Source organism: Trematomus bernacchii, unplaced genomic scaffold, assembly GCF_902827165.1.
Source record: "Trematomus bernacchii unplaced genomic scaffold, fTreBer1.1, whole genome shotgun sequence".
Classification (NCBI taxonomy): domain Eukaryota; kingdom Metazoa; phylum Chordata; class Actinopteri; order Perciformes; family Nototheniidae; genus Trematomus; species Trematomus bernacchii.
In genome coordinates, this window is record NW_022987612.1 from 201,690 (window position 1) to 345,868 (window position 144,179).

Below are 144,179 nucleotides of genomic sequence, written 5' to 3' on the forward strand. Positions count from 1 at the left end.
GATTGCAAGTTGTTTTGGTGAGTTGTTGATTATCTCATATGTCGTGAACTAAACTGAAGGCACCCGTACAATGTTGCACTTTGAAGCAGCTTCCTGAAGAATTAGGTTCAAACTGTGATTTGTGCAATGCATTGAGACTGCTTTGGGATTGATGTCTTTAGACCTTTCGTGACTGTCCAGGAGGCTTGGGCACTTTTTCCAGTTATTAACTCCGGTATTTACAAAGCTATCATCTCCACATTTTGAGAAAGTTACAAGCCGTTTGACAGCAGCAAATCTGCATATTTCACAGAAGGCCCGTTTAGTGGTTTTGCAAAGAATTAACCACTCTCTGTTTTTGTACCATTCTGCGTTGAAGTACCTTTCTCTTTGCCCAGACGATCTAGCGGTCTCCTTTTTTTCGACAGTTAGCTGTACAGCTTTACCCGTCTCAATGTCCCGACAACAAACCTCCATGCAGTCGGAACCAGCCTGTTTCGGTTCAACGACGGCGGTGGCGGCGGTTTTGACAGTCTCTGCGGCCGCAGAGCTGCTGCTGCTTTTGGGTTCATCTGGCTTCGCTGTTTCTATGATTGATGAAGGTCCAGGCTACGGAGACGTGGATGTCAGGGATGACCTTCCAGTTGTTATTTAAGTTTAGATTGACTGTATTTAGTTTTCTTCTGCGCTGGTTCTTCTGACTTGTTTGCAAGTGTATATATTTTTTCTATCTAGGTTAACGGCTGACACACACAGAACAATGTAACAAAGTAAACAACGTAACAAATAAACAAATCTAAGCTTTTTTATTGGTTGTAATTTACATGGATACATTTGAATGGTGTGACAATGTCCTATTTGATTGGGTTAAAATGTACATATTCTTCCTGTTATGTCTGCCTGCTTTATTTTACCTAATGCAAAGTGACCTGCTCCATCGAAATCAGTCGCATTGACCCGAAGACACATTTTGAGTTGTATACACTGTTGGAAAGAGGAGATTCCTAGCTTTCTAATGATATCAGGATTGTTTTTGTACTCCAAATATTAAGCAGAATATGTCACATTATATAATGACTGTCACCGAGTCATCATTTTGAGAAAAAGGCCTTCAAAGTTTCCTCTTCTCTGGATCGATCTGATTGATTATTAGCGGAGCAAATGATCAAAATAGAACGGAGGGAAGATATTTTCGTTTGCATTACTGGTCTGGGGGAAGTCCGTGAGTGTGTGTGTGTATATACGTGTGTGTGTTCAACCCAGTCTCTCGACATTTCGTGTAATAGTCACGAAATTAATTTAATCTATTGATTCGTGTTCACCAACACGATTTTCGCATTTTTTTCGTGTCACACAGAACGATTTTAAAAGCAATGTATTTCTATTGGTAGTATGTTTCGTGCCTGCAACACGTCTTTTTGTCCGGTCGGGTCTTGGAATACCAGAAGTGGTTGTGGTTCATAAAAACATTTTCTTACTCAATATCTTACCCTAAGCCTAACCCTATCCCTTTTATTTTAAATTGTATAATGTCTGAGTTTTTTTGCCGTCCGTGAGGAAAAGAAATGGGGCTCAGAGCCTCAGAATACTGAAATCTGTATTTTTTTTAATCTTTTTTTCCTTCTAATTTGTTATTATTTGGTGCAGGCACGAAACATACTACCAATATAAATACATTGCTTCTAAAATCGTTCTGTGTCAGAAAACTGAAATCTGTATTTTTTTTTATCTGTTTTTCCTTCTAATTTGTTATTATTTACATTGCTTTTAAAATCGTTCTGTGTGACACGAATCAATAGATTAATTTCGTGACTATAACACGAAATGCCGTGAGACTGTGTTGGTGTGTTTGTGTATTTTTGCATTTGTGTTTGTTTCCCGGGGAAAACTCTCACGAGAAACACCGGCTGTTATGCCTGCTGTGACGTCAAGTTACTCCGTTCTCCGCTTGTAATTATGCCGTTACAAGCTTCAAAGTTATATTTATCATCTGAATTTGCTGAAACAAGTTTAATATTCTGAAAGCCATGACTTTGTTTATGTGAAATCAGATGAAAACAAACTGTAACGGACCCTGCCGTGTTATATATGATTACTATATGCCTTGCATTCATAATTTCAGCAGAGGGAGGGGAAGCGGCGCTGTGGAACAGCAGAGTGGTGAGTGAGAGCTGTCATCTTCCCTTTACAAGCTTCAAAAATGCCTGTAGCTAATGAGATTGAATATAACAATCAAAAATAACAAAAATATACACAGCTAGATCAGATCGCGTTTTAGATGCGACTTTAGAGTAGAGGGGAATTATTGAAACGGGATTTGGCCCTGGCCCCCCCGCTTCCGGCGCCCTTGCTTCTTTGCAGGGGTATCCACCATCATGGCCGTATCCACCATTGAGGTCACCGAGGTCCGGAGCTGTGTATATAACAAAACTTGTGAAATAATTGCACTAAACGGGGTTCTTTCTAGTACTTCCATTTACTGCCGATGGGGGCGCTGCATAACTACGTAGCCTCGGTTAAAGCAAACAGAAGAAGACGACATGTATCAACCAAACCACCGCAGCCCGGACTTGTATCGGAGCAGCGGAGGAGTGATGAGGTATCTAGAGATGCGAGTCCAGTGGGCTGCTTGTGTTCCTGTTCATCAGGACATCATATGACCAGCAGATCCTGTGTGAACGCTCTACAGTGGACGTCCGACAACATGCACACTAACTTATATTGCAGCTATAGGCTATACTTTGATTTAAATTGCGTGAATAAACTAGCTAGAGAGCTAAAGTTAATTACATTCATCCAATGTCAGAAGGATTACCTTTTAACAAACGTTGTAATGCTTTTCTTTCATTTCAATTTGAGTAAAACATTGAAGATATAACATTGTATTGTTTTCTTTTTACACTGACTCAGATATAATGAAAAGACTACTTCAGTCGAAGCTCAGCTTTGGAAGAGACAGGACAGGCAGAGAGAAAGAGAGAGAGAGAAAGTGATGGAAGTCAGGGTGGAACTGCAGGTACAGTCACACAAAAGAATGTAGGCTTAATAACCCCATCTATCTATCTATCTATCTACCTATCTATCTATCTATCTATCTGTCTATCCATTTATCTATCTATCTATCCATCTATCTATTTATCTATCTATCTATAACAAGTCTTCATTTACAATATAGACAATAGGCATAAGTTTAAAACAACATACATCTATTGCAGTTATGATGTCATAATAACATACAATTGTATAAAACACCAGTTGCTTACATCTTTGTTCTCTTTTGAGAATCAAACAAAACAGATTTAAATAAAAAAAATAATGCAAACAAACAAGTGAAATGAACTAAATTGCTGAGTTGCTTTTAATTCACTGGCAGGAGCGACAAGTGAGGAGGAGCAAAAAGTGAACAACGAGGGGGAGATTGAGAGAAAGAGTAGAGGACAGAGAGAGTAATGAACAGGAAGAAGACAGAGAGACTAAAGAAGATGGAAGAGAGGGTGCAGGTTATGGAAAGGAGAGACATGGAAAATGAATGTTGACAATGTTTTGGGATCATTTTAGCCTCTTCTGCATGTCCAGATCATTAATAGTAACAATCAACTGATTCTTATGCATTACACTTTCAAAAATAATTGATGCTGACATTGTCAGCCCACTGACATGGTTTGAAATCAATATATTATCCAACTTGTGACCCCCCACAGAACTTAAAAAGCACCTAACTAGATCATGAAAATCCCAAACATCTCGGGGGGTACCCCCCGAACCCCCCTAACAAGATTGGACCTCGGTATTTAGGAAATCCTGGATACGGCCCTGTCCACCATCACCCAAAATGAAGAATGCTAAAAAGAGAGAGAACATCTTTATTATACTAAAAGTCATTGATGGATTTTGATGTATTAACAAGAATCTTTGGTCTCCCCTGAGGGAGGATACAGAGCCTCTTTGTAGATTGTGCTATTCTTCAGGACTCTGGTGTCATGGACTGAGCCAGGATACCCAACAAAGGTGTTGATAAAGAAGCCCTTCCCATCACACACTGCCTTCAATTGTATGGATGGGAAGAGCTTTCTGTTGAGGTAATCCTGGCCACATGGTCCTGGGGGGGTCTTTATGCGGATATGGCAGCCATCAATGGCCCCCACACACCTGGAGAATAATGGGCTGTTGGCCAGCCTTGCAAAAGCTTGGCCAACCCCCTCCAGGGGGGGGACAGTTTGATGACCTCCTGGCAAAGGGCTGCAATTTGTTCTACTCCAGTGTGCACCAGTCTGCAGACAGTAGACTTGGGGACATCAAAGGCCCCGGACACCACACTGTAGGATAAGCCGTGTGCCAACCAATAAATGGTAATCAAAGTATTCAACTCATGTGACCAGCCTTGTGTGTTCTTTGATGGCAGGATCCTCAGCAGGGCCTCCAGTGACTGGCCCCGGTCTGTAGTCCTGCATGAGGTCCTTCTGGCCATCAAAGAACACAGCAAGGACTGGCACATGAGGGTTTGAAATGGCATTGATCGGATCAACATCCATCTGCAAAATAAAGATAACTGTTACCTTCAGCACCTAACTTTTACTAAACTCCGACAATGAATTGCTCTTACATTGAATTGCTATTGTTGGTGAAACCATTCATACTGCACCAGACTAGTGTGATGCTTACCTCTATTAAACAAATAGCCTGTTGTAATCGTGCCCGACGGCGCCTGGACTGCTCCTGCATCCGCATGATGTACTGCAGTAATGCATGCAATGGCATCAGACATCTTGCCTGTGGTAAGGTTGAACCTCTTTCTATCTGAAACTTATATAGGCCTGGTACCTTCTTCCTAAATGACCTTCATGGGTTTCAGCTGGTAGTTTGTCACTGACCTGAGCTTTTAATTCAGCTGTCAAACCGCAGTCATTTAGTACTATTCAAAATGTTAATTAGCTACATATCCACACAAACAAACAAAGTGTGCAATCCAATAAATGTTAATCTAACTGGGTTTTGATAGATAACATATCTATTTTTCTTCTCTCAATAATTTTCCTTCTTTTGTGCACTCAAATCAATATTAATCAAACTATTGTTCGTTTATACATTTTAAGAATGGCGTACATCTTTTTTGAGAATTATGGTGCGTTTCCACTACACGGCCTCGCTCGGTATGGCTAGGCCTCGTTAGGACTGGCTCACTTTATGGCGCATTTCCATTACAGTTTAGGAACTGGGGTAGTATCTATAGTAACGCAGTGTAGGCGGAGCCGTGACGTCATCTTCAATGAGAACCCCAGAAAAACAACACAGCCGTTAGCTGTTAGCACTCAGAGCTCACAGCTCCTCATATCTGTTCAGAAACTAGACAAAAGTTAAACAAGTACAAACCACCATGACCATGACCTCTGTGTCATGGCGAATACAGTCGCTGCTTTATTTATGTCTGTATAGGCCGTTGTTGTGAGTGTGGACGGTCGGAGCATATACTGCGTTAGCTTAGCCAATCTCCATTTAGAAAACACGCATTTTAAAAGGTTTTTCGCCTGCCGTCTGTCTGCAGACTTGACAAAGCATTAATTCATGGTTTTTACTAACCGGTATCAGTATGTTGTTACTTCGACATCATTTTGAAACGTGTATTACAATTAAATCACGGTCAAATATGTCCATCTTGTTGTAGTTGTAGCCCCCTTGCCAGCGATTCTCTCTCTAGTTTAGCATACTCAGCCCGACTCAGCCTCGTTGTCTCTGGCCCTAGACCCACGATTTTATGAGGCCAGAAAAACTGTGAATTAGGACCCGCCGGCCGGTACTAGGCCAAGTGGAAACGCAACCAAAGACGGGCCGCTGACGTCACAGCCCTCTTAAACCGTGCTCCGCGCTGTAGTGGAAATGCGCCATTAGTGGAAATGCGCCATTAGTGCTTATTTTATTTTTATTTATTTGGGTCTACAACAGACGATACAAATGTTCATGTCAGTAAATGTGTACTAACAGGGGTGTTTGTGAAAAAAATGGGGACAGAGCTGGCTGCTGTCAGATGATCAGCTGTGCGGCGTCATCACAAACGGACGTCGCTTCATGTGACACTCCGGAGGAAAGGACGTCCCATTGCTCTGAAAACTAATTTCCCTGCTTCTTCTCCCTTCTCGTGTTTTCCTTTCCGTGAGGGACTAAGACGCAAGGAAAAGACTCAAGTGAGGGATGCAAAGATGGAAGTTAAGAGACGCAGCCCAGAACATACCATGGCCAGTCTGCCCCTGTCAATGGTCCTACATGATTATAGTCTTTTCATATGAATAATTGTGAACAGTTGTTAATGGCCTGCAAACTTCTACTGTAATTATACTCCGATGCAGTGACCGCTTTGTGATTACATCATTAATTTAAAGCTATTTGGCATGTTATTTACAACACTATTCTGTATATTTATTTCATTCCTAAGCAGGTTAAACTGAACCTTTTGGTTTTTGGGAATGTGTAGAAACCCTGTAGCCAATACACTGAATGAAAGAAGCAGGGAGGAATGTGACAGAGTAATTTGTTCATGACCCGGCCTTTCTGTCTGACTGCTTTCCTCCTCTGTCCGACTCCAGCTAATGAGAGCGACGGCTCCTCATGACAACCTGTGGGAAAGCCATCCCTAAGCTCCTGTGTTGGCTCTAAAAAAAATTGTTGTGCAAATTCCCAGAGATGGATTTGAGGTACCTCCTGTGTTGGTTTACCTACCTCCATTAAATGGGCAGTACCATGCTGTTAATGTGTTGGACCACATTTTCTCCGTCTGTCTGGTGTCCTTGTTTCTCATTTTCTTTTTGTCAATATTCCCAATTTTACAGACTTTCAAACTGTCACTCCCTACACTCATACCTGTATTATTTCTCTAATCACATCCTCACCCACCTTTTTTTTTCTCATCAATTTAAATATTTTTTCGGTTGCTTTGAAGCTATTTTCTGCTTGGCTGTGTCGTTTTCTTCCCCGTGAAGAGCTTTGCCCTGGAGGAAGAGGAGAAGGAGTGAAGTCACGGCTCATTCACTCAGCTAGTGAAGTAAGAAGATATGATTCTACACTGTATTGAAGTAAACATGTATTGTTTGAACGGGTTTTGATAATCACTTAGAAAAAGAATGTTATTCTCACTTTTAAACTCACTGATCCAGAGATTCTGTGTTTCACACACCAACATTGGCTGTTATCATCTCTAAGAGCCAGATGCTGTTTCTAAGTCGTTAAAGACATCGTAAAATAGGAAAAGATCCCCTGGAAAAGGTAGGGAGGGGAGATCGGGACGGAGATAAGAATTGACTTTTGACCTTAGGGGACTTTGGAATTTCAAGTCCTGGAGAGAACTATTGAACCCGGCCAGAAGCGAATCCAGCCAGTCAGGGCACTTGGGGGAGGTGGTCAGTTTAAACAGCTCCTCCCCAGGGCTTCTCTGATTCGCTTGGGAGAAAAGTGGGAAGGAAGAATCGACAAATCTCCGCCCCAAAGACAGATAGAAATACTGATGATTTTGAGTGTAAAATGCTTCTGGTCTGTTGAAAGCTGGTGCTAGAAGACGGTAAACCGCATCACAAACCTGGAGTCCATACTTCTCGTTTTCTGAAAGCTGGTCTGTCTACCTGTAAAACCGCATCATCAGGCCTGAAGCCCGGAGTACTCGAGTACTCTGTATAACTTGTATATGTGTTTGGTTTCCTACTAGAAGTAAACTCAGATAATTTGTTATAACTTTGATTCCGGTGTTTTCAATTCCTTTCTTAATTTAATAGAGATCCAGCCTCATCCAACGAACGGCGCGTAGCAGAGGTATTCTACTCCAACAAGTGGTGACTCCCGACGTTTGTGAGCTGATCCCTAGAAAGGAACACCGATAGCCGGGGGACAGAATCCAGTCCAGGGGGAGGACACAGAGATACTGGTGACAACTAAGACCATGGCAATATACAAGAGGTGAGCAGACACCTGTTTTAACTATCAAATATCTGTGATTGATTATACCAAAAAAATTTAGAGTTGTCGGCAGCGTTCTCAGTGTTCTTAGTCACGGTGGGAAATACAATACATATTCTAGTTAAATTAGATTATTAGTGCTTAGAGTCGGGTAGTTCAGTCCTTACCTAAGGCACAAAAGTGCTCATAAGAGGCGGGTATTCAGTCCCGTCCTATGACCCACTAACAACGAACGCTGTAACGCTGTAAAAGATGTATGGGGTAAATTCCCCGCAAGTCAAAATAACATTGATTAATGCGGTTAGCTTGCAGTGCGTCAATTAAAGACTGCAAAAGGTGTAAAAAAGGGTTGCATTCCCCGCAGGTCATGATCAGATTGATTAATGCGGTTACCTTTCGTGGTGCTTTAAATGTATAAAATGTCTGTAATTGTTATATGGTGGGTGATAGAAGAGGAGAGAGACGCAACCTCCAACTAATTATTTGGAACGACCGTATCTCATCACAAAACTGTTGTGGGGATAATCAGGCTCATTAAACGTGACGATAAAGAGATTTTGTTGACTGAGTTTTTAACTCTTGACCTGAAGTCGCAATCACCGTGAGGAGATTGTAGAAGCCTACTTCTGGAAGTCACGCTATCTGTTGAAATAAACATCGCACAATAAAAATTTGCCTGAATGTGATATGATAAGGTATGAGAAGCTCTGTGTGATTTTTTAAAGTCAAATCTGTGTAATACTTGAGAGACAGAGAGCAACGAGAAGGTGGTATAATGTCTGAGACCCTACCTCCACCCTAAGGAGATAAGGGCTCACAAATGCCACTTATGAGTATCCCATCTAATACTCCTAAAGGAAAACACATTGTTAGACCTGTTGTTCAGGGATAAGGAATGTTGGAAATAGTAATGGAAGATATTGAAAATCTTAAACTGGATCAACCAACCATGTTAGTGAACCCTGCTAATATGGAGCTAATACATGTAGAAAGACTAGCAGCAGCTCTGGCAAAGACAATAGGTCCTAGCATGCAAGCACAGAGCGGTAATATGATAAGGGCTATTGAACTGACCCTTTTTGGAAATGGGATTTTCCGTTACATAACGGAAGACTCAATTCAGGCCTTAAAGAACGCTTTACAAACAAGTCAGGGAGTGTTAAATGTGGAGCTATGTTGCTCAAAAGGGAACTTACACTTTTGGGAAGAGATCTCCCTTTCTCTGTCCTGAGGTGCTGCTGACTCAAAGCAGCATACAGGGTCAAAGACAGGCGTGACCTCTGGAGAGGAAGAAAATCTAAATCTGAACAGACCACAGAGCCCATTAAAAGGTTTTATGGCCTCTACACTGAGAGGAAGATCTGGAGATTGTAAGGAACTCTCCCTAAATATCCACCCCCACACCATTGAGGGGAAGAGTGTTCCTTTCACCAATAAACAAATCATCTCTTAACCAAGTCAGATTTCAAAATAGCCATACCTCAAGTTGTTAAGAAAAAAGGGAGATTCAAAAGGTTATCAATAATTGCCCAGTATATTAAATAAATACAAACGGACACGTATCAATATAAGTCAGATAATATAGACGAGGTCAATCATGGAAGAAGGCTGACATTTAATGCCTGATATATAAGTAATAGTAATAATAAATAAATAGCTGATATTAAATAACTGATGTATAAGGCTCGATGTTTCTGAAAATAGGAACACCGTTAACGGCGTTCTATTTCAGTAAAAGGGGGAAAAGGATAGGATATACATCAGACAATATGTATGTGAGATTATTACGTTTTTAGGAGAAATTTATCAATTTAAAATACTAGTTATGGTATTTTTTGTTTTGTTTTATTTGTTGCTTTTAAGAGAAATTGATACAGTTAAAATAATCTAGCTTTGGTTATTTTTTGTTTTGTTAGTTTGTTCCTTTTTTGTTTTATTTTTATTTTTGTTCTATTTTTTATTTTTATTTGGATTTTTGATTTTGATTTTTTATTTTTATTTTTTGAGATGATTTCAAAACCATATACAAAAGCAACTTAAGGGCTTGGTATGAGACTTCTCCACACAGGCTGCTGACGTCAAAAGGGGGACCCGAGAAACACAAGGCCAACACAGCAGATTACGTCTGGTTGGAGGGGACCTCCCATGCCGTCCGCTCAGATGGAAAGGGAGACAACTGGTACCACTGGAGCCAGTGTGCGGTCGGGAAAAACACCTGCGAGGACCCTGGACGACATCAGGACAGAGTTGGCCCTCGTTGCGAGGACCCTGGACGACATCAGGACAGAGTTGGCCCTCGTCGCGAGGACCCTGGACGACATCAGAACAGATCTGGCTCTCGTCAAGGCAGTCGACCCAGGAGGCGCCATCAGCAGACCGGAGGAGGAGGATCAGGACATCTCTCCAACAGTCGACCCAGGAGGCGCCATCAGCGGGCCGGAGGAGGAGGATCAGGACATCTCTCCAACAGTCGACCCAGGAGGCGCCATCAGCGGGCCGGGGGAGGACAATCAGGCCACATCTCTCTAGCAGGCACCCCAGAAGCCGCCGTCAGCGGGCTGGGGGGACGAAGATATGGCAAACCAAGACGGCACAGGGAACTCCATTTCCCGCTGAAACAGGTTGATATAGCCGGTGTGGAACTTTGTCTGAACAATCCATTTTTTTTTTTTTTTGAGGAACTTTCAACTTTATTTTTATATCCCATAATGTAAGGGATTTGTATTTTTTATTCTACAGAACTATGTGTTACCAAAAGAGGGAAAAGTATGATAATGTCTTTTCTGATTTCTGTGGCTACTTTTATTGCCATTTTGGTGACATGTGGTTGTTGTTGTGTGCCTTGTATCTGCTCATTGTGTGTTAAGACTCATCAGTTCCACCATTGAGGGAAGAGTAAAGATGACTCAGCTGACAAGGACTTTGCTTTTTAGACATATTTTATTCTCCCTCCACTGTCATAATAAGTTGTTGTTGTGGACTGTTCCTAAAGGTTTAAAGTGCTCTATATCCCAACTTCTGATGGGTTTATATAAATGTTGGGACAGACACAGTAAGAAGAAAATTGACAGTGGTAATGTTTCAAATGCTATATGTTGATCTCGTGAGGTGAGATCAAAAGAGGGATTGAAGTAAGAAGATATGATTCTACACTGTATTGAAGTAAACATGTATTGTTTGAACGGGTTTTGATAATCACTTAGAAAAAGAATGTTATTCTCACTTTTAAACTCACTGATCCAGAGATTCTGTGTTTCACACACCAACATTGGCTGTTATCATCTCTAAGAGCCAGATGCTGTTTCTAAGTCGTTAAAGACATCGTAAAATAGGAAAAGATCCCCTGGAAAAGGTAGGGAGGGGAGATCGGGACGGAGATAAGAATTGACTTTTGACCTTAGGGGACTTTGGAATTTCAAGTCCTGGAGAGAACTATTGAACCCGGCCAGAAGCGAATCCAGCCAGTCAGGGCACTTGGGGGAGGTGGTCAGTTTAAACAGCTCCTCCCCAGGGCTTCTCTGATTCGCTTGGGAGAAAAGTGGGAAGGAAGAATCGACAAATCTCCGCCCCAAAGACAGATAGAAATACTGATGATTTTGAGTGTAAAATGCTTCTGGTCTGTTGAAAGCTGGTGCTAGAAGACGGTAAACCGCATCACAAACCTGGAGTCCATACTTCTCGTTTTCTGAAAGCTGGTCTGTCTACCTGTAAAACCGCATCATCAGGCCTGAAGCCCGGAGTACTCGAGTACTCTGTATAACTTGTATATGTGTTTGGTTTCCTACTAGAAGTAAACTCAGATAATTTGTTATAACTTTGATTCCGGTGTTTTCAATTCCTTTCTTAATTTAATAGAGATCCAGCCTCATCCAACGAACGGCGCGTAGCAGAGGTATTCTACTCCAACAAGTGGTGACTCCCGACGTTTGTGAGCTGATCCCTAGAAAGGAACACCGATAGCCGGGGGACAGAATCCAGTCCAGGGGGAGGACACAGAGATACTGGTGACAACTAAGACCATGGCAATATACAAGAGGTGAGCAGACACCTGTTTTAACTATCAAATATCTGTGATTGATTATACCAAAAAAATTTAGAGTTGTCGGCAGCGTTCTCAGTGTTCTTAGTCACGGTGGGAAATACAATACATATTCTAGTTAAATTAGATTATTAGTGCTTAGAGTCGGGTAGTTCAGTCCTTACCTAAGGCACAAAAGTGCTCATAAGAGGCGGGTATTCAGTCCCGTCCTATGACCCACTAACAACGAACGCTGTAACGCTGTAAAAGATGTATGGGGTAAATTCCCCGCAAGTCAAAATAACATTGATTAATGCGGTTAGCTTGCAGTGCGTCAATTAAAGACTGCAAAAGGTGTAAAAAAGGGTTGCATTCCCCGCAGGTCATGATCAGATTGATTAATGCGGTTACCTTTCGTGGTGCTTTAAATGTATAAAATGTCTGTAATTGTTATATGGTGGGTGATAGAGGAGGAGAGAGACGCGACCTCCAACTAATTATTTGGAACGACCGTATCTCATCACAAAACTGTTGTGGGGATAATCAGGCTCATTAAACGTGACGATAAAGAGATTTTGTTGACTGAGTTTTTAACTCTTGACCTGAAGTCGCAATCACCGTGAGGAGATTGTAGAAGCCTACTTCTGGAAGTCACGCTATCTGTTGAAATAAACATCGCACAATAAAAATTTGCCTGAATGTGATATGATAAGGTATGAGAAGCTCTGTGTGATTTTTTAAAGTCAAATCTGTGTAATACTTGAGAGACAGAGAGCAACGAGAAGGTGGTATAATGTCTGAGACCCTACCTCCACCCTAAGGAGATAAGGGCTCACAAATGCCACTTATGAGTATCCCATCTAATACTCCTAAAGGAAAACACATTGTTAGACCTGTTGTTCAGGGATAAGGAATGTTGGAAATAGTAATGGAAGATATTGAAAATCTTAAACTGGATCAACCAACCATGTTAGTGAACCCTGCTAATATGGAGCTAATACATGTAGAAAGACTAGCAGCAGCTCTGGCAAAGACAATAGGTCCTAGCATGCAAGCACAGAGCGGTAATATGATAAGGGCTATTGAACTGACCCTTTTTGGAAATGGGATTTTCCGTTACATAACGGAAGACTCAATTCAGGCCTTAAAGAACGCTTTACAAACAAGTCAGGGAGTGTTAAATGTGGAGCTATGTTGCTCAAAAGGGAACTTACACTTTTGGGAAGAGATCTCCCTTTCTCTGTCCTGAGGTGCTGCTGACTCAAAGCAGCATACAGGGTCAAAGACAGGCGTGACCTCTGGAGAGGAAGAAAATCTAAATCTGAACAGACCACAGAGCCCATTAAAAGGTTTTATGGCCTCTACACTGAGAGGAAGATCTGGAGATTGTAAGGAACTCTCCCTAAATATCCACCCCCACACCATTGAGGGGAAGAGTGTTCCTTTCACCAATAAACAAATCATCTCTTAACCAAGTCAGATTTCAAAATAGCCATACCTCAAGTTGTTAAGAAAAAAGGGAGATTCAAAAGGTTATCAATAATTGCCCAGTATATTAAATAAATACAAACGGACACGTATCAATATAAGTCAGATAATATAGACGAGGTCAATCATGGAAGAAGGCTGACATTTAATGCCTGATATATAAGTAATAGTAATAATAAATAAATAGCTGATATTAAATAACTGATGTATAAGGCTCGATGTTTCTGAAAATAGGAACACCGTTAACGGCGTTCTATTTCAGTAAAAGGGGGAAAAGGATAGGATATACATCAGACAATATGTATGTGAGATTATTACGTTTTTAGGAGAAATTTATCAATTTAAAATACTAGTTATGGTATTTTTTGTTTTGTTTTATTTGTTGCTTTTAAGAGAAATTGATACAGTTAAAATAATCTAGCTTTGGTTATTTTTTGTTTTGTTAGTTTGTTCCTTTTTTGTTTTATTTTTATTTTTGTTCTATTTTTTATTTTTATTTGGATTTTTGATTTTGATTTTTTATTTTTATTTTTTGAGATGATTTCAAAACCATATACAAAAGCAACTTAAGGGCTTGGTATGAGACTTCTCCACACAGGCTGCTGACGTCAAAAGGGGGACCCGAGAAACACAAGGCCAACACAGCAGATTACGTCTGGTTGGAGGGGACCTCCCATGCCGTCCGCTCAGATGGAAAGGGAGACAACTGGTACCACTGGAGCCAGTGTGCGGTCGGGAAAAACACCTGCGAGGACCCTGGACGACATCAGGACAGAGTTGGCCCTCGTTGCGAGGACCCTGGACGACATCAGGACAGAGTTGGCCCTCGTCGCGAGGACCCTGGACGACATCAGAACAGATCTGGCTCTCGTCAAGGCAGTCGACCCAGGAGGCGCCATCAGCAGACCGGAGGAGGAGGATCAGGACATCTCTCCAACAGTCGACCCAGGAGGCGCCATCAGCGGGCCGGAGGAGGAGGATCAGGACATCTCTCCAACAGTCGACCCAGGAGGCGCCATCAGCGGGCCGGGGGAGGACAATCAGGCCACATCTCTCTAGCAGGCACCCCAGAAGCCGCCGTCAGCGGGCTGGGGGGACGAAGATATGGCAAACCAAGACGGCACAGGGAACTCCATTTCCCGCTGAAACAGGTTGATATAGCCGGTGTGGAACTTTGTCTGAACAATCAATTTTTTTTTTTTTTGAGGAACTTTCAACTTTATTTTTATATCCCATAATGTAAGGGATTTGTATTTTTTATTCTACAGAACTATGTGTTACCAAAAGAGGGAAAAGTATGATAATGTCTTTTCTGATTTCTGTGGCTACTTTTATTGCCATTTTGGTGACATGTGGTTGTTGTTGTGTGCCTTGTATCTGCTCATTGTGTGTTAAGACTCATCAGTTCCACCATTGAGGGAAGAGTAAAGATGACTCAGCTGACAAGGACTTTGCTTTTTAGACATATTTTATTCTCCCTCCACTGTCATAATAAGTTGTTGTTGTGGACTGTTCCTAAAGGTTTAAAGTGCTCTATATCCCAACTTCTGATGGGTTTATATAAATGTTGGGACAGACACAGTAAGAAGAAAATTGACAGTGGTAATGTTTCAAATGCTATATGTTGATCTCGTGAGGTGAGATCAAAAGAGGGATTGAAGTAAGAAGATATGATTCTACACTGTATTGAAGTAAACATGTATTGTTTGAACGGGTTTTGATAATCACTTAGAAAAAGAATGTTATTCTCACTTTTAAACTCACTGATCCAGAGATTCTGTGTTTCACACACCAACATTGGCTGTTATCATCTCTAAGAGCCAGATGCTGTTTCTAAGTCGTTAAAGACATCGTAAAATAGGAAAAGATCCCCTGGAAAAGGTAGGGAGGGGAGATCGGGACGGAGATAAGAATTGACTTTTGACCTTAGGGGACTTTGGAATTTCAAGTCCTGGAGAGAACTATTGAACCCGGCCAGAAGCGAATCCAGCCAGTCAGGGCACTTGGGGGAGGTGGTCAGTTTAAACAGCTCCTCCCCAGGGCTTCTCTGATTCGCTTGGGAGAAAAGTGGGAAGGAAGAATCGACAAATCTCCGCCCCAAAGACAGATAGAAATACTGATGATTTTGAGTGTAAAATGCTTCTGGTCTGTTGAAAGCTGGTGCTAGAAGACGGTAAACCGCATCACAAACCTGGAGTCCATACTTCTCGTTTTCTGAAAGCTGGTCTGTCTACCTGTAAAACCGCATCATCAGGCCTGAAGCCCGGAGTACTCGAGTACTCTGTATAACTTGTATATGTGTTTGGTTTCCTACTAGAAGTAAACTCAGATAATTTGTTATAACTTTGATTCCGGTGTTTTCAATTCCTTTCTTAATTTAATAGAGATCCAGCCTCATCCAACGAACGGCGCGTAGCAGAGGTATTCTACTCCAACACTAGTGAGGAGAATTAAAAGGAAATCAAGAAACATGGCATGTTGCAGGCTCTCCTCCAATTTATTTTGCAAACTATTCAGTCTAGTTGGACCACAATAATGACGTTTTTAAGTATTCTGCATGGCATGAGAATTCATTTACATTACATGTCATTTTACTTACCATAAATGTGCTGCATAGTATTTGTATCTAAATCAAAACTCCAAACTTCCACACTGCTTATGGAACATATTATGGAAAGGAGGAAGCAACCTGTGAAGGACAGAGTAATGATTCAGGACTTTTTAAAGGATCAGCCCCTTAAGGCCTGGAGAAAAGCAATGTAGTCCTAACACTTTTCCTCTGGGCATGATGGGCTATTTTTTGCGGGGTTCATGTGTGTCCAGCAGATATTCGAGTCAAGACTTATCTCTTTTGGTTACAGCTTGTTGAACAACGTGAAAAGCGTGAAAGTTGTTAGAGTCGGGAGACGATGGATCAACTGCATTGTTTTAAAAGTAGCCACTCTACAAGGTCATTATAATACTATATAAGGTAGGATTCTGAGAACCATATTAAGACCTTTGTGTTTGTGCAAACCTTTCAGTTTTTTTTTGCAGAATTATCAAGTTCTTTACAGTCCTAGAATCATTGCAATCTCTAAAAAGTGTTTCTGCGACTCAATAAAGACTTCTCATCACTGTTGAAGGAGATATAAGGCCTTAAAATAATAGCAACATGCACTCGCACTTGTTGAATTTGCCAAGAAAGAGGCAATTCACTCCAACTGTTGACTACGGAAGCTCTGTCTGATTCTGCCTCACAATCTATAACTGGAAACCGGCAGAGATAGAGATTGTAAGCATGAGTGATGCGGCTTTCACACCGGCGCTTTTCACTTTCTAGCTCCTCGCGAGAGCTTTTCTGGTTCAGCTCCCGTTTCCCTTTTCAGCTCCCGCTCTGTTCACACTGCCCAGAGCTGCCGCTGCTGCGTCATGACGTCACAGTTTACGTCGCTGATTTTCTCCCACAACAACAACGGGCCGGGGACTGCATCGGGTCGATGATCGTGTTGCTTTTAATCATACGAAGCCAGATTAAATTAAATAACGACTTCTCCAACCTTATACTTTTCTCCAGAGTGCCGTGGTTCATTGTTTATTAATGTGTTTCAGCGGCATTTACCGACCGCTGCAGTGCTGGCTGCTCTTCCACGGGAGTTTATTCTCCCGTTAGCTCCGGGTTAGCTCACACGGCTCTAAAGTATTCACTGTCTGACTGTCACACAAGCAGCTGATACATATCCCCAGTTCCCCTTAAGTGAATGTGTGTCAGTCTGAATTGACGCTGTTTGGCATCACAACGCTGTTATGAAAGTTTCTCTGGTATAACATGGGTGATGTTAGCATAGCAACCGAAGCTAAACTGACTACTTGCTAAGCCGTTTTCTATAGGCACATTTTACCTGCGTATTTTTCATTATGATTCTACTTCTGATAGTCGGACATGACAACCTGTACAGCCCATGTATCTCCACAATGATCAATAACAGCGAACGGATGGTCAAAGTAAGGTTTCCTCGACGTAAGAGACGTAAGCGACGCCGCGTCATAGCTCCGAAGCTCTTGCCTCTGGACCGACAATTTTTTGGAGCTGGAAGTGAACCGCATTCCGGAGCTATGACGCGCCGTCGCTGCGGTGTGAACAGGAAAAAACGGCGCTTTTCAGGCTCTAGCTCCCAGCAGGAGCTGGAAAAGCGCCGGTGTGAAAGGGGTATAAGTCATTGTTTGTTTATGACACTTGGAATTTAACCCAATAAGCCAAATATTAATCAGAATCAGAATCAAGTTTATTGACAGGTACGTTTACACATACAAGGAATTTGCTTTGGTGTCTGGTTGTGTGACCATAAACAATCTTAGAAACTATTTATCATTAAAAAATAACAATATAGAAAAGTATTTACACCAAATTTAAATGTACAAAGAACCTTAAAAGATACAAAACTAAAACACTAAGGACACTGACTATATGGCAATATGTGGCAAACTACAGTTAATTATAATTTAAAGTGGAGGGATGTGCAGACATGTGTACAAAATGTGCAAAATGTAGTCAGAGAGTTGAGCATGAACATGGCTCACAGTATTAAGAAAAATAAAAAAAGAACAACATGTTCTTCATATGATGTGCATTAATGTGCATTAAAGAAGACATATTATACTTTTGGGGTTTCCCTTCCCTGTAGTGTGTTCTAAAGGTTTTTGTGCATGTAAATTGTCTCCAAAGTCCAAAATCCCTTTGTTCCCTCCAGAGGGAGTTTCTCTCACACACTACTCCCCTGCCTGAAAGGCCTCAATCACTATGTAATACTTGTGCTTCAACACATTGTGCTAAGGGGTGGGACCTCTCTAGGCGGTTGACCAATCACAACAGAGCAGCGGACAGCGTCGGCAAGCATCTTTATAAACTGTCATGCCATTAATTCTGACCAGCAGGCCTGACATTGGTCTCAACTGAACAGCAGCTTACCCGTGTTGGAATGTGTTTAGGTGACATTAGTGTTTTTACAAATAAGTAGTTCCTTTTTTTCACAATGTTAACGTGAAGTTTACTTTTTTAGTGCAAGCTCACAGCGCCAGGACAGAGGGTTTTCTAAACCGACCTCTAATGTGAGAGTTGAGACCCAGTTGTGCTTTTGTAGAGGAAAAATGCGTATTCACAATTAAATTCAGTATGTACACAAAATAGGCCTTTCACTGAACGCTTAGATTTAGTTGCTATACAGTATGTGCAAAACAATTGTTCTTTGTTAATTACTGTGTCTCAAAGTCACAGTAAAAAACAATCAACACTTCTCCAAATGATTTAAAATGCTCACTAATGGTTACAGTCAGCCAAGCTAGAGGAAAGAGCACTAACACACAATCCATGCAAGGCCCAGATAGACGAATCACACTGTTTTGTTTGTAATAATTTCAGGGTAGAAAATCCCTGCCTCACAATTTAATAATGCATTTGTGATCCTTTCATGTCACATTTATAAAAACATATTCATTAACTGTATGCTGTGTTATGGGTTTGATTCCTTGTAGTACATGTTCCATCATATTAATTAACATCTTATATATAACATATGGCTTGTTCGGTAAGGGACCTTTGTGCATGTGCCATGTGAGTGACTTTCCTTTTCAAAGGCTGAAGCTGTACAATTTTAAACGTGTGCTTTGGAAAAGGTCAAACACTGCAGTGTGATGTGTGTGTGAACTCTCATTGTTTGCTTATCCTTGTATACTCGTAAGAGCCTGCGTAGCACAAATAATAAAAAGGAAAGACATAATGTTCACAGCAAGGACAGTACATTGGGATATTATATATCTTAATACATTGAGGTTATAATATCCATTTACAGATCTGTGCAAAGGATAACAGAAACAATTATTTCAACTGCATGCGCAGTTCTAACGGTTAGCAAAATTGAAGGGATTAATTATTTTTTATTTTCTTTCATTCAATATGTCTCGTGGATCTTTGGCTGAATGAAGTTTGAGTACAGTATACATAAAGTGCCTAATGCCTTCACAGATTCAACAAGAACACAAATACTGTAAAGGAACACAGAGTCATAGCTAAAAATACAAAGCACTGAATTACTGTCACTTGTAATAACAAAGAACATTATAATAACATCCAGCCATGGTATGTTAAAAATACAGAGATTGAGCATTTTTTTTCTTTGTTAAAATGTTGCTGCTTTGAAAGCAACGTAGCAGTGTCAAGAACTGTATCAGTACAGCTAAAGTGTTGGGGCACATGGTCGGTTGAGTGGGCAAAAGGAGATGTACAGTACATGACAGTGATAAATACTGAATACACATAAGTAAAATTGCTGTTGTGTTCTAGTTTTTATTATTCATTGCATTTTCAGATGGAATGCCATGAACATTTGTACAAATTCTGTAGGTTTTGCTGAGGGTGTGTGATGATGCCTGTGGTGACCCCCTCACTTTACATCCGATGGCACAATAGTATGGTGCAAATGTGCAAGTGGCCCAAAGTAAGGCGCTGCAGTTTCAAAAAAGCGATGCAAATATAAAAACACAAAAGAGAAGAAACATCTTCACCAACTTGACAGCACATGCGCAACATTAAGAAAATATTCACCAAACTAACAGAACATGCGCAGTGTTAACTAAAAGCGCTTCATAAATGAAATGCTGCAAATAAAAATGTCTGCAAGAAGCTCAAAACACATCAGAAACAGGGACACTTAAAGTGACGCACACAGCTGGGATCGGAGCACTTGGTTACATTTCAGGGATTATAAAGTTGGCAGAGTTAGTCTGTTTCATCATTGTAAGTGGCTCGTATGTATATGTGACCCGCTCTATCGAAATCAGTCGGAAGTCGCAACGGCTCATTTCAAAATAAACGTGTCAAGAAGTGGTTGACATTTTTTCTGAATGGTTGCCAATGGCAACCTGGCAACAGTTACTGTCGAGCCCTGAGATAGTTAAGTTATCTCAGTGGGTCTCAAACGTTTTGATCACAATTTATGTAAACACATATTTCCAAGGCACTCCTTTATAATTATTGGGATAAACAGGTTTGAAATCATTTCAATGTATACTATAGGACAGTAAACCAAAAATATCGTTTAAAACTGGAGAAATAAAAATTTGCATTACTAAATAAATGTTAACTAGGTAAAATAAGATATGAATGAACAAAAATCAAATAAGTTACATTTATTTGTTATTGGCTCTGGTAGGTTATTGGTTATGTTCACACTGCTCCTAGTACTAGACTCCTGGTACTAGGATGGGTTTCATCCCTCCCAATTCTATTCTATACTTTTTGATTATTAAAATGTAAACCAATATTTTTCATATGGGTGTTTAGAGTTGTAGTCCCCTAGATCAGGTCTCTAGTAATTGTGTGCTCAAAGTGCACCAGATTGAAGCATTTTACTTTGAAATGTTCAAACATTTCTTCCCAGGGGGGCATACCCCTGGACCCCCCTAGAGGATGTGATGTCCACCCCCCAATTCAAACATGTTCATACAATACTGAATACATTTGAAGCCTTTTTGACGTATATTACCTATGTCAATACGTTTCTGTTTTTGTAGTGTATTTGCCTTTTGTAGAGATTTTTCATTTATTCTTTATATATTCTATAGGGGGGGTGGGCGCTAGCTAAAATCTCACCTAGGGCATCAAATTGGCTAGGCACCTCTCAACTCGCACTCGGCTCTTCCGCAGCGCCGCTCCCCCTCCCTCCGGCTGAAATTATGAATGTAAGGCGTATAGTAATCATAGATAACACGACAGGGTCCGTAAAAGTTTGTTTTCATCTGATTTCAAATAAACAAAGTCTTGACTTTCAGAATATTAAACTTGTTTCGGCAAATTCAGATGATAAATACAACTTTGAAGCTTGTAACGGCATAATTACAAGCGGAGAACGGAGTAACTTAATGTTACAGCACGCATAACAACAGCCGGTGTTTCTTGTGAGTGTTTTCCCTGGGAAACAAACACACACACACACACACACACACACACACACACACACACACACACGCACACACACGCACACACACACACACACACACACACACACACACACACACACACACACACACACACACACACACACACACACCACACCACACCACACCACACCACACCACACCACACCACACCCACACCACACCACACCACACCACACCACACCACCACCACACCACACCACACCACACACACACTCGCGAGCTTCCCCCAGACCAGTAATCCAAAAACGAAAATATTTTCCCTCCGTACTACTTTGATCATTTATTAGCCGCTAATAATCAATCAGATCGATGGATTCCAGAGAAGAGGAAACTTTGAAGGCCTTTTTCTCAAAATGATGACTCGTGACAGTCATTATATAATGTGACATATTTTGCTTAATATTTGGAGTACAAAAACAATCCTGATATCATTAGAAAGCTAGGAATCTCCTCTTTCCACCAGTGTATACAACTCAAAATGTGTCTTCGGGTCAATGCGACTGATTTCGATAGAGCAAGTCACATATTTCAAATAACTAAGTTAGCTACGCTAGCTAGCCTACTTACAGCAGATTTAAATAAGCCAATCGAATTTACTGGATATTTTAGGAAACGTTCCAACATTAGTGACAGCAAAAGGGTTTAGATTTGTTCTTTTGGTGAAATTGTAACCAAACTCAGAGTCATTTACCCATAGGTCTGACGACTTAGCTTCCGGGGGCAAAGATCAATATTTTTGGGGTTCTGGTTTAGCTGGGCCACGATCTCCTCTTCAACTTCTGACTTTAGTATAGCACCATCATCAGGTAAAAATGTAGTTGGTCCAAGAGAGTGGCGCAGGAATGAGTCCTTAAACATGGAGAAAACTGAGCATTTTACAACTTCCAGTTCCGTCGTCTTAAAGTCAATGTTTTTTTTTAACGTGTTTATGGTTAGACGCCTGGAATAAGATCTGTGCTTAACGCTAGCTTATGACATTTTCATATTTTGTTCTAAGACATAAAATACATCAGTAAATACCCCACTCGTGAATGTCTGAAGCTTTCATGAGTCATACAAAATTGGCGGTTGCTAACAAGTGACTAAATAAGACTCAAACGTCATTACACCGACACAAGTCCGCCTTTAGCCTAGCAGCAGTGTTGCCAGCCATGCGACCACAATGTAGTTTGTTTAGGGCGTTAAGCTAGCTTATATTTTCTGCCGATTTGCATTTACGGCTCAAAAATCACTAAATCTTGTTAATATGTGGAGATTGTCCTTCAGAACAAAACGTGTACCGAAATCCAATGTGGAAATCCCTTTTCTCTTTGTCGAGGGAGCCCTTGCGATCCTAACTTCCCAAAAATAAGTCATCACTGCACCACTCTATACTTTGTTCTATAACTCAATACCAGCAGATCAAATGACATTTTAGCAACTTATGAGCACTGTGGGCATATTAGCAATACAATGTTTGTGAGCATTGAGCTCAAGCATCTCTGAAGCAATGTTGGTAGAGTCTGTTATAATGACAAAGCTGCTAAATTGACCACCCTCCTTTTCATGCTAAACCATCTCAACCTTTGGCACTAAACCTGGCAAACATAAAATTGTCTTGAAAAATAAATTGAAAGTAGGAGGTCACATTTTTAAGCAGTGCAAAAATGCAATGATTCAGCTGCTGTGACCCTGGTACTGTATAATTACTGCATTACTTCATTTTTATAATGAAGTCCATTGATTTCCATTTGGATTAAACTAGAACCTTCTTTTATACAATAAGTACCATTCAGGGTTCTCTCGCCACCAGCTGAAAATAACATAAAATGGGCAATTACTGTTGATCAATGGTCTCATTATATAAAAACAAAGGGGGGAGGGATTTTTTTTTTCTGAAGCCCATTCACAGGTACAATTCAGTTATTTATAGTACTTTATAAGGAACATGTAGTTTAAGTGCAAGCATGGAGAAAGCTTTACCGTCACTTTCTTATTACTGTACACTATTATTCCTTTTAATACTGACAGCAACAGCAAAAAGCCAATGGTAGTCCAGTCAATGTTCTTCAGAGAAGAACTTAGTTAGTTTCAACTAATATATTTATGTTGACCCATTAAAAACAGACATTGATCATGGTTCTGAAATGTTTTGGGATTTACAAGTTTAGGTAATAACTTGATAAGTATTATGGTACCTCTTCTTTGTGCCATTTTGTCATTATAATCAAACAATCGTGAGAGAAGAATGTTGATTACATTCATGTATGGTTAATGTTAAGGCGACAGTATGCTTCTGAATTTAGGTGCTTGTCAGATTGTTTGAAAATCTTATAAGCCCCACCCGCTACAGCAGGGGTATTCAACTAAAATTCAACGAGGTCCAGTTAGAGAAAATCTCCCCATGCAAAGGTCCGGAACTTCAAAATGTCTAACTTGCTTTATGAATTAGTGTGATATATATTGAAGTAGCCTGCAGCTTTATCAACGTCTGCATGTAATCAACAACTGACTGTCAATCAAATAAAAAAAGTACAATTCATAAACAACAATATTTATTGTCAATTAACATTGAACTATACAGATATACAGTAAAATACTGTGGATGTGTGTAATGTTCCTCTCTGGCTGCATTTAAAAATGAAATAGAGAAAATAAATAAAATAGCTTTTGAAAATATGTGCATCTTAAAAGTGCTTAATTTTAGATAAATAAAAGTGTAGCAGCAGCTTGAGTTTCCCTTTTTCTTTGTTAACCGTTTCACATCATGACCTAACAGTTTCAGGCGATTATAGAACAATATCAGTCTTTACACATCATAACAATTGAACAGTTTTAAAGTTTCTCTTTCTTTCCCTCTTATATTGCAGTCCCTCACTCGCTTTTTTTTATTCAGTGCGAGAATTGAGCTCGAGCTTGTCCTGCCAGGAGTTTAGATCTGGGCTGAAATTGTGTCAGGGCCATTCTCATACACACATGCAGGTGCTCATTGGTTAGCCTCGGTTAGCCTGCCCTGGAACCATATTTAGTTTTCATTTTGATCCTGGTGGACTGATCATATCGGGCTCTGAGACTGCTTATTTTTTGTGACCTCAGTTCTGACTTGAGAGGGAATGTTTGGTCAAACACTTTGTGTTTTGTCTCATAGTGGCGTTTTGGCACTTTTAATGAGCGCCACGGTCTCTGAACAAATGAGACACACTGGTTCTGTGCTCCCAGTGGGCCAGGATTGAACATGAATGAGTCCACTCAGGGTTAAAAGCTCTGTTCTCACTCTCAGCCGCTAACACGCCTGTTCACTCTCCCCTCCGCTTCTCTCCCTCCCTGTATCGCTAACTCTTCTCTTCACTCACTTTCCTCTCCGCTTCTCTCTGCCGCTCTCTCATCTCTTCTTCTGTGTTTCTCTCCCTGTATCGCTCACTCGTCTCTTTCGCCCCCTGTCGGCAGCGGTTAAAATAGAATCGCCCCGTCAAAATTGAAATCCCCTATTAATGTATTGATTATAGGTCCGGGCCCGGGTCCGGATCCGGACCGCGGTCCGCCTGTTGCCGACCCCTGCGCTACAGCTTTCTGAAACTTAAGGGATGGAAAGTGAGTGGTGCACGACACCGAGCGTAGCGCTTCCTCCTAGTCGGGCGACACCGCTCTTTCCATTAAACACAACGGTAACGTCAGCGCAAAGCCGATTTACCGCATTTCATGTGAATGCAACTTTAACACCCTACATTTCTGCAATTCTAAATAACATTCTTGCAGTGGCACCAAACGCTCATGAGGTGTAGAATCGCCCAATGACTACTTAATGGGTTGGTACTCTGGGCCAATAATAATCCTTCTGGTTAAAATATTATTCCGGAGTGGGACTACTGTCTAAATGCAATCAAAGCATCTTATGCTACCCAACATTATTCAAAGCCCATTGCACAAACTCCATTAGCTTGGCCTTTACAAATGAAGTTGTTGAATTAGGGTTAAATGATGCCAATGAAATGTCTTTGATATTCTGAAGCAATTCTTGGGTTCCAGAAGGTTCCAGATTGTTAAACATCTTGATATGGCCCCTAAAGGAAACTTTGTATTTCCCAGATCTCTCATGGCCCCTAATTGCTCAAGCAGCAGCTGGTGGGGGGGTATGAGAGTGACGCTCAGAGTCTGTTCAAGTGCTCCTTTCTCTGCCCCTGCAGACTCAACTGTTTGTTTCAAGTGACCATGCTTTTGTTATGCATTGCATCAATAATCCACAACATGTGTTCAAAATGGTCAAAAATAATGAATTACAGCAACATCTGCTCTCTCTGCGCACTTGCTTCCCATTTTTAGATGAATACAGAAAACCATAATCAGAAATAATCGTAATATTTGCATGATTTACAAAGTCCGTGGACATCCATATTTCAGAGTCTGATCTGAGCTACAGAGTTTATCTACAGATGCTCACCAAAAGTACCACAAATGATGTTAAAATCAGAACTTTGTTACGGGTGTACAAGGAGTGGACCCAAAAGCACGAAGGCAGACACAGGATTCAAGTACAATAAAAAGTCTTTACTTGAAAAAGCAGAAACAGTACAAAAATATATACAATAAACAATCTACACTCATTTTTACCCAACTAATAACTAGAACAATACTTAGAGAGAAGTGGGCACAGGTGGAAACAATCCGGGGCAGACACTGATGATGGCGGGAAAACAACCAAGGCAGGAAGAAAAGGAACCAGGAACGAGACAAGGTGAATACAAAATAAAACAGGAAGTGGAACATAAATAACTAAACTAACAAAAAACATTTAACACAGTTGCCGACGCACAACAAACTTTTGTAATAGTGAAAGTATTGGAACATGCCATTTTTTTGTGAAAAATACTAAATTGAAACAACAACACAGAGTACACTGCAAACTGTACAACACCAAACAAATGTAAAGGATGATCCAGTAAAAACATGTACTGTAAAAAACATTTAAAATATAGATTCCACATTAAAAGATGCTCTTTATCTTTATGTCTACCGGTCCTTCCTTTTTTCAGTCTTCCATTGTCTATATTAGTTTTTTCTCTTTGCCCAATATCATGTTAAACAAATATACACACAACAACAGTAACACACAATCTGTAATAAAATCACAGCGGTCTCAGAGTGGGCACATGACAATAATGATCATTCTAGTTCCGGATCAGCCTGTGCCAATCGTTTCCAAACCAGTTTCAGAACTCATTTAATTCAGTTGAACGTATATTCACAAAGGACCAGTGGATGGGTTTATAGAAGTGTATTCCTTTTCAGCCCAATCAGTACGACGTCTCTCTGATGATGTTGGTGGAGAGGGTGTGGTTGCTGGAGATACTGATGGAGTGGCGGGGTTAAGGGATGAGGGTGCATCCTGGGAGTTTGGCGGCAGGGCATGCAGAAGTAGCGCAGCGTGGAGAAGAAGATCTGCCGGTAGGTGGCCGACACCAGGTTGTAGAGGATCGGATTGATGGCCGAGCTGACGTAGAACAGGATGTTGGTCAGCATGTAGAAATAGTGGTAGAAGTCATACAAGTCACTGAGAGGAAAGAGAAGACAGAAAGCCATTGGTATATGTAAATATGTGGCACGTTGAACCCCAATGCTTTCTTATATGATTTTTTATGTGCACTTGTTTGAAGACTTTTGAAATGAACTTGAATTCAAAATTGAGTACTATAAACGTTAACTAGTTCCTTTTAATCTGTATCAACTGAATTTTGAGCTAACTCTTATTAAAGGGGCCCTATTATGCAAATGTTCAGGTTGATATTAGTATTGTTTGCCTCTACTGTGACATGTCTCCATGCTTTAAGGTTCAAAAAGCTCTTTATTTTTCTCATACTGCCTGTGCTGCAGCACCTCTTTTCACCCTCTGTCTGAAACCAGAGCCCAGTCTGCTCTGATTGGGTAGCTGGCCGGCTCTGTCGTGTTGGAAAAAAGTACATAGGGTAAGGGCAGTACATCTCTATCACGTGCAATGTGTTGGAGCGTTAGCCAACAGAAGCACGTATGTTACATAGTGATGTCACTACGTTTTAGGCGTAACAAAGGAGTCCAATGGAGGTTGGGGGGGGGGAGTGTTTGGAAGAGAAACTCTGGAACACAGGGATGTAAGCCTTTGCAGACCATTCCCATGCATAATAACTAACATAACACACTACAGGAAAGGGAACACCCCCAAAAAGCATAAAAGGGCCTCTGTCAGTGTTAACTTTCACACTGTGTATAAACACATATGAGCTGCTGTAATCCGGGCCACCATTTAAAGTTGGTCATATGTAAATGCATGCCCTGAAGCAGAATCAACACATAGGGTGACTGTAAAAAATGTTCTGTGTAATGAGATTAGAGAATAACCGCTTTATTCTCCTGGGAAATTAATTTAAAAAAAACATTTGGTGGAGAATCAACTGTCGTAGAAGATTTGTTCAGCCAACCAGAGAGAGTGTTGACTGCTGAGAATGTATTCATCTAACCCAATAATCTTTTCTTTGGATGTCACTGCTCATTTCAGGCTCTGCTGGTCCACTACTAGACATACTTTCAAAGTCATTAAGAGTAAAACGTCTCCAGGTTTGCAGTGCAAGCTTCCCACTATTTTCTGGTGTATTCATGGTGTAAAAAATACAGGGAAATGATGGGAAGAAGAAATATTTTCTCCGCTGGAAGTGCATTTGGCAGGCATTCTACTGTTTCCAATGCATAATATATTTAATGGTATGCAATTTTATGTATTTGCTCTGCCATACACAAGTGCGGTTTTTAACTGAGTGTTCTGACTGTCCCTGTAACTGCAGTCAGAGAGGAGAAGGGAGAGGAAGCTACACAGCAGGAGAGGAGCATTATGGATATGAAGACAGGATGACAAATGGGAAAACAAACTTAAATGGAATACAAATTACATCCTCTAAAGTTTGCAGATATTATATTTCTCCATTTATGTTTTGGACACATTTGTGCCTCAGACTGCAGGTTTCCCATGACAGCAGTTGACAGACACTTGCAAATCATTGTTCATAGGATTCATGCTTTAGTGGTGTGTTACTTAGAGGAGCATGTAATAATGATATATCCTATGAATGTTGATAAAAGGAAGTGACTTTCCCTTTTTCTAAAAAGCCCACTGGCATTAACTATCAACCATTCATGATGAGCTGCCTGTTCCTTTTAGCATTTTGGGGGGAGTCTTAATGCGTTTATATTGGTTTTCCACTCTATAAGTACAAGCTAGCAAGCTAGGCTTCTTTAGTGTTCGCTAAATAAACTCATTGCCACAAGACATTCCCTTTCTTTGATGTTCTTTGTGCATAAACAAGTGCTTTTCCTCCACTTGTTTTTATGTGCATTTTCAATTTGTGCGTCAGAAAAAAACCTAGGGAACACTGGAAAATAGGGGGGGGGGGGGTTTTAAACAAAAAAAAGGGTAGTAAAAATGCTGACCCTGTCTTGCAATGACATTTTTAAATATATATCTACCCCATGATTCATATCCAACATTTATTGGATTCTGCCTTTCCCAGTGGTTCTCCCCCATAGGTGTAATTTTAGTGATGGCAAATGACCAGAAGGGTAATTTTGTAAACAGCAACAGGTAGGGCTACATGGGACTTAAAGATTAACAATGTAAGCCCCCCGCTGTTTAACAGTCTGTGTTGCCTTTGGAGATGAACTGATATGATGAACATTATGAAGGGCCCACTCACTCCCTCAGTCTGTCAGACCCAAAAATTCCATCCTGCCATTGAACACTAATGTGCGCAACACTAACATTGTATGAAAAAAAATCTAAAGCATATAGTATGGCCAAATAGGTTGATAAGACAAAAAAGGCTTACAGTATGAATGATAAACAGTGTATACTGATACAAAACAATTGCATTTTAGTTGCAGCAGAGACGATTCCCAATGAACATGACATACTTAGACAAAAATGTACCACAAAGAGTTGCATAACTACTACATTACATCTCTATTTGTAGAACCTTCAAGTAACTTAGTGTCTTGATCTTTTTGTACTAATATTCTGTCTGCGGTTGTTTAGCTCCTTTTTCATCTGTAATCTGTCTCTCAGAGGTCTTTCTGTGTCACATTTTCTAGCTGTTTTGGCCGAGGGGCCCTTAAAACCTTGGGCACTGGGCACAGTCACCGTTCAGTAATCAATCCATGCTCTCGCTGGATTATATAGTATTTCATTATGTGCACAGCCAAAGCAGGATGATTGGATAATAAACAGGGGGATATGTAACACAGCTTGATACACACAGATAATAGACTCTTGAGTGAAAGCAAAGGGTTATAGGTCATAACACATCAATGACCTCACACAGTGGAGATACTCCCACGCGATATCTCAGTTACTAGAATCTGGGGTATTGATCTATTCCGCTCATGCAATGGACAAGGGTCATTGAAGTGTGCAGAAAGTCAATGCAGTGTGTGTCTGTCTGCATACAGGGACACCATTAAAGATGAATGAGGGAATGATTGGAAGGGACAAGAGGGATGGTTGACCTTTTTGTTATATACACTCAGGTAATTCTGTGGTTTCTGCTCATGTAATGGAGGATGACTGATAGAGATGGTGTTGCCAGTCTTTTCTCCAGTAGAATTTGATAGGAATCTCTCAAACTGCTCACATTTTTCATTATAATTACACACGACATAGGACAATCTGTAGACCTCAGGTGCAGCATTTTTCAAAACCGATGATTCTGTTACTCATGCACATCAGTCAGGTTCCTCTTGTGGCAGATTCACAAATGACAAGCCTCGCTGCCATGGGTTTATCAGAGAGGAATGCTATTACCCGGCAAGAAAAGCAAAAATATTTCACCGGTCGTGACTGCTAGCAATCCCTATGACGTTTCGCTTGGTGCTTAATTATGCAATGCGTGCCCCAAAAACGATAGTTTTTGCTATTATTTAGGCATTGCACCACTGATTTGGGAACATGGAGCCCTGTGTTTGTCTTGTCTTAAAAACAAGCTCTCCACTGAACTAGGTGCCTATTAGATTGAGGACAGAAAAACTTCTAAGAGAAAGAAAGAAAATCAGCAAATGAACAGTGGACTCAGACAGATCTCACAGAAAGTGTGAGTCCACAAACTATTAACACCTTGTTACGTGGTGGTGACACGTACTATGTTAAAAAATGATGGTTCTGAACCAAGAAACAAGGCTAATGGAAGGTCAATTACAGTTCTTTGTCATGGTGGACACACATTTCGAAGTTCAACGATGAAAAAACATTTAAATCAGAGTCAGGCAAGCAGAACAGAAAAAATATATAATCTGGATGTCCTTCCAACTGATTTATGACTGAACCACCTTTTTTATTGCTGCCTATTACCAGGAAGAATATAAATATTTTGATTACTAAAAGAACACTCGAGTGCAGGCTATTTCAACAAGTGAATAATAATGATTGATTTTGGCCTTTGAATCGGATTGGCTCCATCATTTGTTTTCTTATTCCCTGGCACATGCTGCACCCTTGTGCCAAGTTTCATGTAAATCAGGCAAGTATATTTTCTGTAATCCTAATATTTGAAAAAGGAACAGCTGCTCATATGTATAGAACCATTGTCTGATGGCAACTTGATTGGACTCCTTTGTTTACTTCCGTAACATCAATGTGTAACACTTGCACTTCTGTTGGCTAGCGCTCCAACATTGTATGTAAGGTGCGGGACATTTCCGACATCTCTAAGCAGTGGACCAATCACAACAGAGCTGGTCAGCTAACCAATCAGAGCAGAATGGGCTCTGGTTTCAGACAGAGGGTGAAAAAAGGTGCTGCAGCACAGGCAGTGAGAGACAAATAAAGAGCTTTTTGAACATTAAAGCGTGTACAAATGACACAGTAGCGGCACTAAATATGAACCTGAGAATGAGCAGAATATGTCCTCTTTAAAACAATCATGCAAGCTCTTTTGGAGCTCAAAAGATGCACATTTTCAAAGTGTCTCACAGTGTTGTTTTTTAAGGCCAAACAGAGATCCCTTGCTAATTCCTTGCAAATATTTCAACCCAGTCTCACGGCATTTCGTGTTATAGTAACGAAATGTAATCTATTGATTAGTGTTCACCAACACGATTTTCCCCTTTTCTTCGTGTCACACAGAACGATTTTCAAAGCAATGTATTTCTATTGGTATGTTTCGTGCCTGCACCACGTCTTTTTGTCCGGTCGGGTCTTGGAAGACCGTAAGCTGATCCCTCGCTCTACCCCTCGCTATCGCGTGAAGGGTCTGCTTTATGCGCTCCGCACAGTAACCCTGCTGCGAACAGTTCATAAAGTCAAGTACCCCTCAAAAGGTCCGGTTTATTTCATTTTAAGGATGCGCACCAAGCAACATCTCCAGGTGCTCCTTTGAGAACCAGGGCAAAAAAGTGATGTGCACCCCTGCTTATATACCCCTGGAACTAGCTAAACTAGTTATAACTATGTTTATTATTTACTGTCGTGTCGGGTCACTCATTCACTGGATCAGCGTGCTGCATGAGATACAGACAGGCTGTCAGGAGAGGGAGAGAGGAAAAGAGAGGCTCCGTTTATTATTCCCTTGTTATTATCCAAAGTTACTGTAAACTTCTGAATAATGGAGGGCCTGATGATGATCCCGACCCCCTCAATTACTTGTCAAAATGCCATGACTTACATCCCTTATCGAGCACGGATATTCTTGCAACCTTCCGAACTGTACTTCCTGGTACTGCTCGTGATTGGTGGGAAATCGCTAGAACTAAAGTAGTCAGTTTGAGACCGTTTTCCTGGCAGCTTTCCTCTCAGAAGATTATGAGGACGAGCTAGCTGAACGTGTAAGAACAAGAAGTCAAAAGGAGAATGAACCCATCAGAGATGTTGCTTTCTCTTATAGAGCTCTTTGTAAAAAATGGAACCCCTCTCTCACAGAGGCCAGCATTGTGAAAATGATTGAATGAGTTGAAAATGTTGACGATTTAATCCGTCTTGGTCATCAACTTGAAAAGGACCATGGACAGCAGCAAGAATATAACAAGCGAATGAGTGTTAAGACTGTTAACCCTTTTCCTAAACCCAACCCCTCCAGTCAACCTGTTGACAAACCCCACCACTTTGTTGTGTGCTGGAGAGGTCAAGGTAACCATGCTCCTGGTTCCTGCCCACAGTACAGTTCACCTGGCACTTCCCATAATCCCTACAGGCAGCAAGCACCTAAAGCACCTCAGCGATTTTCCAAACAAAGAGGGGTGCCTGGAAACGGTTCAGTGTCAGTTGTAAAATCGAAAAAAAAAAAGAACGATCAACCACCCCCCAAGAGCAGGAAAAGTCGAATGTGTCAAATTCCACTCCTACAAGCAATCAGCTGGTACCTCTTCTAGTCCCCAACAGCCAGTGGCGTTTTTATATGTACAAAAGTGGTGGGGCACAAAAAACGTAGATGTCTATATATAAGCTTCTGCAGTGACGTGCAGTGAGGTTCATGGCTGGTGAGGCACTGGCACTGACTCTTCAGGTTTACAAATATTATATTTTGACCTAAACCAAAATATAATATTATTTTCAAAAGCTTTTTTTGTCTGATGCTTCGATTAATTTTAAACAGACAGTTCAACAAAAGGATACCCAAAAAATGTAATTTTATCATTTAAATATTGAATTGTTCTCTCTTAGTAAGATCCCATTTTCAATCAAATTGCGGTCTTACCTTGACTTGAAGATGAAGTCCATTTGCCTATCCTTCTGGACAAAAATGTCTATAACTTTTTTGTAAAAGTCCTCCTTATGTTCTTGTAGTTTCAAAAGTCTATCATAAATCTAATCCATAGATTTATGATAAAAAAATTATAAAAGTAGGGTAGACATGTGGATATTATCCGGCTAATCAAAACGTGCATTTATCTAACAGGTACGTTTCCCACAGATCTTATTTCCAGCTATTTTCTAAAATCCTCTGGAGAAATCTCATTGCTTTTTTGTCGAGGGAAGCCATGCGCAGCTTACTTCCTGGTTTTAGGACGCGTCACTGCAGCTCTCTCGTCTCCTCTTCACACACCACACTTTCGCGGCACACGTACTTACAGCCAATCAGCTCTGAATGATTTGAGATGACGTATGGTGGGGATGGTAGCTCCATGCCCCTCTGGTCATTATTTTTTTGCCACACACATTTCATTACAAAATACTCTGAGCATGCGCAGTGTAGTTTTTACAGTCACCGTTGACTTCACAGCGAGAGGGAGGGGCATAATCAGGTTTTGTCCCACATGGCTCTAAACAGCTCAATAGGCACACACTGTGACTGTAGACACACTAATTAGAAGAACACAGACTAAAACAGCAATGTACAGACGAATCAGATGATTAAACATGATCTTAAAATATATTTTATATATTTTTTTATTTATTTTTTTGCATTTTTGTAATCATTATTTGTAATACTTTCTGCTGACACTAGGTGGGGCTGTGCCCCACCTGCCCCTAATGACCAGTCGCCACTGCCAACAGCTAGTTGTACCGATTTCCATAGGTACCTGGCGTGGAAAAGCCATAGTTCACACAGGAGCTAGCTACACCCTCATTCATGAGTATCTCTGGATGGAGTTAAAGGGATCAAACGTCGACCTCCAGCCATGGGAAGAAGGTCCTTTGTATCTGGCAAATGGTGAAGCAGCCACTCCCATTGGATGGAGAAACCTCTCTGTGAATCTACAAGATCAAGTGGCCACTCTCCCTATCGCGGTCCTTGGGCCCAAAGCTCTAGCCTATGGTGTGGTTCTTGGTCTAAATTTCCTTTCAGATACTGGAATGATAATTAGTGTGGCTGATAAAGAGTATTGCTTTAAGTCCAACCCCTCTGTTATCTACCCCTTCCAGCCAGGGAATGCCAACATCCCGTGAAATAGATATCCAAAAGAAAACCTAACACCGCATCAGCCAGGGCAAAGTATTTCCCTAATAAGCTCCGTTCCACCACCCCTTCTCTCTTTGGAACCGGTGCGACTGGCAGTCAAAGATTACATCAACATCGCTGTGACAGATGCGCACTTAAAAGATGGCGAAAATAAACAATTACGACAGCTCCTTGAGTCTAAACCCCAGGTCTGCACAAATCTTTAAATAGTAACCCCTGTCCATATGTTTATTATTGGGTAGATTTGAACTATAGGCAGCAACGCTGTAAATATTCACAAATAAATCCAGCAAAAGGGCACAAAAAAAACTGGTAGTGGCCTGGCTGGGTGTATAATTCCCGGCCTGACTTATTGTCCCAGTCCCTGCCCTGCATAAGTGAGTGATGTTTTGTGAGTTAATTTGACTTATTTGTTTGTGTTTTTGTTTTTGTATCTACTGGATTTAAGTTTTTCTGGTAAATGGTCTGTGGCATGAGTTGTTTGTTTAATGTACTGATTATTATTTGGGGTTAAAAATACAGACATTTTATGTTGAAAGTGACTTGGTTGATTATTATTTTTCCATTGTAAACTTCAGTAGCTAGGTCACAGGGTTATCCCTCTGTTTCTGCGTGTTTAAGCATATCATTTTATGACAGCTGGCTATATTAAATATTCCTCTGTCTGGCGCCCAAATTAAATGTATTCGTTCAGGGATAACACCTACGGTACATAGTAGTAACTAACTAGAGTCTAGTCTGTCAAAGGGATTATCTAGTAATTTTTTCGCGCAATGTTAGTACATTTAGTGTGATTACTGAATGTATACCAGTAACGCGTTACATTACTGCGTTACCGAAAAATGTAATGCGATTACCCAACACTGGTTATGAGCATCTTTTCTGTGTTGCTGTGGGGTTTTCCGACGTGTTTGGTGTTACAAATATCAAAACAATATAGTAATAAGCCTTATCAGCCGTAACTATCATCCAGAAAGACGTAGATTCCAGCCGAGCAGCAGACCGACGGCACGTAAAATGGAACGCAGCCCAGCCACGGCACACGACAAGACATAACAGGATCGAACGAGTCCACCCACACAACGGAAGAACTACACATGCTGGCTATTTGTGTGTTTCGCAACATGTTCTACGCAGCGTCTCTACTGGGAATTGTAGTTTTAAAATACATGTGTATATTTTTCATAATTAGAAGTTGCCAGTATTAAACTGTGTACACCCCTGGAGGTTTAGGGGATGGGAAACACATTGGTGTTATCACATTTAAAAAATATAATTGATAAATGGGTGAAAACTGCTTGTGTCAATGTCAATAATGGGCAGCATTAATATACACCCACAGCTCAGGTCAGAAGAGCTTTATTTAACAGCTGGTACTATGTCTGTGACCCCCTCTTGTTGTTAATTGATAAGCCTTGAAACATGCACTTGTCAAGGTTCAGAGGCAAATTTAGCAAATATGGCATTATCATCTTCAGATTAACATGATGTTAAGAAATTATTGATTTTGATAACTATTTAAGCAAAACCATAGCCGCGTTCACACCAAGTACTTTCCTGTACTTAGTTCCGGCACTAAGAGCCCCGGCGCTTTTAACCCCAGGGCACTTAGTACAGATCGCGTTCACACCGGAGTACTTTTCCCTGAGGGAAGATTACGCAAATGAGCCGCTGACGTCACTTCTTCTTCTTCTGCTTTGGCTTTACTGGCAGGCCACAAACCACTTCACGGCGAGTACAGTAGGTGGCGGTATGCACCTTAAAGTTGTTTGCAATCCGCTGCAAAACAATAGAAGAAGAAGAAAAACTTCCCGCGTATACTGCGACGCTCACCCACTCGCTGTACATTAGGCGTCTGTTGTTTACCTTCCGACCTCAGACATGATGGAGATGGAGTCGACTGAAGTTGTGCTGTTTGTGCTCATGTTATACAGCTTTGTAACTGAGTTAATGCAGCCTGAGCAACTTGCGTACAATAACAAAACAAGCCGAGCACGAGTGGTGGTGGAGAACGCTTTTGGCAGACTGAAGGGCAGGTGGCGGTGCTTGATGAAAAGAAACGACTACAAGATCACAATCCAGGTGGCAGCATGTTGCATATTACATAACCTTTGTGAAAGTAATGAGTACAGGGACGAATGGACTGCCTTACCGGCGACCCAGCTTTATGAGGCATCTGAACAGCGTGTAAATTGTAAACATTTTGACAATAAAGCTAATCTTTTGTACAGTGCTTTTGTTTCTCTTTTATTTTCCAGTCAAGACAGGCAACATTACAATAGTGTACAGTGTGGCAATATAATAACAATAAACTGTGCCAGGTGTGTTGTATGCACAGTAAATAGGCTCAGCAGCAAACCCACCGTTATTATTTATCTTCCTGAGACCCACTGCATCCGTCTGCCATAAACATACATGTTAGTTTCAGCCCATAGTGGACTCCATTTTGTGTTGTGTAAAATGGGGGGGAATTAAAAGTTTGCAAATCCCCATGTCCTCCTCAGAGGACAATCATAAAAACATTTAGTTTTAGGTCAAATAATATTTAAAATTATATAAATCATCATATTTGTGTATGTGCCCCTGCCATTCCTCCACAAGTTTGCAACATTGATGATAAATAAATGACAAATAAAGCTTTGCCAGTTTATAACCGATGAAACATGATGGTATCAGAATAATCACTTACATGTGATGTATAGGATGCTACACAGGTCACTAAAGATAAAGTGTCAGGAGAAATAAGCAAGCTACAGGATCTGTTTAACAGTAAATAGAAGTTCACATTTTTTATGTAAATAAAATAGAAGTTGTACATGTAAATTAACATTATCAATATAAAATAAAGTGTCAGTTGTATCAAGACTATATAATAACAGTAATAACAATAATATAAAATGAACTGGTGAGCATCTTGTCCTCCGTTTCCTGGGCCTTGGTGAACAGCACCATCTGATCCCCGTGCATCGACTCTTTCACCACGGCACGCCGGTCCTCCAACGCCTGGGCTGTGTCAAAGAAATTCGCATCCCGTGTCCGCTTTCCTAAGAGGGGAAAATAAGCAAGATACAAGATCTGTTTAGTCGCCATGTAGTTTTACAACATACTAGGAATGTTTTTTTGGTATTTTCACAAATAGAATTAAGGTTTCACAAATATGAAACTGTGTTATAAAGAATGTTTAGCCTCTCTGGGATAATCCAGTCCAGATTTGATGAGTCTAGGTATAGTGGTTTTAGATCAGGACCTGGTCTAATGTGGTCTACATGTAAAAAAGCACTGAAATCTCCCTTTTTTGTATTTTTACAAATATAATTAAGGTTTCACAAATCTGAAACTGTGTTATAAAGAATGTTTAGCCTCTCTGGGATAATCCAGTCCAAATAAATCGGCTATGCAGCGATTTAAGAGGTTCAAACACGGAGGATTGTTCCTTTTTGAAGAGTGCTTCATGTATGCTTGAACTTTGTTTAATGTTGTTGAGGCAAGTTAAACATAAAATATGATGAATATTATGAAATAAACATGATTGTGAACATCAGTTTGATGCGTAACGTTCTTTCAAGACAAAGTTACAGTGTGTGTACCTTTGCGTTTGGTTGCTGGTAAGGAGGACGACAAAGCGCTGTGATCTAGAATGCAAAGCTCGCTTGTTTCCAATCCCGAGAGTTGTCCATCCTCGCCTGAAACAGACGATTAGTGCCATGAGTTAGTGAAGCAAATTACAGAAACACTGCACAGTTATTCACAAGTCTAAACGTTTTCATAGCGGCCGAGAATATCTAGCTAGCTAGATGTAGCTAGCTCGGGGCCGGTGTTAGCCTATTCAGCCTAGCATGGCTAGCTTGATCTACTGAGCAAATAAAAGTACATCTGAGACCATTATTGTGCAGATTAAAACCCCAGTGCATGTAGTTGATTTTACCTTCGTCGTGGTCGTCATCGTTGGCCACTGAATCCGCCGTTTGTAGTCCTGCCTGAGTTTCTTTATTTTTAGCCGGCTGTGCACGATTCCCAGGTCGAGTGAAAGCTACTGAACTGGCTTCAGTAGCATTCCCTGGGTCACGTCCTCAGCGTAGATCTCCAGAAGCGCCGACACCTCCTCATCATTTCTTGATGCTTGCCATAACTGCTTTCAAAAACAAACCCAACGCTCCGTTGGTTCGTTGGGTTTGTGTAGCGAGGAAAAACAATGGCGTCTCCACACAACATTTTCACTGTTGTACGGGCGTGGTTTGCAATTCGCCCAGCCAATCAGCACTGGGGCACTTTTGGGGCACTTTTCACCCACAGAAAAGTACGCTCTCCCAGCGGGCTCTAAAAATGGGGGTAAAAGTACCCGAGATTAAGTACGATTTTTGGTGTGAACGCGACATAAGGGGTACTCACGGAACTAAACGCGAAAAGTACGGTGAAAAGTACTCCGGTGTGAACGCAGCTCATGAAGGTAAACCACAACCTTAAACACACAAGTTTATTTAAAGGATAAACCTCTTGTGATAAACTCGCTTGACATTGCAGAAAAAGGTGATTGGCAGCAGTGGTGTAAAGTAACAAAGTACATTTACTCAAGCACTGTACCCAACTACTTTACTTATTTCATTTAGATTACTTCTACTGTACACTACAATTCAGAGGTTAATCCTGTATTTTTAGTCCAATATATTTATGTAAAGCATATGCATTACTCGCTAGTCTGTAATGGTTCAATAAAGACTGTTGGCTATTTTACATATTTATCTGTAGATACCCCCACAGCTCTTTGCCTATTTAAAAAGAAGACATTAACCTTAATTATTCTTTAATGTTTAAATAAAGCCTAATTTGTTTGTCTGTTTTGCACATCCTCCTATTAATATCTTTGGACGTCCTGCACTAAACTGTTTTATTGTAGAGATCACTTACAGTATCTTCTTGATATCTTCTATTCTATATTTCTATCATTTACCTTCTACTTGCTCCCTAGTGTGTATCTACTCCTATGTTAATTTATTTTAATCAAATATAACATACTCAACAAAAACATGCAGAAGACATTAGCAATACATCCTACCTGCATAGCAATGACGCTAAAAAAGTCATTACATGCTTTAACCACAAGATGGTGCGGGTTAAAAAAACTGTCCAGTTTATAGTGTTAACAACATTCATTATACTGCTCAATCTTATTTTATAAAATGGCCTATTTTCCCTAAAGTAAACAAGACTCATTTTTAAATCCATACATAAATCTACCCGGTTTCTGAATTTCAAATTTTAAATTAGAAGTAGACCCATGTTCTTTTTCTAATTTACAAGTTGAATATCAACAACATGGAACATTATTTTTAACTTTTCTAACTTGAGGGATTGGTTGTTGCTTGAATGAACAGATATTCATGTCTTCAAAATATGTCACATTTAATTGTATTGATAATATTGAATCTTCAATATCTGATTTGGTTAATATAATAATTATTTTGGGTAAAATCATATACACTGCTGTTATTGGAACGGTAGCCAGCCATCCTTTTTTTGTTTTATTAATGAATTAAAATAGTTTTTTCTGTCTCTTAAAAAAATACAGTCCTGGAAAATTGCTAAAAAGATTCATAGTGATATTTCTAAATGTATATTATTTTAAGAAAGCTCCTTAATGCCTCTTTCATTCTTTTGTGTCATTTGTGTAACCCCCTGGCTCTTATTGGATGTGTTATTTATGTTTATTGTCTTTAATGTGAATTAACTCTTATTTTGAAATGAAAAATAACCGGTAAAGAAAAATACAGCTTCCTGTATTCGAATGAGCTGCTCTGACTGTCGGTCCTGACCATGGATATATAATAAGAACTGACGGACTCCAAAAGTCCGACATTATACAATCAAACAAATAAATAAACACAAGGATAATTGTGTCTTATTGTTGAGTAAATAACAGTGTGTGGTTTAGAAAAGAATACAAAATTAGAAGGAAAAAACGAGGAAACAATACAGATTACAGTATTCTGAGCCCCTACTCTCCCCCTAACTGACGGCAAAAAAAGTCTGACATTATACAATTAAAATAAAGAAGTAAAAACAATAAGTGTGGCTTGATATTGAGTTAGAAAAAGGTTGATAAACGCTGTGAGAATGGGTCGGCGGAGAGCATTTCTCCGTGATCTAAACTCATCTATTATCAACGTTCAGGGAGCTCTAACACATAAACACCATATCACAAGGTGCATTGCGGCTAAAACATCCAATCACCGAGCTTCAACCATAGCTGAGGATTATTGGTAATCAGTTCAGTGGGTGTATCGCAATGACGCTCGAAATGTCCCATATATAGGCCTACGTCTGTTTCCGGTATTGTTTATGACGGATGTATTTTGTTATACACACATTCCTTCACATTTTTATTTGAATTTACATTAAAGTATTTTGTGAGGCCTTCTAAATTTGTTTTAAATATAACTAGGGTTCTCGTTGAAGAGTTTGTAAATGAACATGAACCCAAGCTGTTGCCTGGCAACGCAATTCTGTTGATAGTTATGGCTGATAAGGCTTATTACTTATTGGCTTATTACTGTTTTGATATTTTAAAGCCCAAACAGATGGAAAAACCCCACAGCAACATAGAAAAGACGGTCATAACATGACCCGGCGCTCTAGTTAATAGACAAAATAATTTCATACATAATATTATTAAGGATTTTATTTTGAAATGTAGTTCCTGACGGACGGCAAAAAAGCCTGGCATTATATAATTAAACAAATAAATAAAAACAAGGATAATTGTGTGTTATTGTCAAGCTCTTCAGTATATTTGCAGTTTCCCCGCTTGAAAGGGATGGTACAGTCCATAGGAGGTTTTAACTGGGTTTCACTCGTACAATGACCACAACTTTGTTTTCTTTTTAGTTCTTCTTTACTTTAGTTTTTGTTGTTGCAGTACAGCATATGTAGTAGTAAGGTTGTAAGGTGAAAAACCTTAAATGAAAAATAAAACATAATTACTGTAAATACAATGCACATGAAATAATAAATGCAAAGATACATGCTTTACATATATTTTTTAACACTTGCGAATATTGTTTTTACTTTCTTAGTGTATTTTTATGAATTATGTTTTTAAACAGTTTTTAACTAATGCAGTCTCATTAAAAATGCAAATATAATAGACTGAATTTTTAGCTGCATACAAACCGTTTTTATCAATCTACATATCTCAATAAACAAATCACATTCGTTTTTAACTCAACAATCATGTTGCTTTAGCTTGAGGACATCAAACAAAGAAATGACACTGAACTAGAACGTACGTTAGAACGTACGCTAGAACGTACGTTCTAGTTCAGTGTCATTACTAACGTGCGCCACGAACGGCAAGTTGTATGACTCTTAAATAAACACACAGTTCGTCTCTCACCGGCCGCCTCTCCAGCTTTTTATGGCTGCACCAGTGCTGCTTCTTTGATGTTTCTTCTGCGCGACGTTGCTGCTGCTGGACGCACGCTTTTTAGTTTGTAATGCAGGATTATGGAGGATTGTGGAGGATTGTGGAGGATTGTGGAGGATTGTGGAGGATTGTGGAGGATTCTTCTCCTTCTGCCTTCTCTCCCTCTCCAGCTTTGATTACCGCCCTTCTTTCAGGTGCGGTGCTTTTAAAGGTGCAGCGACGCTGATTAGTAATTAGGGAATGATTTCAGACAGCTGCCACTCTGTCAATCAGCCCGACTTTTTAACCCTTTGATCTCCTGTGAGGATTTTCCAAGTTGGCTTCACAATTATTGTTGAGTAAATAACAGTGTGTTATTTAGAATTCAGTATTCTGAGCCCCATTTCTTTTGAAGAAAATGTTTTAATGAACCACACAGCTTCATTGTCTTCCAAGACCCAACCGGACAAAAAGACGTGGTGCAGGCACGAAACATACTACCAATAGAAATACATTGCTTTGAAAATCGTTCTGTGTGACACGAAAAAATGGGAATATCGTGTTGGTGAACACGAATCAATAGATTACATTTCGTGACTATAACACGAAATGCCATGAGACTGGGTTGAATATTTAAATGTGTCCATGTTAAGCAATGGAGAAATAAAGTGCATACAAAACTGCTGACAAATGGCTATAAAAGCTTTAATCAACAGGAACAGGCAGATGAGCTCTATGTTTTCAGCTCATTGTTTTCCTCAGGAAGCAACAGAGAGGAAACTGTAGTAACGTCCCTTTGCCCATCTTTCATATTGAGTGGAAATACAAGGCTTTCCCAGCACTAACACTCATTTGCTGAATTGGTGTCTTTTCAATTGAATTAGAAAAACCATATGCAAGGCCTATACAGGACAAAATTGTTAAAGGCGAGGGAAAATAGAGGGAGACAGCATGACAGAGGATGAGAATGGTAAATGAAAGCAATCTCATCAGGAAGATGTATCCGTCATGCTCCTCTGTCAGAACGCTTTTAACTGATGACCCTCTGACAGATGGTTACAGCCAATATCTGTGTGTGCGTACTTGGGTTTCTGCTACGTGAAGATCATTGTGTGTGTGTGCACTCTGTAAGCAGCGTTGGTGTGTTTCTGCAAAAAGATCAAGTGAGCAAACAAACTGTTATACTGGAGGTTTGCTCTCATGAGAGGTTGAGAAAGGAATCATTACTTACTCGGACCACTCGGAGATGTAGCAAAACATCAGGCGGCGAGCGTGATAGGGCAGCCAGCAGACCACGAAGGCTATGACCACCGCTCCTGGACAAAAGGGAGAGAGAGCAGCAAGTGTCAAGGGGAAGACTAAAGTAGAATGATAAGGACCAATGTACTATTTACACAAAATAAGCTTTATGAAGCTTGAGAATAGGGGCCATATTATTACATTATAATGTGAATGTTTTATAAACACGCATAACAAAATGCCAGCAATAAGCTTCTATTTATGCCAAGCAAAGCTTTGCTGCCCAGACAACTTACAGCTAATGCTAACTAGCTCTCTTCCTAGCCAACGTTAACTAGCTTGCCTTGCTGACAGTAACTAGCTCTTCTCCTTGCTAACGTTAACTAGCTCTCCTTCCTTACGTTACCCAGCTCTCATTCTAGTTTATGTTAACTAACTCTCCTTCTTAACGTTACCAAGATCCCCTTCTAGCTAACATTAACTAGCTCTCCTTGCTAATGTCACCTAGCTCTCATTCAAGTTTATGTTAACTAGCTCTCCTTCCTAACTTCACCTAGCTCTCCTTGCTAACGTTACCTCGATCTCCTTTTAGCTAACATTAACTAGCTCTCCTTGCTAACGTCACCTAGCTCTCCTCTAGCTAACGTTAACTAGCTCTCCTGGCTAACGTTAACTGCCTCTCCTTGCTCACGTTAACTAGCTGTTTTCCTGTCGATACCCACACAATCCAGAATCAGAAAGTAGAATTGATGCAATCATACAAATATCTCGGGACAATTATTGACTCAAAATTGAGCTCTGATCCAAACTGTGAAGCTGTGTGCAAAAGGGGGCACCAGCGTTTGTACTGTCTTAGGAAACTGTCCTATTTTAACATTGACAAAACCATGATGATCATGTTTTATCGTGCTTTTATCGAGTCAATTCTGTCTTTTTCACTAATGTCATGGTTTGGTAACCTGACTTTAAAGAGCAGAAACTCTCTGAGTAAGATCATAAAGTGGTCCAGCAGACTGATTGGTGAGCCACAGCTAAACCTGGAGACCCTGTACCTCAGGCAGTTAAAGCGGTTATCCAGCTCCATATTAGATGATGACTGCCACCCTCTGCACTCAGAATTGAAGCTTCTTCCTTCGGGCTGGAGGTTACTTGTCCCAAGGAGTAGAACGAAGCGGTATAAAAACAGTTTTATCCCAGCAGCTATTGCACAAATTAACACATCATAGGAGCGTCACACAGATGCCTATTTTTTATTTATTCATTTAATTGTGAATTTTGAATGTCCATGTTTGTACTTAAAATGTTTTTAAAATATTTTGAGATTTGGTTGAGCAGGGTATACTTGTACTTTTACTAGTCCTTTTATTAGAGATGTGTCTGTTGTTTGTGTTTGTTTTTAGTGTCAGGATGGAACCCTTGTCTTTTTCTCTGCAAACAGAATCTACCTACGGGTACAAAAAAATAACCTGAACTGTGTTTTTTTCTACAATTAACAGTTTGCATTACCATTGCGAAATGTACAGTGAGTCCATTGGACTTGTAGATAGTGAGTTTACTGAATAAAGAATTAAAAAAAAGTTAATCTGGCTGGTTTGTTATCTAGAAGGCATCACTGCCAATTACCTGACTAAAATAATATTAATGCGAAGGAAACGGACACATATTCCAACTACTACGGCTTCAAAGGTAGTGAGAAATCACTTTGTGTCTTTTTTCTTCTCATCTGAACGATCTACACTTTGTTGCCAATGGTTTCCCTAAAATGAACTGGAGGATTAATGGTGGAGAATCTAGCGCATTTAACCTGTTAAGCCCCGAGCCTGTTTTCCAGGTCTCAGGCTCGAAAATGACATTCCCAGAACAAATGACCATAACTTCACTTCTAAAAGGGGTAAATTAATAATCTTTTTTCTCAAAGTAATGATAAACCTGTGAGTTGGATGTAGAATAGTCAGAATCAATATAGATTTATTTTATTTTAAAGTAAATTCAGATTGAACATAGTAAAAAAATGTAAATTATTGTGTCCGTCCAAAAAGAAAACATTACTTATAGTGAAAACCACCCTTGAATGATGGGATAGTAGACTAAAAGCTTTAGGAATCCAAACTATAACATATAATAAGTACCCTGTATCAAGATTGATGCAAAACAAGTTCAATTTGACCTTTTTAGAGAGATTTAGCAAAAAAAAAAAAACACTTCTGGGGTCATTTGGGTGGATTTGACCTATCTCTGGCCCCCCTTGGTCGATTTTGATGATTGACATCTCTTTTTAACCGTTAGAGCCAATGGAATCGAGGGGAAGTTCCACATACACACACACGTTACCAAATAAGGAGTGAGAGTGACAAGCAGCCAGAAAACAGGAAGCTGTCATACACTCTGAAAGCTATCATTAGCAGCTAATATGAAAACTCAGTTTTTGACATAAAAATGGAATTATGGATTATCAATAATTGTTTCAAAGTGACAGACACATTGGATTAACCTATTGATTAACCTTCAGCCGCGTTTTTTTTCGTTTTAATGCCATTGAACACAACCTTTGATCAGAACAACAGCAAAGGTAAGACTATTTCCCGTTTTTTGCTCCATAAAGCTACGTCGTGTGATGTCTCGGTTTGCTGCCCCTGCCGCGAGTTTTGATCACACAGTGATGATACTAATACTTCTAGAATCTGTGGAATCTCAGCTTGCTAGCTGATATCTTGTTTGTGCAGATCCGATAAGTAATAAAGTATTTCTACCGTGAGTTCTGTGCTAAGTGCGTTAGCATTTTTTCGCTCAGACGCTTCTTGTGAGAATTGTTTCGGTAAAAATGGTTAATATCGTTAGTTAGCGAGTTTCTTCCCGTTAAGTGGGTATGACACATTATTAGGTTATTAAATATTAAGCGGGGGCTGCCGGGCTTAACAGGTTAAAGCATTTTAATGATCAGAACTTTTACCCATTTATACACATTCATACATAGGCTGCCAAACAAGGAGCCATCTACCATCAACATTCACACACACTCACACACCATTGACCATTAGAAGCAATGTGGGGTTAAGTACAGTGGAGGAAATAAGTATTTGATCCCTTGCAGACTTTGTAAGTTTGCCCACTTACAAAGAAATGAACAATCTATAATTGTAATGGTAGGTTTATTTTAACAGTGAGAGTAAGAATATCAAAAAAGAAATCCAGAAATTGACATTATATAAAAGATAAAAATTGATTTGCATTTAACTGTGGGAAATAAGTATTTGATCCCCTTGCAACAAACAAGGATTCTGGCTCCCACAGACGGTTACATAAGTCCTCTTCCTTTAAAAAAGTACTCCTAATATCAACTTGTTGCCTGTATAAAAGACACCTGTCCACAGAATCAATCAATCAGATTCCAACCTCTCCACCAGGAGCCAGACTAAAGAGCTCTCTAAGGACCTCAGGGACAAGATTGTCGACCTGCACACGGCTGGGATTGGCTACAAGACCATCAGAAAGCAGCTTGGTGAGGAGGAGACCACTGTTGGTGCGACTATTCAGAAATGGAAGAAAGACAAAATGACAATCAATCGCCCTCGGTCTGGGGCCCCACACAAGATCTCACCCCGTGGGGTATTGATGATCATGAGAAAGATGAGGGATCAGCCAAGAACTACACAGGAGGAACTTGTTAATGATCTCAAGGCAGCTGGGACCACAGTCACCAAGAAAACTATTGGTAACACACTACACCATAATGGATCAAATCATGCAGCGCCACAATGTCCCCCTGCTCAAGAAGAACATGAAAGGCCCGTCTGAAGTTTGACAATGAACATCTGAATGATTCAGAGAAGGCTTGGGAGAAGGTGATGTGGTCAGATGAGACCAACATCGAGATATTTGGCATCAACTCGACACGCCGTGTTTGGAGGAAGAGAGATGCTGACTATAACTCCAAGAACACCATCCCCACCGTCAAGCATGGAGGTGGAAACATTATGCTTTGGGGGTGTTTCTCTGCTAAGGGGACAGGACGACTTCCCTGCATCGAGGAGAGGATGTACGGGGCTATGTCCCGTAAAATCTTGGCCGATAGCCTCCTTCCCTCAGCCAGGACACTGAAGATGGGTCATGGAGGGGTCTTCCAGCAGGACAATGACCCTGAACATACGGCCAAGGCAACACAGGAGTGGCTAAAGAAGAAGCACATTCAGGTGATGGAGGGGCCTAGCCAGTCTCTGGACCTTAATCCCAGAAGAATCAAGAATTGTGTTTATTTGTCAGAACATTTATCAAAATCTGGGGGATAAAGAAGAGATATCATGCTCAGTTTCAGGTTCATAATTGCATTTTGTGTCTTTACTGTGACATGTCTCCATGCTATAATGTTCAAAAAGCTCTTTATTTTTCTCATACTGCCTGTGCTGCAGCACCTCTTTTCACCCTCTGTCTGAAACCAGAGCCCAGGCTGCTCTGATTGGTTAGCTGGTCTGCTCTGTTGTGAGTAGTCAACTACTTAAAATTCTGTTGGAAATGTCCCGTCCCATAGCGTATCACGTACTTCTGCTGTCGTAATGTGTTGGAGCGCTAGCCAATAGAGGAGCATGTGTTACGTAAGGGATAATGTGCAGCGAGGCTGTCATTATGGGTAAAAGAACAGACGATCAGATCAAGTCGCTGTACATTATCCCGCTTATTACAAGGCCACATTCTCAACAAAGTAACGACATGACTCCCAATATTAAAGGTGGGGTAGGTAATTTTGGAGAAACCAGCTTGAGTGCGCTAGAATTTGAAAATACACAGCCGGAAGAAATCTGCTACTTCCTTATAGAGCCCCTCCTCCAACACACACGAACGCGCACATGACCAATGAGGGCACAAGATAAGTTTGTGCACAGATGGAAGGCTGACAGGCAGGGAGGCCATCCAGTTATTTTAGCCGGGCCAGCTAAAATGATTGGTCGTGCTTTTTACAGTACTACGGCTTCCACAGATGAAATTTCTTTATGGATTTTTTGTCAAAGCACTTCAGATATTCATTGCTATCAGGATGTTAAGAGCATTCCATGGAATATAACAAAAAGTGTATCTCGAGCCCGTTTCTCAAACGTACCTACCCCACCTTTAATTGAAATGCTTTTATTGATTTAAAAAATAGTAGTATTGATTTAGAATGACATGCATCCGCTAAGAAAAATAGTCCGTTGTTACAGTTTGAACTACGTAGCAACGGCAGGAAATGCTTCGATAGCATTTTTGAGGAGCTTTTTGATTACAGATTTGAAAACATTGTTGCTTGCTTTAAAAGTAGCACAATTATTTATGTCAAACCTTGGAAAGTATCTAGATATCCCTGACCTAATGCCAAAGCAACTGGCAACTGAATATGTTTTGCCGTTTGATGTCTATGTCTGGACCGTTGCGTAAAAAGGACCGCAGCTCCGTGTTGAGGGTTTCTGCCCCGTTACTTCTCCGCTGTTTTCTTGTCCCTCTTGTCTTACTTCTCCGCTGTTTTCTTGTCCCTCTTGTCTTACTTCTCCGCTGTTTTCTTGTCCCTCTTGTATTTTTATTTTCTTCGCTGGGGACTCATCAGCCACTAACCATTCATCCAAATTACTGTGCTCTCCAAATATATGAAAGGTCCCATGTCATGCTTTTCCGGTTATTACCCGTCCCCTTGTGTGTTATGAAGATTTTTATGCATGTAAACGGTCTGCAAAGTCACAAACCCTCAAAGTACACCCTGTAGCAGAGGTGGGACCAAGTCATTGTTTTACAAGTCCGAGTCAAGTCTCAAGTCTTTGCGCTCAAGTCCGAGTCAAGTCTCAAGTCTTTGCGCTCAAGTCCAAGTCAAGTCTCAAGTCAGGATGGGAAAGTTCAAGTCAAGTCCAAGTCCTAAACTTTGACAAAACGAGTCTTAAACAAGTCCTTATGTGCTTTTCAACAAATGTAATGACATCGATCAACAGAATAATAATCAAACTGCTCTTTATTAGTCACATTAATAATTTAATAATCAATTTTCTCTCTGCTGGTAAAGTAACGTGTTTGTCTTCTATTGTAAGAGGGATCAGTAAGGTAAGGCTACCGTGACGGTTTGATTCAGAAGGAGTTTAATGTATAAGATCCCTGATGTTAGGGTAACCAGAATTTTTATTTCCACTGTGTACAACATGCTATAAGGGACCCACAATCTATCTTTATGCAAGGGATAATGTGCAGCGAGGCGTCTCTATGGGGAAAAGAACACCTGAATCTAGATCCCTCTGCAGGTGGTACTTTAAGTATATTTTGATGATAATACTTTTGTACTTTTACTTGTAACATTTTGAATGCAGGATATTTTATTGTAACAGAGTATTCCTACACTCTGGTACTTTTACTCAAGTACAAGATCTGAACTTCTCCCACATCTGACAATAAATCAGATTGGTTACCAAAAGAAAACCCTGCTCTGAAGGTTATTTTCATTTTACAAATCCTGCACTCAGCTTTGCTTTCTCCAATATCATTGACATGCAGCCAGATGCTGCTTCTTTTTTCGGTTTTCGCACATTTCTTGACTTTTCCCAACGCGCTTGCATTTAAATCCGGCTCCCCTTCTCCCCGTCGCTCTGTGTAGCTGGCCTGTACCACTACACCTGCTGTCTTTGGAGCGTCTGCCCCCCACCCTTCTTTCACATAATGGTATGATCCTAGTGTGTCCTCGCATATGATTGGCCGCATGGTGGCTCAGAAAATAAAGTCCCGCCCCTGCCTGCATGGATTCTCAGCAAGAGTTGCAGCGGCTGAAGATTCTGCTCTCCCCGACGGGAGTCTGCTCTTCAAGCGGCATCTCGCGATCGGCGTGTTGGAGACCCCTGAATTAAATTATCAAGTCACCTCAAGTCAGAAGGCTCAAGTCCAAGTCAAGTCCCGAGTCATTGGTGTTCAAGTCCAAGTCGAGTCGCAAGTGTTTTGTGATTTTGTCAAGTCGAGTCCAAAGTCATCAAATTGGTGACTCGAGTCTGACTCGAGTCCAAGTCATGTGACTCGAGTCCACACCTCTGCCCTGTAGCGAGTAAAACTCTAACACATAAAATACCTGTCTATGCTGCCCCAGAACGCCTCGTTGGAGATTTCTCTTTTTCCATTGTTTTCTTCCTGGGTACAGTGACGGGCCCATACCCAAATGGACCCATTGGTCCAAATGGACCAATCCGCGGACTTCCTCACACACACATACTCAATCTTTTCTCAGCTGCAGCTCCGCCGATTTCTCCTCCCTGAGACGGCGGGACACGGCGAGGCTGTGAGTCGGTGTGTGAACACACACACAAACTCCCAGCCAAGCTGCGGGTGTGTGTGTGTGTTCGGGCTGTGTCTCGCTGTCTCGTAGACGGCCACTGGGCTCACAGGGAGGGGGGGGGCAGGAGCTCCAACAAGCCGTTTAGGACAGAGAGTGAATACACATACTATACAGAGATGCTGTATGAGAAACCAATGTGATTTTGGAAAATTGCACAGTATACATCTATTTTAGTATACTTCAACAATGGAATTATGATCAGTAGAAATGGCCATGACATGGGACCTTTAAAATTAATATTAAAATCCTCCATGTTGCACTCAGACGGTAGACAACGGAAAACTAAAGACAAGCAAACAGTTTTCGGCCAAACTATACAGTTAAATCGACCGGACTTCTTTCTGCAGATGTGAGCGTCCTTAACAACGGTCAATAAGTCCTTGACAGCGGTCTGTACTACTGGATTAACAACGTGTCACGTGTTCTGAATTGACCAATCAGAATTGAGTATTCAACTAAGCCATGTAATAAATAGTGATGTCACTAGGACAGGCAGAGGGGGAGTGTGTGGGAGAGAAACTCCCTCTTGAGGGAACTTTGGGATTTTAGCCTTTGCAGACCATTTACATGCACAAAAACCTATAGAACACACCACAGGAAAGAGAAAACCAAAAAGCATGCACTAATTTATATCCCTGGGATGAACTGTCAAGATTCACATAGAATAAAATCGGAGGGATGAAACCCTCTTTAATTGTCACACATGCAGAGCACACAGCACACACAGTGACATTTGGCCTCTGCATTTAACCCATCCTAGTACCAGGAGTCTAGTACTAGGAGCAGTGGGCAGCTATTGTACAGTGCCCGGGGAGCAATGGGAGTGAGGGGGAAGGGGGTGTCCGGTGCCTTGCTCCACGGCAAGGCAGGAGGTGAACTTGGACCTCTCCAAGTAGCAGTCCACACTCAATATTTAGATCTGGTCGGGGACTTGAACCGGCGACCCTACGGCTCACAGTCCAAGCCCCTGCTGACTGGATTCATGTATTCTCTCCGAAATTATAGCAGTTTAACATAACACTTGTGTCAAGCCTCCCTACACAGAACCTGATGGAGCTCCAGCTAATCCCCTCCCCCACTGCCAACAACTACATGCAGAAAGATGGGTTTATGGACTTGTCACCACAGGGCAATTATGAGAAATTACTGTAAAACCATAATTTTAGTTCACCGATCTATTCTAAGGTCCAATCTCCGACATTGCAGGAATCACACCTTAAAAAGGGGCACTTATCACTGCATGATAAGCAAGCCACACAACAGAGATCCAACAGACAGAGTGCCGGCTTGTATGCCTGTGAGAAGAGATTACATAACTGTCTTACATACATGTCCTTTTTCTTTTTCTTGGTTCTGTGGTGAGATTTTCTACAGATAGTATTCTTCAGACGACACTTGAAAATAAACTCTCAGCCCACCACTACGCCAACGCTTCGCACTAATTGTGTTCTATTCCGTGATGGACGTATGAGTGTGTGCACATTTTACAAGTCCTTTAAATATACCTTGAACAAGAACATGATTAAGCAGTAAAATAATAAATACAAAGACATACTCCAGCAGCGTAGTCCAGTGGACGGAGCCAGGAATGGTTCCAGTGTTGAAATGTGTGTTCGTCTTCGCGCTACACTGACTCAGCCCATCAATGAACTAGCAGCAGACAGGAATCTCATTTGCCCGGAGACAATTCCAGCATGGCAGATGTGCTCTCAGTACTCAATTTGTCTTTGTCATTTGGTGATCACACACACTAACACAAAATAATACAGCTGTTTATGAGAAACAATAGCGATGAAACCTTGTTAATCCACCTTCTGCTGTCTCAGCTCTTTAAGCACATATCTCAACCATCTAGTGAAGACTGAAATATGACATTACGACAATATTTAGCTTTGTTCCCAACATAAATGATCCCAAATGTAATCCCACCTAACAGACTCACAGTTTTAAAAAACTACACGTCATACAATCTCACAGGCCAATAATGTGATGTGACATTTAATAATATTTATTGTTTTATGAAAGATTGCAGCTAAAGTTCTGTTCATTTGTGTAGTTAAACCTTACCCTGTTTAGATTTTCCAACCCAAACCCCATACATAAAATCTGCCTCCTGCATTGATTCAAGTGAACCTAAACTGAAGACATTTGGATGCATTTTCTGGAGCTCTCTCTTTAGATCAGGGGTGGGGAACCTCCGGCCTCGGGGCCGTATACGGACCGCGAGACCATTTGGTACAGCCTTCGAGGTAATTTATAAACACACGCAAAAAAGAAAAAAATGCGGAAATCTAGACCATAAAATAATTAAACAAGCGAGTGCCTGTTTTTCCTGGCCAAGGTCAGGGTCCTTGAACACAATACGAGCCTAACGTGTCATCACGTGGTATATGTCTCGTCTGACAGGGGTGTAGTTCTGACGGAGAGCACCAGAACGCCGCTCCGGCACTTACGGTACCCATAAGGAGCCGTACACATGCCGCAGTTTTTGCGTGGCTGTGTCTTTAGTTGAAAGCCCAGTGGCGATCTGTTCATCTGTCATACTGATCATACAGTCAATAACTTTGTTGTTATTAGCATCTGGTTAGCTAGCTCTGCTAACGAATATAAGAAGCTTTTTCTACAACCAGTGAGGTAAAGGCACATCTTTATTTGATCATTATAGTTATAACAAAATAAGAGAATAAAGTAAACAGGTATAAAATACTATATGACAGTAAAACAAAGTTGTTATTAATAAACAAGAATACAGTTTAAAAGGAGAGTGATTTGTAAAATATCCATAAAGAAAAATAAATCTGTTTACAGTTCTGTTTCATATGGGTGTTGAGAGATGTATCCATAGATCTCTCCATGTTGCTCTCAAAGTGCACCAGATTGATGCTTTTAACTTCAACATTTTAAAAAAACCTTCCCGGGGGAGCATGCCCCCCGGACCCCCCTAGAGGAGGTTAGGTCCCCCCCCCCACTTAAATCATGTTCACATAGATAGGAAACTAAATACATTTGCACACATCTTGTGTGCACGTGCATGCATGAGTCATGGTAAGATATCTGGATTAAGAGGTTGCTTTTTCTTTGCACAGCATGAAAGAAAGGCGAAATGAATGGGCTGTGATTTTAGTTTTTTTAAGCAGAGGTCAATAATTTGTACGGCCCTCTGAGGATGTTGAAAAAACCCCTGCTTTAGATGGACTATTTTTTTTTGCACTCATCAAGCTTCAAAAGGACACTTTTGCCCCTTTCACACCAACACGTTTTCAGCGCCGGCTCGGAGCTAGAGCCTGAAAAGTACCGTTTTTTCCTGTTCACACCGCAGCGGCGCCGCTTCTTAGCTCCGGAATCCGGTTCACTTCCAGCTCCAAAAAATTGTCGGTCTAGAAGCAAGAGCTTCGGAGCTAAGAGGCGGCGTCGCTTACGTCTCTCTTACGTCGAGGCGTGCAGGAAACTAAACCCACCTCCCCTGAACATGGGTCGACTGAAGAGTCTCGTCATGCCTGCCTACAAGCAGTAGCGCTGAGCAAAGTGATTAGAAGGCAACCACACACTTATATAAAAAAAAAACACTTTATAAAGTCAGGCAACACTAACCAGGCTTCGTGTGATTCTGTTTATTTGTACCTTACTTTGACCATCCGTTCGCTGTTATTGATCATTGTGGAGAGCAGGCAGACGTTTTGTTTTTTATTATAGCAGCTATCGGATGGAATCAATACATGGGCTGCACAGGTTGTCATGTCCGACTATCACAAGTAGAATCATAATGAAAAATACGCCGGTAAAATGTGCCTGTAGAAAACGGCTTAGCAAGTAGTCAGTTTAGCTTCGGTTGCTATGCTAACATCACCCATGTTATACCAGAGAAACTTTCATAACAGCGTCAATTCAGACTGACACACATTCACTTAAGGGGAACTGGGGATATGTATCAGCTGCTTGTGTGACAGTCAGACAGTGAATACTTTAGAGCCGTGTGAGCTAACCCGGAGCTAACGGGAGAATAAACTCCCGTGGAAGAGCAGCCAGCACTGCAGCGGTCGGTAAATGCCGCTGAAACACATTAATAAACAATGAACCACGGCACTCTGGAGAAAAGTATAAGGTTGGAGAAGTCGTTATTTAATTTAATCTGGCTTCGTATGATTAAAAGCAACACGATCATCGACCCGACGCAGTCCCCCCCCGTTGTTGTTGTTGTGAGCTCCGTTGGGGAGAAAATCAGCGATATAAACGGTGACGTCATGACGCAGCAGCGGCAGCTCTGGGCGGTGTGAACAGAGCGGGAGCAGAAAAGGGAAACCGGAGCTGAACCAGAAAAGCTCTAGCTAGGAGCTAGAAAGGGAAAAGCGCTGGTGTGAAAGCCGCATTTGAGTCCATTTAACAAAATTGGAGCCCACACAGGAATTTAAGGTGTTTACCAGAGACAGGATGGTGCAGCATACTGTCTGCTCAGCTCACACATACAGTAGGGACACCATCAACACACACACCATTCACACCATAGCACTTCTTCAATTTCTTGAAATCTTGTGCTTTTAAAACCTAATAACTGTTTTATTTGGAACTTTACTCTGATTTCTTTGATTTCTCGTTACCTTTTTTTTTTTTTTTTAAAGATTATACGGTTCTTTTTATTTTATGATTTCTTTCTTGATTTAGATCATGTCCAACAGTGGCCCTCCAAATGTCCCCTGGTTCAATGTTCCTAGAATAATTGCTGTAATCCATCCACACACATAGATAGAGGGCCGTTCTAATTAAGTTAAAGAAGGACAGAGAAAGGGATAGAAGGGGGAGTCAAGAGGGGGAATATGACTGTGCCCCAATCGGGCCAATGTCTCAGTCTCATAATTAATGAGTACAGAACGTGAAGCGTATTACAGTGAGGATAAGTCAGGCTCTACAGGACATCTGTGTCATAGAGATGCCAATCACAGTCAAAGTAGTATGAGAAATAATTTTCCCGTAATTAATGGCACTCTAATTAGATTGGCAATACCAATCTAATTAGAGTGTCACTAAAGTGCAACAGTACCCTTGACGCTTAGGGAAAGAACAGCAGTAACTGCGTATTAGAGGCACAACTCTCTGGCTACTACACTAATCTCGACCCAATTAAACTCTGATTTAATCTGTGATATGATGACATAGGTCAGAACAATGGCAGCGGAACCATTATAGCTGAACCATTATAGAAATGCACAATGCATTTAATTACACATCCCTAATGGAATGTCAGCATTGTCATGAGATATCTATTATGCCCCTTTCACACCAACGCGTTTTCAGCGCCGGCTCGGAGCTAGAGCCTGAAAAGTACCGGTTTTTCCTGTTCACACCGCAGCGGCGCCGCCTCTTAGCTCCGGAATCCGGTTCACTTCCAGCTCCAAAAAATTGTCGGTCTAGAAGCAAGAGCTTCGGAGCTAAGAGGCGGTGTCGCTTACGTCTCTCTTACGTCGAGGCGTGCAGGAAACTAAACCCACCTCCCCTGAACATGCAGCCCATGTATTGATTCCATCCGATAGCTGCTATAATAAAAAACAAAACGTCTGCCTGCTCTCCACAATGATCAATAACAGCGAACGGATGGCCAAAGTAAGGTACAAATAAAGTGTGTGGTTGCCTTCTAGTCACTTTGCTCAGCGCTACTGCTTGTAGGCAGGCATGACGAGACTCTTCAGTCGACCCACATGTCCGACTATCACAAGTAGAATCATAATGAAAAATACGCCGGTAAAAAGTGCCTGTAGAAAACGGCTTAGCAAGTAGTCAGTTTAGCTTCGGTTGCTATGCTAACATCAACCATGTTATACCAGAGAAACTTTCATAACAGCGTTGTGATGCCAAACAGCGTCAATTCAGACTGACACACATTCACTTAAGGGGAACTGGGGATATGTATCAGCTGCTTGTGTGACAGTCAGACAGTGAATACTTTAGAGCCGTGTGAGCTAACCCGGAGCTAACGGGAGAATAAACTCCCGTGGAAGAGCAGCCAGCACTGCAGCGGTCGGTAAATGCCGCTGAAATACATTAATAAACAATGAACCACGGCACTCTGGAGAAAAGTATAAGGTTGGAGAAGTCGTTATTTAATTTAATCTGGCTTCGTATGATTAAAAGCAACATGATCATCGACCCGACGCAGTCCCCCGTTGTTGTTGTTGTGAGCTCCGTTGGGGAGAAAATCAGCGATGTAAACGGTGACGTCATGACGCAGCAGCGGCAGCTGGGCGGTGTGAACAGAGCGGGAGCTGAAAAGGGAAACCGGAGCTGAACCAGAAAAGCTCTAGCTAGGAGCTAGAAAGGGAAAAGCGCTGGTGTGAAAGCCGCATTAGAGACAGAGCTTAACCCTCCAGTCGTGTCCATTTCTTTCTTCTTACTTTGGTGTGCACCGTCAAATTTGACCAGTCTAACTGCTCTTTCATTAACACAAAAAAAACCCAGTAATCATCAGGGGTAGACATTAAGGGTCGGTGGAATTGTATTATCACTGGCCCCACCATTGTAACCACTGGCCCAGAGCATTCGTCCAAAAAAATCGACTAATAATGAAGAAAATGAACACATTTGTTGCAGTAGTAATGTATGCACACAGGGCCGTATCCAGGATTTGCTAAATACCGAGGTCCAAACATGATAAGGGGGTTCGGGGGTATACCCCCCCGAGATCTTTGGGATTTTCATGATCTAGTTAGGTGCTTTTTAAGTCCTGTGGGGGGTCACAAATTGGATAATATATTGATTTCAAACCATGTCAGTGGGCTGCAGCATACATTATTTTTGAAAGTGTAATGCATAAGAATCAGTTGATTGTTACTATGAATGATCTGGACATGCAGAAGAGGCTAAAATGATCACACAACATTGTCAACATTCATTTTCCATGTCTCTCTTTTCCATAACCTGCACCCTCTCTTCCATCTTCTTTAGTCTCTCTGTCTTCTTCCTGTTCATTACTCTCTCTGTCCTCTACTCTTTCTCGTTGTTCAATCTCCCCCTCGTTGTTCACTTTTTGCTCCTTCTCACTTCTCGCTCCTGCCAGTGAATTAAAAGCAACTCAGCAATTTAGTTCATTTCACTTGTTTGTTTGCTTATTTTTTTTATTTAAATCTGTTTTGTTTGATTTTCAAAAGAGAACAAAGATGTAAGCAAATTGTGTTTTATACAATTGTATGTTATTATGACATCATAACTGCAATAGATATATGTTGTTTTAAAATTATGCCTATTGTCTATAGTGTAAATGAAGACTATTGTTATAGATAAATAGATAGATGGATAGACAGATAGGTAGATAAATAAATAAATAAATAGATAGATAGATAGGTAGGTAGGTAGATAGATAGATAGATAGATAGATAGATGGGGTTATTAAGCCTACATTCTTTTTGTGTGACTGTACCTGCAGTTCCTCCCTGACTTCCATCACTTTCTCTCTCTCTCTCTCTCTCTCTGCCTGTCCTGTCTCTTCCAAAGCTGAGCTTCGACTGAAGTAGTCTTTTCATTATATCTGAGTCAGTGTAAAAAGAAAACAATACAATGTTATATCTTCAATGTTTTACTCAAATTGAAATGAAAGAAAAGCATTACAAGGTTTGTTAAAAGGTAATCCTTCTGACATTGGATGAATGTAATTAACTTTAGCTCTCTAGCTAGTTTATTCACGCAATTTAAACCAAAGTATAGCCTATAGCTGCAATATGAGTTAGTGTGCATGTTGTCGGACGTCCACTGACTAACGTAGAGCGTTCACACAGGATCTGCTGGTCATATGATGTCCTGTGAGGAACAGAAACACAAGCAGCCCACTGGACTCAGATCTCTAGATACCTCATCACTCCTCTGCTGCTCCGATACAAGTCCGGGCTGCGGTGGTTTGTTTATGGTTGATACATGTCGTCTTCTTCTGTTTGCTTTAATCGAGGCTACGTAGTTATGCAGCGCCCCCATCGGCAGTAAATGGAAGTTCTACAAAATACCCCGTTTAGTGCAATTATTTCACAAGTTTTGTTATATACACAGCTCGGAAAAAATTACCGAGGTCCGGACCTCGGTGACCTCAATGGTGGATACGGCCCTGTATGCACAAACTACAATACTACTTGTACTACAACATTTGAATCATCAGTTCTTCCTCATTTTCCTCAATTGTTCATATTTGGTTTATTAAAATAATTATATTGTGGTCATTGTTAAAAAATGTCTGCTATTATGAGTATTATTATTAGTATAATGCGCTTTCTGCCTTCCTGTCATTAGGAGTTAGAAATGTAATGGCTATGTAATAGATTAGATTAAACTGCTGGGACATTTCCCTATAGCGAATATACCTTTTATATGTTCTACTCAGGGGCGTCGCCTGGACCTGAAAACATTCGGGGCTTAGCCCACAGTGGCGGTGGCACTACAGTGGCATTTTTTACTGCAACACTCCCCACACGCACACACACAATACACCCGCGACTGTTACAATGAAGGCTCGATAATCAGCTCATGGCATATAGGCAGGGGTAAAGTGGTATTTTTTATGAGTGGGGGGCTCACCTCCTCTAGGGGGGTCCGGGGACATGCTCCCCCGGGAAGATTTTTTTTTAAATATTGAAGTTAAATGCATCAATCTGGTGCACTTTGAGAGCAAAATGAAGAGATCTATGGATACCTCTCTCAACACCCATATGAAGCAGAACTGTAAACAGATGTACTTTTTCTTTTTGGATATTTTACTAATCACTCCCCTTTTAAACTTTATTCTTTTTTTACTGCCATATAGTATTTCATAACTGTTTTTCATTTATTCTCTTTTTTTTAATAACTATAATGATCATATGAAGGTGTGCCGCGGAAATAATCTTTTGAATAATTTGTGACCAAACCGTTTGAGACCCACTGAGATAACTTAGACTAAAGTTATGTATCTAAACACTCAGAGAGTCCTTTAGCTCACCTGAGTCTCTCAGTCTGAGAGGACTCTCCTCCAGCTTGTTGTGGAACAAACAGCTCCTTATGTCCGTTAGTGCAGCTAGCTAACCAGATGCTAAGAACACGGTCCCTGCTGGCACCGGGCACCGGGCCCTCCCTCCCTCTCTCTCTCTCTCTCTATCACACTAAATGCGCTATTGCCACACACAAACAGAGCCGAGCTTGAATGACACAAGCACACGTTTATTTCCATGCAACTCTCTGATTGGTCTGGTGTCATGCCTCTGTTGCATTCACTGAACACGGGAAATTACAGTGCTGCCGTCCTCTCGTGTCATGATGAGGTTCACGTAAAGCACGGTTAATGTATTATATTATTGAGGGAGAATTGTCCGGGGCTACAGAAAAAACATTCGGGGCTAAAGCCCCGGATGCCCAGGCCAGGCGACGCCACTGGTTCTACTCTTCACTTACTTGTCAGCATAGGTCAACATTGATGTACAGAGCCGACAAAATACCTTGTTTATATTGGCATCATATAGAGAGGTGCAGTGACGCGTCGTAAAACCAGGAAGTAAGCTGCTGGTTCCCTCGACAAAAAAGCAATGGGATTTCTCCAGAGGGTTTTGGAAAATAGCTGGAAATAAGGTCTGTGGAAAACGAACCTGTTTGATAAATGCACGTTTTGTTCAGCCGGATAATCTCCACATGTCTACCCTACTTTTATAATTTTCTAATCATAAATCTAGATGTATGATTCGAAAATTATAAAAGGGTTTTAGGACGCGTCACTGCACCACTCTATAGAAGCCAACTCCATCGATCAAGCCAGTGTGGCTGAAACTTTCCCTCCCTCTTCTTCTCATACTCCCTGTCACTCTCCTTTAACTCCTCCGGTGACTTTTATTTGAAGATTGTTTTTTGCCCGGCGCTTGGCCGGTTACCGCTGGTATTAAAAACATTTTGGCGAATGGTTAGATGGTGCGAAAGTCTGTAGTGAACGAGCGCGCTCACGGGAGCCTGCTGGCGCTGCGATCCGCAGCAAACAGCTGTTTGATTTTCACCCAACAACGACAACCGCCTCACGAAACGCTATGTTGTAGCGTTAATAAACGAAACGATTTAACAAAATTGCTAGTCAAAATACCTATACCACAGGACCATTTATTTTTTAAAGCAATATTTTTAGTGGCCCGAGCGGGCAAGTGGAAAGTACGTTATGCTGGCCCGGGGTGTCTAAATAGTGCTCCCGGCCAGCGGGCCATTTATAATGTAGAGCCCTGATCACCACATTTTATTTAAGCTGTAATCAATGTCTCAGACTACTGGTTTACATGAAAAACGGCAGTGAATATTCTATGATGGTCATTTTTTAACAGGAACAACATAGGTGTAACAAAGTTGACTAAACCACTCAGAATTCATGATAGGGATGATCAGCAATAGTTTGTTCAAATGCCTACTGTGGGGGATATCATAAGGCCTTGAAGCAATCAAATGTAAAACACAATATTTAAGATTGATGTAAGGTGTAAATCGGTCATATTTGACACAAACACAAAATTGTACAACGTTGTACCTGAGGCTAAGGGTGGGACATCTCTAAGCGGTTGACTAATTCCAACAGAGCCAGCCAGCTAACCAATCAGAGCAGACTGGGCTCTGGTTTCTTTTTGAACATTTTTGAACATTAAAGCATGGAGGCATCTCAACAGTATAGGCACACGATACAAATATGAACCCACAAATGTACATAATAGGGCTCCTTTAAATCAAATGAAGTTATACTGTTAACAAGGAATTGTCACAATTTTGGTTTAGCATTTTATAATAATGAAAATCTAGCTATTATCAAAAGTAATATCTCAAATGTAATGGTAGCAGTTTGAATTCAAATGAAGTGATTAGTATGTTGTTTTACGGAATGACAATCAGCATGTTATTTATAATGTTGGTTTGATACAGCACTCCATCACTGACTAGATTAGAGTGAGGAATAGGTAGAATTTGCTCCACTGAGGTGAGTGAAGTGCAGATTACTGACAGTTTGATGGAGCACCCAAGTTGATGTTTAAAAGTGTTGAAGTGTGCATGCGTGTGAACGTGTATATGTGAATGAAACATTAGTGGGTGTGCTGTCTCTCCTGCTGTTCATTTCAATCGAATCTGAGTGATTGCGGATGAGGAAAGAAAATCTACATTTTTTAGGGTAAGTCTTGATTTTATTTTAAAAAGTTGTAATATAACAAGAATAAAGTCAGATGACAAAAGTCGTAACTCTGGGTTAAATACATTGGTATATATATATTCACAGATGAGACCAGAATGTAACGAGCTGAAGTCAACGCTTTTAAAATAAATACAACTGTTTCCGCAGATGTTCTACTGTTCCATCTGGTTTTCTCCAGACAGCTGTGACCAAACGAGGTCATGACTATGAAATAGGCACAGAATCTACCTGAAAACAATTCTGATCACGCATAAATCTAACCATTGTGTGTCTTTTTGTCCACACTAATTGAAACTAATTGAAAACAGTCCCAAACAGAACAAACGTGTGTGTAAGCTAAGGTTAGGTAAAGGAGACGTGAGACTGCATCCAAGCAAAGATTTTTTACTAATCAAAATAACTTGTAGCTTGTCAGTAAATGCTCAAACATACACGTGTACTCTTATCAACCTTTAAGCATAACATATGACTCGGAGAAATTAATTTTGACTATTTGAAATATCACACATTTTTCTCAAATAAAAATTGATTTTGCATTCCTACTTCCATATATTGTGGTTGTGTGCAAACAGCTGAAATATGTAAATCTGTGCATAATGCGTAACTGACCATTTTAATGGATTGAAGTAATTCATTGATTTATCAATTTAAAATACTAAAATGCACTATTACAAGTGACATGAAGAGCTATCCGTGACACTAATACATAATAATAACCTCCTTTCCTTTTGTATGACTGTAGCAACGGCAGAGGTGGCAAATATCTATTCACTTTCACCCATCGTCTGTCAGCTGTTTTGCATCAGAATTTAATAAAGTCTCTTTCCCTCTCAGTGGTTTGTGTTACTGTTCAGCAATTCTTTTGACATTAAACAGTCAGCAGATGGCTGCCACCCAAACCATTCAGGGTCTCTTGCTGATGATAGCTCTGTCTCCCTCGTACATTTCCACGTTGGAAACAAATGAAACGGAAAACAGTTTTGTTCGTTAGTGCTGGGATTAGCTGTGCTTAACAACAATGTTTTAAATGCTACCTAGCTTCCCCGTAATGGTATGTCTACAGTTGCAGCTTCAAAGATGGCCGACTTGGTGTTGCTGACTTCACATTTCCATTTCCTATAGTGTGTGTGTGTGTGTGTGTGTGTGTGTGTGTGTGTGTGTGTGTGTGTGTGTGTGTGTGTGTGTGTGTGTGTGTGTGTGTGTGTGTGTGTGTGTGTGTGTGTGTGTGTGTGTGTGTGTGTGTGTGTGTGTGTGTGTGTGTGTGTGTGTGTGTGTGTGTGTGTGTGTGTGTGTGTGTGTGTGTCCACTTACGGAGAACGAGAACCCCATGGCGGAGTGACTGAGCGCGGTTGGGCTCCACAGTGACGTTCAGCATGGTGGGATTTCCTCCAACGATGCAGACTCGGTTTTCTTGCTCCGCCTCCCGGAACATTCGAAGCAGCTGATTGGCTATGACCCCGTTCAGCGTAGATATGACCACCATGGGGATCACAAAAGACAGGAACGCGTTGACCTGTTGGGAGGAGGGGCAGAACACTTGTGAAGGTCAGGTAAACACATAGGCTCGTGTGTCAGTGGTTCCCAACATGGTGGGTTGGCCCATCACAATGATTTGGTCCAAGTTAGTCATTTAGCAATATTGTTTAGTTTAGTTTGTTTGTTTGTTGCATTATTAGGATACAAAGCACTAACAGGGAATACTGAAATTCTGTGCAAGAGAGAAATTAAGTCTTGAGAGTACCCCTTATTTGAACAAATACAGAACAATTATTATTACACACAAAACACATTTCAATACACACAAAACACAAAAGCAAACATAGGCAAGATCAAAACAAAATAAAAGAAAGCAAGAAGAAGAAAAAAGCTAGAATTAATAGATATTTACAACCAAGAAGGTAAAATAATATTTGGGACCAAAAGCTGGCAAGGAGGATTTCTGTGGCATAATCAGAGAAATAGATAATTGCGGACCTTAAAATTGTTTAAAATAACCAAAAAAACTAAGGTCAATGAAAATCTTTTTTAGCATTGTTTTATATGGGTCAAATCTAAGAAATCGTGAAATGTGCACTTGAGATATTGCCTGAATTATGTATTTGAACATAAAAATGTGTACCTTATCAATGGACAGTGATACTCTTCTGAATCACAAGTAATTTGGTAAGATTTGAAAAATATGTAGAAGCACAAATACAATTGTAGTAGGTGATAAAAGAAAAATAAGACTAAAGAGTTAAAGGGGACCTATCATGCAAAATGCACTTTTGTACGTCTTTTATACATGAATATGTGTCCCCGGTGTTCCAGGGAACTCACCAAGTGTCAGAAAACACAACCCTCTCTCTTTTCCTCCATACCCAAATCTCTAAAAAAGGGGCTGCAACGGATCTGATAAAAACTGATCCAGATTTGAACATTTCTCTGACGTCAGGACGGAAGAGCTGACCTATCAGGGGAATGAGAGGTTGCCGTGGCATGGTAACAGCATGGTAACACGACGCTCTTAACTCGGCCCCCTCCTTTGCAGGGGGGCGTGGTCAGCTGCAGCGCATGCAAAGACAGGGTGGAGGAGAGCAAAATAGAGCGAAATGAGGCATGGCTAAAATGCATGATCTGTTTGGTATTTTGAAAAAGAAAATGTATAAAATAGGGCTGTCAGTCGATTAAAATATTTAATCGCGATTAATCGCATGATTGTCCATAGTTAATCACGATTAATCGCAAATTAATCGCACATTTTTTATCTGTTCTAAATGTACCTTAGAGGGATATCTTTCAAGTTTTTAATACTCTTATCAACATATGAGTGGACAAATATGCTTTATATGTTTGTTTATTATCATTTGAACAATGACAAATATTCTCATGAATATTAAACACAACAACCTCTGAACATTACAAATATTCGCCTCAATTCAACCTGGAACCTCTCTCATACAATAATACTGTGTGTGTGTGTGTGTGTGTGTGTGTGTGTGTGTGTGTGTGTGTGTGTGTGTGTGTGTGTGTGTGTGTGTGTGTGTGTGTGTGTGTGTGTGTGTGTGTGTGTGTGTGTGTGTGTGTGTGTGTGTGTGTGTGTGTGTGTGTGTGTGTGTGTGTGTGTGAATGTGGAGACACTGTGATGGATCGTTGGAGCTATGTGCAGCTCAAGGCATATATGCTCGAACGGGAGCTGCCTGGACGCTGCAATCATGTTGCGCGCACTATCCGTGCTGAGTGTGCTGACTTTTCGTACAATGTCCCACTGTCTGGCTACCTGCATAAAGTCAAGTGCTCGGCGCAGTTGTCGGCGAAATGTCGCTCCTCTGTTTTCATTGAAACAGCTCCTTATATCCGTTAGCGCAGCTAGCTAGCACCAGATGCTAACAACAACAACAACACGTAAGGTGTGCCTCGCTCGCGCCACACATACACACACCCTCCCGGTCCTCCCGATGGCCAGTCCGGGCCTGCCGGTGAGCGTGGAAGTGTGGTCTGCCACAAGCGGGCGGCAGGAGCGGGGCTGTCAGCATCAGCTTGTAGATGGTATTTTAAACTCGATGCGCTCTGAAACTACGGGGCGGCCGAGGACAAAAAATACACTTGCGTTAATCGCGTTAATTTGTTTTTGCGCAAAAACTTGACACTTGACAGCCCTAATAAAAATATGTATGCAAATATACCTTATATAGGTATGGCCCTACAATATATTATTCAAATATAGCATGATAGGTCCACTTTAAATGAGAGAAAAGAGGGAGAAAGAATGAACCTTTTCTCCATATACTAAGCATCTTCCATACCCTTTCATCCAGTTTAATGTACATTTAATAATTCCCAATAATTTGTAATATGAGTATATGTTCCATTCATGTTCCATTCTTCATTTAGTTTGATTCTACATAAAAAGTCAGTCTTTTGTCAGTTAATGAAGTTAGTTGGAATGAAAATTGTCATATCAAAACAAAATATTGCAAATCTTTCTTGAAAGCAAATCCTGGAGAATCCATTAGACACAGTTGAGCAGACAGAGAGGGCAGAACAGGTGAAGTGTGTGACAGCATCATGAATCACTGACAAACAGAAAATCTTGACCACTTTTTTGCTTTTCAACCACTCTAATGCAGCTCTCCTTTGATAATTTTTGAAAACTCTACTCAATAACACTCAAAAACACTCGATGAAGTCGCAGTGCCAACCTTGATCCAAATTTTCTTTTAGAAAACAAAAAAGGGAGATTGAAGTGAGCAGTGGAAATTGTTGAGATATGAGAAATCTGTAATGACTGCTGGCTCCAGAGCAACTTTGTCACTGTGTGGAGTCACTATGAGAGGTTATATTCTGCTTTTTGGGGGTTTTCCCTTTCCTGTAGTGTGTTCTATAGGTTTTTGTGCATAAAGGCTAAAATCCCTGTGTTCCCTCCAGAGGGATTTTTCGGTCCGACAGTTTTCTGTGCGCAATTTCATGTAAAGTCAATGCAATGACGCGGCCACACTTCATTTGCGAGAGCTACATTTTTTCATCTTTATAAATAATGTTGTTGGTATCTACATGGAGAAGAGCCCACCTCCTCGCTGGCACGTCTAGTTTCAGTGACGCTAGTAAGCACAAATGATGCCACAGTCAGCGCGAGTACGTGAGGTGAACTTTCGGTTTGCGTCCGGTGTGATAACACCTTACACAACAGAGCCGGCCAGCTAACCAATCAGAGCAGACTGTGCTCTGGTTTCAGACAGAGGGTGAAAAGAGGTGCTGCAGCACAGGCAGTATGAGAAAAATAAAGAGCTTTTTGAACATTAAAGCATGGAGACATGTTCCAGTAGAGGCACTGAATACAAATATGAACCTTAAAATCAGGTTAATAGGGTCCCTTTAAGAGAGAAAACATGAATGGATGTGTGAGATGTTAATTAGTGCGAATGCTGTTTACAGCATTCCACTATAGTTCTTCGAATCTTTATTCTTCCCCTTATTAGTGCGAATGCTGTGCCACAGCATTCCACTATAGTACTTCAATTTCTTTATTCTTCCCCTTAATATTATTATTATTTCACCAATATTTTGGCTCTCCATAACTTCAGCTTACTTTCAGCTACAGAAACCATTCAAATATCAAACTATTCAGCCTGTTCAGGAATCGATGGGAAACCTTCAACTTTTTAAAAATATGTTATACTTTTTGAAATATTCAGCTTTTTAAACTCTTTTTTTTAACATTGAAGTCAATGGGAGATGCCTTCAAATCCTCTTTTCCTACACTTTGCGCCAAATGCTTCTCCTTCCACATAATTTCAGCTAGAGACTTCATTCCAACTTTCAAATGATCACAACACCTTCAGCTATAAAACTTGTTATTCAGATTCTTCATATCTTTTACACTTCTTGATATATTTAACTTAGTTTGGAGCTTGGTAAAGAGGCTTTCTTCAGATTTTAACATTAGTGTGGATGGAGCAGCTCGTTAAGTCTAGAGTGCTTTGATCTCAAAACAGAGTGGAAGAGTGCTTGAAATTCTCCCAAAAAAAATGTTTTAAACCTGCCATAATTCCCAAACCCTACACTCCTCAGACATAATTTTTCATGAGAAACGTAGGAAAACATCTCGTAGCTTGAAAAATGACAAATAATTAAGCAAAATAATTAAACAAAATGCCTCTTGAGGGCATGAAGTGACAAAAACGTTCAACATGTCTCCATTAAAGCCCATTGTAATTTCAGGCAGATATTTCCTCACAGCAGCAGCCGCACACCTTTCTTAAACTGCCAAAAAAGCCACATTATTAACCCGAAAGTAAACAAAAATTACACTTCAGATACTCAACTACCTTGACATGCTTCACGTTTTGAAATTTCACAGATATCTGTTATCGTTCTTCCACAAAACGTTCACATGTAAGAGGTTCATCTCTCATTCAGAACAATGAAGCCTTTGATCTATACATAGCTCGTTAGCTCAACTGTCAACACCTGTGTTATGGAACGCGATGATGTCATCACTCCAACTGACAGCAGTCAGTTCTAACTGACTGTCATTTCATACTCACACACACACTCTCTCTCTCTCACTCTCTCTCTCTCTCACACACTCTCTCTCTCACACACACTCTCTCTCTTTTATATTTTATTATTATATATCATTATATAGAGTCGTTATTCATTTGTTTTAAAGCTCAATAAATAACAAAGAAGACCTTTGACCGGCACTTTTATAATTTTGTCCGGAAGATTTCAACTTTAACACACGTTGACCGGCGAAAAACTCTGCCCGGTTCCCTCGGCCCCCACCGCGGAGAATAAACAGAAGTGCAGCCATGACAACCATTCTTCTTCGCTGCTTTTGTGGAGGAAGTTGCTGCTTTTGTGGAGGAAGTTACAGCGCCACGTACAGGCTCGGCATATGTACTGCAGCTTTTCCAGCGGTTGGATCTAAATGGAGCTGTCTCGTGTGGGAAGACACTATCCGGTGTATATTGCGTGTGGACGGAAGCTTTTTGGCGATTGCGTTAGCGTTAATCCTATGCGTTTTGCCGTATGCGTTCCCGTGGGGCCGGGGCCACAGACAGACAGACAGACAGACAGACAGACGTAAACAGGTATTTTGATAATGTCATCACCATGGTAACCTTTGATCTCTGGGCTTACACACACAGGTGTTTGTAAACATTCCTTCACTACTACTTACATGTAATATCTTTATTTAACTCCTTCAGCCTAATTCCAGCTGCAGGAACCATTCAAATATCAAACTTTTCAGCACATGATGGGAAACTTTCAACTTTTTCAAAATATGTTATACTTTTTAAAATATTCAGCTTTTTAAAGTCTTTTTTTTAACATGGAAGTCATTGCAATGCATTTGAGCTGTAACAATTTGATTCAAATCATTTATCTTTTCTGCATTTCTCTGCTAAGTTCAGCAACACACTGACTTGGTCTCTGTAGCTAAAAGCAGCTACCATTCAGCTAATAACATATTCAGCTTTTTCTGCATTTTCAGCTAAATTCAGCCACAAATGTTCACAGTTTACAGCATTCGCACGCATTTTCTGCAGGAAATGCATTTTCTAGTTTGTATAGATACTTGCTTAATCAATGTAACATACATATTTTTTTCTTGGCTCTTCCCAACAGCTTTCCCTCTCCACTTTCTACTTGCATGCACACACAGAGATCCAGTACTGTTGTTTTTACAAGGGATAATCAAGGATGAAAAATGTTAATAGCTTTAATGAACAGGCTGGCTGACTTCTGACGGCCCCCTGCCTCCTCCACATTGTTCACTGATTTAAGAAGACAGGGAGAGCAGGAGAAAAGCAGCAAGGCTCCACATTGAGACATAACCTCTGTGTTTGTGGAAAGAAAAGTAAGATAATCTGCCAAAAAAACTGCCAAAGCTTAAGTCGATAATTGGGACTGAAGACGAGGAAAGCGAGACAAGATTGATTTGAGGTGAGAGTTGTAAAACGAAAAATGTTAACTTTGATAGGGTTTAAAGTTTTGACATTTTCATGCATACAGAAGAAAAATAAGGAGAAATGTTATAAAGAATGTTCCAGGTCTAAATCGAGACTTTAATGTCAACTGATCTATAACTCTTATCGTGTGTTGAGAACCAATTTGTCTGAATCCCCTCCTTGTCACTAGAGATTTACGACTAACTGTTGCATCACTTGTTTCTTTTGTGGCATGTGACTGAAAGTAGCTGGCAGCTCCCCGACCTGATAAGAAATCCAATATATTTTAAATTAAAGGACATTTTGTTTTTCTCTTTCGCAGCTTGACTTTTAAAAAGGTAAACAGAAACCCGACCAGCTATGTTTGAAGATTTGTAGGAGCCGAGCATTGCACGCTGGGAGCAATGTTTGTGGAGTTAAAGGTGTGTCAACATGTATATATGTATTCATCTTTTGCAGGGATATAACATAAAGTAGACTGAATTTAGTTCTGGAAGAAATGCACAACGCAGGCCAAACATGCTGAAAAATGTGTCAAAAAATCTTTAATCAACAAGAAAACAAGGGCGATGCCAGCACTTTTGTTCAACATTGAGTTTGTAACCCTAAGGCCATCAATAACACAATTCTTCATATCATTTAGGACATGTTATGCTCATTTCAGGTTCATATTAGCATTTTGAGTCTCTACTGGGACATGTCTTCATGCTTTAAGGTTCAAAAAGCTCTGTATTTTTCTCATACTGCCTGTGCTGCAACACCTCTTTTCACCCTCTGTCTGAAACCAGAGCCCAGTCTGCTCTGATTGGTTAGCTGGCCAGCTCTGTTGTGATTGGTCAAGCACTTAGCCCACCCCTTAGCCTATCACATACAATGTGTTGGAGCACTAGCAATAGAAGTGTGAGTGTTACATAGTGATGCCGACTCTCTGGACACTTTCAAACAACAACTCAAACACCATCTGTTCACTCAGGCCTTCGGCCCCAGCTAAAATGCAGTACCCAGCAACCTGTCTTTCAACCACGGGTCCGTGTCTCGGGTCGGTGTTGAGTTAGGCTATAATTCATGTGTCATTGTTCGGCTTCAACGAGCTGAAGGTTCGCTCCCTAAGAGCAACTCCACTCTTTAATTCTACGCTATCAATAACACGTCTTCTCCATCCCTGTATAATTCTAAGGTAAGAAACCCAGTACATCTCATTTCATTATACTTCATTTCTTTTGGGGATTTCATCGGATCGGTTCTCCCCTCCCGAATGATACTCCTGCACAACGGGGCCTAATCGTCAAAACTCCATTACTCCATTTGTGTATTCCTGGCAATAAATATGTATTCTTACATCAAAAGCGTCTCTCCTGATTGAAATGAAGCTCAGCGCAAGTTCAACCAGGAAGACCGTCTTTACTAATTAATTTACTATTTCTATGTTACTACTCTCTCTCCACTCAATAAGTGATCGGGGGCGTCATTCCCCAGCTTAACCAATCACTTTGCTCTATTCTCACAAGCCTATCATAGCGCTCTGCTAAACCTTTTAAATCTGCTCTCCCCCTCCGACAGCTGTCATTTCAGGTGACTCGACGCAACCCTCCTCCACCCCTTTTCACCTCCTGCCCCTCTGAATCCAGGGTCAAGCTAAGCCACTCCTCTTCAGACCGACCCCAACTATCCATTCACCACCACCAGTGTCTAGACCCCGGGGGATTTAATCGGATCGGTTCTCCCCTCCCGAATGATACTCCCGCACAACGGGGCCTAATCGACAAAACTCCATTACATTCATTTGTGTATTCCTGGCAATAAATATGTATTCTTACATCAAAACCGTCTCTCCTGATTGAATTATTATTACTTCTAATTCTTGTGAAAGTAAAATCAGTGATCGTCCAAATAATGAGATTTTTTTTGGACAAGAGCATATTAACCAACCGACCAGAATGTGTGAGCCCTAATGGAAATCCAATATAGATTTTTAAACATTTGACAAAAAAAGTAAGGCCCTCGGGGGACAAAGTCTATGGCAATCCAACGAGTACTTTGAATTATGTCATTCTGAACCAAAGACGTGGACCTGATAGACTGTATGCTTGGGCGCATTGCCAAAAAACAAACTGTAAATGAGTTAATTAAAAAGTTATTATTGTATTTCCCCAGGCAACATGAATATGTCCTAAACATAAAAAACTGTTGGATTTGCTGAGGTCCTTGGCACACTCACAGACTCACTCCCATGGTCCCTCAACACCAGGGCATCCTCATCGGGACAGGGCAGGGGCTTTACTTCCTGAGGCGCCTCAAGAGTTATGGTATGGGAATCAGGTTCCTGTGGATCTTTTACCGATCTACTTTAGAGAGCACAAGACTGTACAAAAACTGAAAAGGACTGTCAATAAAGCAGCTACATTTTCATTCAGCATTCATTCTAACATTGTTAGTATCCAATGACGTCTTCCATCATTAAACCTAATCACGTCCCCAAGCAACCTCATCCATGTGAATTTGTTTGTGTATCTCATGTTAAGGTTATTTGTATTGTTTATACCCCTCTTCATTTAATTTGCTGAGATGAAAAACACTGCTACTGTACAGCTTGGATTTCCTTTTAGAAAGGCCACAAAAAAATAGGGTTAATATATCTGATATTTTTTTGTATTGTTTTAACCTCAGGCGTTCGTAAAGTTTATGTACAGTAATGTGACTTTTGGATAGACATTGCTCTATATCAAATTGATTATTTGACGATTACTTTTTGTCAAATGAAATAAAAACACATCAATGTTTAGTAATGTTTTGATATTTATTCATACTTATATATGCGTAACATCCTTTTATATCTACGGTCCGTCACATTTCCCTGAAGGGAATCCTGAGTAACAGACTCTTGGAAAACTAACAATGGATAAATCCAAAAAAAGGAAAGTCACGTAGGAAATAGAGTTTATTTCTGCAGCTATAGATTACTTTTCTTTAACTGCAAATAATGCTGGCTCACCTGTATGCTTTATATGTATTGAGAAATTAAATAACCACCAAAAAACGAAATCTGGAAAGGCATTTCCAGAACAACCACACAGCATTTGCTTCTTCTTATTGAAATAATGTAAGGTAAAAATGGCAATTGACTTTCAGCAGTTATCTTTACAACTATAACTATACATAAAACTGTATAAGCAGTGTTATCAAATACAATTTGCTACTCCAGAAAAAAATGAATTTGGTGGCACAGGGGGCAAAATGCACTGAAAGGCAAGTTTATTTTTACACAACACAACACAAGGCAATTCAAAGTGCTCTACAAAACAGAAAGACATTAAAAGCATTTAGAAATATTGCAGCGGAAACACATTAAATGGCATTTAAAAACAGTCTTTAAAAAGCAAAGAGAATAAAATAAACATAAAATAGGCTAATATATAAAATACATGAATATAAGTTACAGTGCAGTGAAACTGAGAAACGTTGACTTTAATTAGATGTATTATGTCAACAAATTCCACATAACTGTATTAGGTTTAACTTAATATTATTTCACATAATACATTTCATTAAAGTCGTTGTGAAGTCAACTTGGAAAATCCTCACAGGAGATCAAAGGGTTAAAAAGTCGGGCTGATTGACAGAGTGGCAGCTGTCTGAAATCATTCCCTAATTGCTAATCAGCGTCGCTGCACCTTTAAAAGCACCGAACCTGAAAGAAGGGCGGTAATCAAAGCTGGAGAGGGACTAACTAAAAAGCGTGCGTCCAGCAGCAGCAACGTCGCGCAGAAGAAACATCAAAGAAGCAGCACTGGTGCAGCCATAAAAAGCTGGAGAGGCGGCCGGTGAGAGACGAACTGTGTGTTTATTTAAGAGTCATACAACTTGCCGTTCGTGGCGCACGTTAGTAATGACACTGAACTAGAACGTACGTTCTAACGTACGTTCTAGCGTACGTTCTAACGTACGTTCTAGTTCAGTGTCATTTGTTTGTTTGATGTCCTCAAGCCAAAGCAACATGATTGTTGAGTTAAAAACGAATGTGATTTGTTTATTGAGATATGTAGATTGATAAAAACGGTTTGTATGCAGCTAAAAATTCAGTCAATTATATTTGCATTTTTAATGAGACTGCATTAGTTAAAAACTGTTTAAAAACATAATTCATAAAAATACACTAAGAAAGTAAAAACAATATTCACAAGTGTTAAATATGTAAAGCATATTTTTGCATTTATTATTTCATGTGCATTGTATTTACAGTAATTATTTTTATTTAAGGTTTTTCACCTTACAACCTTACTACCTACATATGCTGTACTGCAACAACAAAAACTAAAGTAAAGAAGAACTAAAAAGAAAACAAAGTTGTGGTCATTGTACGAGTGAAACCCAGTTAAAACCTCCTATGGACTGTACCATCCCTTTCAAGCGGGGAAACTGCAAATATACCCAAGGGTTTGACAGTCATCATTTCCGTTTTTTTTGTGTACCTTGTGCATGCCTTATTTATTGTAAAGTCTGTGAGATGTCTCATTCAACTGTTAGCTGGCCCACACTTCACGTACTCCACAGCCCTACACACATGCACTGGCAAAAACAACATTTGCTCCACCGCCCCTTTTAGATGTGTTTTGATCACTGTGCTTCACACCTTTGGATGTGTTCTTTGCAGCTTTCTGCTTCCATCAGTTTACCAGCTCTCACAGGAGACGGAGGATCGGTGTTAACAGTCTCTTGTGCCTGCGAGCTGTCAGTATGGATAAAACAGCATTAACATTTATCACCTAGAGTTACTCTTAAATGGTCTCTGAATACTTTTGAAGACACAAGGCTAGAGCCATCCCCAGCAGTGAGGAAGCTTATGAACGATCAAATGATAACAAATGATTTCAGTTCAAGTATTAAATAAAAGCAAAATAGGAATATCTTTGGGATTCATATAAATACAGATTTAACCACAATGTGAAGAAAGACAGTGATTTTTCAGGAATATGTCTTGTGCACAATTTTGTTAAATGTCACAACAAAAAATCAATTGAACCCATGAAAAAGTCAGATAGTTTTAGACACACCATAGATAGATATTATAATGAAAAAAACCTCTAGATGGAGTTAAATGTGCACAAAACACGTATGGTGTCAGCAAAGAAATTGTATATTTGTGGTGTAGCTTCCATGTGGTCACAGTACTTCCAACTTCTCACTTGCAGAAACCTTACAACTCCACAGCGAAACTCATAATAAGCTAACATTAGCCACACGAATAAACGCTTTCACACCAAGTACTTTGCCGTACTTAGTGCCCAGCACTTAGTGCCCGGCACTTAGTACCCCCATGGAACTAAGTACAGATCGCGTTCACACCGGAAAAGTTCCCTGAGGGAACAACTTCACGGCGTATACTGCCACCCGGAGTCCCCGGCCGGAAGTCCCCGGAGTTGGGGACTGGCTTCAGTAGAAGCTGCTGGGACTCCCAGCAGCTTCTACTGAAGCCTTCCGAGTAAATCGCCAGAACGCCGACACCTCATCACTCCACCTCTCCCATGTTCTTGTTTGTGTTGCCATAAGTTATTCTCTCTCCGTTGGTGCGCGGGGCTAATGCTAATGCTAATAATGCTAATGCCAGCAAATACAATGGCGGCTTCACAAAACCTTTCAGAGTTTTACGGGGCGTGGTTTGCAATTCGCCCAGCCAATCGAAATTGCTACTTTTTTTCTCCCCAGGATAGTACCACCTCTCTAGCAGGCACTAAAAATGGGGGTAAAAGTTCTCGGAACTAAGTACTCTTTTTGGTGTGAACGCAAGATTCCAGGCACTATCGGAACTAAACGGGAAAAGTACGGGTAAAAGTACTCTGAGCTAGTTTTTATAGCAAAGGGTCGGATTATTTATGCAATACTTTGGTTTTATATTTGGCTACATTTAAAAAGAAAAATATATATACCCTATTTTGGCTTTGTCACCAAATGTTAAAGTTCAAATAATAAGGCTAAAGTTTTTTAGCCTAAGGCTGCAGCATAACAAATGTGTAAAACTAATTATCTGTTTAACTCTCGTTGATATGTCATCGTTTGTTAGTGGTGTCAGTATCTAACAAAATGTTCCTTATAATGTGAATCTACTGTAGACTCATCAGTTTCCATAGACCTGTGTCATGCATATCTTACATTTGTGCATAAAACATTTGATTGGAAATAATTTATGTTGTTGAATGGAGAATTTGCGCCATTTTCTGCATATCACCATTAAACAACTGCTTACAATCACTTTGCAGATTTTCTTGAAAGTTGGATAAAATTAAACACATCCTTTCAACCCTTTATCCTTCTCTCTCTACATCCCAATGTCCATCTGTTCCACCCTCATCCCTCCCTCTCTGCATCCTTTGGAGCCTCATCAATCCCTTTGACTCGTCATCACTACATCTTTACATCCCTCCCCCCTTGAATTTAATCTGTTGCATTGCATACTTTTTATTTTATTCTAGGTACCGTCTTTGGGTTATTGTATACAGAACTGGCAGAAACCCACCTAAGAAGGAAACCCCCCCCCCCCCTGAAACTCCCACTTCCTGCACTTCAGTTCCAGTCTGACATCCCTCCTTCTTCACCCCTTCCCCTTCAATCAATATGTCCTAGAATTAAATCTTCAACTGACATTAAATAATATTGTTGTGGCATGGTCTTTGCAAGTGAATTTAGGCTGTGTATATTGTGTCGGAGTTGGGTCATTGGTTTTTCAATTTCCAGGTCAAACACAAATAACTGTGTACACCAGGAGAAAGATAATTGAAACACAACAAAACACATATTAAAAATAATAATAATCGGTGGACCGGTGAAACTCCAAATCATCTTCACAAACAACATGACCCGAGGCGAGAGTCCTGACCCAGCAGGAGAGCACTCAGAGAAGCATAGTAAACAGGCTCACAGTAAACAGGCTCACAGCAAACAGGCCGATGGGAGAGCATGCTAAACGCACAGCATGGGATGTATAAATGTACTGGAAACTGCAGTAAGTACTTCACTGCAGTTTGGTCACATGTAGCCTTGAAACAATTTGAAAGTCCTTCAGCTTATCTCATTCAGGAGAAGTTGTGCTAAAAGCCAAATTCAGAGTTATTTTCCCTTTCCATTAATTTGGCTGAACCGAGACAGGCGGTCACGGAGCACATTGGAGGCGGGGCTTAAGAAAATTGCAAGCAAGTATGCTCTATGGGCGCAGATCCCGAGATGTTTTTGCAATCTAGAGTCAAGACATTGTGGCTTCATGCGCCAAAGAGCAACTTATCATTCATGATGGTGACAAACAGCTCACATTTATTTTCTGAACATGCTTGCCCTCACACAAACAGTTTTGGATGATGACTTGGCAAGCAGCAGGTGGTAAACTGGCTTCATCTCGGTCACATCCTGCCAAGAATAAGATTTAGCAATACTGTCATTACCTTGATGAACACACATTCTTTTTAAGAACAAAAATGGTTTGCATTCAAAATGTTGTTCAAGTAAAATTACAAAAGTATTAGCTTCAAAATATATCTAAGGACCAAAAGGTACTCTGTATATGCAGATTGGTCCATTTCAGAATAATATATATGATATGTTTTATAATGATTGATCATGAAAGTGTTCTTAAAGCTGGTAAAGGTGCAGCTAGTTGTAATGACTTTGTATACTGCAGGGTAGCTTGTGAATTTACTCCAGGTGGAACTAAAGTCTGATTTAATACTTGATTACTTTGCACCACTGGCTCTGGCGTTACACTTCCTGCACTCTCTCATTTTGGGGAGAACATTTAAAACTGAAAGAACTTGTAAAGGTTTTAAAAGGTCAATCTTTTTAAAAGTTTGGCTTTGGCCGTTTTTAGAAGTTAAAATGGCTTCAGGTTTTCTTCATTTATATTTGACATTTAGGCTAGTTTTTCTCACGGTGCTGCAGTTGAATGTTAGCTAACTGCAGGGGAAGTGCATTTGGGCTTTGACTGCTCCTGTTAATCTCCGACCTCCTCATCCTTCCTTACCTTTCACTTGAGTTTTCCCTCTCTCACACACAAACACACCTTACCTTCCCTCAGTGTCACTGACTGTTTTCAAAACAGTGTTTGGGGACCTTTCATATCAGTAGGAAGTCTCCTAGAGTAGCCTATGTTGCATATTTCATATACACAATATATTCAAAAACGTGTGGAAATTGTTTATTCGCTTAAACGGAGTACTTTCTGTCTGGCTCGCGAATGCCAACGGCCTTGATGGAAACATGGGGTGATAACAATTGCTAGCCTTGGCGCTGTCGCTCAGCAGTGATGAATAATGGGAGGCATAAAATCACAGAGGAGACATGGAAGGGCCGACATAAGAGGAGACAAAGAAGTGGGAAATATCAGTGTGGTTTTGGAAAGCGGGGGAGAGTAAAAACAGACACTCCGTCAGATTATGGTGCTTATAATGAAGACACAGAAGACAGACATTAGACACAGCGCCTGGCACATTTCCTCTTGCTTTTGTTTCAGTATCTGTAAAGCGGCACCAACCTGACAGATCATCCACAAAACACCTCACCTAATCACTTCCAATCCTCTCACAACCAAACACCTGGGCTTCTGAGTCGTACGTTGTAAACAAAGCTTGGACCTGAAGAACAGCTCCATTTATCATGGGGAGCCGTGGGGACAGGCTTGTGATCAGTGTGTTGAAAAAGCATGTTTCTCACTCACACACTTCATAATGACTCACAGGCTCTACACATCCAGTCACATGTCCCCTTAATATGCACATTGGGCTATTGTTAACTAATGCTTACTTCCATTATTGTCCTGATTTATCGATTTATCGTAAGGTGCCAGGTCCCAGTTTGTGTCCTTCGTGTATTATCATTCATCCAAGTCAAAGCAACTCATTTTTCCCCAAAAATATGCATCTGATTGGAAGAATACATTTTACAGTACTTACTACTGTGGCCCAAATCACTTTGAATAGGAGAAACGCGCTGCACTTTCAAAACACAAATGTAAATGAAGAAAGATCATTGACAACTTGATGAAACATGAGCAGCATTAACTAAAAATGCTGCATAAACTTAACGCTGATAATATTAAAACGCTGCAAATAATTGATTATTAGCGGCTAATAAATGACCAAAGTAGTACGGAGGAAACATATTTTAGTTTGTATTACTGGTCTGGGGGAAGCTCGCAAGTGTATTTGTGTGTGTGTTTGTGTATTTTTGCGTTTGTGTGTGTTGTGTTTGTTTCCCGGGCAAACACTCACGAGAAACACCGGCTGTTGTTATGCCTGCTGTGACGTCAAGTTACTCCGTTCTCCGCTTGTAATTATGCCGTTACAAGCTTCAAAGTTGTATTTATCATCTGAATTTGCCAAAACAAGTTTAATATTCTGAAAGCCAAGACTTTGTTTATTTGAAATCAGATGAAAACAAACTGTAATGGACCCTGCCGTGTTATCTATGATTACTATACGCCTTTACTTCATAATTTCAACGGGAGGGAGGGGGAGCGGCGCTTTGGTAGAGCAGAGTGCGAGTGAGAGGTGGGGAGGGGAGTCAGACAACGGTGAAGAAGAGCAGAGCCAGGCAAAGGCAGGAGGAGAGCCAGACAAAGGTGAAGAAGAGCAGAACAAGGGACAGGAGAACAGTCAAGGAAGAGAAGAGAAAAGCAAGAGTAAGGGAGGAATGAGCAATGAAGAAGAACTTAGTGATGAGTGTGAAGAACAAAACACCAGAGACAGAGCCACTGAGAGAGAAGACAGAGACCCAGAAAGAGGGGGAGAGCAGAACAGTGCTGGACAGACAGACAGGAGCAGTGGCAGTCAGATCAGTACTAAAAGTCCAGCTGGACCACATGGTACAGTATGTTAGTTCACTGTTAACATATTTCTATATAACAACATGGCTTTCATGTTCTCAGATATTGGCTAGTGTATAGCCTGTGGTAGCCTATTGAGTTCATACTGTGTAGCCTACATGTTCAGAATTGTGCATGGTCTACTGTAGGCACACTATAGTATGTTGAAGTTAATGCAAGGTCCCTCACACTAGGCTGTGAGTGGGCGAATGGATTTGAGTATAGGACAGTTGAATTGTTTAGTAAGTACTGATAGTTGTAAATGAATGGCCCTAATTGCTTATTTTCTCTAATTTTAGATGTATCAAAATATAAAACCGATGGACCAATGCAGCCACATCTTTCAGCCTTTCCGAAAACCCTACAAGGACGGGCAAGAAGATCGTTCCACAGTGAGTGGTGTAAAGAGCATACCTGGCTGGAATATTCCCAATCTATACTGTTTATGCATCTGACAGTGGATATTCCAATTGGAAAAAGGCCACTTTTAGGGATAGTGGGTTTAATGTACATGCTAAGTCAGAGACACATATTAATGCAATGATCTCATGGGGTGAACACAAAAGAATGGCTGAAACAAACACATCTGTCCTGGGAATGATGGGAGCTGAAAATCAAAAACAAGTACTGGAAAATCTAGAATACATCAAAACCTTGGCTGAAGTTTTGCTGCTCACAGCTACTCAGAATATCGCACAACGTGGACATGATGAAACTGAAACATCAGAAAACAGAGGAAATTTCCTTGAGATATTGAATCTTGTGAGTGACCATGATCCATTTATTTAAAAAAGATTGTCACAGGGGCCCAGAAATGCAAAGTACACAAGTAAAATAATTCAAAATGAGATATTAGAATGTTTGACAGGAATGGTGCAGGAGGGAATTATAAATGAAGTTAAAGCCAGTGAGCATTTTCCCGTAATGGCTGATGAGACAAAAGATGCAAAAAGGAGCAGATGTCCCTTGTGGTAAGGTACTATTATGATGGTGTGGTACAGGAGAGCTTCCTTGAGTACCTGGAAGCAGAACACTTAGATACAGGTAGTTTAACCAATAAAATAATTTCCTGCTTGGAGAAATATGGGCTGGAATACAGAGAGAATCTAGTGGGTCAAGGATACGATGGCGCTGCAGTGATGAGTGGAAAATGTTCTGGAGTCCAAGCTAGAGTGAAGCAAGTAGCCAAGTATGCATTCTATATCCACTGCAATGCACACTGTTTACATCTCGTTCTTGTAGACTGTGTGAAAAAGGTACCTGAAGCTTGTTTTTTTTTCTCATTGTTGGAAAAGCTGTATGTGTTCATGTCAACCTCATATGTCCACCAAAGATGGCTTGAAGTGCAGAAAGAAATGTTCAGTGGCCCACCACAGGAACTAGAGACTTAGCGACACCAGATGGGCCTGCCGCTACATTGCTTGTCGAAACCTCATGGATAGGTTGACTGCAGTAATAAGAGTATTGGAAGAAATCTCAGATGAGCCCAATCCTACCAGGGCTGTAGAGGCACGTGTGCTACTTTGTCAAATTGACATTAAGTTCATTGCTCTAATTACAGTGTTCAGAAAGGTCCTAGGTGACACAAAGTTCTTATCAGATATGCTCCAGTCATCGAAAATAGACCTTTGCAAAGCTATTGATCTGATCGAGACCCTCAGGTAGACTTTTGAGGAATATCGCAATGAAGGGGAAAGCTTCAATGAGCTGTGGAATACAGTAATTTAAACATGTGATAATTGCAATATTTCTAAAGTGATCAAACAGAAAAGAGCCACACAGACAGCAAGCAGACTAGATGATGGTGTAGTCACATCCACACTTTGACAGAGAACCCAAGTTGACAGTAAAGAGGCCTTTAGGGTAAACATATTCATTCCCATCATAAACTCCATGATTGGTGAGATGGAGAAACGTTTCTCAAAGTCCAACTGTAACATAATGGAGGGAATACAGGCTCTAAATCCGTGAAGCCGCAACTTCTTGAAGGAAGAAATGGTGTTGTTATTTGCAGAAGCTTATGGCTCAGATTTGCCAGATCTGAAGAACGAACTAAATCAGGCAAGAAGACTTTTTGAAAAAAACAGGGCAAAGGGAAAAGAGACTCCCAACACTTTGATGGACTTAGTCAAGTTCCTGGATTCTTTTAAGGACGTCCTGTTTGAGCTTTTTCGTTTATGCAAGATTGCCGCTGTTTTGCCAGTGAGTAGTGCTGGGTGTGAGCCAGTGTTGTAGTCAAGTCACCAATTCACGAGTCCAAGTCACTCTCGAGTCACCACTCTTCGAGTCCGAGTCCAAGTCCGAGTCACCAAGGGAGAGTCGTAGTCGAGTCCAAGTCCGAGTCACCCAAGGAGTGTCCGAGCCGAGTCCGAGTCCGAGTCATCATTACCTGTGTTCGAGTCCGAGTCCAAGTCCGAGTCACCCAAGGAGTGTCCGAGTCGAGTCCGAGTCCGAGTCATCATTACCTGTGTTCGAGTCCGAGTCCAAGTCCGAGTCACCTAAGAAGAGTCCAAGTCAAGTCCGAGTCACAAGTCTTCATGTATTAATCTTCATGGATATATGTGTTGAAATGTAGCTGCTCCTCCACATTACTTTTATCCTGTCATGTTATACTAATCTGTCTATTGAACTGCTGTGAAGCGAGTTTGGCTACAATTCTTGTAATAGGTGCTATACAAATATAAAGCTTATTACTAATATTAATATTATTATTATTATTATATATAAATAAACTATGTTTAAAATGAGTTACCTTTTAGAGAAGTGATTATATTTGTATGCCAATATTTTCCTATGGTAAAGTTTTCGTTTTGCACTTTTATTTTGATAGTAATAAGATCGGGACTCTTATTTTGAAGGAACTTTTACCGGTTAAATCGGTTTACTGATAAAGATTTAGCCCCAGAAAGCACATGGCTACTTAGCATGCAAAATGACGTCATTCTGCATGTTAAGTAGCCGTGTGCTTTCGTGTTATCGGCTGAATCTTTATTTATTGATTAGATCACGTTACTCTGATGATAGTGTTCAAGACAGCCTATATGTCTGAACTCGATGTTTAGAGTAATGTGTTACGGAGCCTTCTCTTCAATATTGTTTCCACATAGAGCATTTTGCGCTGCTCTTTTCCAATGTGGAAGCAGAATGTGTGAAAGCATACAGCACGATGCAGGGTGTGTCTCTAGACATCTTTAGACTGGAATAGCGGGGCCCAGTACGTGAACTCGCCTCGCAGCCGGTGCACACGCCAGGATAGAGGACATCAGACTCCATAGAAAACTTGCTCGAGTCCGAGTCCGAGTCCAAGTCGGAGCGTCAATGTACAAGTCGAGTCCGAGTCATCGTGGGGGGAAAAATGCACGAGTCCGAGTCCGAGTCCAAGTCAGCGTACGCGATAATTCACGAGTCCGAGTCCGAGTCCAAGTCATCGTGTGCGAGAATTCACGAGTCCAAGTCCGAGTCGCGTCAATCAGTGCGCGAGTCCGAGTCAAGTCACGAGTCCCGAAAATCGGCACTCGAGTCCGACTCGAGTCCGAGTCCAGGACTCGAGTACTCCATCTCTGGAGCGCAGCTTCTCAACCTTGAAGCTTGTTAAAACTCACCTGCGGTCAACAATGGCAAGTAAGCGGTTGACACATTTAGCTGTGCTCAGCATTGAGAGTGAGCGTGCAAAGGCACTGGACCTAGATATTTTTGTTAAACGCTTTGCTGGACCGCATGATAACCGCTGCCTTAAATTGGCTTAATCGTTGTATAATGTACTGTGTGCAAATGTATGTATATATATATATATATGTGTGTGAGGTGATAGGAGATAGGAGCTGCTGGTGGTGAAGTCTGGAAGTAGAGCAGGCTGGCCTCTGCTGGGCTGCACACTATCATAACTAGGGATGGGTACCGAGCCCCGGTATTAAACGGGCCCCGGGGCTGAATTATTAAAGACCGTGGTACCGTTAAGCTCCGACGTTACCGGTCTTTTTGTCGGTACTGGAGACATGTAAAACATATGTCATATGTATTATTGCTACACAAACATTATATTGCAGTTTTAGTGTCGCCAACTCTGTTTCTAACACGCAAAAAGACTGCAAAATGCGTCATTTTTAGTATTTTCGATCTCTCCAATCCAGGCGAGAGATCTCTCTCTCCCGTCTGTGTGCGAGGGGGCGGGGCAGTTTACACACATGCAGCTGCTACATGCAGCAACACACAGACACGGAGGAGATGGCGGAGAGAACGCGCTCCGAGGTGTGGTTAAACTTTACCCGTCTCGCTCATTGCCTAAAGTGCAATAAGAGTTTAGCATGTAAGGGCGGTAACACGAGCAATTTGTCTAAACATCTTGCAAAAGTGCACCACATTCAAACGGAGAAATGCACCGGGTTCGACTGTCTCTCTAGCAGCTCTGTAGCCCCATCCACGAGTAACGTTTCCACGTCAGGTGTTATGTATGCTAGCAGCAACACACGGAGCTAACTCAATGATACAAACATGGGTTAATGATTAGAGGTAACTGAGTTATGTTGATAAATCGTGATCTTCTCGCTCCCAGGAAAGAAACTTAAAATAACGAGACTAATGGAGTCTCTGAAAAGGTTCAAATGGGTAGTTTAATTAAGTAACGTGGTTGAATAACAAGCATGGGTAATGGAGAGACAAAGCCGGCGTTGTCTTCAGGGAGGCTGCAGCGAAGAAAAGGGGCGAGCGGTCCTCTGTCCGCTGTTTTTATCCATGTCTCGTCGTCTCCCGCTGTGCAAATAGTGGGTGGCCCCCTACTCATTTGCCGGTTCGATATCGCGAGAGCACAGATGATTTCGACATTGATATTCTCTGCCTACTTCCTTAAGCATTTTCTCCTCATTATCTCTGTCATGACTTTCTATTTAATACCTTATAAACAGCTGTAATACTTAGTTTAGAAGTCCTAGTGGTTCCGCTCCGGCAGTTCTTATTTTACGGAAATTCCCTCTGACGTCATAGCTTCTCACGTATCTGTAAACACTACGATCAACTAGACCATTTAATATTCAGCAGTAATAATATCTTAACGTCTATCGATGTAGTGTTAAAGTCCGTACGATTTGGTGTGTAACACTCCAAGTCATTTTCACTTTACATTCAGAAAACGCAACATTAGTCACAAGCTAACCGGATAAAGGATTTTTCAGAATAAAAGCTTGGCATTGATTTCCTGAGAACTTCCGGGCTTTTCCACAATAAAACAGCTTTAAACTGACGATATGTTTTAGACTGAATTATGCTGTTTAACATTGATTTTAATTTCTAACAGTTATTTAGTTTGTTAAAGTTTCAGCCATTCTGTTCACAGTTCTGTCATCAGATTATTTCATACGATTTGTTAAAACGTTGTTGTTTCTTTTGCTGTGAAATATTATGTATTTAATTTAAATAAAAAGCAATGTTAGTTTTGTTCACAATTTGTTTATTTTCATTTTTCATTTCATCGTTTATTTGAATAGGGACAATGCACATTAATGAACACTTTAGACAAATAATGCTTCAAGTGTAAATATGCCGGATTTTAGCTTTGAGCTCATTTCCATCCGTAGTCCCTGACATACAACATATAGTTAGTTTACCTCATTTTTCTCTCCAAAAGAACCGATAAGAGTACCGTTAAAAGACCGGACCGATAAGCGGTATCGATAAAAGTAGTAGTACCGTTAAAACCTTAACGATACCCATCCCTAATCATAACACTGGATATTACTAATAGTTTACACCTGCACATTGGGGGCTTGCACAACCAGTAGAAAGGAACTAATTGCATTACTAAACTAAATGTAGACTTACTTAAGTACATTTCTGAGATTCACACATTACATCCACTCTTTTATAGGCTCCTTAACAAACACAACCCCCACCTGGAAAAACTGGACATTCCCAATCAGGGACGTGCACAGACATTTTGGGGGGCGGATGCTCAAGTGAGAAAAAGGGCACTTCCTATAATCATTTATAAAAGAATATTTTAAAACAAAAAGTGAAATATAGTTGCACATCTCTGACTTACTGACCAATTTATTTGAATACCCTCACACTCACGCAATTGTTTAATACTCAACAGAATTCTACAAAATAATTAGCTAACACAGAGACAATGGTCTTCTTTAGTATTCACTACGCACAAGAGCAGACAACAAACTAGTACAATTTATAGTTATTAAATGAGCAGCCAACAATCAAAATGATGAAGTTACTGTTTAAGGACATTACAGGCAAAAGGATAGTTTTTTCATGTGCTTGTTATTTTGGTCTATTTTGCTTCCATGTTTTCTTTCACTCTAATGGACATAAAACTTCCAAGTAACACATATAAATGGTGTTCGTTTTACTACCATGTCTGAATTCATCTATAGATTTAAAGCTAATCTGCATTTAAACATAACATTTCAGGGGAAAATACTGACTTGACGTGAGTAACTATCTGGGGAAGTTGTGAGGTGATATGTTTTTTAGTTTTATCCTTTTCACCTGCAATGCCTTGGTAACTGCATGCAAATTAGCGCATTTTAATTAGGCCTAGTTAACGCCTAATTTGCATATCAATGTGGCGATTGTGATGACGTTATTAGATACACATTTTACTGTATTCACTTTAAGTGTCTCCCCTTAAGTACAGTACATTAGCCTGTATGCCCATGATAAATTACCTTAGCTAAACCTTGAGCTAACTTATCCATTAGCTAGTAGCCTTCGTTAAAGGAGAGGTGTCATGGCCATTTCCACTGATCATAATTCCATTGTTGAGGTATACTAGAATAGATTTATATTGTGCATTTTTCCAAACTCACATTGGTTTCTCATACAGCATCTCTGTAAACTACGTGTATTCACTGAATTTCACTCTCTGCCTTTAACGGCTCGTTGTAGCTCCAATAGCTCCAGCCCCCACCCTCCCTGTGAGCACAGTGTGCTCTGATTGGTCGGGACGTTGTGAATCGCGCTGAGCTCCATGGAGGTGTTGTTTCCTTGTTTAGGATACATAGCCAAACACAGCCAAACTCATCCTGAGCACACACAAAGTCACAGTCGAAGTAAAAACAATAAGTGTGGCTTGATATTGAGTAAGAAAAAGGTTGATAAACGCTGTGAGAATGGGTCTGCAGAGAGAATTTGGCCGCGATCACAACTGTCTGTTATCAGCCTGCAGCCAGGGAGGAGAAATCAGCAGAGCTGCCTGTGTGTGAGGAAGTCTGTGGATTGGTCAATTTGGACCAATCAGCGGGGGCTTAACGTAACGGCTCCACGGATTGGTCCATTTCGTTCCGGGTACGGCATGACATCATGCCGTACCCGGAAGAATCAAATGGACAATGACGTATCTCCAACGAGGCGTTTTGGGGAGGTATTTTCTGTGTTAGAGTTTTACTCGCTACAGGGTGTACTTTGAGGGTTTTGACTCTGCACACCGTTTACATGCATAAAAACCTTCATAACACACAAGGGGACGGGTAATAACCGGAAAAGCATGACACCTGTCCTTTAACTATAATTATTATTGTGTTTTAGCTAATTAGCTGTAAACTCGAGGCACTGGCAGTTTAGTAATTTGTTCATCACCACTCACCTTCAAAATAAGCCAAGAAAAACCAGCATAACATGGCACAGTAAAGTGGGAGGTGCTTACACCTGTCTGTCTGAAGTGACTGCCGATGACTGTCCGCATCGCTGTGCAGGAGACGGGGAGGGAGGGTAGAGAGAGCATCGGAACTTCACAGTCTAATCTCCCGACCTGATGTTTTATTTTGTATTCAATCAATATATTTTTGGAAAGGGAAACTGTGCGCAAACAGCAGTAGATATATTAATTTTATTAAAAAAACAAAAAGGGGGAAAAAAGGGCACTTTCTCTGGAGGAAGAAAAAGGGCAGGGACTCAAGCCCACTTTGATGTCTATGTGTGCACATGCCTGTTCCCAATGCATGTACACCCACACACACAAAAACAACACAGACTCACACAATGTATGTGCGGGGGTTTCTTCAAATTACTACAAATTAAGATTTTACCAACAACAAAATATGATACTGTGCTTCAGGGTAGGAAGGTAAATTAGTAAATGTAATTTCAAGTACTGTAGGCTACTTTAAAAACGAATTGAATGTGCTCGTATTAAATCCATTTATTATACATAACTTTAGTAACTACTAATTTGGCAGATTAATATTTGTGTGTGTGTGTGAAAGTTGAATACTTCTATTAAAAACCGTAAAACTAATTGTTGTAAGTTTTTATTGCATGCAAGGACTGGGTTAAAGGTAGGGTAGGTAAGTTTGAGAAACCGGCTCGAGATACACTTTTTGTTATATTCCATGGAATGCTCTTAACATCCCGATAGCAATGAATATCTTAAGTGCTTTGACACAAAATCCATAAAAAAATGTCATCTGTGGAAGCCGTAGTACTGTAAAAAGCACGACCAATCATTTTAGCCGGCCCGGCTAAAATAACTGGATGGCCTACCTGCCTGTCAGCCTTCCATCTGTGCACAAACTTATCTCGTGCCCTCATTGGTCATGTGCACGTTTGTGTGGGTTTCTCAAACGTACCTACCCTACCTTTAAAAGGTGGGGTAGGTCATTTTGCGAAACCAGCTCGAGTGCGCTAACATTTGAAAATACACAGCCGGAAAAAATCTGCCACTTCCTTACAGAGCCCCTCCTCCAACACACATGAACGCGCACATGACCAATGAGGGCACGAGATAAGTTTGTGCACAGATGGAAGGCTGACAGGCAGGTAGGCCATCCAGTTATTTTAGCCGGGCCGGCTAAAAGCCGGGTCGTGCTTTTTACAGCGCTACGGCTTCCACAGATTACATTCTTTTATGGATTTCTTGTCAAAGCACTTAAGATATTCATTGCTATCGGGATGTTAAGAGCATTCCATGGAATATAACAAAAAGTGTATCTCAAGCCGGTTTCTCAAACTTACCTACCCCACCTTTAAGTGTTCAACATAAGTTGATTTTACATTGTCTTATTATGTGATTCACATGCATAAACATCACCAGAGAATGCAGAAAATGAAGTCTCTGAAGTTGAATTGAGTTTGGGGGGGAGATAACATTTGCCCCCCCAGCTGGAACCTCATGCCACCCTTTCGCCACCCCAGGTATAACTTGCTAGAACCGCCCCTGCTTCAGGGACGTGTGGCTCGGAACTCCAGATTCATATTCATAATTTCCCCTTGAATTAGCCCAGATGTGGTAAGAGCGACTGTGGATAAATCCGCGCGTAAAACCAAAACACACACACGCAGCGATATGACACCTACCTGGAGCACGGTCTTGATGGTGACGGGGGACACGATAGAGGTGCATATATTCTCTCCTTTACGCATCACCTGGCCCATGACGAAGATCATCGGCGTGGCGAGCGCGAAGGACGCGAGCCACATGGCACTGATGAGCTTCTTGGTGCGGCTGCGGGACATGATGCTCTTGGCTTTGAACGGGTGGCAGATGGCCATGTAGCGCTCCACGCTCAGGCTGGCGATGTTGAGCGCGGTGGCGTAGGAGCAGCTGTCCCGCAGGAAGTAGTAACCCCGGCACACCGCGTCCCCGAACACCCACGGGTGGTGGAACCAGATGAAGTTGTAGAGCTCGATGGGCATGGAGAGGACCAGGATGAGCAGATCGGAGACGGCGAGGCTGGCCAGGTGGTAGTGCACGGTGCTCTGGAGGTTCTGCAGGGTCTTTCTGCTCAGCAGGGTGTAGAGAGTGATGGAGTTCCCCAGAGAGCCCACAGCGAACAGAGCAGCGTATATGACAGTGACTATCACCCTGGAGTAAACATCGGTATTCACTTCCAAGTCTTCGTCCTCCGTGTTGGAAGCGGCGGTGCTGTTTCCAAAGGTGCTGTTTCCAAACAAGGAGTTATTCCCAAAGAGTCGCTGCTCCAGGACGTCAAATTCGCGCCCTGACAGCGTGCCGTTTAAATCCATTATCCCTCTGTGTGTGAGAACTTGGAAACAGAGAGTATGAGTGTTAAAAGTGAGTGGACATCTGTTGCTGTTGCACCAAGTGAGGAGAGGTTCAGTGTGGGAAACTCGGAGGACAGCGGTTTTTATATCCAGCACCACGGGAGGCGCGCTCCTATTGGATCCGCTGCAATGACGCACACTCATTCAGAAAGGAGCCCGTTCAGATTCACCTTGGAACACTAAACATAACAACTAAGAAAGCAAAAATCACACTTCCTGAGGGACATTTTTGTTCACTCTCTGTTTGCCTGTCAAGGCTTCTCTCTCTCCTGCTCTCTCACTCGCACAAGAAGTAATGTTATAGGCACAGATGGAAGAAGTATACAGATGCTTTACTTGAGCAAAAATACCAATACATTAATGTCAAAATACTTCATTACAAGCAAAAGTCCTACAATCAAAATCGTACTTAAGTAAGTACAAAAGTGTTATCAGCAAAATGTACTTAAAGTATAAAAAGTCAAAGTTATCATTGTGCAGAAATATTGCCTTTATGTGTGTGTATAATTATATTCGTATGTGACACTTCTTGCATCAAGTACCGTTTTTCTGTTAAAGACAAACCCAGTTTGGATTTAATTTTTGTAAAATATTATTGTGACTTAAAGAGTTATTCCACTGGGAGTGTCACAGTGCAATGGAGTGGAGTAAAATTACATTATTTCCCTTTTAAATGCAGTGGAGTAGAAGTATAAAGTAGCATACAATGGAAATACTCAAGTAAAGTACCAGTACAGTACCTCAACTTTTTACTTAACTACAGTACTTGAGTGGATGTACTTAGTTACTTCCCACCTCTGGTTATAGGCAACAGCTGGAGAGCTCACGACAGTCTCACATTGTGTCAGAGGCTGCAGTTCAGACGGTGACTGCAGCGCTAATGATCCATTCTCAGTTTGGAGAAGTATTATCTCTGGACCGGCAGAGAGGAGATGTTGCTCTAATGGATACATCACAGCTGCTGCTACTGCTGAGACCACTGAAGCAAAGCAGGCACACACACACACACACACACACACACACACACACACACACACACACACACACACACACACACACACACACACACACACACACACACACACAATGGAAGTCGAAAGATATCAAAGTAAATGTTCTATTATAAAAAATCATTACAACTCTCTTGGTGGCGTCTCCATTTTGGAGCTCAGTTTTTATCGTGTGTGTTACATATTCACATTTATACTAGAGATGGCAAATACGGATCCTTTTACGGACTCGAGGTCTTCTGAGTCAGTCATTGAAGAGATCCGGATCATACGAGTCCTTTGAGTCATATGAGTCACCAAGAGCGTATAAATCCTAATGGTGAAACAGGAGCACATAGTCTCCAACTTCAAATACATTCAAATGTTAGAGCTACTAGTGAGGGCGGCAGTCCACTGTTTGCGTATTTGTAATTTGTCACTTGAGATTTGCATTTCAAGAGCATATTAAACAAACGTTATATTAACCTCCGCTACACAAACGCGATCTAACAACGTTTGTCTCTTAATGTTTATTGCAGTATTTGGCTTATTACACTTGACTGGGTGAAGTCGTCAAATTATCTGTGCACAGTATGCATCTACGTTATCACAGAGCTGACACTCACTGAGTCTGAAAACCATGAGGAGTCCGAAACCGTTTGCTGTTTCGCACTGTGTGTGTGTGTGGAGTAATCCACTCATTCAGTCCGCTCACCGAATCTGAGTCTGGATCTTTGGATCTGCTACGGTTACGGCTCCGAGTCCGCATGAGTCTGCTAAGTTTGCTAAGTGAAGGAAATTCCCTTGATTCAGTCAGGCTGACCGGCGAAACCCCACCTCTGCTGCTAAATCCAGCGCGGAGAATAAACAGAAGGGCAACCATGGCAACCATGCATGCGCGAGAAGTCTTCTTCGCTGCTTTTGGTGTATTTTGTGGCCAAAGTACAGCGCCACTTACAGGCCTGGCATATGTACTACAGCGTCTCCTGCGCTTTCGAGCGGTCTCGTGTGAACGGACACGTTTCTGGTGCCTGTTGCGTATGGACGGAATACTTTTTTGATAACGATTTCGGTCCGTTTGCGTTATCGTCCTCGTGTGGCTCCAGCCTAATTCAGGATTTGCGAATCTGAGTCTGCTGTTGACTCGTGCATGATGAGTCTGGATCTCTGGATCTCTGGATCTGCTATACGGTTACGGCTCTGAGTCCGCACGAGTCTGCAGGAAGTTTCACTGATCCGCGTCCCCTGAGCCAAACGATAACTTCTGGCAGCTATCCTACTTGCTAAAGGCTATGCAGATGGACTGGGGTACGTTTTAATGTTATTTTACATGTTATAAGGAGAGTAGCGAGTGAAGCAAGTTATAGTTTTAATTTGTACGTCACCAGGTGTAGGACTCAAAGGACTCGGGTTAATGGAGAGGGGAGACTCGTCACTCCCAGCTCAGTACTAGGATCCGGCAGGGTCGGCGTCATGGGGGGTCATTCGCGGGCCATACATTAATACAAATGATCCCAATACGTATGAATGTATGAACTATGAAAAGATCTTAAAATCAATACAAATGTATTTATTATAAACGTTGGTCCTTAACATTTATCACTGTGTATATCACCATTCAAACATCTTTTAAAAGTTGAACAAACCCCACACAGCTCAGTAAAGACTGTGAAATGTTGACTTTATTTGATCATTTCAGTAAAAACTAACGTTCATATTTCTCTTTTTGATTATAATACTGATGAACGTTCAAAACAAAGCACTTTGGCAACTTACCACATACGTTTTAAAAAGCTTAATAAGCACCGTAACTTTCTCGGTCATAATCGGTTGTTTCCGTGAACGGCCGAATGTTGTGTGACGGCAAATGCTGCGGCTGCAAGGCATTGTGGGGCAGCATTTTCTCCTCTCCTTTCGTAAAGGGAGGTCCAGTGGTTCCTAAGCTAAAGGAGGTTATAAAGGTAGTTTCAAACCTCCTTTCATTTCATCTAGAGAATTCGAACGGCACTTATCATGGCTGCCACTGAGGGACTTCTGGGTCATTTCACTCCATTAGGAAGGTTCCTAAGCTAAATGGACTATTCGACTGCAACCCAAGGTCCGTCACCGTAAAGAGTCCCTGAGGTAACGGCGAACCCTCTTTTATCGTTCCGGATGGGGTTAAAGAGCAGGATGGAGGCAGGGGTGGTTTTATATAGTGTTCACAATTCACAATTCACACATTAGATTTTTTTTTTTCTCTGCAAGTCAACTCAAGAGTTACATTTTGTCAAAACAAATGTACCAAAGTGTCTTCTGACTGCCAAGTTTTGAAGGATTTATTTTTAATGAGGATTAAGGAGTTCAATTAGTGGCAATATTTGTGGCAGAGGCTTGTTTTCGTCATCAATAAATTAAAACTAGATTACCAACAGAAACCCAGCCGCCAATTGTTTGTCATTGACTTTGTGTACCCAGCCATCATAAAAATTAAGTAGAACCACTTTAAATCACTTCTTTCAAATAAATATTGACATATTTAAGCTTTTTGTTCTAACATTGGTGGGGAAGGGCCGTCAAATGATGTCGTCCTTCCCGTATAGAAAAAAACTTCTGACCAGATATAACATGTTGTGATAAATTTGGTTTTTATGACTCAGTAGGATGCTACACACACAGTAAATATTTTATTCAGAGGATTTTGTAATACCGCGCCTTTAGTAAACCCTACACATGTGTTGTCAAGTTGGTGAAGATGTTTCTTTATTTGCATGTGATTTGGCACATACATTTCCATTTCTCCTAATGGAAGTGTATTGGGCCGTTGTTGCGTGTTTGCCCCTGACAGCCTCCATACATGTGTCTGCAAACACTTACAGTTTGTAATGCAACAATGGTGAAGAAATAACCCAGTTTGTGGAGCTTATTATTATTTTGAGTTCGCTTTTAAGTTTTCGTGAATTTTCTGTAACATTATTACAATAAAGACTTTCTATATTTTATTTATTTATGTAATCGTTTATTTAGCAGGGACAATGCACAATAATGAACACTTAAAACATTAAAATGTATCAAGCGTAACAGTGCCAGATTTAGCTTTTAAGCTAATTTCCATCCGCACATAAAACATTTAAGAAAATTACATTTTACAAACATAGCAAAAACAAAATACATGATGTGCAAAAAGAGCAAGAGCAGCATACACAAGTATTTACCTCATGGCAGTACAATATAGCAGCAACGACATATAAAGAGCAAGAGAAGATACAAGAGCTACATAAAGTGCAAGAGGAGATACCCCTGTGTTAAAGTGCAGCTAGCGATGATTGCACGTCTGTTTGTTTCTCAACCATTCTCTGAGTTGACCTTTAAAACTATTGAGAGTGGGACAATCCCGTATCTCAGTTGGGAGGCTATTCCACAATGAGCTGCCTTTAATGGAAAGGACATTTTGTCCAAAAGTGGTCCGTCTACGGTGGACTTCAGTCTCCTCTGGTTTCTGACCTAGTGCAGCGTCCAGTGTTTTTTTTGTGGATGAATTCCCCTAAGGGAGGGGGGGGCCAGTCCATGTAAACATTTATAAAAAAAGTACATACTTTTAAAAGACTTAAAATTGTCAAAGCTCAAGAAATCGTGTTTTTCAAGGATGGTACAGTGTGGTATGAATATGGCTTTCTGTCAAAAACCTTGATAGCTCTCTTGTACAGCTGTTCTATTGGTTTAAGGTTTGTGGCACAAGCAAACGACCAGTTTGTAAAACAGTATTCAATGTGGGATAGAATCATACAGTGGAGGTATGACTTTGCAGCACTGACAGTTAAGAAAGGTCTAATTTGTTTAAGGCGAGACACTACAGGTGAATAGGGTAATTTTTTTTAACTTAAAGATATCAGCTAGAAATGTCTCCAGTTAATTACTTGCATTAAGACAATTGTTTTTTCGTATTACAAATGTTCTGAAATAGCATGTTTAAATATGCAAATGAGCCATAATCTCATTAAATATGCGCATATTTTAACACATTTCAGGAACACAAATCTGAACATTGGATAAAGCCAGGTTCAAAATTCTTGTTTCATTTTGTAGTCATTAGTATCTAAGGCTTTTACAGAAGGGATTTTGGATGTCTCTTTTAATCACTCCATAAATCAGAAAATACTGTCAACAGCCCTAAAATATCAAATTTCGCCATGTTTTTAGGTATAAAATGTTATATAATTCAGGCTATGAATGATATATGAACAAACCCTTCTGTAAAAGCCTTCAGAATATTGATAGGAATATAACTGGAAGGTTTGGTGTATGTAAGTGCTACTGAAGTGGACATTTCCGACTCAGAGTAGGAGAAAAAAATCATTTTGAGAAAACGACCTTTAACCTGTTAAGCCAGAGAGACCCCGGTACCGGGGCACTGCCGCAACATCTTGCAGGAAACAGTGTCTGAGGGCATGTTCATTTAATAAACTATGAATGTTTTATATCCATGTAACGGGAAGAAACTCATCTAACTGATCATTTTTTTTTTTTTTTCAAAAGAAAACCCACAATGCTAACACTGAGCCTCTGAATTAGCAATGAGCGAAAAATGCTAACAGATTACTACACCGAAAATCACTCACAAAACCTTATTATTTATCTTTTCTCCACATCCATGACATCGTTTCACATCGTGAGGTGACACAGAATCGATGGGTACCCTCATTATCACTGAATTATACGAAATCGCGACGTTATAAGCAAAAACAGACATCAAAACATTTGACGCTAGGTAGCTAAAAATGCTAACAAGGTTACCTTGGCTCTGTAGTCTCTCCAAAGTGGTCTTCAATGGCATTAAAACGATAAAAACCGCTGCTGAAGTCAATCCATAGGTTAATCCAATGTGTCTGTGTCACTTTTTGTTTCACAATGAGTGTGTGTGGGGGACTCCCCCTTCGATTCTATTGGCTCTAACGGTCAGAAAGAGGTGTCAACCATCAAAATCGACCAATGGGTTCCAGAAATATGGAATTTTAGTCTACCTTACCATCGTCCAAGGGTAGTTTTCACTATAAGTAAAAAATAATTGTTGGACGGACACTATAATTTACAGTTTTTTACTATGTAAAATCTGAATTTTCTTTAAAATAAAAAACATCTATATTGATTCTGACTTTTCACGATGTGAAACGATGTCATGGATGTGGAGAAAAGATAAATAATAAGGTTTTGTGAGTGATTTTCGGTGCAGTAATCTGTTAGCATTTTTCGCTCGTTGCTAATTCAGAGGCTCAGTGTTAGCATTGTGGGTTTTCTTTTGAAAAATAAATAAAAATGATCAGTTAGATGAGTTTCTTCCCGTTACATGGATATAAAACATTCATAGTTTATTAAATGAACATGCCCTCAGACACTGTTTCCTGCAAGATGTTGCGGCAGTGCCCCGGTACCGGGGTCTCTCTGGCTTAACAGGTTAAATCGTATAATGTCTGACTTTTTTGCCGTCTGTGAGGAAAATAAATGGGGCTCAGAGCCTCAGAATACTGAAATCTGTATTTTGTTTCCTTCTAATTTGTTATTCTTTTCTAAATAACACACTGTTATTTACTCAACAATAACACACAATTATCCTTGTTTTTATTTATTTGTTTAATTCCATAATCTCTGGCTTTTTTGGCATCCGTCAGGAACTGAATTTCAAAATAAAATAACCGGAAACAGATACACAGCCACTGAACTGATTACCCAAGTTCCTCAGCTATGGTTTAAGCTCGGTAATTAGATTGTTTAGCCGCAATGCACGTTGGGATATGGTGTTTATGCGATATGAAATCCGAAAAACATTAAAGAAAAAATAAAATAATACTTTATTCCGAGTGTGCTTGCTTTTCTCTTTGAAAGTCATCACATAACGGCATTGTAATACACGGTTCGGCTGCATTAAATATTACACATCTGCCGTAGTTCTTTATTTATAGAGCCCTGATGAGAAGACTTCTAGACAAACTGGAAGAACTGCCACGGAAACTGAATACGTGACGTGGATCATAAATATATCAGCAATTAAACATCTTCAATTTCTCTTCACACAATACGTCTCCTTGCAGTATCAACATTAATTCGGCTGACTTTTATATTTGATCCAATTGGTAGATAGGTTATATTTACACCATAACGGTGCACAGCTGATAGAAAAGGACTTGTCGTTTTTAAAGATATTACTGATTTTCTTTGAATATAAGAATGTAAATACTGAGTTGAAAGAATAGTCAGGGGTTTTGGGTGATGGGAGACACATCTATGGATTCAGAATTTCAATAGCTTACCATTAAATGACGGATATACCTTTCTGTCTGTGATACAAATCAGATATTAATGTGTAGAAGTAAAACATGTGAAATAATATAGCAATATCCTGTAAAATTATGTGAAAACATGAATAAAACTACACATCTTCAGATGTTATACATACATAAATGTCCTACACTAATAATAAAAAGTTATTATGGCTGTGTGTACCTTGTGTGCACCGCCTAGTGGTTAAAGCACGTTACTGAATTATTCTTTTAATGTGCTATATTTGATGAAAAAAATATTAAGAGTACATACTTTCATAGGGGGAAAGAAGAAGGTCAATGATAGAAATATAGAATATAAAAAATCAAGAAGATACTGTAAGTGATCTCTACAATAAAACAGTTTAGTGCCGGATGTACAAAGATATTAATATGAGGATGTGCAAAACAGACAAACTAATTAACCTTTATTAACACATTAAAGAATACTTTAGATTAAGGTCTTCTTTTAAATAAGAAAAAAGCTTTGGGGGTATCTACAGATAAATATTAAGCCTGACAAAGTACCTAACGTCAAATATATTGCTTTCCTGCAATGTTAACTATGTTGAAGCACTTATTTTAACTGATATTATACATATTAATTATACTCTTATGCATGTAGATAGTATAAGAAATGTGCAGAATATGACAGTTTAATGGTGGAGGTATACACACATATTGATAGATGTCTTTGATGACGATGCACTGTTGAGGAACCTGCGACCCAAGTTTTTCATTCATTGCATAACTACACCATAGTTGTGTATATGATATGTCAATAAACCTTAGAAAATCTTGAAATCTTGAAAGGGATGTGCAAAATAGCCATTATATACAGTTTTTAATTAACTATTAGTAGAGAATAACGAGTAATGAATATACTTTATAGGGATCTGCAGATAAATGTTTAGTCTTCTCAAGCACCAACTATCTAATATCTCTCCTGATTGTTGGCACTTGACAATCACCTTCCCTGAATTTTACTCAGGTGTAACTAAAGTCTGATTTAAGGGTTGTTTATATTTCACATCATTAATCAGAATCTGCAAAGTAACTCAAATAAATATAGTGGAGTAAAAATACCAGGTTGACCTCTGAATTGTAGTGGAGTAGAATTACAAAGTAACAATGAGCTGTCATGTGGGTATATATTAATGCTGCCCATTATGGACACAAGCGAGGGGGGGCTGGTCCCGTTCGAATCCAGTTTTGGAAAGTCTGCCGTGGTTTCGTTCCATTTCAAAGAGCTGTTTGACGCTTGGCGTAACCTTGGCGCACTGCCACTCCAACATCCAATCCCAGAGCTTGAAGATTAATCACGGGGACTGTAGTCCCAAACGATAGCTGGGGATTATGGGTAGTGTAGTGTCTTAGGCCATCCTAAACTCCGAAATGTTTTTCGGATTTCATATCGCATTAACACCATATCCCAACGTGCATTGCGGCTAAAACATCCAATCACCGAGCTTAAACCATAGCTGACGATCTTGGGTAATGAGTTCAGTGGGTGTGTATCGCAATGATGCTCGAAATGTTCCATATAGGCCTACGTCTGTTTCTGGTTATTTTTATTTTGAAATTCAGTTCCTGACGGATGCCAAAAAAGTCAGAGATTATGGAATTAAACAAATAAATAAAAACAAGGATAATTGTGTGTTATTGTTGAGTAAATAACAGTGTGTTATTTAGAAAAGAATAACAAATTAGAAGAAAAAAAAGATTAAAAAAATACAGATTTCAGTATTCTGAGGCTTATGAACCACACAGCTTCCGGTCTTCCAAGACCCGACCGGACAAAAAGACGTGTTGCAGGCACGAAACATACTACCAATAGAAATACATTGCTTTTAAAATCGTTCTGTGTGACACGAGAAAAAGGGGAAAATCGTGTTGGTGAACACGAATCAATAGATTAAATGTCGTGACTATAACACGAAATGCCGTGAGACTGGGTTGTACGAGCATGAGTGAATTTCTGTCTATCAGTGGATAGTCCGGATTTCAAGCTCTGCTTTAATAGTTGGTCTCTAGATTTCATTAGATTCCTGCACTGTAGATTCTGCCCGGGAAGATGATGTTCCTTCCTATCCCTAAGGCACCCTCTTCTTGAAAAGGAAGACATTGCATCGTTAATTTGAGATATAAACAGATTACTGTTTTCACCAATGTCTTCAGAGGAGAGAGAGTGTCCCCCCAATCAATCATTTTCACTGCCTCCATAAAACGTTGTTGCAGGTTGGGGATGAAGCGAGAACCGAAGGCAGGGGTTTTAGGTGTGGCCATGAACCTTTTTTTTGTGTGAGTTTCCTGGCAAAAAGAACAAGATTATGGTCAGAAAGACCAGTCAGGAAGTTGTAGGTTTTAACTATTCTGTCAGCTTTGTTTGTAAATAATAAATCTATAGTCTTGGAGGTTTTGGTTATTCTAGTCGGTTGATCCATTAGTTGTTTTAAGTTGTGTTATCCGTGATCCGTTTTGAGCTCTTTCTATTTTGTTTGTCATTCCAGTTGATATTAAAGTCTCCTAGAATAATTAGCTCTTTGTTGGAGTCACAGGAATTCAGCTGGAGTTTTACCTGGTCATAGAAATCCACCTTAGCGGTGGGTTGTCGATACAGGCAAATCATCGTGAGGTACAGTACATTTCCTCAGATAGTTGGATTTCCACACCAACACAATCAAACTCAATATTAGCTGGGACTGCAATCTCCCTACAAGTAAAGGTATTCCTCACATAAAGCAACACACCCCCTCCTTTTCCCTTCAGTCTGTCCTTCCTAAACACATTATATCCTGACATAGATACAAGAGTGGATGGTGACGACTGTTTTAGCCAAGATTCCGATATTCCCAAACAATCAATATTGGACTCAAGGAGGAGATGTTCTAGCTGTTCATGTTTATTGCAGATGCTGCGGAAATGTAAATGTCCACTGAATAGTCCCTTCGGCTTGCACCGAGGATCCCACACTATTTTCGCTTGATTCACTGTTTGAAGCATTTTTGTGCAACAGTGTTTTTTAAATACAGGATTTCTAGAGGTCCTGCTGCTAGGTTGGCAGCCGTCAGCGCGAGACCGCAGAGACCCGCTGGTGGTGCTAGCTATTCAGCTAGCCAGCCTCTTCGGAAGCCGACAGATGACGTGTGGAGCTCAGCGGCTGGGCCACCAGCCGCCAAGTCAATGGAAACGACACCGGGACCCGGACACGGGTGGATATCTCCCGAGAGCAAGGGACACAGCAGGGCCAATAGCCCAATATTCTCCTCTTTTCGTTTTAGACCCTTGTTTTTGTTTGAGAGAGTCTGCCAGGAGTGCCAGATGAATGAACTGTAGATAATATGCCGACCATGGCCGAAGTGCTGGATATTCAACGATGTTGCTGATGCAGATAATTATGTTTCCTCAACATGTTGTTTTACCATGGGGGCAAGATGAGTGGTGTAGCTACACAGAGGTTTGAGATTTAGGGCAATCATGCAGAGATTGCTGCCACTGCGCCAGAACTGCCTGCCGCCATCTTGGAAGCTGACAGGATCTGATTTTAAACCAAACATCACCCCCTAAAGCCCCCAAAAGTTGCTGATGTAAATGCACTTTTTCTAGAATTGAGGCATTGGGACATCCCGCATTTACAGTCATTTCCTTTGCAGCTTCAAGCAAACATGTCCAGCCTTCTGCTATAGTTAATGACCTCATTTGAAAACCCAGAATGAAAGTGAAAGTAAATGAGCCATAAGCAAAATGACATATTTTTAATCAAAAGTAAATATTCTGCTCATTTTCAGTTTCATATTTGTATTTAGTGTCTCTACTGGGACATGTCTCCATGCTTTAATGATCAAAAAGCTCTTTATCTTTCTCATACTGCCTGTGCTGCAGCACCTCTTTTCACCCTCTGTCTGAAACCAGACTGCTCTGATTGGTTAGCTGGCCGGCTCTGTTGTGATTGGTCAACAGTTAGAGATGTGTCGGAAACATCCCGGCCCTTAGCAAAACACATACAATGTGTTGGAGCAGTAGCCAATAGAAGCATGAATGTTACAATGGGATGTCACTATTCTGTCTTTTCTTCAGTGATGACGTGAGAAACTCCCTCTTGAGGGAAAACAGGGATTTTAGCCTTTGCAGACTATGTAAGTGCACAAAAACCTACATAATACACTACAGGAAAGGGAAAACCCCAAAAGCATATATTTGCTGTTCTTCTGTTTGTACTCATGAACTGGACGGGGTCAAAACAAATGTTCTTTTGATAGCGTAAACAAAAAAACAAAGAACAAACCAACTAGTCCGACAATGCAACAGGATAGTGCCCGTCAGCAGACTATGGCCCAATTCCAAACCACACCCTACCCACTCCCCCTCTGTGATGGAGTGAACTCCGCCTGTACTCACACTCGCAGCTTTACGAGGCTCCCTTCTTCCAGGTGGAGGGTGTAAATACAGCGGAAAGCTTTGGAATAAACTCCCCTCAATCCAGGAGAAACAGGAAAGGCTAAAAATTATAGTAAAAATGGTTTCAAATCAGCAACTTTAATAATACATGATAACTAAAATAAAACTCCAAAAATGTTTAGTATATAAATAGCGTTTCTTTTTTTGCAAACCTCTTTTTTTCCAAAATTGAATGTTTATAAGCTGCTTGGTTTTTGACACAGTCCCTGTAAATAAAACCTTCTAATCAAATTGACATGTTTACAATTTTTCTACACTAGCCACGGGGATATACGGTGGCCCTGAAGTGCAAGTCAAAACAACATTTCAGAAAACGCTACAGCATTTCACAAAACGCTGTTTGATCCAGTAATGAGTGACCCGACAGTAAAAATAAACATATTTATAACTAGTTTAGGTAGTTTGAGAGGTAATTAAAATAGCTAAGGGTGATGATCTAACTTGAAGTGTGTTTTGTTCCGCTCATCGCTCCATCACAGCGGGCGGAGCTGCAGGTTATCATGCAGAGCTGCGTGTCTCCTCTCCTGTCCGATTAGACTTCACTCGCGTTTATGTCCATATCGATCAAATCTAGCTGGAAGCTCCTGCTGGGTGCACTGTCCTGCGAGATACCGGGACCTGGCCCGAAACACTGGGGCTATTGTGTCATAGTTATCAGGAAATGATCGTATAGGCGTAAACACGGAGCCGTTTGCCGTTTCGTCCGCAGATCTACCCACCTTCAGGGTTTCTGCTAGGATTTTTTCTCACCGGTCAAATGTCCGGACAGAATTTATTTTACCGGACAAATTTGAAACTTACCGGTCATGTTTCAATAATAATAATAAGAATTGTGTAGCAGAGTTTCCGTTAGCAGGACTATGACCGGATATGCTGGTGTTTAAAACTCAGTTAATGGAGCTCATTTTTATATTGCTTCAGTTTATAATCGTAACAGATCGAAAAATTCAGATTCATTTTTCAATAAATGATTCCACAAACAACAAAAAACATAATTATTACATTCAAACAAACTACTTGTAGTAGATGAAGTACATTATTCAAAAGTTTACATTAACTTTGGATAATAACACGGGAGAAACGGATCCTCTCTTTTCCTCTCTCTCCTGACAGCCCGTCAGTTTCTCATGCAGCACGCTAAACAGTGGGCGGGGCTTCAGGTGATTATGCAGCAGCTGATCTGATCTCTCTCTCGCGTCCGGTTATACTTCACTCGCGTTTATGTCCATATCAATCAGATCCAGCTCTCCTGATCGGCCTTTATAGAGAGCACCGATCAAACTATTAAGAGTGAATATTGGCCGATAATGACCGGCGGCCGATCGATCGGAGCATCCCTAATTATTACCGGACATTTTGACCGGCAGGTTTTGAATTTACCGGTTTTGAATACATTTTACCAGCTAAAAACCAGTAATTACCGGCTAACGGAAACCCTGCTTGGGACCCGTTATCGTTATCGTTTTATGCGTTTCCATGTCGGCCTCGTGTGGCCGAACCGTCTATCTGATAGAGAACTGTAGCAGATACGACCGTTATCGTCCTCGTGTGGCTGCAGCCTAAGACCACGCCAGACAGAAGCAGAGTCGTTTGCTGAGAGCTGATGTTGGAGTTTCTCAGAGTATTGTCGTTTAGCATCTCTCACCGCCTTGCCAAAGACGTACTTCGCCTCTCTAAAACGTGCCTTACCGCCACTCCTAAACGCCTCCTCCTTTTGCAATCTTAGCTGTTTCAGTTTTGGTGTGAACCAGGGCTTGTTGTTGTTGAAACGCACCCTGGTGCGTGTTGGTACCATAGACTGTATATATAAAGGTTGGTACACAGCTGTCCTCGCAGAAGCTGATGTATGACGTCACAGCCTCTGTATGTTCATCCACACTTTGAGTAGCAGTCCTAAACATGTCCCAGTCAGTACAGTCCAAAGTTCCTCCATAGCTTTACTGCTCCACTGCCTAAATGTCCTCACTACAGGTTTACACAGAAGGTTGACGCCTGTGATTTTCAATGAAATGTCTAAAAAAGAACTGGATGGAGTGCCATGAAAATGTGGACAAACATGGTCTACAGAGGGATGACTTGGTAATCTTCTGTTACATTTTTAAAAAAAAGTGGATGGATTGTGACGCAATTTTGGACAGACATTCATGTTCCCCAGAGGAATGACTCCTTATAACTTTCGTGATCCCGTGACTTTTTAATAGCCCCAACAGGAGGTTGACATATGCGGTTTTCATGAAAATGTATCAACAACTATTGGATGGATCGCAATATGGATGAAACATATTCTTGCCCTCTTCAGGATCAATTGGACCCCCTGACCTACCATCTATTCAATAATTTGGTGTATGATGAAACTACGGTGGACCTAAAGGGCAAGTCAAAACAACATTTCACAAAACACTACAGCATTTCAGAAAACACCACAGCATTTCACAAAACACTACAGCATTTCAGAAAACACTACAGCATTTCACAAAACGCCACAGCATTTCACTAAACACTACAGCATTTCACTAAACACTACAGCATTTCACAAAACGCCACAGCATTTCACTAAACACTACAGCATTTCACAAAACGCCACAGCATTTCACTAAACGCCACAGCATTTCAAACACTACAGCATTTCACAAAACACTACAGCATTTCACAAAACACTACAGCATTTCACAAAACGCCACAGCATTTCACTAAACACCACAGCATTTCACAAAACACTACAGCATTTCACAAAACGCCACAGCATTTCACTAAACACCACAGCATTTCACTAAACACTACAGCATTTCACTAAACACCACAGCATTTCACTAAACACCACAGCACTTCACTAAACACTACAGCATTTCACTAAACGCCACAGCATTTCAGAAAACGCCACAGCATTTCACTAAACGCTACAGCATTTCACTAAACACTACAGCATTTCACTAAACACCACAGCATTTCACTAAACACTACAGCATTTCACTAAACACTACAGCATTTCACTAAACACTACAGCATTTCACTAAACGCCACAGCATTTCACTAAACACCACAGCATTTCACTAAACGCCACAGCATTTCACTAAACACTACAGCATTTCACTAAACACTACAGCATTTCACTAAACGCCACAGCATTTCACTAAACACCACAGCATTTCACAAAACACTACAGCATTTCACTAAACACCACAGCATTTCACTAAACACCACAGCATTTCACTAAACACCACAGCATTTCACAAAACACCACAGCATTTCACAAAACGCCACAGCATTTCACTAAACGCCACAGCATTTCACAAAACGCCACAGCATTTCACTAAACGCCACAGCATTTCACTAAACGCCACAGCATTTCACTAAACGCCACAGCATTTCACTAAACGCCACAGCATTTCACTAAACGCCACAGCATTTCACTAAACGCCACAGCATTTCACAAAACGCCACAGCATTTCACTAAACGCCACAGCATTTCACTAAACGCCACAGCATTTCACTAAACGCCACAGCATTTCACTAAACACCACAGCATTTCACTAAACACTACAGCCTTTCACTAAACGCCACAGCATTTCACTAAACGCCACAGCATTTCACTAAACGCTACAGCATTTTACTAAACGCTACAGCATTTCACTAAACGCTACAGCATTTCACAAAACGCCACAGCATTTCACTAAACACTACAGCATTTCACTAAACACTACAGCAGGGGTAGGCAAGTAAGTTTGGCCGTGGGCCAATTTTTTTCTGAGCCACTAGATGGCGGGCCAGAACATAATCAAAGCCTAATTCAAGGAATTAATTTTGGTAAGAGGGCGCAGCGCCCCTGTTCCCTGGTTCAGAAAAAACTCTGATATCGCTGATAACCCTCCCCATCAACACTTTAATTTACCTGGTTCCCCACAACCACACATTTGCCATATGTGACCCGCTCTATCGAAATCAGTCGGAAGTCGCAACGGCTCATTTCAAAATAAACGTGGATTTGCGTAAAAAAACTCGTTTTTTCGGGGTTCGGGTGTTTTGTTTGATTTTAACTAAACAAAGTCTTGGCTTTCAGAATATGAAACTTTTATTTCCAAAATCACACGATAAATACATGTTTGAAGCTTGTAAAGGGAAGATGACAGCTCTCCCTCGCCACTCTGCTGTTCCACAGCGCCGCTTCCCCTCCCTCCGCTGAAATTATTAATGTAAGCGTATAGTGATCATAGATAACACGGCAGGGTCCGTTACAGTTTGTTTTCATCTGATTTCAAATAAACAAAGTCTTGGCTTTCAGAATATAAAACTTGTTTCGGCAAATTCAGATGATAAATACAACTTTGAAGCTTGTAACGGCATAATTACAAACGGAGAACGGAGTAACTTAACGTCACAGCAGGCGTAACAACAGCCGGTGTTTCTTGTGTGTGTTTTCCCCGGGAAACAAACACAATACACACAAACACACACACACATACACACACACACACACACTCGCGAGCTTCCCCCAGACCAGTAATCCAAAGCAGTAATGTCACTCTCCAAAGGTCTAAAGAGGAAAGTTGATGGTGAAAACAGGGCATTTAAAGAGGAATGGACAGCGAACTATGCGTTCATCCTACCTGGTTTCATCAATGCAAAGCCGTTGTGTCTTATCTGCAATGAAGTTGTGGCTGCTTGCAAAGAATATAATATTAAGCGGCACCACGAGACGAAGCATGACACCTTCAAAGTGGCCTTTCCCCCCAAGACAGAGGCACGAAAGCGCAATATTGAAGCAATGACAGCAGGTTATGCGCACAGCAGCAGGATCCTGGTGCGAGGCCTCACAGCCCAGCAGAAAGTGACAACCGCGTCCCTAAAGGCGTCGTGGGTGCTCGCAAAGCATAACCGGCCATTCACTGACGCAGAGGTTTTCAAGGAGGTGATGGTGACTGTTTTGGAGGAACTGGCCACCGACAAGTCCATGGATGGTGTCATTGCGTCAGTGAAACAAGTGTCCCTCTCTGCGAGGTCCGCTATACGCCGCATAGAAGCACTGTCGGACGCTGTGCAGGGGGTAATCATCAAGGGTCTCAGTCAAGCCAATTACTTTTCCTTAGCCATTGACGAGAGCACTGACAGTACAGATGTAGCCCAGTTGTGCGTCTATGTTAGATATTTTGATGGAAAGGAGTTCAGGGAAGAGCTGCTGTCTCTTATTCCATTAGAAGGGCACACCACTGGGGACGTTATATTTACAAAACTGGAAGAGTTGTTTAGGCTGCATTCATTGTCATTTGAGAGGGTTAACCTAATCGTGACAGACGGGGCTCCTGCTATGGTGGGAAAGCACAGAGGTCTGGTAAGCAGGTTGAAGGAGCACGCCCCCCAAATGCATGGACTGCACTGTCTCATCCACCAGAGTGTCCTTTGCGCCAAACTCAGTGGTGAGCTAAAGGAAGTTATGGACAAAGTGATGCGTGTCATTAATTTTGTCAGGGGTACATCAAGCACCCAGCATCGGCTTTTCCGACAACTTGTGGCTGAGTCAGAAGAGGCCACCCACGATGACCTGCTGCTTCACAATGACGTGCGCTGGTTGAGCAAAGGGAAAGCGTTGGACCGCTTCTGTGCGCTACTGGATGAGGTCAAGGCGTTTCTTAGATTGAGCAAGATTAGGGCAGCAGCTGACCACCTTGCCCTTCTGGGAGACGAAAAGTTCATGTCCAATGTAGCATTTTTAGCGGATATATTTGGCCACCTAAACCAGCTTAACCTGCAGCTACAGGGGAGAGGCAAAACCATAGTGGACATGGTTGAAAAGCTTGAATCCTTCACGAGGAAGCTGGAGTTGTTCGAGTCAGACATATCCACTGGCAGGCTCCTCCATTTCAGTACACTAAAATCACAGGCACTGGGACAAGTGACAGAGCTTATGGTGGACTTCATCAAGCAGCTACGGGCCAACTTCACGTCAAGGTTTGAGGACTACTCCATCCCAAAAGACATCATTGCCTTTGTACGCGATCCTCTCACAGTCCGACCAAGTGGAGACTTCACCTCCCAGGCGAAACAAATGATCCCCTCCTTAGACGAGGCTGCATTAGAAATGGAGCTAATTGATTTTCAAACAAGCTCCCTGGTCAGCGATGCGCTCAGAAGTGCGGAGTCTGTGAGTGCCTTTTGGGTGGGAAGCTCAGAGGAATATAGCACGATCAAGAGACTCACATTTTATGTGCTCACAATGTTCCCTTCCACCTATACATGCGAGTCGTCCTTTTCTTCAATGAATGCGATAAAGACGCACGAGAGGAATCGATTGACGCATAAAAACCTTGAGAACTGCCTGCGGATTAAAGTGACGTCCATATCACCAGATATCCAAAAAATAGCGACCGATGGGAGATGTCAGTTTTCACATTAAGTGAGTACCAAGCCTGTCGTAATTGTATTTAATAGCCTAATTATATTTTTTATATTTTTGAATTAATGGCTCATTGTAATAATTATCCCTAATGTAGCGTGCTCTGTCGTTTCAGGAGCATATGCACCACCACTCCTCGCCCTCCATGATCAAGTGGCTTCTCCAATTTTGTTGTCAATGTTTTGACTGAACTTTGTTACTGTTCACATATAAGTAAACATTACGTTTGAATGATTTAGTGAGCTGGTGTTATTTTTTTCAAACCACACACCGAATGTTGGCTATGTCAGTGCACCCCGCTGCCTGATTGTGCCTGTGCTGTATGTCATTCATTCTCAACATGGATAAAAGTACAATAAGCATTCTTCAGGTGTAGGTAGATTCTCTATTCAGACATTATAGCCTACACAGTATATGTGCGACTGTCGGTCCGATGTTGTAAAAAAAAAAAAAAAAATCTCAAAATATTTTTTTATTTTTTATTCTCAAAATGACGGGCCAAATATTATTGCTGGCGGGCCAACAATGGCCCGCGGGCCGCCTGTTGCCGACCCATGCACTACAGCATTTCACTAAACACCACAGCATTTCACTAAACACTACAGCATTTCACAAAACGCTACAGCATTTCACAAAACGCCACAGCATTTCACAAAACGCCACAGCATTTCACAAAACGCCACAGCATTTCACTAAACACCACAGCATTTCACTAAACGCCACAGCATTTCACTAAACACCACAGCATTTCACAAAACACCACAGCATTTCACAAAACGCCACAGCATTTCACAAAACGCCACAGCATTTCACTAAACGCCACAGCATTTCACTAAACGCCACAGCATTTCACTAAACACCACAGCATTTCAGAAAACGCCACAGCATTTCACTAAACACCACAGCATTTCACTAAACACTACAGCATTTCACAAAACACTACAGCATTTCACTAAACACCACAGCATTTCACTAAACACCACAGCATTTCACTAAACACTACAGCGTTTCACTAAACGCCACAGCATTTCAGAAAACGCCACAGCATTTCACTAAACGCTACAGCATTTCACTAAACACTACAGCATTTCACAAAACGCCACAGCATTTCACTAAACACTACAGCCTTTCACTAAACACCACAGCATTTCACTAAACGCCACAGCATTTCACTAAACGCTACAGCATTTTACTAAACGCTACAGCATTTCACTAAACGCTACAGCATTTCACAAAACGCCACAGCATTTCACTAAACACTACAGCATTTCACTAAACACTACAGCATTTCACTAAACACCACAGCATTTCACTAAACACTACAGCATTTCACTAAACACTACAGCATTTCACAAAACGCTACAGCATTTCACAAAACGCCACAGCATTTCACAAAACGCCACAGCATTTCACAAAACGCCACAGCATTTCACAAAACGCCACAGCATTTCACAAAACGCTACAGCATTTCACAAAACGCTACAGCATTTCACAAAACGCCACAGCATTTCACTAAACGCCACAGCATTTCACTAAACACCACAGCATTTCACTAAACACCACAGCATTTCACTAAACACCACAGCATTTCAGAAAACGCCACAGCATTTCACTAAACACCACAGCATTTCACTAAACACTACAGCATTTCACAAAACACTACAGCATTTCACTAAACACCACAGCATTTCACTAAACACCACAGCATTTCACTAAACACTACAGCATTTCACTAAACGCCACAGCATTTCAGAAAACGCCACAGCATTTCACTAAACGCTACAGCATTTCACTAAACACTACAGCATTTCACTAAACACCACAGCATTTCACTAAACACTACAGCATTTCACTAAACACTACAGCATTTCACTAAACGCTACAGCATTTCACTAAACGCCACAGCATTTCACTAAACACCACAGCATTTCACTAAACGCCACAGCATTTCACTAAACGCTACAGCATTTCACAAAACGCTACAGCATTTCACAAAACGCCACAGCATTTCACAAAACGCCACAGCATTTCACTAAACGCCACAGCATTTCACTAAACACCACAGCATTTCACAAAACACTACAGCATTTCACAAAACACTACAGCATTTCAGAAAACGCCACCGCATTTCACAAAACACTACAGCATTTCAGAAAACACTACAGCATTTCACTAAACACCACAGCATTTCACAAAACGCCACAGCATTTCACTAAACACCACAGCATTTCACTAAACGCCACAGCATTTCACTAAACGCCACAGCATTTCACTAAACGCCACAGCATTGCACTAAACGCTACAGCATTTCACTAAACGCCACAGCATTTCACAAAACGCCACAGCATTTCACAAAACGCCACAGCATTTCACTAAACACCACAGCATTTCACAAAACACCACAGCATTTCACTAAACACCACAGCATTTCACTAAACACTACAGCATTTCACTAAACACCACAGCATTTCACTAACACCACAGCATTTCACTAAACACCACAGCATTTCACAAAACACCACAGCATTTCACTAAACGCCACAGCATTTCACTAAACGCCACAGCAATTCACAAAACGCCACAGCATTTCACTAAACGCCACAGCATTTCACTAAACGCCACAGCATTTCACAAAACGCCACAGCATTTCACTAAACGCCACAGCATTTCACAAAACGCCACAGCATTTCACTAAACGCCACAGCATTTCACAAAACGCCACAGCATTTCACTAAACACCACAGTATTTCACTAAACACCACAGCATTTCACTAAACACTACAGCATTTCACAAAACACTACAGCATTTCAGAAAACACTACAGCATTTCACAAAACACTACAGCATTTCACTAAACACCACAGCATTTCACTAAACACCACAGCATTTCACTAAACACCACAGCATTTCACAAAACACTACAGCATTTCAGAAAACACTACAGCATTTCACAAAACACTACAGCATTTCACTTAACACTACAGCATTTCACTAAACACTACAGCATTTCACAAAACACTACAGCATTTCACTAAACACCACAGCATTTCACTAAACACTACAGCATTTCACAAAACACTACAGCATTTCACTAAACGCCACCGCATTTCACTAAACGCTACAGCATTTCAGAAAACGCCACAGCATTTCACTAAACACTACAGCATTTCACTAAACACCACAGCATTTCACTAAACACCACAGCATTTCAGAAAACGCCACAGCATTTCAATTTATACGGAAAGGGTATTCCTTTAGGTAGAACTCTTCTTGTTTGTGATTGGACAGAGCCAGCCAGAGAAGCACTGCTGTGATTGGTTGTTTTTGCTGCCAGTCAAGAAATGACGCTTCGTGATTGGTCAGCACCCAGCAACATGTCCCTAAACATCAGCCGTTAGCAGTTAGCACACAGAGCTCACAGCTCCTCATATCGGTTCAGAAACTGGACAAAAGTTAAACAAGTACAAACCACAGACTGTCTGTGTCATGGCGAATACAGTCGCTGCTTTATTTATGTCTTTCCGTATAAGTTGAAATGCTGTGGTGTTTAGTGAAAAGCTGTAGTGTTTAGTGAAATGCTGTAGTGTTTTTTGAAATGCTGTGGTGTTTAGTGAAATGCTGTGGTGTTTAGTGAAATGCTGTGGCGTTTTCTGAAATGCTGTGGTGTTTTTTTAAATGCTGTGGTGTTTAGTGAAATGCTGTGGTGTTTAGTGAAATGCTGTAGTGTTTTTTTAAATGCTGTGGTGTTTAGTGAAATGCTGTGGTGTTTAGTGAAATGCTGTGGTGTTTAGTGAAATGCTGTAGTGTTTTCTGAAATGCTGTGGCGTTTTCTGAAATGCTGTGGTGTTTTCTGAAATGCTGTGGCGTTTAGTGAAATGCTGTAGTGTTTTTTTAAATGCTGTGGTGTTTAGTGAAATGCTGTAGTGTTTTTTTAAATGCTGTGGTGTTTTGTGAAATGCTGTAGTGTTTTGTGAAATGCTGTAGTGTTTTCTGAAATGCTGTGGCGTTTAGTGAAATGCTGTGGCGTTTAGTGAAATGCTGTAGTGTTTTGTGAAATGCTGTAGTGTTTTGTGAAATGCTGTGGCGTTTAGCTGTGGTGTTTAGTGAAATGCTGTGGTGTTTTTTTAAATGCTGTGGTGTTTAGTGAAATGCTGTAGTCTTTTGTGAAATGCTGTGGTGTTTAGTGAAATGCTGTAGTGTTTAGTGAAATGCTGTGGTGTTTAGTGAAATGCTGTGGTGTTTAGTGAAATGCTGTAGTGTTTAGTGAAATGCTGTAGTGTTTAGTGAAATGCTGTAGTGTTTAGTGAAATGCTGTGGTGTTTAGTGAAATGCTGTGGCGTTTAGTGAAATGCTGTAGTGTTTTGTGAAATGCTGTGGCGTTTAGTGAAATGCTGTAGTGTTTAGTGAAATGCTGTGGTGTTTAGTGAAATGCTGTGGTGTTTAGTGAAATGCTGTGGTGTTTAGTGAAATGCTGTGGTGTTTTGTGAAATGCTGTGGTGTTTTTTTAAATGCTGTGGTGTTTAGTGAAATGCTGTAGTCTTTTGTGAAATGCTGTGGTGTTTAGTGAAATGCTGTAGTGTTTAGTGAAATGCTGTGGTGTTTAGTGAAATGCTGTGGTGTTTAGTGAAATGCTGTAGTGTTTAGTGAAATGCTGTAGTGTTTAGTGAAATGCTGTAGTGTTTAGTGAAATGCTGTAGTGTTTAGTGAAATGCTGTGGTGTTTAGTGAAATGCTGTGGTGTTTAGTGAAATGCTGTAGTGTTTTTTTAAATGCTGTGGTGTTTTGTGAAATGCTGTAGTGTTTTGTGAAATGCTGTAGTGTTTTCTGAAATGCTGTGGCGTTTAGTGAAATGCTGTGGCGTTTAGTGAAATGCTGTAGTGTTTTTTTAAATGCTGTGGTGTTTAGTGAAATGCTGTAGTGTTTTGTGAAATGCTGTGGTGTTTAGTGAAATGCTGTAGTGTTTTGTGAAATGCTGTGGTGTTTAGTGAAATGCTGTGGCGTTTAGTGAAATGCTGTGGCGTTTAGTGAAATGCTGTAGTGTTTTTTTAAATGCTGTGGTGTTTAGTGAAATGCTGTGGTGTTTAGTGAAATGCTGTACTGTTTTGTGAAATGCTGTGGTGTTTAGTGAAATGCTGTGGTGTTTAGTGAAATGCTGTAGTGTTTAGTGAAATGCTGTGGCGTTTAGTGAAATGCTGTGGTGTTTAGTGAAATGCTGTAGTGTTTAGTGAAATGCTGTAGCGTTTAGTGAAATGCTGTGGCGTTTAGTGAAATGCTGTGGCGTTTAGTGAAATGCTGTGGTGTTTAGTGAAATGCTGTGGTGTTTAGTGAAATGCTGTAGTGTTTTGTGAAATGCTGTGGTGTTTAGTGAAATGCTGTGGTGTTTAGTGAAATGCTGTAGTGTTTAGTGAAATGCTGTGGCGTTTAGTGAAATGCTGTGGTGTTTAGTGAAATGCTGTAGTGTTTAGTGAAATGCTGTAGCGTTTAGTGAAATGCTGTGGCGTTTAGTGAAATGCTGTAGTGTTTAGTGAAATGCTGTGGTGTTTAGTGAAATGCTGTAGTGTTTAGTGAAATGCTGTGGTGTTTAGTGAAATGCTGTAGTGTTTAGTGAAATGCTGTAGTGTTTAGTGAAATGCTGTGGTGTTTAGTGAAATGCTGTAGTGTTTAGTGAAATGCTGTAGTGTTTAGTGAAATGCTGTAGTGTTTTTTTAAATGCTGTGGTGTTTAGTGAAATGCTGTGGTGTTTAGTGAAATGCTGTGGCCTTTAGTGAAATGCTGTAGTGTTTTTTTAAATGCTGTGGTGTTTAGTGAAATGCTGTGGTGTTTTTTTAAATGCTGTGGTGTTTAGTGAAATGCTGTGGTGTTTAGTGAAATGCTGTGGTGTTTTTTTAAATGCTGTGGTGTTTAGTGAAATGCTGTGGTGTTTAGTGAAATGCTGTGGTGTTTAGTGAAATGCTGTGGTGTTTAGTGAAATGCTGTAGTGTTTAGTGAAATGCTGTGGTGTTTAGTGAAATGCTGTGGCGTTTAGTGAAATGCTGTAGTGTTTTGTGAAATGCTGTGGTGTTTAGTGAAATGCTGTATTGTTTTGTGAAATGCTGTGGTGTTTAGTGAAATGCTGTGGCGTTTAGTGAAATGCTGTAGTGTTTTCCGAAATGCTGTGGTGTTTTCTGAAATGCTGTGGCGTTTAGTGAAATGCTGTAGTGTTTTTTTAAATGCTGTGGTTTTTAGTGAAATGCTGTAGTGTTTTTTTAAATGCTGTGGTGTTTTGTGAAATGCTGTAGTGTTTTGTGAAATGCTGTAGTGTTTTCTGAAATGCTGTGGCGTTTAGTGAAATGCTGTGGCGTTTAGTGAAATGCTGTAGTGTTTTTTTAAATGCTGTGGTGTGTAGTGAAATGCTGTAGTGTTTTTTTAAATGCTGTGGTGTTTTGTGAAATGCTGTGGTGTTTAGTGAAATGCTGTGGTGTTTAGTGAAATGCTGTAGTGTTTTGTGAAATGCTGTGGTGTTTAGTGAAATGCTGTAGTGTTTTGTGAAATGCTGTAGTGTTTTTTGAAATGCTGTGGTGTTTAGTGAAATGCTGTGGTGTTTAGTGAAATGCTGTGGTGTTTTTTTAAATGCTGTGGTGTTTAGTGAAATGCTGTGGTGTTTAGTGAAATGCTGTGGCGTTTAGTGAAATGCTGTAGTGTTTTGTGAAATGCTGTAGTGTTTAGTGAAATGCTGTGGCGTTTAGTGAAATGCTGTGGCGTTTAGTGAAATGCTGTGGCGTTTTGTGAAATGCTGTGGTGTTTAGTGAAATGCTGTAGTGTTTTGTGAAATGCTGTGGTGTTTAGTGAAATGCTGTGGCGTTTAGTGAAATGCTGTAGTGTTTTGTGAAATGCTGTAGTGTTTAGTGAAATGCTGTGGTGTTTAGTGAAATGCTGTAGTGTTTAGTGAAATGCTGTAGTGTTTAGTGAAATGCTGTGGTGTTTAGTGAAATGCTGGAGTGTTTAGTGAAATGCTGTAGTGTTTAGTGAAATGCTGTAGTGTTTTTTTAAATGCTGTGGTGTTTAGTGAAATGCTGTGGTGTTTAGTGAAATGCTGTGGCCTTTAGTGAAATGCTGTAGTGTTTTGTGAAATGCTGTAGTGTTTTTTTAAATGCTGTGGTGTTTAGTGAAATGCTGTGGTGTTTAGTGAAATGCTGTGGCGTTTAGTGAAATGCTGTGGCGTTTAGTGAAATGCTGTAGTGTTTTGTGAAATGCTGTGGTGTTTAGTGAAATGCTGTAGTGTTTTGTGAAATGCTGTGGTGTTTAGTGAAATGCTGTGGCGTTTAGTGAAATGCTGTGGCGTTAGTGAAATGCTGTAGTGTTTTTTTAAATGCTGTGGTGTTTAGTGAAATGCTGTGGTGTTTTAGTGAAATGCTGTGGTGTTTTTTTAAATGCTGTGGTGTTTAGTGAAATGCTGTGGTGTTTTAGTGAAATGCTGTGGTGTTTAGTGAAATGCTGTGGTGTTTAGTGAAATGCTGTAGTGTTTAGTGAAATGCTGTGGTGTTTAGTGAAATGCTGTGGTGTTTAGTGAAATGCTGTGGTGTTTAGTGAAATGCTGTGGTGTTTAGTGAAATGCTGTAGTGTTTAGTGAAATGCTGTGGTGTTTAGTGAAATGCTGTGGCGTTAGTGAAATGCTGTAGTGTTTTGTGAAATGCTGTGGTGTTTAGTGAAATGCTGTAGTGTTTTGTGAAATGCTGTGGTGTTTAGTGAAATGCTGTGGCGTTTAGTGAAATGCTGTAGTGTTTTCCGAAATGCTGTGGTGTTTTCTGAAATGCTGTGGCGTTTAGTGAAATGCTGTAGTGTTTTTTTAAATGCTGTGGTGTTTAGTGAAATGCTGTAGTGTTTTTTTAAATGCTGTGGTGTTTTGTGAAATGCTGTAGTGTTTTGTGAAATGCTGTAGTGTTTAGTGAAATGCTGTGGTGTTTAGTGAAATGCTGTAGTGTTTTGTGAAATGCTGTCGTGTTTAGTGAAATGCTGTGGTGTTTAGTGAAATGCTGTGGTGTTTTTTTAAATGCTGTGGTGTTTAGTGAAATGCTGTGGTGTTTAGTGAAATGCTGTGGTGTTTAGTGAAATGCTGTGGTATTTAGTGAAATGCTGTGGTGTTTAGTGAAATGCTGTAGTGTTTAGTGAAATGCTGTGGTGTTTAGTGAAATGCTGTGGCGTTTAGTGAAATGCTGTAGTGTTTTGTGAAATGCTGTGGTTTTTAGTGAAATGCTGTAGTGTTTTCTGAAATGCTGTGGTGTTTAGTGAAATGCTGTGGCGTTTAGTGAAATGCTGTGGCGTTTAGTGAAATGCTGTAGTGTTTTGTGAAATGCTGTGGTGTTTAGTGAAATGCTGTGGCGTTTAGTGAAATGCTGTGGTGTTTTTTTAAATGCTGTGGTGTTTTGTGAAATGCTGTGGTGTTTTGTGAAATGCTGTGGTGTTTTGTGAAATGCTGTGGTGTTTAGTGAAATGCTGTGGTGTTTAGTGAAATGCTGTAGTGTTTAGTGAAATGCTGTGGTGTTTAGTGAAATGCTGTGGTGTTTTGTGAAATGCTGTGGTGTTTAGTGAAATGCTGTAGTGTTTTGTGAAATGCTGTAGTGTTTTGTGAAATGCTGTGGTGTGTTGTGAAATGCTGTAGTGTTTTGTGAAATGCTGTGGTGTTTAGTGAAATGCTGTAATGTTTAGTGAAATGCTGTAGTGTTTTGTGAAATGCTGTAGTGTTTTGTGAAATGCTGTGGCATTTAGCTGTGGTGTTTAGTGAAATGCTGTGGTGTTTTTTTAAATGCTGTGGTGTTTAGTGAAATGCTGTAGTGTTTAGTGAAATGCTGTGGTGTTTTGTGAAATGCTGTGGTGTTTTTTTAAATGCTGTGGTGTTTAGTGAAATGCTGTAGTCTTTTGTGAAATGCTGTGGTGTTTAGTGAAATGCTGTAGTGTTTAGTGAAATGCTGTGGTGTTTAGTGAAATGCTGTGGTGTTTAGTGAAATGCTGTAGTGTTTAGTGAAATGCTGTAGTGTTTAGTGAAATGCTGTAGTGTTTAGTGAAATGCTGTGGTGTTTAGTGAAATGCTGTGGTGTTTTGTGAAATGCTGTGGTGTTTAGTGAAATGCTGTGGTGTTTAGTGAAATGCTGTAGTGTTTAGTGAAATGCTGTGGTGTTTAGTGAAATGCTGTGGTGTTTTGTGAAATGCTGTGGTGTTTAGTGAAATGCTGTAGTGTTTTGTGAAATGCTGTAGTGTTTTGTGAAATGCTGTGGTGTTTTGTGAAATGCTGTAGTGTTTTGTGAAATGCTGTGGTGTTTAGTGAAATGCTGTAGTGTTTAGTGAAATGCTGTAGTGTTTTGTGAAATGCTGTAGTGTTTTGTGAAATGCTGTGGCGTTTAGCTGTGGTGTTTAGTGAAATGCTGTGGTGTTTTTTTAAATGCTGTGGTGTTTAGTGAAATGCTGTAGTCTTTTGTGAAATGCTGTGGTGTTTAGTGAAATGCTGTAGTGTTTAGTGAAATGCTGTGGTGTTTAGTGAAATGCTGTGGTGTTTAGTGAAATGCTGTAGTGTTTAGTGAAATGCTGTAGTGTTTAGTGAAATGCTGTAGTGTTTAGTGAAATGCTGTGGTGTTTAGTGAAATGCTGTGGCGTTTAGTGAAATGCTGTAGTGTTTGTGAAATGCTGTGGCGTTTAGTGAAATGCTGTAGTGTTTAGTGAAATGCTGTGGTGTTTAGTGAAATGCTGTGGTGTTTAGTGAAATGCTGTGGTGTTTAGTGAAATGCTGTGGTGTTTTGTGAAATGCTGTGGTGTTTTTTTAAATGCTGTGGTGTTTAGTGAAATGCTGTAGTCTTTTGTGAAATGCTGTGGTGTTTAGTGAAATGCTGTAGTGTTTAGTGAAATGCTGTGGTGTTTAGTGAAATGCTGTGGTGTTTAGTGAAATGCTGTAGTGTTTAGTGAAATGCTGTAGTGTTTAGTGAAATGCTGTAGTGTTTAGTGAAATGCTGTGGTGTTTAGTGAAATGCTGTGGCGTTTAGTGAAATGCTGTAGTGTTTTGTGAAATGCTGTGGCGTTTAGTGAAATGCTGTAGTGTTTAGTGAAATGCTGTGGTGTTTAGTGAAATGCTGTGGTGTTTAGTGAAATGCTGTAGTGTTTAGTGAAATGCTGTAGTGTTTAGTGAAATGCTGTGGTGTTTAGTGAAATGCTGTGGCGTTTTCTAAAATGCTGTGGCGTTTTCTGAAATGCTGTGGCGTTTTCTGAAATGCTGTGGCGTTTAGTGAAATGCTGTGGTGTTTAGTGAAATGCTGTGGCGTTTTCTGAAATGCTGTGGCGTTTTCTGAAATGCTGTGGCGTTTTCTGAAATGCTGTGGCGTTTAGTGAAATGCTGTGGTGTTTAGTGAAATGCTGTGGTGTTTAGTGAAATGCTGTGGTGTTTTCTGAAATGCTGTTGTGTTTTGTGAAATGCTGTGGTGTTTTGTGAAATGTTGTTTTGACTTGCACTTTAGGGCCACCGTATGAAACACTGGAAAAGCTAATGACATCCGTATGAGTCTAAGTACTGATATAACTGTCGAAGGTAAACACTATTATTAGAACCTGTGGTAAATCAAGCAGCAACTTCCTGGGGCTGAGCAGTGAAGCCCTAGCAAGAATGGCAAAAACTGTGCTCCCCAAGTTAAAATGCAATGCTGACCATGGACATCTAACCAATCAGACGGACTGGGCTCTGGTTTCAGACAGAGGGTGAAAAGAGGTGCTGCAGCACAGGCAGTATGAGAAAAATAAAGAGCTTTTTGAACATTAAAGCATGGAGACATGTCATTTTTCAGGGTTATATTTGTATTTGTGCCTACAATACAAATATAACCCTGAAAATGAACAGAATACATGGTCCTCTTTAAAAAATGTTTACCTGTTGCAAAGTGCTGATATTCATGTATGGCACATTGTTTAAAGCAGGGCTCTCCAACACGTCGATCTACCGGTAGCTCACGGGCAGCTTTTCAGTAGCTCGCCGCTCGATTATCGATTATAGCGTAGTAAGGTTGCTTATTGATTTTTCGGCTGGACAATAACGTTTTTTTATTTTAGAATTTTTTTCTGTCACACGAATATCAAATCGGTCGGTGACGCAGAGATCAAGGAACAGACGTGACAGCGACACAGCGACACCACACACGGAGCAGTCTGCTTTCTCCACCAACACCAGTCCAGAACCAACAGTAGAATGACCCGCTCTGAATCAGGCCCATGTCGCTGCGGCTCAGAGACACAAGGAGGGATTTGTGTTTTTTGAAAAACACTTGTTATCGTCATGTCAGGTTTTTGGTGGATTTAATCAAGTCTTGGATTGCAGAGTATGAATGTCCTCTTGCTATTTTCAGTTGATAAATACTTGTGTAAAGTTTGTGAAGGCAGGAGGAAAGCTTCCGCGATCACCGTCTCCTCTCCGTTCCTCCAAACCCCGCCCCCTCCCTGAAAATAATGAGTGACAGGCTGATAGTGACCCGATAGAAACTTTATTATTCACTTAATCACTGATTGAGATATGATGAAGCTAACTTAATCTCATACATTCATGGGATTTATGTAACAGTAAGACAGAGAATGTAAGTGTGCATCCACATGCACTATTTTTGTTTTTATAATGCTGTTGTAAATACTCCTGTTGTCTGCTGTGTTCAGACTCAAGTCCTGTGTGTGATGCCACATTCAAGACATTCACTGTCTTTTTTTTTAACAGAAGACCGTTGCTAGAAGCTGCAGCTAGACTGCAGAAGTATTAGTTTTTTGTTTTTGAGGATGGAACAATTTCACACACAGATATAGGGAGGCTAGACCTATACAATTGATTTAGTATGGTTTATAATGTAATGTCAACACGAAGAAGAAGAAGAGAAAGATGGCTGAACAACTGTTCAGTGTCAATCCTGTGGAGATATCCAAAATAATGTTCAGCTTAAGTCTCAGCAAAACTCACAACATTTCTGAAGCCTTGTAGACCCAGAAAACTATAAGAACATTCAACAAGCAGCACTGAAAATGTCTGCTTTATTTGGTTCTGTTCTACATACCTTTGTGAAGCAGCTTTTTCTGACATGAATGTCATGACATCTAAATACAGAACAAGACTGACAGATGAACATTTAAATGACTCTATTAGAGTGAACCTAAGTGGGTCCAGCATACACCTGTATGGTGGACTCCATGCAGTGCTATTCATCTCACTAACTGTACAAAATAGTGAAATGCTTGAAAGGTGGTGATTAAGGACATTTATGTGAATGTTCAGTGGTTACTATGTGGGCCATAATAATATGTGAGAAATCTTCGTTTTCTTGGACCTTGATGTGAAGTTAAGATTTTTGATAAGCTTTAGGTATTGCAATTTCACACGTGTACAAAAGTATAACTTAATTCAACTGATGAGGGCTATGTGAATAAATGTAAGCGATGTGATGCAAGTAGCTCTTGGCCACTTACATTTTTTCAAAGTAGCTCTCAGATGAAGAAAGGTTGGAGACCCCTGGTTTAAAGCATGTACCACTGTCTGTTTTGGATTTCACATCCTGTCATGACTTCCTATGAAAGGATAAACATGTATTCATTGTCTTTCTTCAACAATCTTTACAGAGCGACTGTGGCTGCGAGGGAGTGCGGTCTTCTGTAAAACCAGAAGGTTGCGGATCGATCCCAGCCCGTGCATTCAACATGTCGATGTATCCTTGGGTAAGATACTGAACCCTGAGTTGCTCCCGATATGCATGGCCAACAGTGTGTGAATGTGTATGAATGTTAGTTCCTAGAGCAAGGTACACTGCTCTGTATGAAGGGGTGTGAATGGATGAATGACTTGTAGTATGTCAAACGCTTTGAGTGGTCGTAAAGACTGGATAAATTGCTATACAAGTACAGTCCATTTACAAAGTGCTATTGTGACATAGGGGATAATTTGCTCTACCAGTATTAAGTCACGACAAGTAGTGTAATTGCGTCAATTTTTGTATTTTTGTATATTCTGGTATTTGGATAAATTGCTGTCCCTGCATAACTTATTCAAATTGCGCTTTTACAAAAAACAATGTTATGCTTTAATAAAAATAACAAACATTATTAAAAAGGATGCTGGATGATATGAAAGTTGCATTGAAGCCTTAATATATATAACATAGGTTGAGAAGGATTTTCTTATCCCCATAATCCATTAGGAATGTCTTTGAGAAGCTGCCGGAGAAGGCACATTCATCATCTCAGGATCTCTGGTGGATCACTGGTGCTCACATAGGGTAAGAGGTGAGGTCTATAATGGAACTATGAGACAGACAAGATGCGTCATAACAGTTATTAATAAAATGACATATTGTTCTCATTGTTCACTCAGTAGTTTCCAACAAGATTTTATTTTTAGCTAGAGCTTGCCACTGCATTCTTAAAAAGATGGATGTGTGATGGGGACTTTTGCCTTTTTTATTGATCATCACAAGCAGTACACTAACCAAGTGAGGTTATTGTCAAGAGGAACAAGCATAACTGCTGTATATTTGATATGCTAATAAAATCATATTTAACATGTTTTCAAAGGCACCAATTATTTGCATAATGCAAATATAAAAACACAAATGTGCAAAAACACATGCAAATGAAGAAACATCTTCACCAACATGCGCAGCGTTTACTAAAGTGCAGTGTACAAAAACCTGCTTGAAATACAAAACGCTGCAAGAAGCTCCAAACACAACAGAAAAGTGGACACTAAAAAGTGACGCACACAGCTGGGACCGGAGCCATTGTTAAGGTTCAGGGATATAATAATTATTGGCCAACTGTCACTGGAAACTTACCTCAAATGTTTAATTGGCTTAGTTTAATAATGTGATCACATGAACAGGGTTGGGGTTAAAACATGTAATCTGTTACAATTACTAATAACCTCTTAAAAGTTGTAATCAGTAATGTAATCGAACTACCCCAATATTAAAGTAATGTATCCTGACTACTTTCCGTTACTTTTGGATTCAACATCAAATATGCAAATGAAGACAATAGAAAATAAATATCAATAAGATTGCTTTTACTAATTGTCCGATAACAGCAAAGATAAGACAACACAACACTGAAACATTAGAAAACAAGAACACAAGGTATTCAGGCAGTACGCCTGAATATTCAAAGTTTTGGTATCCAATACTTAATTTGATGATGATGAGGAAGTAAAAAAGCAAGCAATGTTGCTCAAATGTGTGCTGTTAAAATTGTTCAGCCGAATATAATGTTATTGTTAATTGTTCGTCCAGCTATTCCTTCCTTTGTTATGATAATCACTTGTCAGAATAATAGTGGTAATTATTAATGTACAGTAAATATACTTTGTTAAGTATGCTATTCACACTTGACACTCAAACTTTATCTAAACAGTCCCAGAATATTATTCAGTAGCTAGTAGACAGGTTAGTTGACATTAGTTAGTTTACATAAGCGGTAAGCGGATTACAGTTAAAAAAAAATGTGCATCCTAATTAACACTGTTATATCTCTCACAGGCTCCGCCCTCTACTGGACTCTATGGGTACTTCCCCTTGATCCTATCATGCAAGCATTCATCCACTGAGACTTTCTAGACGTAGCCAGCCCCGGGGCGGGCCTACCTGAATGCGCGTGCATCTCAACGCATAAAAGGAGACCTCGCCTCCTTACTGTCATCCCTTTCTCTTCAGCTAGGCAGTGACACAACTGAGTGAAGAGAGACGGATACAAATAAAAAACAATACGAAGAGAATGGACTCACCATTGCTGGAGCAGCGCCCCTGTCCTTCGTGTCTGGGCGCCATGGAAGGCGCCGACCCCCACCGCCTGTGCATTGAGTGCCTGGGGTCCAATCACGCGGCGGCCAACCTGGGCGCCTGCCGCCTGCCGGCTAATTCTTCGCCCCAGCCGCCATCGCGGCTGGCGCAGTTTGAGGACTGCTACGTCTCGCCGGTGGAGAACCCGGAGCTTGACGTGGTGGAGATGGAGGACCTCGAGGAGGGGGGTGCCCTTCGTGTTCGCCATACCAGCGGACCGGGCGGGTCCGCTCGTCGGGGAGAGGGACGACGATGGCGACACCTCGTCGTCTGATGTTTCCGGCAGAGCGTGCAGGCTTGCCGCTCCCCCCACCGCTGCCACAGAGGCCGGTGAGCCGCCTACGTCAGGGCTTCTACGGCCCGGCCCGTCCGGCGCAGCCGGCTTTAGTTTCACTCCCCCTGCCAGACATCTGGCGGTGTGTGGAGGCGACGTGGCGACAGCCACTGAAGACGAAGGCTCCGGTGGCGACATAGGCTGGAATCCTCAGGGTGCAGGGCCACTCGGACACGGAGTGTCTCGGTGTGCCCCACTGGATGAAAGCCTGGCGGCCCATCTGCTTCCGCAGGCAGCTGGGTGGGCAGAGGGGAGAAGGCCCCTGCCCCCGCTGCCGCGTGACCGAGAAATGCTTGAGTATCTGGATAAGATATTCAGGAACAAGATACGTCATAACAGTTATTAATAAAATCACATATTGTTCTCATTGTTCACTCAGTAGTTTCCAACCAGATTTTATTTTTAGCTAGAGCTTGCCACTGCATTCTGAAAAAGATGGATGTGTGATGGGGATTTTTGCCTTTTTTATTGTTCATCACAAGCAGTACACTAACCAAGTTAGGTTATTGTCAAGAGGAACAGGCATAACTGCTCGGGGCGCAGATGGCGGCGACGGCCAGTAATCTTGGTGTGTTGGGAGTATCGCTGATTACCCCTCAGCAGGACACCTCCGCCCCCCCGCCTGAGGGCAGGTGTGATTACTCGGACCGCTGCGTGGGCCAGATGAATAATCTGGTCCACGGTATGGCTACCCCAGCCGGTCGTGTGATGTCCCTGGCCACCGTGGCGTCGCATCACGTGTGGCTAGGTCTGACCGCACTGGCCAAGAAAGACCGAGACGATCTCCTTGGGGCCCCCGTTACCAGGGAAGGGCTCTTCGGATCGATATCCTCGGTCACCCAACGCTTCAGTCGCGTGGAGGGAGAGAGGGCGCAGCTCAGCCGCATGCTGCCGCTGGCTCGCCCTCAGGCCTCTCCGCAAGGGAGAGAGCGCCCGGCGGTGGTAAGGCGGAGAGAGAGGCGCCGGTACAGAGCCCCCAGAGCTCCTGGCGCGCCCTCTGCCTCCGCAGTCCGTCCCGAGGAACCAGCCCAGTACCGGCCCTCACGGGGACAGGCTGACCAAACACGGCGGGCTCCCGCTCCGGCCCCCGCTCCGCCTCAGCGAAGGGGTCTGGGTGGGGGGCTCCGTCCTCCAGGAGTTGACTGGTGGCGGGAGGAAGCGTCCCGGCGGAGAGAGGTGATTTATCCGGCCAGGACGCGAGGGCGAATCCCGCCTCCTCCCTGTTTGATCCCACTGTGACAAGGTCGTCTTTTACTAATAAAAATAAAAGAGATTACTTGTATTCCAGTCTGAGTGTCTTTTCTTTCCACACACCCACACAGCCACGTAATGTTGACCGTACAGATTCCCCACTCGCTGCCCAGGTTGTAACTCCAGTAAAGGAGGCAGCTAGTGCGCATGCATGGGTGAGAGTGATAAACCGCGCTATGCGGGTACAGGGACATTATGGCCGGCGTAGCAGGGTTAGAAAACATTTAACGCCGCTTGAAGCATTTCACTGTTTGGGTGAAAACGTCATGGCGGAGTGCGCGCTCCCACGAGAGCGCGCCACGGTGTGTTCAAGGCCCTCAGTAGAGAGTCAGCCCTTTCTGTGTCGACCCCCCATGGGCAGAGCTTCCCTTCGCGGGGAGTTTTGCGGCGGGACGGGTCACCAGAGAGTACCACAGCTTTATCGCTGGGGCCCCACAGCTGATTGCACATCCTCTAACACAGTGTTATGGGGAATGGAAGCGCAGCTGCGTGTTAACGGAGTGAATGGACAGGACGCTGAGACTGGGTTATTCACTCCAGTTTTGCAGCATCCCTCCCCCGTTCACAGGCATAAGAGAGGCAAAGCTATCATCCCGAGGGGAGATAGGTTTTCTCTCAGCAGAGGTTCAGGCCTTGGTGCAAAAACAGGCAGTGTCTGCTGTGCGCACGCAAGACAGAGAGGGGGGGCATTATTCCCTGTACTTCCTGGTTCCCAAAAAGACAGGCGAATTCAGGCCCATTCTGGATCTTCACAGTCTGAATCTTCACATTGCACGCAGAAAATTCCGAATGTTAACTATAAAACAGTTACTGGGACTGGTGCAGCCAGGCGATTGGTTCACAATCATCGACCTGAAGGACGCTTACTTTCATGTCGAGATTGCTCCGAAACACAGAAAGTATTTGCGTTTTGCCTTCCAGGGGGTGGCCTAGGAGTACAACAGACTACCGTTCGGCTACTCCCTGTCCCCACGCACGTTCAGCAAATGTGTGGCCACAGCGCTCCAGCCGCTGCGCGGCCGTGGCATGAGAGTTTTCTTTTATCTGGACGACCTCATAGTTATGGCCAGGTCCAGGGAACGGGCAATGTTTTACACGGCCCAATTGATCCTACACCTAACCAAGATGGGTTTTGCGATCAATTGGAAGAAAAGCACCCCACCAACAGGGAGTGGTGCTCAATGCAGGCAGGCTACGCGCCACCCTGTCAGAGAGCAGACAGGCCTCCTTGCTTCGGGCAGTTTGCAGACTGCGACAGGGGGCAACAGTGACAACTTTGACTATCATGCAGACCCTAGGGTCTCATGGCGGCGGCTCACGTTATGGTCCCGCTCGGGTTACTGCATATGCGCCGCCTGCAGAGGTGGTTCTCCAACCTGCGTTTAGATCTCAAGAGACACAAACGGCGTCTGGTGACCTCAGTGGAGGGCAACCTCCGGTTCTGGGGGTCCCCGGATCACCTCCGGAGAGGGTCCCCACTGGGACGGGTGACCTCCTACATCACAGTGTTCACGGATGCGTCCGGAACGGGATGGGTAGGGACCTCTTCTTTTTTTATAACTATAATGATCATATAAAGATGTGCCTTTGCCTCACTGGTTGTAGAAAAAGCTTCTTATATTCGTTAGCATAGCTAGCTAACCAGATGCTAATAACAACAAAGTTATTGACTGTATGATCAGTATGACAGATTAGCAGATCGCCACTGGGCTTTCAACTAAAGACACAGCCACGCAAAAACTGCGACATGGGTACGGCTCCTTATGGGTACTGCCATTTTTGGAAGTGCCGGAGCGACGTTCTGGTGCGCTCCGTCAGCACTATACCCCTGTCAGACGAGACATATACCACATGATGACACGTTAGGCTCGTGTTGTGTTTAAGGACCCTGACCTTGGGCCAGGAAAAACAGGCACTCGCTTGTTTAATTTTTTTAATTTGAATTTTTATTGCGGTCTAGATTTCTTTATTTTTTTTATTTTTTCCGTGTGTTTATAAATTACCTCAAGGGCCGTACCAAATGGTTTCGCGGGCCGTATACGGCCCGGGGGCCGGAGGTTCCCCACCCCTGATCTAAGGGAATCTCCATCTCTAACGTCTCAGTGTTTGACATCACCTTATCTGACCATTACTGTGTGCTATTTGATACCCTATTACACACATCGTGTAAAAACAAGGAACTCAAAGTGAAGAAACGGTTCCTAGATTCTGCGGCTGAGCGAAAATGTGCTGACCTTACAAATGGTCTGGATTTATTAAATGGACACTACTCGCTCGATGACATGGTTGACGCCTTCAACAGCAACCTAAGAAAGGCACTGGACAGGGTTGCTCCTGTTAAAACAAAAAACACAAAACGTGACAATTTCACCATGGATAAATCAGACTGTGCGGAAATTAAAGAGACTCTGTAGAACAGCTGAAGGAGGAAAACGGGGGGTTACGTATTGTAACCCTAGTTATATAAGCACAGGTGGAGCCCTCGACTGGACTCTATGGGTACTACTATGAGAACTGCGGTGACTCTCTGCGTAATCCCATACTGGACAATCACAGCATTGCCTCGCACGCTAAATGCGAGGAATTTGTAACTTTTTTTAACAACAAAATAGCAATTATCAGAGCCAATATCACAGTGAACGCCTTCAACTCCCATGAGCATCCAATTAATAAGCCGGCAGTCCTGAGCCGCTTCAGCACAATCTCTGAAACTGAACTGTGTACAATTGTGAGACAAAGTAAGACCTCTACCTGCAGCCTTGACCCTGTCCCCACGCAGCTACTGAAAAAGGTTTTTAACACTGTGTCCACAGATTCTTTGAAAATAATAAACACAAAACTGGAGACGGGCGTATTTCCCAGTGCACTTAAAACAGCTGTTGTAAAGCACATCTTGAAAAAAACGAATCTTGACAGTACACAACTACTTACCCTTCATCAGTAAGATTCTTGAAAAAGTAGGTTTTTTTTGTTTCATTTTTCAGAAGGTTCGGTTTGCGTTCACACAGGCAAAATTCAAACGGACTATAAACTTTAAACACAAGTCATGTGCTCGGAAATGCTGTTCCACAATTGGTCAATTTCTACCGGAGCCTCCACCATGGAGCATCGGCAGGTTATTTTCATGCTGTTGTTAATCTGGAGACCATATCAACAGCAACGATTGTGTATTATAATGATATAGTCAGACAACGTGCGATACAAAACATTATAACACATATAATGAGAGACGTTCTGCAGTAAGGAGGGGGTTTCACCGACGGCAGGTGGCTCTGACTTTTATGTATAGTTTTTAGTTTGATAGTTGTTTTTACTTTACACGGCACTGTTCAACACATCATTCTGCTTCACTCTTTCACTAAAGAAATGAAGACACCCGCGTTCTTGTGACACGTAAATACTACGCTTCCTATGTTTTGGTGCGGACTGCGTTCACACCAGCAATGAACTGCTCCAGAGTTTGCAAGCAAGCGTTCCGAGACCACCTATTTTAGCGGACCAGAGTCCGGTTGTTTAGTTCACTTAAGAGGTCTCGGAATGTGTTCACACCGACCCAAATGAACCGCACCAAGCGGCTACACGCACCAGAGTTCGATTCAACCGGACTATAACAGGCTGATGTGAATGCGCCCTGAGATTCAGACTTACATTTTATACCACATATAAGCAAGGCAGAGATGGAGTATTCGATTCCTGGACTCGGACTCGAGTCGGACTCGAGTGCCGATTTTCGGGACTCGTGACTCGACTCGGACTCGCGCACTGATTGACGCGACTCGGACTTGGACTCGTGAATTCTCGCGCACGATGACTTGGACTCGGACTCGGACTCTAACACAGGTAATGATGACTTGGACTCGGACTCGACTCGGACACTCCTTGGGTGACTCGGACTTGGACTCGGACTCGAACACACGTAATGATGACTCGGACCCGGACTCAAGCAAGTTTTCTCTGGAGTCTGATGTCCTCTGTCCTGGTGTGTGCACCTGCGAGGCGAGTTCACATACTGGGCGCGCCCCCGCTGCTATACCAGTCTAAAGATGTCCAGAGACACACCCCGCATCGTGCTGTATGCTTTCAAAGATTTCGTTTCCATATTGGGAAAGAGCAGCGCAAAATGCACATTATGTGGACAGAAGATTGAAGAAAAGACTGGGACAACGTCGAATTTCAATCGACACCTTTCACAGCGGCACACAGAAAAGTAAGTAGAAATGCTATTGTTAGCTTGCTAACCCACGTTAACGTTAGCCACTAAAGTGACTCCACGAAGGTTTAAGATCATCGGGTTAGGTGGAGGTAGGAAAGGATATCACATCCTAGGGACCAAGTGCAGTTTTATTGTCTAGATAGATACTGTTAAAAAGCTATACATGTCCTTGGTGATACTGCAGATGATGAGTAGCCTAGCCCTAGCATACTGTGAAAATGAAAATTAGAGACTGAAAATGATCTCCGTCACGGAGGCTCCATAACACATTACTCTAAGGATGGAGTTCATACATATAGGTAGGCTGTATTGAACACTATCATCAGAGTAATGTGATCAAATAAATAAATAAAGATTCAGCCGATAACACAAAAGCACATGGCTACTTAACATGCAGAATGTCGTCATTGTGCATGCTAAGTATCCATGTGCTTTCTGGGGCTTAATCTTTATTGATATCATTTAAACGTTCACTTGTTGGTTGTTGGACATTGTGATAGAATATTTATTATATTCGCTTTGTGTTCGACGTTCATAAGTGAAGTGATGTTTTGCCGACTGTGTTGAAATAAATTAACAAAATATTCGTTAATTCCAACACATTTAGAATCATATCCCTTTTTAGCATTAGTGTGTGAATAGGTGGTTTGCTTTGTTTGTGCTTGAACATTCTATTTTTGAAGGCTCAGGATTATGGTTTTGTATTTCACTGTTATATAGCACACTGATAACAATGTTACTTTTTACATTGTTTCTCAATCCTTGAACTCAAACCATATTTGGATGGTCCAAAAATGTATTTAAATTATTATCATAAACATGCCACAACTAGTTTGCAATGGTTGAAACTAATGATTAGTAGTTGGGGTAGCCCTATTTTTAACCATACAATTTATTTAGCAATAAGAAAGATTTTTTGAAATTATTTGGCATCAACAAGCTAAAGTGTGTATTATTTCTTCCCCTAGGCACCAACAATACCGTGCATCACTTTCCTCCGATGTGACATCGGCTGCTGGGTCTAGTAGTCAGAGTATAACATCATTTCTCAGTGAAGGACAGCGAAGGATCTATGACCTCAGTCATCCTCGTCAAAAATCCATAAGTGATGCTGTTGTGAAAGACCTTATCATTAAATGCTGTTTGCCTCTCTCCATTGTCGACAACGAGGACTTCAGGCACTTCCTCCATGTCTTAGACCCTCAATACAGGCCAATAGCAAGATCAACCATCTCCTCTGTGACCATTCCTGGAATGGTCACAGTCCTTAAAGAAAAAATAAAGAACCAACTAGCAGCAGCATCAAGTGTTGCTGTCACCGCAGACATTTGGAGCGATCGAAAGATGCGGTCGTTCCTTGGAGTGACAGGTTGCTGAAGGTTTCGCTATGAGTGGTCGCATTTTCGAGAGCTCCCGCTCCCGCTTTGGAGGTTATTCCTCACGATTTTTTACATATTTCATCCTCCTGACAATATGGATTATGGACTCCTACCTCAACTCATCAATGAGGCAACATCACTTAGAGAAGGAGAGTAGTGAAAGCAGGGATAAAATGAACCACAATGACTTTTACCTTCTCAACGGCTGGGAAAGGAAACACCTCGCTTTTGGAAGTGCAAGCATTCATGCATTATTAACTGCAAACCCGACGCGAAAGTACTTACCCCCGTCAGGCAAACTAGACCGAAGAAGTATGATCGTCTTGGTCTTATTGTTAGCGGGAGACATCCATCTGAATCCGGGCCCGGTGCAGACAAGAAGCCATTCCTGCAGGCTCGAGGAGCTAGCATCACAACTAGCATCACAACTAGCATCTCTTCCGCTACAGCAACAACTACGCGACGACAACAGAGACCATGGAGACAGCGGAGACCGAGGAATCAACGGAGACTTCGACATTCCCCCGGGGACGCCTCGGCAGACAGACACGCATGAGGCAGTGACGAGAGGAAGAGAACCGAGATCCGAGGGAACAAATATCCACCATGTTGTTAGCCACCCTGCTAGCATATCGACGGCTAAAGCTACAACGGAGCCTCCCTCCCCCCACCACCCCACCGCTCCAAGCACCACGGCAGGCCGCAAGCCGTTTGCTGTAACGGACAAAGACAAATATCTTCAAGCTGACGACATTATGCATTTAAACAACAAAAATGGACTACATATTTTTCATCTGAACACTAACAGCCTGAGACACAAACTGGCTGAACTCAGGCAACTGTTCATGAACGGTAAGGCAAGCATATTATGCTTTTCTGAGACCAAATTGGACAATTCCATTACAGATTCAGAGATTGAAATTGAAGATTATCTTGTAGTGAGAAGGGACAGGAACGTGAATGGAGGTGGTGTCTGCATGTACATACATAAAGACACCAATTTCAAAAACCGTACTGACCTGCATCATGAAAATATTGAATCTGTGTGGGTTGAAATTCTTTTTGACAATGCTAAATCTGTAATAGTCGGGACAATCTATAGACCACCGGAACAGAGTGACTTTTATGATACATTAGATGGGTGTTTGGCTGATGTGGGGGATGTAGAGACAATTATTATTGGAGACTGGAACACGGATATGCAACGTAAAGACACGTCCGTCTTCAAGTCCTTCAGTAGGATTTGTGATCTGCACGGCTTCAGCCAGCTAATCACCCAACCCACCCGGGTATGTAAAACAACACAAACTACCATTGATCTCATTCTGACCTCTGACAGGTCCAGGATCTCCAGTAAAGGGGTTATAGCATGCGGTTTAAGTGATCATTATATGATATTCTGTACCCGCAAAAAGCTAAAACAAAAGGCCGGCTGTCACAAAACAGTCATATCTAGAGACCTCAAAAACTACTCTAGCGAGGCCTTTAACCTAGAACTGGAGAGCCTGGACTGGTCAGATGAGCTCAGTGGTACACAAGTTGAAGAAACATGGCTTGGTTTCAAAAACAAATTCTCTGCAATACTCAATGATTTGGCCCCCCTAAGAACAACCAGGGTAAAAAATCGCGCTGAGCCGTGGATGCACTCCGGCATACTGACCGCCATGAAAACCAGAGACAAAAAATGCTCTGAGTTTCATAAAAGTCAGTCAATGCTTTCCAAAAGCACGAGCAGTGAACTCCAGGCCCACGTGACTGAACTAAAAATTGAAAGAAACAGACTAAGAAATGACGTAAGCTCCATGATCAAAACTGCCAAAAAGAATTTCATCAATGACAAAACTGAGGAAAACAAAAATAAACCCCGTGAACTTTGGAAATTACTCAATAACCAGCTTGGCTGCAGTAAAAAACTCAAAACGAGATTTTCAAACGTAAACATAAAGACAGATAACAGGCTCATCACAGACAAACTGGATGTGGCCAAGTACTTGAACATTTTTTTCACAAACATAGCCACAACTCTTGTAAATAAATTACCCTCCCACTCAGGGCTTTTTGGAGTAGATCACATCATGACCTACTACAAAAACCTAGGGGTACGCAAAGATGATTTCAGTCTAGCAAGGGTAACAACAGCAGAGGTACTCATTAAACTGAGCGCCCTCAAACCTAACAAGGCCACTGGCCACGACAATATCCCCTCCAAATTCCTCAGAGACACAGCAACCGCCATCTCACCAGTCATAGCTCACATAATTAACCTCTCCATAAAACAGGGAAAAGTACCCAAAGACTTCAAAATTGCAAGAGTAACCCCCCTGCACAAAAAGGGCAGCAAATTGGACCCAGGCAACTACCGCCCTGTTTCTATACTTACCTCCATCTCGAAAGTCATGGAAAAAATAGTATATGAACAGGTCGAAAAGTACCTCGCAGAAAAGAAACTAATCTATGAATTTCAATCTGGCTTTAGAACATCCCACTCCACTGACACATGCCTTCTTTATTTGAACGACCACATCAAACAAGAGGTGGATGAGGGTAAATACTGCGGCATGGTGATGCTGGACCTACAAAAGGCTTTCGACACTGTCAATCACCCCATTCTGATTGACAAGCTAAAAGCAATTGGTTTTGATAAACTATCGGTGAGCTGGATGCAATCCTACCTGGAGGGGAGAGAACAGATGGTGGAGGTAAACGGTACTCTGTCCCCCCCCCTCCCAGTGAGCTGTGGTGTTCCACAAGGAAGCATATTAGGTCCGTTACTGTTCCTAATTTATGCAAATGACATGTCATCAGCATGTGACTGCAACTTGTTCCTGTTCGCGGACGACTCAGCCCTGCTGGTCTCTGACAGGAGCAGATTGCAGGTTGAAAAAACCCTCAGCTCCGAGCTCGGCAGAATCTGCACCTGGCTCGCCGATAATAAATTATCATTACACCTGGGTAAAACAGAGTCCATTCTCTTCGGTTCGAAACATAATCTCAGCAAATCCGACGACTTCTCAGTTGCAGTGGGTGACATTATTGTCACAAGTAAGAAGGAAATTACATACCTAGGATCTATTCTTGAGGCAAACCTCTCCTGTGACAAAATGGCATCCAATGTAATAAAAAAAGTCAATCAAAGAACTAGATTCCTATACCGGATCTCCTCTCTGGTAAACAAAAACACCCTGAAAACTCTGGCAGGAGCACTCATTCAAGGGTACTATGACTATGCTTGCACGTCATGGTACCATAGCACCTCCAAGGCGCTAAAAATAAAACTTCAAACATCGCAAAATAAACTGGTCAGACTACTGCTTGACCTTTCATCTAGAACCCACCTCACCTCTGCCCACTTTGACAACCTAGGATGGCTTAGAGTAGACGACAGAGTACAGCTACTTGCAATGGGCCTGGTCTACAAGATCCACTACACCTCTATGGTACCCATGTACATGTCAAAATTCTTCCCAAAGGTCAAGGAATACCATGATCATAACACCAGAGGGAGCTCCACAAATCATGTAAAACCCAGATTTGGCACAAAAAAAGGGGAATACACGTTTCGCAATTATGCCACATCAAGGTGGAACGCTCTTCCCACAACTGTAAAGGAAAGTAAAACTATACTTACCTTCAAAACCTCTCTTAAAGAGCACCTTCGGGGGAAAGCATTGCAAAACTGGCCCCGGTAATGGTACAAATCTCAACCTGTCGTACAATGGACAGCTTCCCCCCCCCATCTATGTATATACTCGCATTTTAGACTCTGTTACTAACTGTATATCTGTAGACTTGGTATGTCTTAAATGTCCGGTTAGGATGTATTAGAACGAAATCTAAAATGAAAATTGTAAATAAGCCATCTGTATGGAAAAAACCACCTGTATGTAAATTGTAAATAAGCCATCTGTATGTCAAATATGTCTTATATGTCTTAAATGATATGATGAATTGGAAATGGGGGACCCTGATGTAAACAAGACGAAAGTCTTTCTCTGGTCTGCATCCCCTTAACAATTGTATGTTTTGAGCTGTACTGTACTGTACCCAATATACAAGCTGTTAATAAACTTTTCAATCAATCAATCAATGACAGCACACACAGTGTCTGAAAAAAAAGACGAACTCAGCCTCCAGCCATATCTGCTAACGTGTGAAAGAGTGCATGGAAAACACACAGGAGAGAAGATAGCCAATATGTTTGAAAGCTGTATAGAAGAATATCTTATTAAGGACAAGATCAACTTTATTATAACTGACAATGCATCCAACATGCGAAAAGCATTCCAGGCCAGCTTTCCACCAGAGGAGGCGTGTGAGGAAGAGACTAATGATCCAGGCACATTAGAGGAGGAGGAGGAGGAGGAGGAAGGGGAAATATGGCAAGACCTGACGACAGAGGATCAACAGGCAGTTACTGCTGCTCTGGATCAGAACTGCAAGATGGAGAGACTGTCATGCTTCACGCATACATTGCAGTTGGTGATAAAAGATGGTCTGAAAGAAGCCAGTGAGCTGTCAGGTACACTAGCCAAGCTATCCCGCACAGCCAGCCTCCTCCATAGTAGCACCTCATTTAAAGACCGCTTTGAGTCCTGCTTTGGGGATGCCACAATTCCATCAGCAAATGCCACACGATGGAATTCAACTTTAAAGCAGGTAAAGGCGTATGTTAAATTTGACACGCAAAATCTCTCCTATGTGTTGAACTCAGAGGCACACAAAGCCCTCATCTTATCCCAGCGAGATTATGCTCAGCTGAAAGAACTCATCGAAGTTCTTGACCCATTCCTGAAGGCAACCGACCTGACTCAGGGAGAGAAAACTGTCACAGTCAGTGTGGTTGTGCCCTGTGTCCTTTCTCTGCACTGCCATCTGCAGGAAATAAGAGGAAGAGTCAGATACTGTGGGCCCCTGGTGAGAGCTCTGGCGAGCTCCTTGAAAACAAGGTTCACAGAGATCTTCCACGCAGTGAAGATGCCAGGATGCGAGCCAGCTGAAGGAAGAGGTCCCACCAAATTTCCTTTCACGACTGCCTACTTCATAGCATCTGTGTTGGACCCATCGTTTGGTTTCCAGTGGCTAAAACATGATGTGCAGCTGACAGTGCAGTGATGACAAAGATCAGCTAATGACTCAAATCATTGGTGAGACATGTTCACTTGATATATATGTATGCAGGCTCTAACTTAAACTAGTTATTATTAATTATAGTTATATGTGTACATGGATGTCTAGAAGTGGTTTATCTGTTTGTAGATATTGGGGTGTGTGTAGCCAAAATAAAAATACTCAATCCTTATCGAAAGAATTACCCGAATATAAGGCCATTTTTACACATTAGCCTCTTCAAGTAAAACAAATTAACATCATCATCTATAATATGGTATCACAAACAAAAGAATAAGATCAGTAGCAGATTTATTCACAAAAGTATACCCTCTCATTTCAGATTGTATCAAGGCAGAGGGTGAGAAGCAAATGATCTCAACAGCAGACACAGCAGCAGGACCAGAACCAGGTGATGTTCCAGTGTCTCCTCCTGAAGCTCCTCAGAAGAAGCTGAGAATGTTCTCCCACTACAGCAAGACTCCCTCCTCCACCAACAGTCGGTCTGTCCATGCTCAGCTGGCTGCATACCTCGACTTGATTGACAACCAGGCCTCAGACCCATGCTTCAAGTTTTGGCAACAAAATAAATCCCAGTTCCCTGACCTCTATCGGGTTGCCACACAGGTATTCTCCATCCCTGCTTCCAGTGCACCCATTGAAAGGGTATTCAGTCATGGAGGCATTTTTATGAGGCCTCACCGTGCAAGGTTGAGTTGTTCCATGTTGTCAAATCTGATGCTTTTAAAATGCAACATGCATGTTTAAGTGTGTGTGCCTGAGTGGGTGCTCACCTGCTCCTGACGTTAGCAGCTAAAAACATATTGTTATGCCAGACTAAAGTTCCCTGTCAGCTCTCCTAACAGGATTGGATTTTTTTGTATGTTTGTTACGTGGTAAAATACAGGATGGTTGTATTTAAATTTGGGGAAATATTTTGTTCAGATTGATTGGAGTTTTGAGGTTGTGCTCAGTTAATCTGCCACACAGTACTGTCTGTTTAGGGCCAGATGGCACTGCATTTTGCTGTGTGAATTAGTTTGTGTATTCCAATTAGTGTTAATAGTTCTTTTTCTGGTGATTTATAATTGTGTTGATTAATATAATGTCAGGCTGGTCCTGAGGCTGAACAGGGTCCAGAAATTGACTCAAGCTCAGCTCTTAGCATTGCAGGGCTTTCTGGTGATATAAGAGTGGGTCACTGTTTTTAAGATGAGGCCAACATTTATTTGCTCTTTTTATCTTATTTTAAGATGTAATACTCTATGGGAATTGGCCTCATTCGGCTCTGCTGGTGTTGTTTGTGCTTTTTCCGTACACCTGTAAGATGCTTTTTAAGCATTCTAAATGCATAATTTCAACTGGGTGTCTGTCCAATAGGGCCAAATTATGGTAGGAGAGGGGACTCCATCACTTCACTAACATAGAGAGGAATTGGTTCTATGACTTCGAGCCAGATTCAAATTGGAAATGTAATGAAAATGTTACTTGTATTGCGTAGAAAGCCCTGCATGCTTTCTCTCATGTTCTATTGTTCTTAATAATGTCTTTTCAGTTTCTGTGGGTTTTCAAACCATTAAATAAGTTAAAGAAAATTGTGACAGTGTGTCATTGTGTTGTGGAACTGGACTCAACCTTGATCATGATAATAATAATAATAATTAATATTAATATTAGTAATAAGCTTTATATTTGTATAGCACCTTTTTAATAAAAGAATTGTAGCCAAACTGGCTTCACAGCAGTTCAATAGACACATTAGTATAACATGACAGGATAAAAGCAATGTAGAGGAGCAGCTACATTTCAACACATATATCCACTAAGATTAATACATGAAGACTTGGGACTCGGACTTGACTTGGACTCTTCTTAGGTGACTCGGACTTGGGTTGCGTTCGAATACTCCAAAAAAACAGCTCCTAAGTTCTAACCCTATCGTCTATTCCTTGACCTCGGAGTGAAACGTCATGGGGTTAAGGGATAGTGGATAGGAGAATTCAAAAGGATTTAGGAGAAGAGACTGCGGTACTTTAGAGAATCCGACTGCACTTTCACTATCCGACGTGTTTATGATGCGCCAGCAGAGGTCATAAATGTGCGCCTGCTGCTGTGGGGAAACTATGGAAACTACAGTTTTCTATACAGTGGACTACAACATGGATGTTTAATAAGAACGAGGGACTACTGTAAACTCATCTAGAGACTCTGCACCGTGCTCTGATGCTGTTGTTTTATGCTTTATGAACGGGGACAACAGAGAAACATATTCTTCATGACCAAAGTTGGAATTGAAATAAAAAAGGAAAGTGAAACTTATGCTCGTCACCCTCTCCCTCCGGTCCACATTAATACAAATGATCCCAATACATATGATTGTATGAAAAGATCTTAAAATCAATACAAATGTATTTATTATAAACGTTAGTCCTTAACATCTATCACTGTGTATATCACCATTCAAACATCTTTTAAAAGTTGAACAAACCCCACACAGCTCAGTAAAGACTGAAATGTTGACTTTATTTGATCATTTCAGTAAAAACTAACGTTCATATTTCTCTTTTTGATTATAATACTGATGAACGTTCAAAACAAAGCACTTTGGCAACTTACCACATACGTTTTAAAATGCTTAATAAGCACCGTAACTTTCATGATATCATTTCTCGTTCATAATCGGTTGTTTCCGTGAACGGCCGACTGTTGTGTGACGGCAAATGCTGCGGCCGCAAGGCATTGTGGGGCAGCATTTTCTCCTCTCCTTTCGGTTAGGGAGGTCCAGTGGTTCCTAGGCTAAAGGAGGTTATAAAGGAAGTTTGAAACCTCCTTTCCTTTTAATTTAGAGAATTGGAACGGCACTTATCATGGCTGCCACTGAGGGACTTCCGGGTCATTTCACTCCGTTAGGAAGGTTCCTAAGCTAAATGGACTATTCGAATGCAACCATGGACTTGGACTTGAACACAGGTAATGATGACTCGGACTCGACTCGGACACTCCTTGGGTGACTCGGACTTGGACTCGGACTCGACTACGACTCTCCCTTGGTGACTCGGACTTGGACTCGGACTCGACTACGACTCTCCCTTGGTGACTCGGACTTGGACTCGGACTCGAAGAGTGGTGACTCGAGAGTGACTTGGACTTGTGTATTGGTGACTTGACTACAACACTGAAGCAAGGTGACTAAGGCAGCTTTCTTACACCTAAGAAATATTGCCAAAGTACACTCATTTTTAAACCAACAAGACGCTGAAAAGCTCATACATGCATTCATATCAAGTAGGTTAGACTACTGCAATGCACTCTTCGCTGGTCTTCCAAAAAAAATCAATAGAAAAGCTTCAGCTTATCCAGAACTCCGCCGCCAGGCTTTTAACAAAAACCAGAAAAAGAGAGCACATTACTCCTGTTTTATCTGAACTACATTGACTGCCAGTGTATTTAGAATTGATTTTAAAATTATTTTACTGACTTTTAAAGCTCTTAATGGTTTGGCACCCACTTATCTCACACAGTCACTCTCGTTTTATGTCCCTGGACGAACCCTGAGGTCCTCTTCAGCTGGCTTTTTAAATAACCCCAAAATAAAATGGGTGAGGCTGCTTTTATCCACTATGCTCCCAAACTGTGGAACACCCTACCAGGAAATATCAGAGGCCAACTCAGTGGACAGCTAAAGACACATCTTTTTAGATTAGCTTTTTATTAGCAACCCCCGACTTTAAATGTTCTTTTATTCTTTAATATTTACCTAACTTTATATTGTTTTATTTATTATAGGTCTTAATCTTTTTCTTTTTGTTGTACCTTTATGTTCACTTTGTTTTATATTTTATATTGTTGCATCGACTCAGTTGTCTTGTGTCTTATCTGTCAGAGAGAAGCCATTATTTATTTCATTTTATTTTTATTATCATACATTTTACCTCCTTGTGTCTATCAACCTGATAAAATGTAATATTTTGCTGCATGTACCTTCTTAACAAATAATCTGAGGGGAATTTCTTGTTGTTTGTTTTTAAGTTGTGATGTGTCATTTTGTAAAGCACTTTGAGCTGCATGTGTTGTATGAAAAGTGCTATATAAATAAAGCTTTATTGCACAAAAACACTCCTCATCACACTGCACATTTCTTCTCTTAAAATGTAAGAGTTTTTGATTCAAGGTCATACAAAGGAAAGGGACTTACACAAGAACAATATTTGTCGCACAGAGAGCCGATACCTCTTGGCTGCAATGTTCATAAAGGCTTCATCGTTCAAATGTTTGCATGCAAAAGGGTAAGCTATTTCCATAGGAGATCAAATCTGAGTGCTGTGTTTCATTATGTATGCAACAGTAGCAGAAAATCAGTCGAGAGAAAACTGTGGAAGTCCAAACGTTGAGCCTCCTGTGGAGAGGCCGCTAACCTCCAGGCCTCATATAAATGCCAGAAAAACAAGTCTAATAATATCCCGTTTATCCCAGTCTGCTCTGAGCGGGGAGGCTGTGACACCGAGATATTGCAGCATGCGAACGGTCTGCAATGGGTGATCAGGGAAGATAACTCAGCTAACCCTAACCCTGATGCACAGAACATCAGAGCTGCAACATTGGACTAAGTATCCAGAATTAATACGATTATATTATTCAGTCTAGTAAACAAACAAAGAGATCACTGCCAAGACGGTGACAACCAGACGCACTAATGTTGACCCTCACTGCAGTTCTTCAGGAACCTATGGGTGATGTCACTGAAACAACGTCCATACTTTATAAAGTCTATGGTCTGAACCCATCCTGTGAAGACGCTGAAGGAGCTGCTGCTTCTTGGCTGCGCAGACATTGTGTTCGCTACTCTAGCTTCCTCCTGATAACTTTTCCTCCACCACATGCTAACATTTTGTGATTTTAAATTAAATGAGTCCTGTACTCCCTGTGAGTACAGGACTCAGTCATCCTGTACTCCCCTCTTTCTATAAAGAGCCCCAACGGAGATAATGCTCCAGTCATCCAAACTGCTGTGTTCTGAATTGGTTGTTTGGTATTCAACACCCCAAGGTTGTGGACTATTGATTTAAGTATGCAGTGAAATTGGAAGAGACAGACCCTTGTAACGATTTTAAGAAATGTCAAAGTTGGAGCTGCACATATGGGGAGGTCGGGGTTAAGGGTCATTAGTTAATATACACTTCAGTATGTATAGCTTATGCTTCAGCAGAAGTTATTTTTTGAGAAAACAAACAGGCTGCTAATTTGATGGGACAGATTCTGGGAGGAACAGGAAATGATCAGGGGCAAAGGTAAAGTCAGGGCAGGGAGAAATCCTTGGGCTGATTTATTTCCTGGATTAGTTCAATTTTTCCTTGACTCTCTAACCTAAAACTCATATTGTAGCATATTTTGTTTCCTTCTGTACATATTATTTTTGAATAACTTTTTTTGTTTTGTTTCTACCAGGCATCTATAATGCTTACACAAAGGGGAATGTTTGAGTTATACACTTTTTTATTTCCAAATATTTCAAATTATATCTCATCTTCACATAGTACGATAACAATGAAAATATCTGATTTAGTCATAGTTTAAATGTATTTAGGATTATTTCCTAGAAGTTTTTGGGTAAATATGTTCCTTAGTGTAGGAGCCACATTTTAATGATGCAAGCTTAAATGCAAAAGCATAAATCTTGAGGTTGCCAAGATGAGGCTGATTGCAATGTCTTCAGTTTAACAGGTATTGGTCATAAGTATTAGTGAAATGTATCAGGTCTCATGTAAAACCTGTTACATTTAAATCTGAAAAGAATGAAGCTTAAGCAGACATACCAAAACTCCATGTTGAAATTCCCTACTTTTCAGCCAAAATTAACATAAAGACTATGACCATATTTTAAATTCTGCTTGTCTGTGTTTTGGCAGTGTTGGATATTGTTACCTCTGTAGCCCATTCTCGCACCTCCCATCCTTAATTCAATAGAGGAGTGACTGTATATTTGTGTTAACAAGTAAAGAGTCCATAGAAGATAGAATTACTAACAAAGAACTGCTAACAGAGCACTTATATACTAACAAAGGACTAGCTTATCTAAATCCAGTTGAGTAGCACTTGAAATGTTTTGGCTCTATGAAACCTGATGTACTTATATGATTCTGTTTGCTTCAAGTTTGTATCTTCTTGGTCGAATGCACTTATTGTAAGTCGCTTTGGATAAAAGCGTCAACTAAATGCAATGTGATGTAATGTAATATAGAAGTAACACCATTGTGAGTTTATGTACTCTGTATATGCTGTGAAAATCTGATAAAATGCATGTTCACAACCATTCATACCTCACCCTGGAAATGACTTTTTTGTATCACAATGACTCACCTCATGTTACATTAGATTTCTGAAGAACACGCAGAGGGTCTGAATAAATGGAAGTATACTGTAAGTGAAGCCTTTACATGGTTTTTATTTAAGTATAATTTATATTTCTCTAAGGCTAATAATTATTAGTTTTTTTACTATTCCATGTGTGTAACACTTAAATAAGACTTTAGTTACATCTGGAGTAAATTAATAAGCTACCCTGCAGTATACAAAGTCATTAAAACTAGCTACAGCTTTGATAACACTAATGCAGGGGTACTCAAACTTTTTTATTGAAGGTCCACTTGTGAATTTTAAACAAGGTCACTGGTCCGGAACAACGCCAGTAAAGTGCGTGACATAAATCAACATCCATAACATATACACACACACATTCAATACATACATTGTATTGAGCTAGTGGGAGAAATGGCACTGTTTGCCTGTAGCCAATGCCTTGAACCTCGGCACAAAAGGTGTGATAGCCAGGCGGAGGCACTGACCCAAGTGTTCATTTGTCAAACTGCTGCGGTATGAGTTTTTCACAATGTTCATTGTGGAAAATCCAGACTCACAGCAATATGTTGAACCGAACATGGTGATCAAATAAATGGCCACCTTCTGAAGGTGGGGGACATTTGCTGCAGTAGCCATCTTTGTCCAGAATGTCACAGGGTCAGTCCACTTCCTTCAGAGCAACATTCTCCTGGAGATCTATGAGCTCAGTTTGCAGAGTTGAAACATTTGCCCACGGGAAGATGCTCTGTGCCTCTCTTGAGAATTCTTGAACATTCTTCACCAGAAATGGAGATCCAATACAGAGCAGGACTTGCTTACCAAGACTGAAATCATCAAAACGTTTTTGAAAATTCTCAGCCAGCCTCTCCAGGAATGCAACATGAGTGTGATGGTGATTACCATTAGTTTGCTCCAATAGTGTTGGAAAGTGGAGATGTGCCTCTGTTATGTCACTCCTGAAGATCTCCAACTTTCTTTGGAAAGAACGTATTGCTGACATAAGGTCACACACCGTGTTGCCTTGGCCTTGGAGTTTGAGGCTGAGCTCATTTAGATGAGATGTCACATCCACCAAAAAGGCCACACATTCCATCTTTTCATCATCCTGCAGAAAATCAAGGTACTGTTTGGCTTTGGCATTTTTCTGCTCAGACAAAAACATCTGCAGGTCTTTCCTGATGGCCCAAAATCGCTCCAGAACCCTTCCCTTACTCAGCCACCTCACGTTGTTATGAAGGAGAATGTCATCATAAGCTGCATTGACCTCTGTCAGAAATGCACGCAAAAGGCGGTGCTGAAGGGCTGAGGAGAGGTAGTTCACAAGCTTCATAATTGTCTCCATGACATCTGAGTATTCTTTTCCAAGATTGGCACACAGCACTGACTGGTGAATGATGCAGTGGTATGACAGCAGGTCTGGATGGTGCTCTTTCAGGCGCTGAACAGCTCCCTTCTCTCTCCCAATCATGGCTGGAGCTCCATCAGTTGCAATGGACACCACAGTCTTGAGGTCAATTCCCATTTCATTCAGCATCTGCATGATGGCTTCATAAATGTCCTCTCCCCTGGTGTGGCCATGGAGGGTTTTGAGGCCTAATATGTCCTCACAAAATGTTCCCTTTGCCTCACTGTAATACCTAACGAAGACGCTTAGCTGGGCGTTGTCAGTGCTGTCAGTTGATTCATCAACAGCCAATGAAATGCACTCTGCATTTTTTATGTCATCCGTCAGCTGTGTCACCAGGTCTTTTGCAAGTAATTCAGTTCTCCTGGTTGTAGTGGAGTTTGATAAGTGTAACAGGACAGGGCAGATAAAGAGAAAAGTGGTAGTGCAGCAATCACGACAGAGGCAGTGTTCAAATCCAAAAAAAGGCTTTATTGCTAACAAACTCAAAAATACCTTTAACTAAACAAAGGCTAACGTAGCCGGGCCGCTAACCGACTTACCAGCTTACAAAAATGTTTCCTCACGCTGGGAGCCTCCTGCTCCCTCCATGTGCCACACACAACTGAGCAACTCTGTGTGCTTTGTCTCCCTTGAGGGAGTGATTAGCACCAGGTGTGAGGTCTCCACACCTGGTCCCAATACTGCTAATTGGCAGCGGGTGGAGCCACCTATTGGGAATGTAGGTGCCTCTCACTACTCTGCCTCTCAGTCCCTTACACACCCCCCCCTTCAGTTCTGGCCTAGGAGAGGTGACCATGGTCCACAGGGCATCTCTACGGGACAGGGCATCTGCATTCCCATGCTTGGCTCCGGCTCTGTGGATGATAGAGAAGTTAAACTCCTGTAGTGAGACAAACCACCTTCCTACTTTAGCGTTTGTGTCTTTTTTATTTGCCATCCAGATCAGTGGGGCATGATCAGTTACCAGAGTGAAGTGACGTCCCAAGAGGTAATACCGGAGGCGCTCAAGCGCCCATTTTATTGCTAGGCCTTCTTTCTCCACAGTAGCATACACTTGTTCCCTTGTGTTCAGCTTCCGGCTGATGTACATGACGGGGTGTTCCTCACCGTGAACCTCCTGGGATAGTACTGCTCCTATGCCCACCTCTGACGCATCCGTCTGCACAATCATCCCCCGGCTGAAGTCTGGGGTCACCAACACCGGCCGTGCGCAGAGAGCCCTCTTAAGTTCCTCAAAGGCGTGTTCAGCCTCTCCTGTCCACTTGACCATTAGCGGCTGTGAGTCTCTGGTCAGGTCTGTAAGGGGAGAGGCTACTGTGGAGAAGTTTGGGATGAAACGGCAATAATAGGACGTCAGACCCAAGAATGTTTTCACCTGTTTCTTTGTTGACGGCCGTGGCCAGTCCTGGATCGCCTGAACCTTCCTTTCTTGTGGTCTAACGTTGCCCCGCCCAATGGTGAAGCCCAGGTATTCGGCTTCCTCTAGTCCAAGCTTGCATTTTCTTGGATTAGCTGTCAAGCCCGCCCTGCGGAGAGATTCCAGCACTGCTGCAAGCCTTATGAGATGGCTATCCCATGAGTCACTGTGGATAACAACGTCATCCAAATAGGCAGCTGCATACTCACGATGTGGCCTCAGAACCTTGTCCATCAGTCTCTGGAACGTGGCTGGTGCTCCATGAAGCCCGAAGGGAAGCACAGTGTACTGGTACAGCCCTGTGGGGGTGGCGAAGGCCGTCTTCTCTCTTGAGGCAGCTTCAAGTGGGACCTGCCAATACCCTTTCGTCAAGTCCAGAGTGCTGATATACCTGGCTTCCCCAAGCCGATCAATTAGCTCATCTATCCTGGGCATAGGATACGCATCAAACTTGGAGATTTCATTCAATTTTCTGAAATCATTACAAAACCTGTTGGTTTTGTCTGGCTTAGGAACCAGAACGACAGGGCTGGTCCACTCACTGTGAGATTCTTCAATCACCCCCATAGCCAGCATTTTCTGCACTTCTTGCTCAATGGCCGCCCGTCTTGCCTCCGGCACCCGGTAGGGTCGCATCTTTACCTTTTGGCCAGGCTCTGTGTGGATTTGATGTTCCACCATCGTTGTGCGTCCAGGTCGTAGTGAGAACACATCCAAACTCTGCTGAACCAGTTCCTTGGTTTGCTGTAACTGAGCTTTGGATAGCCCTGGACCGTATTCAACTTCGGCCACCTCATGGTCTGGAGAAGGGGATACAAACAGGGAACAAGAACACAGCAGTGCCTCTCGGGCATACCATTTCTTTAACAGGTTAACATGGTATATTTGGGATGGTTTGCGACGGCCAGGTTGGCGTACCTTGTAGTTGACTGGTCCCACCTTCTCTGTCACTTCATAGGGACCTTGCCACGATGCCAGGAATCTGTGTTCTGTGGTGGGGACCAGGAGAAGCACTTTATCCCCGGGCAGGAACTCACGTGGTTGGGCACCTCTGTTATACACTTTCCTCTGGGCTTCTTGGGCTT

General features: G+C 41.3%; 3 protein-coding genes across 3 annotated transcripts in view; 1 reads left to right on the plus strand and 2 right to left on the minus strand.

Annotated features, from left to right (window-relative positions):
* Nucleotides 1-26,578: 26,578 nt before the first annotated feature.
* Nucleotides 26,579-88,650, minus strand: LOC117483691 (neurotensin receptor type 1-like). The gene is given in 5 exon segments (XM_034132049.1): nt 26,579-26,736; nt 26,738-26,924; nt 42,915-42,999; nt 62,713-62,914; nt 87,982-88,650. Coding segments are annotated over 5 exon segments (1,212 nt in total). The 3' UTR covers nt 26,579-26,667.
* Nucleotides 88,651-104,942: 16,292 nt separating this feature from the next.
* Nucleotides 104,943-106,817, plus strand: LOC117483694 (SCAN domain-containing protein 3-like). Its single transcript, XM_034132052.1, has one exon. It carries the CDS (start codon nt 104,943-104,945, stop codon nt 106,815-106,817), a length of 1,875 nt encoding a protein of 624 aa, XP_033987943.1.
* Nucleotides 106,818-142,409: 35,592 nt separating this feature from the next.
* The window catches only part of LOC117483685, a 4,380-nt gene continuing 2,610 nt past the window's right edge, over nt 142,410-144,179 (minus strand). Inside the window, exons 1-2 of the mRNA XM_034132044.1 lie at nt 142,642-144,179; nt 142,410-142,531 (exon numbers count right to left, since the gene is read on the minus strand). The exon at nt 142,642-144,179 is cut by the window's right edge and continues 2,610 nt beyond it. Coding sequence (XP_033987935.1) covers nt 142,490-142,531; nt 142,642-144,179 — 1,580 coding nt within the window. The 3' untranslated portion in view covers nt 142,410-142,489. The remainder of the gene's footprint in view (nt 142,532-142,641) is intronic.

What these genes read in the sequence shown, in the direction of transcription:
- LOC117483694 (XM_034132052.1), top strand. Translation starts at nt 104,943, where the DNA reads ATGTCACTCTCCAAAGGTCTAAAGAGGAAAGTTGATGGTGAAAACAGG.